Raw genomic sequence first — 143,324 nt, forward strand, 5'->3', positions numbered from 1 at the left:
ATCTCAGTGTAACCTGATTCAGAGCAGATTAAAAGGAGAGAGAAGACAGATATGGTGTTTGCAGAGCATCTTCCTTTCAAAACTATGCTGAAAATTTGAAATGTCACTGTGCTGAAAATGTCACCCACTTCCACAATCATCTGGATAAACAGGACTTCAATGCTCTCCTGGCATCTAGTTGGGGTTTTGGTCTTATTTTGAAGTTCTGAGAGTGTTCCCTTGCTGTTTTGAAATCCCATCCAGCCCAAAGTCTGAAAATAGGAGCTGCTTGATTTGTATTTGTATTTGCATTTGTATTTGTATTTGTTTTCCAGGAAATCTGCAGGAACAGGAGAGGCTGAGCCCATGCCCGTGGTCTCTTGGAGTGTGAATGGCAAGAACATGGATTGTGCTGAAGAAACACTGTCTGCAATATTTGCTCTTCCTTCTCAGTCTTTGCTATCTTCTCAAATGTATTCCAGAATCAAAATATTTCTCCATCTTTATTCCACCCCTCACTTGTCTTCTTGCACAAAATCCATGAGAGGCTGGTGGAAGAGAAAGGGATTGGAGAGAGTGGAAGGGAAAGGGATTGGAGGGACTGGAAGGGAAAGGGATTTGGGAGGTTCAGTGATGAATCCCCAGCAAGAACCAGTGAAGAGGATGCTGGTGCTTGCAAGAGGGCAGAGAAGAGCTGGGGTCACCTGTGGGAAACCAGTCCTTCCCCAGTGTGAGATCACCCTACCTGCTCCTGCAAGAAGGGATGCTCACAAAATCAACCTGGAAACTTCAAACCTTGGCTCAGAAATGTGCAGAGAAAGGCAAGAGGGGACAGCACTTGCATCTGAGCACGAGGGGTGACATAAATTTGGCAGCCTGGGGGTGGGGATGGACACATCACATTGGGGTTAAATCGGAAAGGAATTTGTGGAAAGAACAAAGTCCAGGACTGGTTGCTGCCTCAAAACCGTCCTTTCCCTCTGCTCTCCTCCAGACCTGTTGAATGTGTGTGCCCTGCACCAACCCCCACCTCGGAGGATGCTCCTAAAGCATCCACTTGAATCCTCAATCGCACCAATCGTGCCTGCAGGGAAACGGGAGCTGGGGCTCCAAAAATCCCCATCAAATCCCCAAGATGGTTTACACAGTCCCCGAGCAGGGCTGCAAGAAGGGAGGGGCAAAAATCCTGCAAAATTCACCCCCAGCCTCGCTGCTGAGCAGGGGTAGGGGAAGCTCCGTGATCTGCGGGCGGTCAGAGCATCCCGAGAAACCTCGGCTGCAGAAATGAGGATTTATCCCCATCCTTCCCACCCCAGGGGATTTTCCTGACCCCCTCCCCGAGAGCAGAACCAGCCGGGTGAGGGGCACGGGCAGTGATGTCTGGCATGATTTTCCAGTCCTGCAGCGGGGCTGATTTTCTCGGGAGGGAAGAACAGAATATCTGTGCAATCTGAAAAATCCCGCAGTGTGGCTGTACGTGCGAACACCCCCGCAGCAGCACCGAATGCAGCGCGAATCCCCCGCACTCGCCAAAGAAAGGAAAAACCACCAAAAAAACCGAAAGGAAAGAAAAAAATCCCATCCGATAACCTGAGGAGCAAAGGAGGGAAAGTTGTGCGCGTCCCTGAGCGCCGGGAGGGCGGAGGGTGCCCACCAGTTGATTTTACATCCCGCCTTCTGCCTTCGCCGGCTTTTCGTGATATATTTTATTTATTTTCCGCAACAGGGAGTTAACAGGTAATGCCGGAGCCCGGCGAAGCGGAGGGAACGGGTTGGGCTGAGGGATGCGCCGCATTTTTTTTGCTTTCCCTCTTCTCCCCATCTCCTTCCCCCATCTCCCTCCCTTGGAAGTTTCTTGGCGACGCGAAACGAGGAGGAAAAGCGAAATAAAAGCTCGTGGGGAGGGCAAGCCGGGAGGCAGCGCTCCGCTGTTGAAGGCTCGGATTTAATGGTGTTTTATGGTATTTGATGGCATTTTCTGGTATTTGATGGTGTTTTATGGTATTTGATGGTATTTGATGGCATTTAGGGCGCGGGCGGCCAGCCCGGGATGCCACTGCGCGCTGTCCCGGGTGGGGACAGGGATGGGATCCCGACTTCCACGCGTGGATTCCATCCCTGCCCAAACCCCCGGCAGAGGCGCGGCTCAAAGCGCGGAGGCACCGCGGGCGCGGAGCAGCCGGGGCAGTGCGGGTTGGGATGCGCGCTTGATTATTATTATTATTATTTTTTTTAATCCTTTTTCTTGAAACTGCTGAAAAAGGTCAACGAAGGAGTTGGCTGCTAAATATTAAAAGGAAAAAAAAAAAAAAGCGAGAAAGAAAGAAAGAAAAAAAAAAAGCCCTAAAAAGAGCGGCAGGCATGCGCACTGCGCGGATGCCATATTGGAAGGAGCTTGCCGCGGGTGCGGGCGCAGGCACGGCCGGGCTCCGCTCCGCGCAGCACCGCGCACCGCTCCGCGGGGCAAAAAAAGGGAAAAACACCCCGAAATAAGCCAAACTCGCACAGGTAAGGCACGGCGCCCCGCAGCCACCCCTCCCAAACCCTCCCGGCTGGCGTTTCCCTTTATTTTATTTATCGGCTTCGGCAGCGCTTGGGTGGAGAGGGTCGCTTTCCCCTTTTCCAAGATGTAGTAAAAATTCTTTTCACTTATTATTTTTTTTTAAATTTTGATATATTTTTTAAAGCCTAAGAGATGGGTGTGGGTATTTTATCCGCCCGTTTTCCAGAGGGTGAGCCCGCGGTGGAGTTGTGGAAGTGCTGGCGTGCCGGGGCTGAGCCCCCGGCCGGGACCGGCGCTCGGAGCGCGGCTGCCGCTGCCCGGCTGCGCCCCGCGGGCCGGGAGCCTCCGCGCTGCCTCTCGGATGCAGCGCAGCCGTGCGGGGCTTGCTTTTCACCTCGGCAGATCGCATTTTAGATGCTCTCATCTCCTTTTTCCCCTTCCTTTCTTCCCCTCCCTTTCCCCCTTTTTTTGCTTTTTTTCCCATTTTTTTGCTTTTTTTCCCCCCTTCTGCTTTCCCCCCCTTTTTTTGCTTTTCCCCCTCCCCTTTCTTTTGCTTTTTCCCCCTTTTTTTCCTTTCCTTTTTTTTTCTATGATTCCCTTTCCCCCATATTTCTTTCCCTTATTTTTTAAAATTTTTTTAATTTTTTTTTTAAAGTTACACCTATCGTTTTTCTGCTTCCCTGCCAAACGCTCGTGCGACCTCCTTTCAGATTTACAAGGCTGATGATGCTCATCTCTCGGAAAGAGTTATTTTGGGTGTGCGGGTGGGTTTCTTCTGAATCTTTGGGGGAAAATAAAAAAAAAGCTGCTGCAGGAGGCGAGAGGGAAGGGAAAAAAAAAAAAAAGAAGAAAAGAAAAGAGAAGAAAGCAATCAGCTGTGCCAAAATGTGCAGCCCTGATCTAGACATATTTTCCCGTAGCGCTCCCGAACTGCGGTAAATGAATATTTATAAAGCTTGTTCAACATGGCGGGTTAAGGTGTCTTCAAAAACTGCAAATAAACATTTTGAGAGGGGGGGAAAAAGAGGGCAAAGGCGTTTGGTTCAACTCTCTTTTGTTGCTCGGAGAGGTGCGCTGGTGAATCCAGCGCGGAGGGATGAGGATGGGATCCCCAATTCGGGATGCTCCCCCCGCAGGAGCCGGCGGTGGGAAAAGCGCCGGGGCATTTCTGTGGGCTGGGAAGGGACGTGTGGAGTTGGAACCGCGGCCGATTTGCCTTTGAATGCCAAAATCGCAGGCGTGCCATGAGAGGAGGGAAAAAAAATAATAAAATAATGCGCCGGGAGACGGAGCGCTGATTTATTTTGCATTAGCTGTAGACATGTCGTGGGATGAGATGTCCTGTTGGAGCTGTCAAACCTTCCTGGGCGCAGTCAGCTGGCGATGGCTGGGGTAGTTTTTTTCCGCTTTTTGCATTTTTTTTTTTTGGCAAAAAACCACTCTGGAATTGCTCCACGCGGAAATTGGGGCGGCAGAGAAGCGACTCGGGCAGTGCGAGCTGCATCTCTCTTGCAGAGAGATCCCGAAAACCCCCGGGGACGGAATCTCAGCTTTCGCAAAGCGAGAGAAGGAGTTTGCAGAGAGTTCTCCCGGAGTTGGTAGCGCCTTTTCCAAATGTATTTTCCAGGGGAGCGGAGGAGTGAGGCTGCCTGAGAGGCAGGAAAAACTTCCCCAGTAGTGCAGGGAGCATTTCGGTGCTGCTGCTGTTCCCCCGTGGTTGTAAGGTGTTAATGTTGGAGCATCGTGTGTTCTGAAGTGTGGGAGGGGATGGGATGCTCCAGCACCGAGGGCTCTCAGTGCCTGGGTGTGGATGGAGGAGCCAGGGAGGATCCAGGAGTGGATGGGGGAGCCAGGAGTGGATGGAGGAGCCAGGGAGGATCCAGGAGTGGATGGAGGAGCCAGGAGTGGATGGAGGAGCCAGGGAGGATCCGGGAGTGGATGGAGGAGCCAGGGAGGATCCAGGAGCGGATGGAGGGGCCAGGGAGGATCCAGGAGCGGATGGAGGAGCCAGGGAGGATCCAGGAGTGGATGGAGGAGCCAGGGAGGATCCAGGAGCGGATGGAGGGGCCAGGGAGGATCCAGGAGCGGATGGAGGAGCCAGGGACAATCCAGGAGTGGATGGAGGAGCCAGGGACGAGCCAGGAGTGGATGGAGGAGCCAGGAGTGGATGGAGGAGCCAGGAGTGGATGGAGGAGCCAGGGAGGATCCAGGAGTGGCTGAAGAGCTGCTCTGCTGCTCATTTCCCTGTGCCTCTCGGAGATGCTGCCCAGAACCTCGCTGTGGTTTTATTTATTTTTGTTTTATTGGTCAGCAGTGCTGTTTGCACACCTTGTCGTGCAGGGTGAGGTTTCCCATTCCAAAAGGGCTCTGATCCATCAACCCACACGTTTCCCCCTCCTTTCTCCAGCCCCTGCCAGGACCGAGCTGGCACAGGGATCCACAAACTCCCATTGCAGGGTTTGGTGGTGTGGAGGGGCACAGAGGAAAAGATGGGGGTGAAATTGTGATTCCTTATCAAAATAGCAGAAAATCACATTAATTATAAGCAGAGAGGCTTGGAAGGCAATTATCAAGCTGTGGTGGGAATTTGGGTGGCAAAACCCAAGAGCTGCAGTGGGGTTTTCTTTGGGATGGGAAGAGATTGGAAGAATTGTAGAAAGGGAAGGGATCTTCCCTCTCTGCCCCCCGTGCATCTCCCCATCCCCAACTTTGGTGTCCCTTGGACAGGACAGGTTTTCTAAAATCCGTTTGTGCCCCTGGTGCTCTGGGGAAGAAAGTGTGATAGCAGAGTGATGTGTCCTTGTGTCTGAGCAGAGCAGCAGCTTCACCTGGGTGTGATGGGGACGTGGAGATGGAGGGGATTTGGAAAGGTCTGTGGAGATCCCTCTGAACCTGGGGCAAACCTTCCCCAAGGAGTTTCTTCTTCTTACACAGAGAAGGGTGCTGGCCAGGAATTAGTGCAATTTGTTTTCCCTCTCTAGAAGCCTTCAGGTGAAAACAAATTTGATTTCCTTTGCTGTTGGCAAATTAAGAACCTGCCTGAGCTGCTCTTTCTCTGGGGCTGGGACTGTTGCCTGGGTGAGCAGGGATGCAAGTGGCTTTTTCCCTCCTCTTTTTTCTTTTTTTTTTTTCCTCTCTCCAACAGATTATTTATGAAAGGGAAGAAAATATCCTCACAAGTCTAATAACTTCAGTGCTTATAAAGGATTAGGTCCTAATAACTCCTGTGATAAGATGGAGGCTCGGTGTAATCTGTTACTAAGTGAAAATCTAAAAGCCATTTAAATAAATGCAGCAAAGAGCTATTGAGAGATTGGAACCTTGTACACAACAAGGAAATACATTTTTAATGATTTTTTTAGGGGTGCACAGGCTGGTGGGACAGTAAATACATTATAAGCAAGGCAGTATAATTTCAGTTCTATATTGAGAAAACGTTTGCAAATATTCAACAGATGTTACATGTGGCAGAGGTGGAGAGTGTGTTTTGCACAGATGTAAGAACATCTGCAGAAGACAGTATACAGTTATGTAGCTGTGATTATGAGTGATAATTGCCTGGCTGGACAGGCAGTTGATGTTTTAATGAAGCATTTATTAAAACTTTATGGAAGTGTTACTAGAAATAGTGGTAAACACCACACCTGCCAACACTTTGGACTGGGGATGCTTTTCCCTCACTCCTGGCTCGTGCTGTGCTGAGCTGGTGTACTTTGGGTCACTGTTTCTGCCCTTTCAGAGCCATGGGATGCTGCTCTGAGCTGGGTGTGGGGATGTGATGGTAACTTTGCTGAAGGGCAGGACAGGGTAGGGAAGGTGCCACCTTGTTTCTCCAGCAGATTTTGGGGAGAAATTCTTTATTGTGAGGGTGCTGAGGCCCTGGCACAGGGTGCCCAGAGAAGCTGTGGCTGCCCCTGGATCCCTGGAAATGTCCAAGGCTGGGCTGGATGGGGCTGGATGGAGCAACATGGGATGGTGGAAGGTGTCCCTGCCCATGGCAGGGGGATGGAATGAGAGGATCTTTAAGGTCCCTTCCAGCTCAAATAATTCTGTGTTTCTGTGAGCCTTCAAGGGCATTTCACCAGTTAAATTCATCTTGGTGTGGGGTAAGCAGAAGCATGGAGAGCATCTGAGGGGGTTTGCAAGGATGGTGATGGATGAAGGAGGTGCCTTGTCCCTGACTGTGTCCAAGTGATAAAATAAAGGAGTTGTGAAAAACTCCAGAACTTGTGACAGCCAAAACTTGAAGCAGAGGAGCCAGGGGTGTGTTCATGAGGGTTCACAAAAACAATCCTGTGGTGACCACAGGGTCCATGCTTTAGATGATCTGAAGGTGTCAGAAGTATTTTATTACTATGAATATTGATGCAGAGTCTATCAGCTGGTGCAGCAGGGTCCTCAGTGCTGAAAATGAAATTGTTGATAATAGTGTAACCACCTGCAAATATGTTGATAATAACTGTTGATAATAGTGATGCCACCTGCAAATAGGAGTTTGTTCTGTCGTTGTAACATCTGGCCCCTAGGAGCAGAGTTTTTTTGGGATTAGAGTTGCTGATGGTACCTTGTCAATATTCAAAACTCATCATTTGAAACTGTTGATCTTTACATGACAGACCCCGTTGAAACCTGTCAAATCCATCCTATGGGTTTTTTTTTTCCAAAAAGATTTCTCTTTCCTTTATTTTCTGTTTCTTGGAGTATGACTCCTACAGTGGTTAAAAATGTTGGAGTTGCAAAATAAGGAAATACAGAAATAAGAGCGAAGATTTCTCCACTGACATTTAAAAAACTCCTGAGAAAGTTTATTTTGAGATTGGCCTTTTGTAAGACCTCAACAAAGCATTCTTGTGAAGGCTGATTTGGAAAATGTGTTCACAGTTACTCCCATTTCTATGAATCAGAAGTGATGATCTAAAATAAAATAGTAATAAAAAAAAAAAAAGAAAAAAAGCCAAAAACCAAGCAGCTCTTGACAGCTGACCCAGGGATCAGTTCTGAGTAGGTGTGAGGCTTAAAAAGAAGTATGTGCAGAATCCTTGCTATTTTTACTCCCAGTTCCTGCTTTCATGACTAATACTCTAAGCATCACTGGGTGGCTTGTGCAAAAGAGCCATATTTTCTTGGGTAAAGATCTGAGACCCAATTTGAACAAAAGTTAATTAGAAAGTCTTGCATTTATTTGCTTGGCAAGGAAGTGGAATTCCCTCCTAAAATCCAGGAGTGACATTATGCCTGTCCCTGCTGTGTAGGAGATCAGACAAGACAACCACAGGCTGAGGATCCTTAAGGGCTCCCAAGTCCTTTGTGGAGACTGTTGGGTAGAAAGCCATAACTCTCCTAGGTGCTTCAAAAATACATTTTTAAAGAAAGTTCAGGAAAAAGCAAAAATTGACTGTTTCTTGGGGGGTGTGTTGGGCGTGGGAGCTGAGTGCAAGTGTCAGATCAGGCTCTGGGATGCTTTGTTGGGATGGTGGTGGGGCATCACACCTGGATGTTTTGCAGCAGTTCTCATGTTCACATGAAAGGGAATCCAGTTTGTTTTACCTTGGAGAAATGGGGTGGAATTAGCCCTGTAAATGTGACCTGTAGGACTCTGTGAGTTAAAATGCCTTGTGCAGTTTGGTTGTGGATGGACCTTGGCAGGGCTCTGCTGGCTGCCCTCCCATGTGCTTGGCTAAGGGAAGGGTTCTCCTCCTGCTGCTGCTGTGCTGTGGGGTGGCTGGAGATGGTTGTGAGGGCTGCATCTTCTTCAAATTTTTCTTTTTTTGGCAGATCCTGCCAGTCAGTGAAGCAGCTTCTGGATGTGAAGCACCCACAGGGATGTAAGTGTGTGCAGGACTGAGCCCAAGTGCTGATCAGCTGTGCTGTTTAAATGAACCAAACACTGCCAAGATGTAAAATGCCTTTTTTTTTCTCCCTAAAAAGTGCTGGAATCAGATGGCAGATGTTTCCTGGATTCTGGTTTGCATCTTTTATTTATTTTTTTTTTCTTTTTTGAGAACAGCTCTGACTGCTGCAAAGACATAGAAGGCAGAACTGATTGCCCTGGACAATGGGAGTTTGGTTGATGAGGGACTTCTGAATTGGGCTCTAAATTAAGTCTGTGAAAACAATGTTTTGTGTTTCCTGCTGGGTGGCTTCTGTCTCTGGGCTGATTGGTGCCACTCAGGGGGTCTGACTGATTAATTTGGTCCATGTGGCTGCTGTTCTGAGGTGATAAGCATCACTTGGTGGGGGTTGGAACTCCCTGATCTTCAAGGTCCTTTCCAGCCTGCTCCACTGTGCTCTGTGATTTTCCCTAACAAGATGAGGAGTGTTAGGATGATCAGGCAGCTCTGTGTTTTCAAGTTATCCATCTCAAAGGCTTCCTGGTTTCAGCTCTGTTTCACACATAGATGTGGGAGAGGACAGAGTGTTGCACATGGTTATTGCTGTCCTCCTTCCTTGCAGTTCTTTTTCCTGTTATAAAGGGCATCAAGGACATTGTCCCAGTCTTCTTCACAGCCCTGGTTCAGCTGAGAGCTTTAGAAGATGCCCAGATTTAAACATGCCATGTTTCCATGTAATTTGTGTACGTTGGGTGCTTAGCATGGGTAGAAATGCTTTACCAAAGTGGGGGGCAGCATCATGGAAATTGCCTGTTGAGTCATGAAGGAGCTGCAGACACCTGCTAGGGGGCAGAACAGCTGGAAACAGGAAGGATTAGTGTGAGGTGGCCTCCCTCTCCTTGGGAGACATGCTTTGTGGGGTGCTGAAGGTGGGCATGTCCAGGGTCCCCAGGTGCAGGAGTACAGCTGGGGCAGCAATGCCCCCTTGCCCCTGCTTATAAAACATCCAGCTCACTCAGGAGAAGGAAAACTGAATGGAAAAGTGCTTTAATTTTTGTGGTTTGATCAGAGAAGTTTGAGGCAGGTTTTGGCTTGAAGTCCATCTCGAGGTCCTTAGGTTTTATTTACACACAGGACAGCTAAGAGGGTAATGTGTACCCAAGCCTGGGTGTCTGCCTGTCATCTCTCTTTCTTTTAATACTGCAGGGCTTTTTGCTGTAAACAAGTTAACAGTCCCTAATTAGGTTCATTTTACTTTCTGTTATCTTATCTTACTACCACTTATCTCTGTGTGTATCCTGCACTCAGGAGTGTGCCAGGTAGGGAGGATGAGAAAATTGCTTTGTGGAGCAGGTTTGTCTCTGTTGGCATCAAAGGTGTGAAGCTTTTGGCACCAGTGCAAGGAGAGAGGAGAGCAAGGACCAGCTGAGTTACAGGGGCTGCCACCACCTTGCACAATCCCTTCTTCAGAGAGGTTTGGTTCCTTTCCTTCTCTGACTTTGAGACAGACAATCCAGTCCATCCCTGCTCTGGTGGTTCCCTAATTTCCTGTTTTTACATGTTTTGCCTCCAGGCTTGCTCATTTATTTTCCCTGCTGCACAAATGCTGACTTCAAGAGCAGGAAGATGAGCCCTGTTGAGTGGCTGGAGCTGGGGGACTGAGGGGGTTTTGGACTGACCATCCCTTACCCCAGGGCAGGATTGACTCTACCAAGATCAGTTTCTGGACACATTAACATCCTAACTCCTCCAAAAAGCAGAGCTCTGTGCCCTTCCCACAGTGTATTCCACTTCTTCACCAAATTCATTATAAGTGATTTCTTCTGTTTCCCAAATTGTGTCCCCTCCACCCTGCAGTTTCAACCAAGCTGCCTTCTTCAACAAGAACATGGAAAACAGATTATATTCTTTCCCCATTCAGCTGTTTTTTATGTATTTGAATATTGTGAACATTCCTGGTTCTCCAGAGTACATGGGATTTGTTTCTTCCACCCCAGAGTGCAACACAGAGCCGTTCAAAGCAGTAAATTTCCCTTATTAAAATCCTGTGGGGTCTTCAATATGAAAGAGAAATTGTCAGTTGATATAAGTGAAAACATTTGGGCAAGGGAAGCTCTCAAATAAATAATAAAAAAACCCTCACAGGAATTTGGAAGGAAAGGTCCTTTATAGGTTTCCAACTGGTACTTTGTCTGAGAGGAGACACAGTCCCTTTTTCTAGGAGGTGAAGCTGTTGCATGATGTGTTCAATATCCATTTTGAATGAGCTTCCAGTGCATTGTGCAGATGCTCAGGGGTGTGTGAATGGTGGCAGGCTGGCTCTGGCAGTGCCTCCTGGATCATGTCCCACAGGGATGAGATCCCCTTCATCCTGCTCCACGAACAGCACCAGGACCACCTGGAATCTGAGCATCTCCCTTCACTGGAAGGTGTCCCTGCCCAGGTGATCTTCATGGCCTCTTCCAACCCAAACCCCCCTGTGACTGATGCAGCTTGTCTGCTGGGAAATTTGGGTATTTAAAACATTAGCAGGTGCTGAGCAAGAGCAGGAGCCCCCTGAGGGTTGTTCATCTCATCTGAATTTCAGGGATCTGAAATTAAGGCAGTCATCCTTTATATGTGCTTTCTCTTGGCTTGGTTTAGGCTGGATATTTGGAAAAGGTTCTTCCCCCAGAGGATGGTTTGTGGTGGTGTTTGCAGGGGTCCCAGGATGAGGGAAGAGATGAGAATCTTGACTCCATGTTTCAGAAAGCTGATTTATTTTATGATATATATTATATTAAAATAAAATTACATATATTATATATATATAATATAATGAAAAATTATGTATAATTATATAATATAAAATATATAAAAATTATATATATTTTATGACATATATTAAAATAAAATTACATATATCATATATAATGATAAAATTATATATAATTATATAATTATATTAAATATAGAAAATTATATATATTTTATGATATATAATATTAAAATAAAATTATATATTTTATGATATATTAAAATAAAATTGTATGTATTTAGTATACTAAAACGATACTAAAAGAATAGAAGAAAAGATTTCATCAGAAGGAAAAGAAAGGAATGGAAAAGAATGATAATAAAATCTTGTGACTGCTCAGTCCCAACACAGCTGGACTGTGATTGGTCTTCAAGTAGAAACAACTCACGTGGACCAATCAAAGATGCACCTGTTGCATCCCATAGCAGCAGATAATTATTGTTTTTCTTTTCCTCTGGGGCTTCTCAGCTTCTCAGGAGAAAAAATCCTAGCAAAGGATGTTTCAGAAAATATGTGTGTGACAGTGGTTGGGCACTGGAACAGCCTCCCCAGGGAATTTGTCACAGCACCAAGCCTGACAGAGACCATAGGGTGTTTGGACAACACTCAGGCACGTGGTAGGATTGTTGGGGTTGTCTTTTGCAGGGCCAGGAGCTGGATTTTGATGATTCTGGTGGGTCCTTTCCAACTCAGGACATTCTGAGATTCCCTGACCCTGCTGCCACTCTCAGGTGTCACCGTGCTGAGAGGTGGGACCATCTCCAGTCAGTGCCTGTTGCTGGATTTTGGAGGGGCCAAAATCAGTCCCAGATCACTGGGAAAGCAATGGAATTTATTTCTCCACCATTCAGGACTCAGCATTACGTTGGCACACCTGGTTCACTATTCAGGTTAGAGGTTTCAGGGATTCAGCCTCTTTCCTCTCTTCCTTGTGTCAATCCCAATTAACCAAGTGTGCACTGGAGGGAGAAAATAAGTTTTTCAGGAGTAGCTTTAAGGAAGAACCCTAGGGGTGCTGGATTTGTGTGTGGGTAAGGGACCTCTCCCTACAGAGGAACACTCCAAAGGAAGAAAAACCAGGCTGGAGCTGACAGGAGATGAGAAGTGTAAAATGGTGTGAGGAAGCCAATGCTGTGCTCGTACAAAGAGCCAATATTGATACAGATGACAAGGCAGGGCTGAGACTGACAGCCGTGGGAAGGAGGAAATAAAAGAGATTCTTTATTATATTGCCTGGCTTTTCCTGCCTGTGAGTTAAGAGCCTGGATCTGAATTAAATACCAAGGGAATGGGAGCTGCGTGGGGGGAAGAATCGGCTCAGTCTGAGCCACCACTGTGCAGAAACAATGAGCAAGGGATCTGAAACCAGGGAATTTCCCCCCTCCCTGCTCTTTCAAATGCATTTCATAGGATTTTTCCTTTGTGCTCCTGCCTGGTGTAGTGTCACCTTGAGCCTCTTTTGGTGCTGTTTCCCATCACCTTGTTCCCAGGCAAACCTTGATTTGGTTTCCAGTGGATTTCACTGGGAGTACACTGGTGTGTGCTGCTGGTGTAATGTTGATGATTGCAGGGCAGCCAGTGTGCTACTGTTAACAGGATGGCTGGGGACTCTGTTTGAAGTGTTAATTAGCAGCAATTAATAAGAAGTGAAAAATTAATACCCTGTGTCAGCTTTCTTTGCTGGTTAGTTGTATCAACACTAAAGCTCAGCGCTGTTTTGAGGCTGGTGTTTGCATAAGAGTTTGGTCTTGTTGTCACATCCTGTTGGGAAAATACAGAAGTGCTCTCCTGCCATAACTGATAAACTTGTTATTCCCAAAATAAACCAAGTAGTGGCCTCTGATAGATCCAGTTTCCTTGGGAGGTGGATACTCTCAACATGACATTTCAAAACTAGTAAGTTGTCCATAGCTTAAGCAAAAAATACATTAAAATAGAGTTTAAAACCTCAAAAATGTTGATGATGTTGCTGAATGTGCCTCAGAGGTTCTGTATTTCTCCCTTTTAATTGAAGTGGGCTCAAAGCCAGTTCCAGATGGGGCCGCTGAGGATGGGTCCCAGTTGTGTTGCTGACACCTTGGGCAGGTTCCTGCTGATTTGCCCATCCACTTTCCATTTCTGATAGCAAATTCCATGATCCAGGGGTTTGAGTCCCTCTCATGGCTCTGGTGGCAGATTTGGGCTGTGCAAAAACAAAAAAGCAAATACTGTTGTTGTCTGATTGGGCACCTTCAGCTTTTTGTCAGCTCATAACTCTGTTTTATCAGCATCATAGAAGCACCACAAGATTTAACTACAATACTGAGAGGATTATGTTTCTTCTTAGTATTTATATTGTTAACCCTGAGCTCTCTTTAAGATGATGGATTTGTTGTGTTTAAATTGATACCTCTTTTTCTCTTTGAATTTTTTTGGTAGACCCAGGTTTTCTTCCATCCTTGTCTGGTCCCTGGCAAAAATTAAAACAGCCACATCTCCCCAAGGTTTAGCTTCAGCTGGCATCTCCCCTCCTCTCACATTTAACAAGTTTGATGTAAAGTCCTGATACTTAGCTAATTTATTATTAATGATATTTACGGAAGTGTCTCTATCAAAGGAGAAATGGGGGGTTTTTTTTTTGACTTTCAGTAAACTGACTGCTTCTAGTTTCATGGTTAATTGAAACTTAATATACACTGGGGATGAGTGATGTGTATGTTCAGAGGTTAGCTGCACTCAGAATACAGAGTCTATAATACACTTAATTCATTAGCAAGTCTCATGTCAACAAAGAATAAAGATGTAGTGCTGTGGCAGTGGGAAAGGGGTCATATTTGGGGAGTACTTCAAGTTTGCTGAGCACTCTGTGAAAACACCAACAACCATATTGCTCTGAGCTGGGTTATGATCTTCATTTTTTAAAATACTCATTTTTTCTTTCATTAGCAGATTCCTTTGGGGTGGGAAGCAAAAATTTCTAACTTTGCCTGAGAAACCTTTGGTGGGGGTTGAATCACCTGCCTTGGTAATTTGCTTTCACCAGTGATTTTTTTTGCGAAACACCCATGGTTTTTGCAGGTTTTAATTGCAGCTGTGATTGCTCCAGCAGACATTCCCACCATGGTCCAGCTGATGGATATTTCAGTTCTGCTCACACACGTCCATTTCTTCTTTTAAATTGCCATAGGAGCAGCCCTTAAAAACTGGGAGTGAGAAATCCACAGCAGAACACTCTCCTCCTTTCTATTTTATAACCATCATATCTAGTCTTCTAGAATATGCCTCCAGAGTAGTAAAAGTTGAAAAAATCCCATCTATTTTTACAATCTTATTACATCCTGCTTTGCCTGGCCTGTGGCAGTAAACGTCTTCCCTACTTTTAGTCACACATTTCGCCGAGCGTTTGGCACAGTCCCCTCTTGTCATGCAGGGTTTGGAGGCTCCTCTAATAAAATAAGCAGGACCAGTCCTCCCCATCAGATATTCTGGACACACACCTTCCCTGCTGCCTGGCTTGGCTTTAGCATATCTTGTGTGAATAGCTGCTTCCCTCTGTGCCCATAACCCCAGCTCTGGGTTTTTCTTTTTCCGTCGTCCTTTTTGACACCTCGTAATTCATCAGCATCTCGGAGTTTTACTGAAAAGCTCACTCTGGAGCTGTTTTTAATCTACTCCTAAAGGTGTATCTTGGGGTGTTGCTTGTCTGGTGTGGCTGGAAATACAGTTCTCATTTAGTCTCATGCAAGATCTGAGCATTGTGCCCTTCCTCATACTGTTTTTCATTTCTGTGTGTTTTTATTCCGCTTTGAATTTACTGTGGCCACTCCTGCTAGGAGAAACTCCTCTGCTAACACAACCCAATTTAAAATCAGCTACTATTTCCTGCCCTGCATGTTAAAACTGGTACAGTTACCTTAGGTCAGTCCTCACTCAATAAACAGTTGCAGCCAGCACTATTTCATGAAGGTATCTGCATTTTGCATTCTCAATTTTGTTTTCTAGAGTTACTCCAGTCTCTTTCTCATGAGTATTTTCACTTCAGTGTTTCCTCTGTTTCATTACCACAGATCTCTCCCTTTGGAAGTTTGAATATTTATGGAGTGAGATGTGTCTCACACAGTGTTAGTCATTAAAAGGCTGGAAATCAAGGGCTGAAATGGCTGGAAGTTGCTGAAGATGTTCGTTTTTTTAGCATGGGTTGTGCTGCTTTTTGGGCTCATCCCTGTCTCTCTGTTGATGGGCTGGAGGGAACTTTGAGATGTGAAGCCTCTGGATGCTGTTTATTACCTTATTATCTTCTCTCTTGTCATTATTTTTGCTGTTGCTCTTATATTATTTCCACTAAGGTCCTTTGTTGTGGTTTTCATCCAACCCCAGCTTCAGGCTGGAGACAAGAGCAGGATGGAAGGGTCACCATCAGAGGGTCACAGAATTATTTAGGTTGTAAAAGACCTTTGAGATCTTTAATTTCAACTGTATCAACATGGGGTGACATGAAAACCATGGGGAAAGGCTGAGGGAGTGGGTTGGTCTACAATAAATCACTCATTGCTTTTTTTTTTTTAATTTTCCTTGTAGCTTGTCCTCCTTTCTGCAGGATGAATTAGGAAGGCCAAGCCTCTTTCTCTGAGCCATGGAGACGAGGGCATCCTTCATTGCCAGCATGAGAGAGACCCAGCAGCTCTCCCCAGAGAAGGATCCCAGCCCAGCCAATGGTGATGGGGAGCACTTTGACTCAGGTGAGTGGGGGGTCCCAGTCCTGGGTTTCTCTGGGTCTGGATTGAAGGCATTGAGACAGTAATTCATGTTGGGACTCAGGTGTTCATTATTTCTTATCAGTAAAACAGTCTCACTACTGTGAGTTCTGCAGCTTTTCATTAGAAGGCACAAAATGGCCAACAGTCTCTTGGTACAAGGGCTTTTAAGGCTAAACTATCCAATTAAGAACTGACACCTGGATTATTTTCCCTTTTAACCCAATAACTGATCCCAAAGAGCTGCAATGGGGCTTTTCTGCCCAATTACAAAATGCCACCCAAACCCATGGAGAAGGGAGAAGAAGCATGAAGAAGAAACCCAGGATGACACCCTGTGCCCTCCATCTTGCTTCCATCCACAACAGACTAAAAATCCCAAACCCTGAATTTCTCACCAAGTGATACACCTGCACTGCTCTCTATAATCTATTTCACACTTTTGTGGATTCCAGTCCATCTTGGAGTCTGGGAAACTTTCTCCATGAATGAGGGTCAAAGTCAGTGCTGCCCTGGGGGTCAGGGCACCCCAGAGCAGACACAGAAATATTCCCAGTGCCCTGGGTTTCCAGAGGTGAGCTGCTACACTCCTCACTGCTGCAGCTCCTCAAGGTAGAGCTGGGAGGAATTGGGAATGGTTGTACAGCTCCAAGCCCTTTTTTGGGTCTTAGGGATTGGACTCTGTCCTGTGACTGATGGGAAATAGGAGCTTTTCCTCTTCTGGACCTCATCTGCAGTATGTATCAGCTGTTCAAAATGTAAACAAACAGCCATGGAAAACCTTTCCCAAGGCATCACATTGTGTTCTCCCAGCTTCTCCAGCATTTTTTATTCTGTTGAAATTTTGTGGTGAAGAGAGACAGAACAAATATTCAGAAAATATCCTATTTCCACTTCTATCTAACAACCTCAAGAAGACTCCCAGCACAATTACACAGTCAAAACCTCCTTCTTAATAAGCCTAATCCCAATAACAATCTACATCCACTCCAGAACAGTGAATGTAGATAAATTTACAGCATTTCTCCTTTGTTTTGACCTTCCCCCTCATTTCCTTCACTGTTTTTTGGAGTGCTTCATTTGAGGGGGTTTCACAAACACTGAGGAGAGCTGGTCCCATGTTGTCCCTGTGCTCATGACTGGATGCTTTGTAATGCTCTGGGATGGGCTCCTGGAGGTGTCAGGATCTGCTGTGCTAAATTTGGGTGTTCTGTGTTAGATGCAGAAAAGTAAATGCTACATTCTGGTGATTTTTGATGGAATCAGGTGCTTTGACTTCCCACATCCAGCCTTAGCAGGAGGAGACTGTGTCATATGATGGAAAAGTACATTATGGCTAGACCTAACCTACTTTGTTTCTCAAGCCAAGCTTTTCCCTGCTTCTCCCTCAGCAGGTCACAAATTTGGGCACTCAGCCTTCAGTTTCCTCACTCCTTGTAGCAGCTCAGTGATTTTCCTGTTTCCTTGGACACCAGATCCTTGGATTTCCAGAGTGGACACATCTGGGTTGGTCTAGTCACCACTGGATCTATTTTTTTCTATTTTGAGAGATAGGAATCTCTAAGGTGAGATTCAGTCGGCCAACCATAGGCATTTTTTTTGGGAATGAGGAGAACTGGCCTGCAATGCCTAAATTTTGATGGGGATGAGGATTTTGATGGCTCTCCCAAGGCTGTGCCAGAGGTTTGTGGTTGATCAGGTGTCTGTGTGTCTCCCCACACCTGTTGTGGGAGCATTCCAGTGCTCCATTCACTCAAAAAGTCATGTTTGTGTATCTAGGTGCTATAAATAAGATGTCTAAGCAATTTGCCTTAAATACTTTCTCCTACAGTGAAGCCTGAAGGGAAAAAAAAAAAATTAAAAATCAGTGTTTCTGGAGTCACAGGGTTTGGGTCTTTTATCCCTTTTCTTTTCCATAGCTGAACATTCCAGGGGGCTGTTAACAGCTGGAACAGTTGCATTTTTATAATGTCAATGCATGAGCACTTTAAAGCCATTGAGAGGCTCTCAGATAATGACTTGTTGATTTTATTTGTCATCCTGGGCTTGTTTATACATCACCGTATTGTAAAGCAGCCAGCCTTGACTCTTTCATTAAGAAAAAGCTCTGGACCTAAGTACCAATAATTGGAAAGGGAGCTGGTATGTAAAACAGGTTTAATGGCAGATTTATCACCTTCCAGGGTGTCCTGTGCTCCTCAGCAGTTGGGTTTCTGTGATGGATGAGGAGATTTGTGTGCAGCCCTGTTGCATGTGTGGGTGGTGTTGGGTCCTTTGGGCTGGTCCCATCCCTGTGCCACTCTGTGTCTGCTCTGCCAGAATTCCAGCAGGGGACCAAGTCCATTGAAAAACCATTTCAGAAAACATACAGTCCCTTCAGAATCTGTTGTGGTGAAATGAAGCAAGATAAACCAGTGATGCTGTGATAAATGAGTACTCTGGCATTATTTTTACAGACCTTGTAAAAGTAATTTCCTGATAAAGTCTGCAGATAAAACATGGTGGAGGAGCCAGGCTGGTGATGTGTCAGAGAGGAATGAGCTGACAGCGAGGGAAGGCTGCAGCTCTCACTCTGCCTTGCCTCTGGGCCTTAAAAACCTCTTTATTTGGGTTTAGAAAGGAGAGATCTGGGTGGTGTTTTGTTAAAACAGGTGGTGGTGTGAATTTTGCTGGGCAGCATGTGAAATAACCTTCCAGTGAGAGTCTCTGTGCTGGCCTGTGCCAGAGCAGGTCAGGTGTGACCGTGTTCACAGGGGTCCAAGGATGAGGGAAGAGATGAGGATCTGACTCCATGTTTCAGAAGGCTGATTTATTATTTTATGATATATATTACATTAAAACTATACTAAAAGAATAGAAGAAAGGATTTCATCAGAAGGCTGGCTAAGAATAGAATAAAAAAGAATGAATAACAAAGGCTTGTGGCTCGGACTCTCTGTCTGAGCCAGCTCAGCTGTGATTGGCCATTAATTAGAAAAATCCAACATGGGCCAATGACAGATGCACCTGTTGCATTCCACAGCAGCAGATAACCATTGTTTACATTTTGTTCCTGAGGCCTCTCAGCTTCTCAGGAGGAAAAATCCTAAGGAAAGGATTTTTCATAAAAGATGTCTGCGACAGTCAGGGTTAATAAGGTTGTGAAGGACTCGATGCATCCATAACTAGCATCTAGTTCTAATTGTTAAAAAGCTTTTTCCAAATTCTGGAGAAGACTCTGACCTGCCTGGAGACTTTGCTCCTTGCAAGGGCTGCAGGTGATGCACTGGACTGGCTGAAAACCTCTGTGGAATGAATCTTTCCTGAAAGGCTGCTGAGGAAGGCTGGAGGAAAGGACACATGTGCTGAAGGAGGGACTCACACAGGAATTTAGAGCAAAAACAGGGATAAAAACTGACAGTACACAGAGAGCATCCTGGGCTGAGGAAAAGGGAAATGCTCTGACATGGAAGTGCCTGACCAGGAGAGAAGAGAGCTGACCTGGAAGTCACAGAATCACAGAATTATTTAGGTTGGAAGAAAACTCTGAGAACCATTCCCCAGCACTGCCAAGAGCACGCCCTAAGCCACGTCCCCACATGCCACATCCCTGTGTCCTTTAAATCCAGGGATGGTGACTCCCCCACTGCCTTGGGCAGCCTGTTCCAAATGTCCTGGCCATGTCCTGAGGTGGAGATGCCCTTGGGATTGTTGGAACAGCCCATCCCAACCCCACAGGCACAGGTAGCAGGGGGAGATGAGGCACAGGGGATGATGCTCTTCAAGCTTTTCCTGTCAGGTGCTTCTGACCTTTGGTGGGTTGTGCTCAGGGTAAAAGTTGCTTAAGCAGTTTTAAGCTTGGAATGGATAATCATATCTGCCCACCTCCTGATGGACTTGGTTTTAGGGGCTCAGCCTTTGCAGTCTCTGCACACAGCTCTTCTTGTAACATTAACTCTGCAGGGTTGCAGGCACGGAGGCTGACAAATATCCCTGTTCATCTAAATTGCCTGCCTGCATGATACAGAATTCTTCCACCAAGTTCCTACCTTGTGGTTAAGTTGTGGCTTATCATTCAGTCAAGGTTGAACAAACCCCTCATTCTGGGTCAGATATCTCAGGTAGAGCCAGTTTCTGAGCCTGGAGGTTTTTGCAGTGATTGCAAAAATCAAAACAGAGCCCGTTCTTTATTCTGCCATGGATTTGTCTGTTTTTTGGATTGTAATCATGGCATTGGGTTATTTCTTGCTGTGTTGAAGAGTCATCTGGTAGCCTCTTTATCACTGGAGTAAATGTTGATTTGCATCTCCATATTTAAGAAGAGGATTTGAGTTTAGGGCAAGGAGTCAGGCTTGATGCAGCAGCGTGCAAGTGTTTAATGGTGTTGACAGCTCAGCTTTGAACCCCCAGACAGATCTTTACCCTCAACCAGCTCTGTCTCAAAACCCTCTTCTGTTCCCCTTTTCTCTCCCTCACCTACATGGGTCTGGTGCCACAGGCAGCAAATAAAAACTGTGTCTTCCCCTTTTAATAATGAGAGATTTCCCCTTGCACAACATCATTTTCTCTGGTCCTGGAAACTGGAGACCTGTAGCAATAATTGCAATAAATTAACCTAGCCTTTTTCTTCATAAAACTGTCTGGGGAGGGTTCTTAATTCAGTTTGTCATGAGTCACTTTAATTACATCATGACCACGCTGATGAATGCTGGGGCAGGTACAGGGTCTTGCAGAGTTTGCCTGATAAATGCTTATTGCACAGAGCTCATTGCCAGACTGTAAATATTTTTGCTCTGGGGATGAAACTGGGCTTGCAAGATTCCTTGGGAACAAAATGAAAACAATCAGATTTGGCTGATTTTCTGTAAGTGAAAGAAGATTTATTTTTAATTATTGCTGGGTGAGTTTCAGAAATGGTTTGGGGCCTTGGCTCTGCCTCAGTGTGGTTCTAAAGGAAGAAAACAAAAAGTGGTCGTGTCCAGCCCTTGCTGTGGGGCAGGGGTGTGCATGGGGGAGAGAGGACACAGAACCCCAAATGTGAAGGGGAGCAGGGATAAGAAGGCAGTAGGGGTCTAGTGAGGTTTGGGAGAAGCAGCTGTGGCTTGTAAAAGGGGTTTATCAGAGATTTCTGGGTGCAGTGATGCTGAGGAAGGAGAAGAGGGGGTGGCAGGAGTGAAGAAAGGTCTCACTCACCCCATGGGTTGGTGTTTGGTGCACACATGGCCCAGCCAACAGAAGCATCTTGTAATTTATCCCTGGGGCTCTGCTGTGGCCACCAGGGCTGGGGGAGCACTTGGAGGGCACAGGGACATTGCAGCAGGGATGATGGGCAGGCAGCCACCTCCCTCACAGCCTGGGAGTCACCAAATGCAAAATTAAAGAGCCCAAGTGCCTCTTGCAGTGTGTGACAGCTTTGTGCCTCCACTGCCATGGAAGCAGAGTCATTTCTGGTCTCAGTGTTGGCTGCTAAAAGCCCAGAGTCTGCTGAATTCACAGCAAGAGCTGGTCAAAACACAGATCCTTAAAGCAAGCTTTCTGTTTTCCCTTCTGTTGATGTTTATACTGGTTGCTATTCTCACCCTGAACTCTTTGACACAACTTTTGCCTTCTTTGGCTGTGTTTTAGGCTGCTTTTCTTTCTCTCATTTTTTAATTTTTTTTTTTCCTTCTCTTGAACAGATGAGGGCTCCAGCATTGAGGATGCAGACTTCAACTGGGACGAGTTCCTGGAGGAAACAGGAGCCAGTGCTGCCCCCCACACCTCCTTCAAACATGTATGTGCTCCCTCTGAGCCCTGGGGGTGTTGCACACATTCCCTCTCCTGGTTTGCAGGGGCTCCCTGGGGAACTGAAAGTGAAATCTTCCCATTTTGGGGAGAAATTGTCCCTCCACAAATGTGGCAGCCTGAGTGGGAATAGCCCCCAGCTGGTGTTGGGTGACCTTGGTGTGTTTGCAGTCACAGATTGGAGTTCTGTGTCTGTGCCACTCCCTTATCCTCTGCTTTTGCATCAGATTTTCCATTTTTGAGGGGTTGTGTTGCTCTCCTTTTGCTTCTAATGCACTCATTTTTTTTTCCTCTTCACCTGTTTTCCCCTCTTCATTCATTGTTGTCCATGCCAGCCTGCAGAGATGAATCTTACAGGAGTATTGTTGTTCCCCAAAGCTCCTTTTAGTGCCTGATTTGCTGCCTGGCAGAGTCCCTGAGCACCAGAGTTCAGTGTGGCCCATAGGAAACCATCTCTGCTGTCTCAGCAGTGTGGGGAGCAGGGGCTTGGGCAGGTGGAGCTTTTCCTGGCTGAACATGGGGCATGCAGGCAGTGACAGGTCTGTGCTGTGCTCTGTGTTAGCACCAGCAGCAGTGAGGGCACCTCTGGAGATCACCTGGTCCAACCACCTTTGTCTCCAGGTGATTTTGGGGCTTGTTTTGTAGGGCCAAAGGAGCTGCAGGGATGAAAAAAAACCTCTATTTTATCTAATCTGAGAAACCAGAAAAGTCCTCCATTCCCTATTCTGCTTTCATTTTAACAACAGTTCACCCAGAGCATTGCAGGATGAGGGACCATAATTCTCTATACCCTCAAAATGCATTTGAGGGCACCTCTGGAGATGACCTGATCCAAACCACCTTTGTCTCCAGGTAATTTTGTGCTTGAGCAAGCGGACCAATCCTCAGTTGAGCAAGTGGACCATGTTATATTTGTCTTTCTAAATAAAAGAGTCATTTAAAACTGCCATTTCAATTGGAAAGCAATGAGAGACGGGCTTACCTAGAGTTATAATCCCTCTGGATTCAGTAGCTGATAAGGTTCTAAGAACCCTGTGGCAGTGACAGGTCTGTGCTGTGCTCTGTGCTAGCACCAGCAGCAGTGAGGGCACCTCTGGAGATCACCTGGTCCAACCACCTTTGTCTCCAGGTGATTTTGGGGCTTGTTTTGTAGGGCTAAAAGAGCTGCAGGGATGAAAAAAAACCCTCTATTTTATCTAATCTGAGAAACCAGAAAAGTCCTCCATTCCCTATTCTGCTTTCATTTTAACAACAGTTAACCCAGAGCATTGCAGGATGAAGGACCATAATTCTCTGTACTGGAGATTTGCAGGGCAATGCTTATTATGGAGTTTATTCTTGATCCATCAGCTGCTTGGAGAGAGCATCTTGTCCCAGATTTCTGCTCCAGGCTCAAAGTAGAAAGTTTTGTGCTTCGTGAAGCCCTTAAGGATGTCTTTAATTGTGTGGAGATGCCCTGCTGATGCTGCTGACTGCAGTGTCTCAGCACCTCAATCCTGGGAGTGTCAGTGTGGGACAGATTGGTGCTGGGAACAGCCTTTGGTGGCTGCTTCACAATCTGAAACTTGATCCTCAAAAATCTGCCCAAAAGCTGTTGGAGGAGATTGTATTTCCTGTCTGATTCTCCTCTTGATTCTCCTCTTGATGTGATTTCCAGTCACAAGTCTTCTTGGCTTCCAGAGTACCTTGCTGGTGTTATGGTGAGCACAGGGTTCAGAAAAAAACCCCAAAGAAACAGTAAATGAATCACTCTCTGCAGGCATCTGTGACCGTGTTCACAGGGGTCTTAGGATGAGAGAGGAGAGGATGTGACTCCATGTTTCAGAAGGCTTGATTTATTATTTTATTATTATATTATATTAAAACTAAACTAAAAGAATAGGAGAAAGGATTTCATCAGAAGGCTGGCTAAGAATAGAAAGAGAAAGAATGATAACAAAGGCTCTGTCTTGGACAGAGAGTCTGAGCCAGCTGGGCTGTGATTGGCCATTAATTAGAAACAACCCCATGAGACCAATCCCAGATGCACCTGTTGCATTCCACAGCAGCAGATAACCATTGGTTCCATTTTGTTCCTGAGGCCTCTCAGCTTCTCAGGAGGAAAAATCCTAAGGAAAGGCTTTTTCATAAAATGTGTCTGTGACAGGCATCAGGCTCAGGTGCTTTGAGCTGCAGCTGCAATTCTGTACTGGGAGGAGGCCAGGAGATCCAGTTTGTACTGGGACATGGGCCAGTCTGTAGCCTGGATTATTTGTGAGGACTCTGAGCATTGCTGGGATCCTGGTTTAGCTGTGAGTAAAGCAGTGCATGTCACACACCACCCTCAGACCATGCCCAAAGGTCCCTCTCAGTTGCTCTGTGCCTCTGGGCATTGATTCTGCTGGAAGTGCCCACACCAGGAAAGGTACAGGGAGTGCAGATGATAAATGGGTTTGGCTGGGCAGCCCTTGGGTCAGAAGCTGGAGCTGGATGTGTGAGGGATTACTGCTGATGGACCAGAGGAGTGCTTTTTCAGCAGCTTGGCATCCCCACCTCTGTGAAATCCTCAGTTGAGCAAGTGGACCATGTCATATTTGTCTTTCTAAATAAAAGAGTCATTTAAAACTGCCATTTCAATTGGAAAGCAATGAGAGACAGGCTTACCTAGAGTTATAATCCCTCTGGATTCAGTAGCTGATAAGGTTCTAAGAAACCTGTGACAACCTGTCCTTAAATGTTTCCTGAAGAGTGACAGGTTACATTTTGGATGGTTTTGTGAAGACAAGGCTGGCACCTGACCAGTGCACTGGCATCCACCTCTTCTTCAGCAGCAGCAGCTAAAGGCATCCCACTGGTCCTTGGAGCACAGGTTATGCTGCAGCAGGCCCTGGTGTTCAGCAGCAGTGTCCCAAAAGAGATGCACAGGCATCTCCAGTGTCCTAAGGCACATCACAGGTGCCCTGTCTCTGCTGAGATGAGTGGAAGTGGCATCTCCATCAGATGGAGGACAGTGACCCAGAGAATTTACTTCTTTCAGTGACAGGTCATACCTCATTTTCCATGGGGGAATTGGCTGAGGCTTGAGCTGCTGAGGATGGCTGCAGTGGAAATCCTCTCCTTGGTCTGCCTGGTACAGCATTCAGCCCTTGATGCTTGTCAAGCCTCTAGAGATGCTTCAATGTTGTGATGTGACTAAATATTGTAGTTGGGCTTAACTCCTAGAGGTGCTCCATACCTGCCTTTCTGTGTCCTGTGATGTGCCTGGTGGAGCTCTACAGTAGGAAATGAAGCTTCATTTGGTTTATGCTGACTGTATCCAAGGCATTGGTGACATTTAGGGGTGGAAGATGAGTGCCAGTCCTCTCTTGGATGCAGTACACCTGAAGGCACCACTCCTACATGTGGGAAATGATACTTCATTTGGGTTATGCTGGCTGTATCCAAGGCATTGGTGACATTTAGGGGTGGAAGATGAGTGCCAGACCTCTCTTGGATGCAGTACACCTGAAGGCACCACTCCTGCACTTCAGAGCCTGTGGGACTTGCCTGATGGGATATGAGCCAGTGAAGTAGGAATGGAACTGCCCAGAGAGATGGGGAAAGAGGTGGTTGGATTAAGAAGCACAATCAGCTCGTGTCCTATCCCAGGGTTGCTCTTCAAGGGCAGCATTCCCAGGGGAGGTGAGGGGATCACCCTACCGAGCAGAACAAGTTAACACCATTCCTTTCTCCTTTTTTACAAGGTTGAAATCAGCCTTCAGAGCAGCTTCCAGCCAGGGATGAAGCTAGAGGTGGCCAACAAGAGCAGCCCAGACACGTACTGGGTGGCGACCATCATCACCACGTGCGGGCAGCTGCTGCTGCTGCGCTACTGCGGCTACGGCGACGACCGCAGGGCTGACTTCTGGTGTGACGTGATGACAGCAGACCTGCACCCCGTGGGCTGGTGCACACAGAACAACAAGGTCCTGATGCCTCCAGAGGGTGAGTTCTGTCTGCTTTGCTGGGGTCATGCTCTGCGGTTGGGGTCCAGGTTTCTGGCTGGGTTGGGATTGTTGTATTCGCGGGGTGCGGCGATGAAGGGAGGAGTGACGAGTCTGACTCCATGATGAATCTGAGAACTCTATGTTCTCAGAAGGCTAATTTATTACTTTATTGTGCTATATTAAAGAATACTAAACTATACTATACTAAAGAATGCAGAAAGGATACTTACAGAGTGCTAAAAAGATAAGAATGAAAACTTGTGACTCTCTCCAGAGTGCCGACACAGCTTGGCCCTGATTGGCCAAAGAGTGAAAACAACTCACAGCAGAATCCAATGGAACAATCACCTGTGGGTAAACAATCTCCAAACACATTCCACATGAGCAAAACACAGGAGAAGCAAATGAGATAAGAATTTTTTCCCTTTTTCTCTGAGGCTTTCCCAGGAGAAAAATCCTGGGATTTTTCTCACAATCCTGAGAATGTGAATGGGACATGGGATGGGTACTGCAGGTCCTCAGCTGGTGTTGGGTGATGTGGGCAGGGTTGTGTCCCCACAGGATTCAGTTTGCCAGTCAGCCTCCAGCAAAGGAGTTTTTGCCTTAGTTGGTGACAACAGAAGGCACTTCCATAGGGAAATGTCTTTTTGCTGCTGAACTGTAATGCTGGGATTTTCACTTTGGGGAAAAGTCCTGTTCTTGTGGAAAGGAGGGGTGAAATTCAAGAGTGAGAACAAACTAAAATAAGCAAGATCAGCCTGGATGTAACCAAAATCAGAAGCTGACTTTGCACTCAAAACTGTTTTGCCCTGAAAGTTTAAAACCTTCCATTGCCGGACTCTGGCAGCTCTTAATTCCAATGGTAGATCCACGTGATTGAAGATAGCAGAATTTGATCATTGTTGGTTAGGGCATGTCCTGATTGGCAGCTCTTAGGTGCACAAAAGCTGAATGGAAGTGTTGCAGGTTCCTGAGTGGCCCATGTGGAGCAGTTTGTTAATAATACAACTTGATCCCCAAGGTATTTGAATATAAATATATATACATATTAATGTATATAGGCCATGTGCATCAGCAGAGCAGCTGTGGTGTATCCTTGCTACCACATTGCTCCAAGCAGAGGCATATTGTCAGTGTTGCTCCTAAGTATTCCTGCCATATATACCATTTATTCTGCATCAAGGGAAGAAGAGATGAATATTCAGCCTCCAGCTTGTGCATACATTTAAGGAAAGTCTCATTTAAGGGCTCTGCTGCTGAAGTTACTCTTTTCCTTTCTGCTGTGTGGCCATTGGGAATAGTGCATGTGCCAGTTGTGTGCCACGAGGGAATTCTCCTGGAGTGAGTGTTCCCTGACTTCCTCCTGAAGTGAGCTGTAGACACAGTCTTTGAATCAAAGCTGACATTCCTGCCTTGCATGTGCCCAGCTGTGAGCTAAACTTGTCTTTTTGTTCTGGTCTGTGTGTTTTGAATAAACACAAGATTGATTGCTTAAAAAAAAGAAGTCCTGAAGATAAATACAGCTGAGAAATCTCTTGGCTTGGTACCAGTAAATCAAGCTGATGTGAGAGGGGTGAGGTGTTTTATTTTATTGGCCTCTTAAACTGCATTTTATTATGTGGATTACAATCAGTGTTACCAGAAAGGTGTACAGTGCTGCAGACTAAATCTCAAAAGTGAGGGTCAGGGGGGGTAAGAGAATTTACTGAATGTCATAATAGAAAATAACAATTCCCTTATAACCTGAGGCAACTGCTTTTCATGGATCTGTTGTAATTTGCCCTTTGGGTCGTGGCCACTCTGTGTGAATTGCCTTGCTTGAGTGACTGCCAGTGTTCAGAGTGCCCTACATCCCTTTTTCTCTGGTGGGTGATGTATCTGGACATCAGGGTGTTGAATGTGGGCAGCTGCCCTGTTAGTTTGGGGCTTTTTTTGTTTATTTTCCCACTCCCACTCTGGTTTTCAGTGAATAAACTTAGTTAAATATGTAATTTCTTTCAAAGAAGAAATTAAATGCATGGGTTGTTATTCCAAAACAGATTTAAGCATTTAAGAGCTTGGCTCATTTTGGAATGAGGCGTCTCAAATGCCCAAGAGGATCTCAGCCTTCAGGACTTAAAGAATCATAGGACCTATGCATTGGTAAAAGAGAAACTCATGTTCTCTATGAACTCTGTGGAGATTTTTTTAAACCTCTTTATTTTGTTGTCAGACTTTTGGGAGAAACAAAAACCAGCTTTAAATTGCACGGACCCAGTTGTGAAGGCAACTTCACAGCACAGCAAAGTTCTGCATATCTTGATTACAGTGGCTGTATCTGCTGGCTGCAGCATGGCTGGGGCTGGTTGTCTGTCATTAGGCTGTGATTTTAATCAGGAGCTGAAGGCCTTGGTTAAAAAGCAGAGTTGCCAAAATGGACTTGTTTAACAGCCAGGATGACAGCACTGGGACAAGGCTTTGTTTCTGCTCACGAGTCAGGTGGGACTGATGGGTGCTCATCTCGTAAATGTGCTGCCAGACAAGAATAGTGGAGTGATGGGACAAAGAATTTCATTAGATGGGAGAGAGATGCAACAAAATGGGCTGGTTCAGTTCAGCAGATCAATAGAACTTGATTTAAAGTCCAGCACACACAGAGCTTTTAAGAGGCGGCTGCCAAATAATTGTAGTTTATGATCCAGACCGAAGGAAGTTGATTAATTTGCAGACTGCTGCTCTGTTATTTATGGGGTGACATTAGTTGCATCATGGTGCCTGTGGCCTGTGAGTAAAATGTCAAGTCATGTTCTGTCCTCCCGTGACGTGATGGTGCAGTCACCAGGCCAGGAATACCTGAGGTGGCAATAAAATGTCTTGGTTTATGGCAGGATGATGTGAGTGCACGTGTGCCCGTGAGCTTCATGCTCCAACCCCCTCCTACACAGGAAATCAAAGGAGTAAAACTGTAGTTACTTCAAGCTCTGCCATTAATTATATTTTTCTCATTACAAATCGGTGTGTAATTTGAATTGCAAACTCAACTATCCTGGCAGAATAGATCTGTTTACCATTCAAAGCAAAATGAAAATTATTTAAATTAGTTAATATAGAACTCATTTGAATGAATTGGATGTTTATTCATGAACTAGCTGAGGCAAGTGTGAAGCTGTCCTTATGGTCTGTAGCTTTGGCACTGATCAGCTCTAATGTCACGTCCTGGGACAGAGATTTCTTCTTTACTGCATATTAACTGTGGTGTAAGCAGTGGGTAACTACAGCCTGATGTAGCTGAGTGTGAAATTTTCATCCTTCCTGACAAGGCCCTTCAGCACTTGTAATTCATATGAGGAAGGGCAGCCTGCTTCAGAGTTCCCTGGCAGGGGCAGGGCTGTGGTGGTGTGGGAGCCTTTGTTTCCTGCACTCTCAGGGTGGGATGGAAGGTAGATTTTCCATCAGTTAGTTAAAATTTCCCCATTGTATCAGCCTGAATGGTAACAGGGATAGAATTTATTCCCTCCTGTGTCTTACCCAAAACTCTCTTCCTCCTCTAAGAGCAGTTGTTTGTCGCCATCCTCTATCCCTCGGACTGAGCATCCTTCATCCCTTTTACCCACTGAGCATTAAAAATTGGAGCCTAACTAAACTTTGCTGACTAGTGAAAGGAAAAGAGGTGTCCTTTGGCCTGTTCATTTCCATGTGTGTTTTCCTCTGCTGGTGACACTTGAGTTCATGGCCACATCCACCATCGGGCGCAGGAGCGGCGTGGAGGACCTGACGAGTGTAGTAGCTAAATTATGCATTGTGAAAGAGCAGGGACATCCTGTGATTGACACTCAGGGGGTTTTTGTGCAGATTGCAGATTTCCAGCTGAACTGATGGAGCCCTGGCTCCCCTGGCACCGTTGTAATGCACCCTGGAATGAGCTAAAGACACCGGATGAGGGGATTGCTTTGTACACTTGGAATTGCAGCAGTGGCTCTGCTTTGATGCTATTGACAGATGGAAATTGAAACAGGGCATTTCTGTGTGCAGGTCTGTGAGCTGGAGTCTGTGGAGATGGGAAGAAACACAGCAGGGAGAGAACCAGGTCCATATTTTGATTTTGTGGTGGGGAAACCTCTGAACACTGGCTGTACCTGGGCTTGGTGACCAAGAAGATCAGTCCCACTGTGATTCTGTGTGGGAAAGCAGCTTTTACTTCCCTGTTGCATAAATTCAAGGAGGATTAAAGTTCAGAAGGCTGATCCTGGGTTGAAATAACCTCCTCTTTCATGGTGCTGAGCCTGATAAAGTTTAGTCATCAAATATACCATTAAGAGGGGTGGACTTTAAAGCATTTTGCCTGCCCAGGCTTTCTGTGAAGGCAAACACCATCATTTGGTCAGTATTTGAGACAGGTTTTCATGTGGCTCTCAGGTGAGATTAAGGCCAAAGGAGGGAAATTTCACTGTGATTCCAAGTGCTGGGTCAGATTCTGGGCAGGATATGGTGGAAAAGGGAGATAAAACTTGTGCCGTGGCATGTTGGGTTACCTTCAAATGACAACTTACTGCTCTTTTTGTTTGGTTGGTTTTATATATTATCATGTGAATCTATCACAGAACAAAATCCTGCTCTTTGAGGTCAGCAGTGTTAAAGGAGGGGAGAAATGGATCTGGTTGGACTTGGTGAAATTTACAGCAGGGTGATTCTGAATGGCCAGAAGATGGTCTGCTGTGATGCAGGTGTGCATTTGATGTCACTCCAAGGCACACAGAAGGCTTTTTTTGGGGTCACAGCTCAGGGTGGTGGTGATGTGGCCCATTCCCTTGGCTTTCAGCATCATTTTTGGAGCTGCCTTGCTGAATACAAAGCTTGTCCACGGGTTCTCGAAAGAGGGACACAGAGATCTGAGATGATGTTTCTGACAATGGATGAGGGTGTTCAGAGATTCCGTTTCAGAAAACGCAGTCATGGATATAGTTGGTTTTTTTTTTTTTTTGTTTTGGTGTTTTTTGTTTTTTTTTTTTTTTTTAAATAAAGTCATCTTCCCCCTGGTGATCTCATCCCAGAGGAAGTAAAAATTAAACTGTACTTGCAGGTAGAGGGATCAGATGGGCAGGGTGGACTTCTCCTTTTGCCTTTTTACTGGTATGGAGAGCAGATCTAGCCCTGGTTTAGCTCTTTCACCTGAAATATTACTTCCTAAGAGCTTGTGGCTGGAGAAAATAAGTAGGCATTCACTGAGCTTATGCTGCTTAACATCAGCTAAGAACTGGGCCCTCGAGCCAAGTAAAATGAAACTCGGAAATCTTCTTTGGCAGGTTGCACTCTCAAAGCCTGTGGATGTTTCTAAAGCAGTATACAGGGCTGTTTCTTAAAATCTCTGCCCGATCTTTATCCTGTTATTCCATCAAAACTGAGTTTAGACTAGCCTAATGTAAATAGATGGCAGGATTTCTTTATTTTAAATGCTGCAAATGACTCTTAGTGCAGTGTTTTATGTGTGCTTTTCAAGGCGACTTCAGCAGACTATTAATTATGCAGGGATGACGTTAGCATAAATAACTAGTCAGCAAATAAATGTCAATTAAATATTCTATTAGCATAGTAGGCAGCTTTATGCATTGGCATAGAACATTTAGCAGATCATACTTAACGAGCACATAAAAAAAAAACAGATTTTTTTTTTTCTCCCTAAGCTCTCCTGATGACGGCAAAGGGGAGGAGAGGAGGTAAAAATGCTGGGTTTGCCTGAAATTTGCTGTAGTAGGAGTCAGGTCAGTTGACTCTGGTGTATCTTGGGAGTTTCCAGGAGCTGGAATTCATTGGAGCATGTCATGGCTTGGCATTTCCTCCCAGCCCCTCGTAGCCCCTTGCAGATTTGCTCCTGAGAAAAGCATATTTTCATCAGAGCACCCTCAGTAGCTTTTCCTTCCCCTCCTTGGCATGAGTCAGATCCCTCAACCTGGGATGTGAAAATTCAAGAGTCTCCTCGTGGCTTGAGTGGCATCAGGATAATGTTGTCTTGATAGGGAAAATGCTCTTTTCACTGTTGTGTGAAACTGTAAATCTTTCTCATGTGCTACTGGCTTTAGTTACTTTCAGAAGACTTACTATTGCCAAGTGAGGCCCTTTTGGGGTAAACTGAGCATAACAGCCCCCCATATGTGTTGTGGGAATGTAATTAATTGTTGAGTTACTGTGTAAATGTGGCACAGCCAGTGGGTCAGGCTTTGCAAGAAGTTTGAGCTGTAGACTTTATCAAATGTAGAGGGTTTTGATCATCTCCAGCTCTGCTGGGCTTGAGGTCAACATTTTCTGGTTTGATTTTCCCTTTAATATAATTTATCGAGGCATAACTGCAGAGAGCCTTGCAGGGATGAGATGCTGGCAGCTTTATTAGGAGGAGTGGGGAGTAAATGAATTATCCTGATATTTTAATTGTGAAACTCGGACAAAAAACCACTTCCTGAGTGGGAAATGCAGGGTGTGCACTGCTGTGGCTCTGTGAGTGATGGAGAAAATGGAGGAGGAAAAACAGTGTGTGGTTCAACACAGGTCTTTTTGTTTTGGGAGTGCAGTAGAAGTGTTCTTTAGAAATATGGACAAGGCTCCCAGCCTCGGCTCTGCAGGGCTGTGGCTCAGGTGATGACCTTGGGGCACTCTCAGCTCTCTGCTCAGGGGAAAGTTTTCTTCCCTGAGGCCAGGTCTCATCAGCTGGGGTCACTCTTCTTGCTTCTCTTCAGTGTCTGGTGGAACTGGCTTAGAAAAGTTCCTTTCTCCCCTTCATTCAACCATAAACTCAAAGTCTCTGCTTTGTGCTCACCAGTGTTTTCCTTCAGGAAAAAGTCAGTGTTTTTTCCACTCAAAAACATCAGGATGGCTGTCTTGGAGTTTAAACACCCACAAAACTGTCTTGGAGTTGAGTTGCAGCAGACTCAGCACCCCAAAAGTGGATGCTGGTCCCTCCTTGCCCTTTTACCGGGGTTAGACTTTGTCTCAGGGGGTTTTGGCCTCTCCTTGTGCATTCATCTTGAGATTTTTCACTTCCATCCCCCATGAGATGCTTCTGGAGAACCCAGCCCTTGCTGAGGATCAGGCATTTGAAGAACTGAAACCATGCAAGATTGTTTAGTTTTCCAGTGGAAAAAAGAAAGCCCAGAGCTTGCACATGAAGTAGGCTCTGTTTATTAAAAGCAAGAAAAGAAACACACTTTTATCAAAACCTAATTTTCCAGTAAGAAGCCGTTTCAGCAGAAACATGCCCAGCAAGCCTAGTTTCTAGGGACAACAACATCTGCTTATGCTGTATTTATATTTATTTATGCTCACAAGCAAAATGGAGGGAGGGGAAAAGGAGAAAAGGAGCAGGCCTGACCAGGCAGCCTGTGGTCCAGCGAGGCAGGGATGTGGGCAGTGTCTGTGGGCACCAGAACTGCTCAGGAGCCTGCAGTGCACCTCAGGTGCCTGTTCAGCACCTGTATTTGGGTGCTTTTTTATCACAGAACCCAAGAATGGTTTGGGTTGGAAGGGATCTTGCTGATCATCTCATTCTAACCCCTGCCATGGGCAGGGACACCTTCTACAGAGCAGAATATTACTGAGGATAATTTGGAAAAATCAGATTTGGCCTACACCTAGATTAGTTATCAGTGCAAGTCCTTAGAGGGTTGACAGTTTCACTGATGCAGTTTTCCCCTAATGCAAATCCTGGATTTTTGCAGATTTCTGGATGGAAATACTTTTAATCTGTAACTGTTGCTTGTCCTTGTTCCTGTACTGGACTGAGCTGTGTAGTCAGCAAACCTTTTAAAAAAATATGACTTAGTTTTGCAGCTAACACTGAGGATAATGCAGCACTGTTTACTCTAGTGTGTTATTAACCCAGCTCGGAGCAGGGGTTTAATCTGGAGCTTGGCTGGCAGCCAAGGAAGGGTTCGAGAAGTGGTTCTCCAGTGGATGAGGTTTGGAAGCCAGTGCTCAGACATGGCCCTGCTGCAATGAATCCACTCCCTGCCTGCTCTTCCCTGGCTTGGGTGGACTCTCTCTTGTAGCTGCATTTCTCTTCACAGAGAAAAATCAAGGCACAACTTCCCAAGGATATTTCTGGGATTCACATTCTCTGAACCTCAGAGAAAGAAAAAAAACAATTCTAATGTCAGTTGCTGCTCCTCTTGTTGCTCACAAGTGGAATGCATCATGGAAGATTATTTACCAGAAGGAATTTGCTTGATTGGATTCTGGTGTGGGTGTTCTGATTCATTGACCAGTTGAATCCAAGTGTGTGTGTTGGGACTGTCAGGTGACAGTCAGGAGATTCTGTGCAGTTGGGTGCTTGTGCAGATTCAGTTCAGGTGGAATGTAATATAGAATAACATAGTAAAATAAAGTAGTCTAACAATATAGTATAATAAATACAGTATAATAAAGTAATTAATTAGCCTTCTGATATCCATGCATTCAGATGCATCATTCCTCCTGGACACTGGGCAAAAATATCACCGATGCTCTGTTCTGACTTTTATATCCACATGCTGCTGCCTTCCCCCATAAAGGAGTGATGCTGCCATTCCCACAGCAGCTGGGTGGTTTGCAGCATTTGAAGGGTCCCTTTTGGATGCTTTGGTGCCTTTGGGTGCTTTGGTCCCTTTGGTGTTGGGAAGGCTGAATGATGAATCCTGTTATGATTAAAGAAGCAGCACCTTGTGTACAAGCAAAAGCAGAGCTGAGGATCAGGGATATTGCTATGAAAACTGAAAGCCTAATCCTTTTATAAACAGTCTGGAGGGGGGAGAAGAAAAAGCAGTGATTTTTTTGGGGGCTTTGACAAGTTATAAATATATCCTGAGTGAAACCAATAGTGTGGAGCTTTATGAAAGATTTAATGAATGAATATTTCATGCCCACATGGTGCTTCTTCTGTAAAGTGTGCTGTTGGTAAAAAGCAATAAACAAAGAACCTCCTTCAGGGTTTGTTTGGGCTTTTAAATTAAACTAATTTAATCAACTTTTTCAGTCAAGCTTGATATTAGTTCCTTTCTGTACACAGCACTGTACTGGGTTCTGTTTGTTTTCTCCTGATACCTGTTCTGCTGTTTGGGAGATGCTTGAATATCAGAGAATGATTCATTTCATCCTGCCCTTATGGTGCATCTGGGTTTTCAAGGCAGACAGCTCCTGACTTTCTCCTTTTCCTAAAACCTGAGGAGCCATCCATCCTCTACCATCACAGCTGGAGGTGTTTCAGGACTCCAGCTGAGGTCATTATCCAGGAGGAAAATCACTTGAGCATGCTGGTCATTTCTGATTGAAAGCAATTAGGATTTTTATGGGTTTTGGAAGCCTTCAGTACCCAGTTTGCTGCTGCTTGAAGGATTAGAACTAGCCCAGAGTTCTCTGGAGTCTGTCCCCTGTGGCCAGTGAGGCTTGGACATTTCTGCACTGGATATCACAGATTTATGCAGGGAGATGGAAATTCTCTTCAAGCTCAGGCTTTTGGCAGGGCTGGGGCTTGGGTGTGCTGGTAAAGTTTCTTTATGGTTGGCAGTCGTAACAAATAGAAGGAAATCAGGGTATGTGTCAGCTCTGTGTTCCATGTCTTTTGCAATAATTTCTAAAAAATCCTTGGGGATGTGATTTCTCCTTGGGAACAGCAGGACTGAAGCCAGTTGATGTTTTCACAGCTGGACCAGCAAGTGAAAAGCAAATGAGGCAAGTAGGGAGATAAAAGCAAGGGTGATTGGAGGGGTAGAGGTAGCTTTGGGAAGGCATCAGCATGAGCTGGGGATCCTCTCAACCCCACACCTTGCATGGAGTGGTGGGGTTGGTGTTGCATGGAATGAGGCATTTCTTAGCTGCTTTTGCCATGAGAAGGAGTAAAAGTCCTTTTTTTCATTTTTTTTTTCTTCCTTTTTTTATTTTTTCTTGTGGAGACCCAGTTGATTTTGTAACAGGCAACTTTGGGAACTGAAATTAATCCCTCTTGGCTGGATGGAGTATGGCCCTGTGAGGTTTCTGCTACATATGAGCAGGGCTTGGTATTAGAAGAGAGGTTGTGTTAGAAACTGAGGGGGTTTTGCTTGTCCAAACCCCCACAGATCTGAGTTCCATTTTTTTGGTAGGGTTATTAGGCAACGTGTGAGATTCTGTCTCTGTAGATCAAGTCTCAAGCCCATTGCACAGCAAAAGCATTAAACCTCAGCGAATACTGATGCAGCAAAACTCCCTGCAAGTGATGCTGAGCTTCAACAACTGATTCATCCAGCCCAAAATGTTGGCAGAACCAATTTCTGTGGCAGCTCCTGACCCCCCTGCAAGGAAAACTCATTTCAGTGGGACTCAGGCTCTGTTCAGGGTGCTTGGAGCACTTGAGGTGAGCGGGTGGGACCCCGTGGCTTTGCCTTCTGTTGCTCATGATTCTGATCACAGTCTGCAGCCTCCACCGTGACCAAAGCATTGGTTTTGAGCCTGATGTTCAGTGCAGGTTGTGCTGGAGGAGCAGAGATAGGGCAGGAGGGGAGTAATTGCAGCTTGAGGCAGAAACTGTCAATGAGGAGCTGCATTTCCAAGGAAATACTGCAGGAAAAGGCGGTGAGCAGACACCAGACTTTTCTGCAAGTAGAGATTTCCTCCTTCTTTAGCAGGGAGTGGAACAGGGTGGGTTTTTGGGTGGTACCTTTGAGACCATTCCAGAAAAAAATTCCCTTTGACAATTCTTGCAAAAAGCGTCTTGCATCCACTGTGTGAAACAGCAAAATCCTCCTCCTAATACATTTAAGTGCCAAGATGGAAATTATTTCATAATTAGCCTCTGTAAGGCTCCTTAAAAAAAAAAAAAAGTTTAAGAACTACTGGCCCTGTTGCTCTGAGTTTAACCATTGTTTGACATCATCCAACTCCTCGGTTCAGACCATGTGAATATGAAACAAAATGCAGAAAAGTTGAGAATCTGTTCAGCATTGAACAGAAGAATTACAGCCCCATTTGTGGGCTTGGTGTGTGGTCACTGAGGAGACTACAGTGACATTATTCAAGCAAAAACCACGGACATGCACCTTGCTCATGACTCTGGAGATCCCCACACCTTGAATATCCAGCAGTGAATATCCACAGTTGTTCTTCCATGTCCTGGGACATCTGCTCTCAAGCTGTGGAGCTAAAAAGCCCAGAAACCACAGAAAAATGGGATGGTTGACCCTGAAAGCATAACAGTGGGTGCAGACCAGTCATTTTTGTAATTGTCAATTTAATTAATGTCTGGCTAAATGCATTTTTAATAAAGTACTCTTAAAAAATTATTAGTTTGAGAGATTTTAAAATAGTCATTCTTGATAATTGAATTTAATTTCCCTTCCCCAGTCTCCTGTAATTTTCCCCAGAGGAGTTCTGGAATGGAAATGCCACTTCAACTGTAAGACTAGACTTAGGTAGTTAATGATATAAAAGGTAAAGCATGGTCAAACTTAATTAATCTCTATTGGAGACATCTGTGGAGACTTAAAAAAAATCCCCATGTCTTTGATATTCAAAGTTAGACAGTTTTGGGTGTTTTTATCAGAGAAGGAGGTGATATTTTTGGTGCATTTTTGGTAGGAACTGGGAAGGGTGAGTAGCGCAAGGGATTTGCTCCAGAGCATGCCAAAATTGAAGTACACTTTTCTGCAGTGGACCTTTTTTTGATCAGTTTGGATATTAAATTACACCTTTTAGTGCTGAGCTGAGGGAGGATGTTCTGAGCCCTTTTAGGCCAAGGACAGAGCAATATGCCCAGTGCTGTGTCTTCAGCAGAGCTTTCCTTTGGGTGCACCTGGGATCGGCGAGGAACAGGCACGGAGTGAATTTGGGAAGCTGCTAGTGGCAGATGCAAGCACCAGCATGATCCCGAGCCAGCTGTGACTTGCACTTGATTTTTCCTTCATTATGCATGATAATGTGGGCTCCCAGTCACCGTGGAAGGAGCTGGATTCCTGAAGCAGGCCATATGCTCCTGCAGCCCGTGGAGGTGGCTGATAACAACACAGAGCGGAGCTTTAAGGGATGCTCCTGTAAAGCATTTTCCTGATGACAACTAAAAATCAATTCTTCCAACCCAGATACCAAATTCTTGGTCAGTTCTGGCCCTTCTGGATTGGAGAACTTTTGCTCTGAATTCCCACGTAATCTGTTTCTGTGTCTCTGAGTGCGTGCTCTCGCTTCCATTTGATTTTGGTCACAGAAGGAATAAAACCCAGACCCACAAATGAGCTTAAGGACATGCTGAAACCCATCCTGATTGATGGTTTATTTTGTGTTGAGAGGCAGAGCATCCACCTCCTGTGTTTGTAGCTAAAAAAAGCTTCTTTCCCCACGCTGTCACTTGGGAATGAAGAAACGAGGGGAAAGTCAGTGTTTTTAGGTGTAAAAAATGTAGCTACTTCCTAAAGGGCTGGAGTTGATGTAGAAGATTAATTATATCCAGGGGAAACCTTTCCAGATTCAGGAAATCGTCCTGCTATGTGTTGTAGCAGTTTTAGTGAAGAGGCTCTGCCTTGATGAGTACAGACCCTAGAGAGGGGGAAATCCTGCAATTCCCCTGTGCCAAGCACCCCTGGGAAGGTCAGTGAGGAGTGAAACATCTACACCCTGAGTGTTTTCACTGCTGAGGGGGAAATCCTGCAATTCCCCTGTGCCAAACAACTCTGGGAAGTCCAGAGTCCTGCCCATGTGAAGCATCTACACCCTGATTGTTCTGACTGCTGAAATTTCCTTTTCCATAGAATCCTGCTTTGCTCTGAGCAGTTCTGCTGTTGGGCTTGACCTTCTCAGCAGGTGGATCTTTTGGGAAGGCCTCTTCATGTAGAATATCTAAATTTATTTAGAAAGAAGGCAAATAAACTTAAGAGGAAGCATTGTATGATGAAGATGAGATTAAGGGCTCACAAACCAGTTGAGTGAACCATGGCTCTGCACTAATATTTGATTTAGCAGTGAAGGCATTTTGGTTCACTGGAGCATCATCATCTCCAGTCAGAAAATCCCAGTTTGATGGAGAAGCTAAAGTTTTGTAATTGAAAGGAAATTCAGAGCACTGTGGAAAAGCTGCTCCCATTTCAGGTCCTGTAGCACATTGTTATTCTCAGTTCACACATTGCTTTGCATAATGCTCCACGTCGATCTCCGATTCAGATTTAAACTCCTCAAAGTTTCGGGGGATGTTTTTGATCCTGGGATTTATAGTTCAAGCCCCTTTTCTGTTTCCAAGTGAAGAAAACACATGTTTAGCAAGCACAAAATGAGCCTTGATGGAGTATTTCTTTGATGGTGTTGTGATGATGGTTATGAATTTGCATTTTGTGCATAGGATGTTGAGCACCTCATGGGGCCTGGCTGTGCTTTGACTGTACCATTAATTTCGGGAAAGGATGCATGATGAATGTTCATCAGGCCCTGCAGGTTCTGATTTGTGGTGCTCACATCACACAGCTGAAAGGCTCCAGAGTGATTAAACGGGATTCAGTCATTAGGAGCTGGCAATACAAATGTGATTAATTACAGAACGCACTGTAAATTGTGAAATGAGTTTGATGGGATTTTTTGGAAAACATATGTTTCTGCTTCATGGGGTGTCAGAAGTTGGAGTCGTGGTGAATGAGGCTTGTTTGCTATTTCCATGATAATTTGGGAGTGTGCTGGGTTATGGGAATGGTTACATTTCCATTGTTGTCCCAAGCACTGGGGGTGAGCAGTGAGATTTGGGGAGAGTCACAGGCAAACCCTTAAATCAGACCTTACAAGTCCATCGTGGAGCCCACATCCAGGCTCTTGTACTGCCCAAGGTGTATCCTTTGAAGACCTTATAATAAATACCTACTTTATTCCTTCAGCTCTGTCTAGCCTGTGTTTCAGGTCAGCCTCTTTAAACATAAATCCCTCACTAACCCAAGCACAGTGGCACCAGCCTCCCCTTGAGTCCTGACAGAATTTTCCAGCAAAGAATCCCTTTGCCTCTTATTACTGGGATGCATCTTTGTGTTGGGGGTGTCAGGCTGAAACTAGTAATGGCTTGCTTTTTCACTTTGAAATCACTGCTGGTGGGGAAAAAAAAAATATTGGAAAAAATTTGGGACACACTGCCCAGAGAAGCTGTGGCTGCCCCATGCCTGGAAGTGTTCAGCACCAGGCTGGATGAGCCACCTTGTCTAGTGGAAGGTGTCCCTTCCCACAGTAGGGATGGAACAAGAGGATCTTCAAGGTCTCTTCCAGTCCAAACCATTCCATGATTCTAAAATAACTCCCTTAATTTTAAGCATTAACCAAAACTTCATTCCTTTTTTTTAATTGGTGTTTCTTCTGTTGTGTAATAAACAGTATAATGCATACAATAAACTGCAAGCATCATCCCCACTCATTCTCCTCTTTCTGTAGAATACAGAAAATGAGAAAGAAACTAAAACCTCCAAATCCCAACCCCAAATCAGAATGGATTTCTTGGACATCACATCCCTCTATTTGTCTTCTATGTTTTGATGCTTTTATTTGTAGTGGATATTTGCTGTAGACTGTTGGCACTACCAGGGAAAAACAACACAATTGTGCAGTGAACTGGTTTATGCTTTATGTAAGAACATTGTGCTGCTGTAAATTTGTTGGGTTTTGCAGAGCTGTCTCCAAAGAATATCATTCAGAAAGTGACTGTGGGGTTTGGGAGTTAGAACGGGCACTTGGTGTGGGGGATAATTGGATGGAGTTTGGAGGTGTGAGGTCAGAGCCCTGGGAAGGATGTTTATACTGCAGTGACATCCCAGGATGGAATGGCCCATAAATTTTAGGTGTTGTTGTGCCACGAAATCTATTTGGGGCCGGTCTATGAGATCCCAAAGGCACAGGGCATGGAGCTGCCTCCTGTGTCCATTGCCAAGGCAAGCCAAGGGGAGGGTGTGTGGTGTTCAGGAGACCTCCAGGTTTTCTTTGTTTCACTGTGGGGCATCAGTGACACCTGGGGCAATGTCATTTTATGTGACAGAGCCCAATTCATACCCCCTGTTGGCATGGGCCAGCGTGTGCCCATGCTGCCCAGAAATACTGATTCAGCTCTGAACCAGGCTGGTGGCTGGCTTGCAGTAGTTCTGGCTGTGGTTAGGAATTCTGACTTGGATGGGGGTTTATCTAGGAATTCAGCGTTTTGCTCTTTAGACACATTTTCTTTTCCCTCTTTCTGCGTTTCTGGTGTGGAAAAAGTGCACCAGGAGCTGTGGAATGCTACAGGAAGAGTTTGCCAGGATTGATGGCTGGGCAAGCAGCACAAACATCCTCCCCCATGGCTTTCAAAACTTTTAAATTATACTTTTCAAGCTTCTACTTTTGAAACTTTTAAACCTTTCGGGATTTTACAATTTCTCCTACATTTGCCTGTGCATTTCTGTCTACCTGCCACAGTAAATCTCTTTACCTGCAAAGATGACTAAATGGTTTTTTGGTTTTCACCCAGAGGGGCTACAATTTGGAAGGAAATAACCATGGAAATGCCTGCTAAGTGCAAGGAATCTGATGTGTGTGCTTGTTTCTCACACAGGTGAATTCATAACCTTCTCATGCAGTCACTGTGAGCTCTGTGATCTGGTTTTGCTTCTGAGCACGTTGGTTAAGATGCTGATTTTCCCTGGATAACAGCACTCTCACAATGTTATTGCTATTATTCTTTTATCTCTATGGGCTAAAAACTGATGTAGAAATTACAGTCACAATACCAGGTTCCCCCCTCTTTTCCCTGAAAGCTCCCAAACTGCTGATTTCACAAGGCCTTCATTAAAGACTCCTGGGTCTGGAGATTGGGAGCTGGAGCTCTCAATCCATTTCTTCTGAGCCCTGGGCACGGTGCTTAATGCACAAGGAAGGAAAAAATAATCAGGGAATGTGTGTGGAGGCTTGGGGTTAAGTGCCAGGAGCTGCAGAGTTTGGATGCTCATTTTCACAGTGAGCCATCACCCTAATGGTCATTGATACTAATGATGGGAGAGCCCCCATGGTGATGTGGTGTGTGCAGAGCTCTCAGAATCCAGGCACTGCCTGCCTCTCAGAAATGCCTTTCAGGAGCTCTCTGTACACATCCAAGATCATTTCAGTCAGCCAGTCATGATTTGTTTCTAAAACTGTTGTTGGCAGCAGTGAAATTCAGGTGCCTTGTTCCTAGAATTGAATGGGGCAGGGAGCAGAGTTACTGCTGTTGTTTTAAGGAGTGTGCAGTTCCTGTTTAGGGAAGAAATTTTGGAGGAGCACAAATGACCAGCTCTGGGTGAAACAGTCTCTGTAGTTACACCTCAGGTTTTTTCCTAATTTATCACACAGGTAACTGAGACTAAAATCAGCCCATTTTTGCCACGTTGGATTCTGTAACAAAATGAGAATAATCAGCCTTCATGCATGCCTGCAGAAAACTGCCCCACTGCCCTAGGGTGACTTCATGCTGCTTGTATCCCCAGTTGTCTGTTCTGCTCATGCTGGATATTGAGTTCTGTGCTTTGAAAACCTGACCTGGGAGCCAAAGGGGGGAGAAGGAGAAGTTGTGGAATATCTGAGGTGGCTGTATCCAAAAATATAAAAAGCTTCAGCTTTCCTTCTCACAGACTGTGTTGTCTGCAGCCTGGGCAGCAGGAGAGAGCTCTCCTTTGCTTTGAGTTAGTTTTTAGCTAGCTGAGGCAGAGGAGTTCCCCAAACTGTGGCTTTTCTTCTTCTTGGACCTGATCAGCCTTCAGTTCTGGACAGAAAACCCAGAAAAACATCAGGAGCCCATGCCTGTGACTCACTGGAGCCTGGGACATGGCATTTTCCAGCACAGGAGAGACTGATAAGAGACTAAGTGAGCTCAGCTACACCTCACCACAAGGACTCTGAATTTCTTCAGAACAATGAGAGGTTTCATTGTTTAATATTACTCATTTTTTATGCTTGTGAATACTTTGCTTGTTGCATAAACAGTTTTTTTTCCACTTTTTCTCAAAGGAGGTTTACCTCCTGAACTGGTTGGGAGGGGACTGCTTGATTTTGCTTTCTAGAAAAGACCATTTCAGAAGTTTCCTCCCAAAATTTGCCCTAAAGCAGGACACCCACTTAAAAATGGTTGTGTCCAGGAGATATTTTTGCACTCCCTTCCCAATTTTTGGTGGCTTTAATGAGGGTGGGTTTTGGTGTCTACTCCAGGTGACAACATTGCAGAATTGTGTCCCAGGTGAAATCAGTGTAAAAATACCTTAAAAATAAAGAAGTAATCGTCGAATTATTTGGGTTGGGAAAGATCATTGAGCCCAACCATCAAAGATCATTGTTTTCTCCCAAAATTTGCCCTAAAGCAGGACACCCACTTAAAAATGGTTGTGTCCAGGAGATATTTTTGCACTCCCTGCCCAATTTTTGGTGGTGTTAATGAGGGTGGTGACACTCCAGGTGACAACATTGCAGAATTGTGTTTCAGGTGAAATCATTGTAAAAACACCTTAAAAAGAAATAAATAATCACAGAATTGTTTGGGTTGGAAAATATCATTGAGCCCAGCCATTAACCTGGCTATAAATATGTGGTAAATGCTCTAAACAATTGAATGCTTCATCATCAAATTCCAACCTGCTGAGGCTGGATGGCCACAGGTGACTTTTTGTTATGCTGAAGGACCAGGTGGAGGAATTGGTGGCATCCCTGCAAGGGATGGGAAGAGATTAATTCCCCTCTCCTCCTGCCGTGTCCCACCTGCATCTCTCTCCCCTCATTCCCAGACCCTGAGGGAGAGCAGGGCTGTGTCTGGGTCATTCCAGGCTGGCTGATGCTGATAACACCTGGGTGAAGGCTTCAGACAAGCACAGGTGGAGCTGATGGATTTGCTGCTGCTCCTTACCTGCATAATCTGATTGCAATTGAGAAATAACACCACCAAGACAGAGCTGAGTCCCTTCCCATTATCAGCACCCCTCTCTTTTCTACCCCTTCTCTAAAAATTTATTTTAAATACTTCAGTGCTGATCACACTTGGGTGAAGCCTTGAAACAAGTGCAGGTGGAGCTGATGGATTTGCTGCTGCTCCTTACCTGCATAATCTGATTGCAGTTGATAAGTAACACCACCAAGACAGATCAGAGTCCCTTCCCATTATCAGCACCCCTCTCTTTTTTAGCTTTTTTCTAAAAAATTATTTTAAGTACTTCAGTGCAAACCAGGTATTGACTTTGACTGAAGGGAGGTAATTAATCACAGCACTTATGATTGAATAATTTACTGCTGGCTGGGTACCTGAGGCTTTTGTGCTCAGGGAGTCAGGGCAGGCTGATCTGGTTTCGTGGCACTGTTGGGATCTATGGGACAAATTTCTCTGCTGATCTTGGGCAGTTTGACTTGGAAGCAGAAAGCCACAGTAGTGGGATGTCAGAAAGGTGTGTCTGTATCCATAATGTTGTGTTTGGGGTGCAGACAGTGAAGAAGTCTGGGTGAAACAGTCTCTGCAGTTACACCTCAGGTTTTTTCCTAGCTGATCCTGCTGCATGGGAGTGCCTCAGTAGTTGGTGGTGGTGACCAAAGTGTCTTGTTCAGCTTCCTAAGCTGCAGTGAGTTGGTGGAGGGGGTTTTTACAAGATTTTGCATAATCAAAAAAAAAAAAAAAATCAGTATAATAGCATCCACTCACCCTGTCTGCACACACTGATGGTTTTCTCCCACAGCATCCCACATCCACCTCTTCCACCCAGAGCTCCTGCAGCTGGGTTGGAATTTGTAGCCAGTGCTTTTTTTTTTTTTATTTCAAGAAATGAAAAAGCAACTCCCAAACCACCCACTGCTTTTTTATTGTTCAAAGATAGCAGTTAATTAAAGACTGCAGAAACACAAGGGGAATGGTGTGCATGTCTGTGAAGAGCTCAGAGGATGTTGGGAAGCAGGGTGTCCTGTGGACACTGAGGCAGCTTTTTGCTCATCAGCTTGCTTGTTTTGACCCAGAGGATATAAGCAGATAATTTCTGGAAATTCTGAATGGCAGCAGGAAGGATAAAAGTTGCATTGTACTGAAATTCAGTGTAGTTGAATAGAAAAAACTATAAGGGAGTTCAGGTGAGAACCAAAAGCCTGTTTATTTTTTTTTCTTCTTTTTCTAATCAAGGGCTGCTTTTTCATGCAGAGTTGGATGTGCAAGGATTAAAGTCTATGTGCTGGCCCTTTCTTGGGTCAGGACCACAGAAACTGCAGTGTAGTCTTCTTTTAGAAATGAGACCAGGGTGGTTTGGATGGCCTGAAAAAACAGAGGGCACCAAATATCTTGAAGAAAATTTAACAAACATGCAGAATATTGTTACTAAATGACGTAGCTCACATGGGCTAAACATTAATTTGAAGTTTGCACTTAACTCAGTTGTATTTTTTAAAAAGTGAGCTAATTAGGAGCAAGCAGATTAATCAACAGCTTAAAAGGATCATCTACTGAGAGAATGCAAGAGTGACACGTTCTCCTGCAGACATCACACTTCCTTCCAGCACCTGCTCATTAGCCTGTTGTGAATGCACATGCATGGGAGCACAGGGTACTGCTGGTCCAGAAGTGTCTTTTGAGCACCTGCATTCTTTGATGGACAGTGGCTTAGGATTTCTGGTTTCCATGAAAATCCTCTCTATGTAGTATTTTCCTTGAGCACTTCATTTAAGACAGGTGTATAGAAGGCAGTGCCTGAGCTCTGAAGTTGGGGTCTCATGATATTTGTGGCTGCACCACGAGGAAATCAGATCAACAGCTTTTGATGCACTTCTTTTCTTTTCTGGACTGAATTTGCATTATTTTGTGATCCAGTTCAAACCACAGAACTCTGCTGCTGTGAGAACAGAAGACTGTTTGAAGTTTTAAGTAAGAAATTGTTTGAAGATGTCTTTAGCCCCATTTGGCTTTTTTTTCAGGGAGCCCACAAAAGCATTCAAAGCAAACAGTCATTTTTATAAAAAAAAGTCATTAAAGGACTGACTAATTTTTTTTTAAATGTAGGTTTTACTCAATTTATTTTGGAAATTCTTAATAGGGGATCTGGCTTTGTAGGGTGTGCAGTGGAGTGTGTTCCCAGCCCTTTGGGTCTTGGGGAGGGTTCAGAAACAGCCTGAGCCTTTACTTGGGGACAGCACTCAGCCCCCATCCTGTTTTCACATCCAGTCTGGTTCACAGGGATGTAAATAGTTCAGCAAGAGGAATGAAAATGTGGGGATTCAACCGTTTCCTGTCAAAATGCTGTTTTATCAAAATGGAAATATTTTGTGAGAACATGTCAGTTTTGACAAATTGTTTTGATGGGTGAAGTCTAAACAAATTGTTTTAGCATTCTATGTTATTTTGATATAAAGACATCTCATTTCAACTCCATCATTTAGGCCTTTATAACATAGTTACAGCATTTATGTGTTAATATTTTTGTAACTTATAAATATTCCATCGGATTTGTGGCAACTTTAAAATTAAAAGAAAATGTCAATATTGTAAGCTTTCTATATAGTTTTGCAGTATGCTGTTTAGCTTTTAAAAACCTGCATATCTTGTCACAGAGTCCCAGAATGGTTTGGGTTGGAAGGGACCTTAAAGATCATCTTTTTCCACCTCCCTGCCATGGACAGGGACATTTTCCACTAGACTTTGGATGCTCCAAGCCCTGTCCAGCCTTGGTTTTGCTGGCTGGGTGATCTGTAGCAGATCTCCACTATAATGTCACCCATCCCTGCTGGATGGAGTGGCTGGAATTCCCTTGTGATGCCTTTCAGGTGCTCTCCTGCTGATCTGGGATCCTTCTCTCCAGGATCTGGGCATTTCTTTCTGGCACCAGCAGCTTTACTTTAATGTATCTTAAATGTGTATCTGATTCTTATATATATGTGTGTGTGTGTATATATATATTTTTAATATATATATATGTGTGTGTATATATGTATATGTGTATCTAATTTGTATATCTGTATCAAATTTTGAACATCCTGAATTGTTTGTTTAGGAAATTAATCTTTTAATGAGATGCTGGTATTTTAAATTTATTTCATTTATTTCACAATGGAGGGAAAAGAATTGCCTGATTCCCACCCAGCTATAATTCCCCTTGTTAACTATTTTTGTTCGTTCCAGTCCTAGGAAAGAGTTAAAGTTTTTAATGATAAAAATAGTTCCCACGCTGAGAGTGTTGTCACTTAGCAGATTAATCTGAAAGATCTTAAACCATTTTATAAAGCTGTTTAAGATGCTGTTCTTCACATATGAGAAAATTAAAACTCTGCTGTTTAGAGGTTGATGGGTTCCAGTGGGGATTTTCCAGTAGAGGTGTCGACAGGTTCCTGGTGACCCTGAGTTATTAAAAAAAAAGAGAAACCCAGCGTGAAGGGTGTTTTGTTGTTTTTTTGGTTGTTGTTTTCTTTTAGGTATGGACAAAAACGAGCATAATTTGATATATTACTGCTTGTTGGGCACATGTATCCATGGGGCATGCTGAGGTGTTTCCAAGGAGTAGCTTATTTTTAGGAACTGTATGCCTGTAAGTTATATATGCTACCATTGCTTTATTTTACCAAATGCAGCAGTTCAGATCCCTGAATCTTGTTCTTGCCAATCAAATGGGTGCCTTGGGGGGAAAAAACAGTCATGAAAAGTATAAAAAACAAACCATGTTCTTCCCATTGTCATGTCTGTCTTTCAGATTTCAAGGTTTTTCCTGCACTTTGCAGTGCCCTGTTCTTGGGGGCAAAAAAAAAAAAAAAGGAAAATGAGAATTTCCATGTAAACCTGAGAGGAGTGGCTCTCAGCAAAACAGCAACTCCTAGAAAACGAGATAAAATCCCAAGAGCTGCTAATGTGATAATAGTATCTCATATTCATTGAATGGAGTGCCTGTGCCTCAGTGCTGCCATGGGACTGTGAATGTGCTTTTAATCTCTTATTTCTCTAGAGAGGCAGATAAATCTGAACCCATTATGTGCCGAGGCTGAGGCAGGGCACAGAGATTTACAGGGTTGCAGGGAATGAAGCTGCTGTCCTGGCTCTGGGGCACGTGTTCAGGGGGATTGGATGGGCTGTGCCTTGCTCCAGCATTTCCAGCTGCTCTTGGAATGGTTTTCATGGTCAGCAAGCACAGAGCAAGGGGAAAGGGCTGGCCTTGAGCAGCTGATGGGGAAAACCTGATGATAAATACTAAATACACCAGGCAGGGAGCAGCTGGCAGCAGCCCCTGCTCCTCAGCTGGTGCCAGGTCCAAATGCTGCCTGGAGTCTCAGGACACAGCTGGGGAAAATGAGGAAAATGAGGAAAAGGGAGGAAATGGCAGTAGGTGAGGAAGGGGAGAGAGGAATGGGAGTCAGATGTTGTGAGCAAGGTGAATTGAGTAGGGAAAAGTGGGAAGAATTTGGGGGATATTGGATATGATCCAATTCCCTCAAACTCCACTCCTTGATGGAGTTCAGGTCTCTGGAAGGAGCACTCAGTTTTATAACCTGAATCAATGTTGGAAAGGTCCTTTTTCTTTCTCATTCAAGAATTTGCTGTAATACTTGCCAAACTAGAAGGTGATCTCTGAAATAATCGTTTTTTTTCCATGGAAGGAGGCAGTGAGCTGCAAGGTTTTTATTGGTTTTTGCTTTTGCAGGTGTGGATAATTTCACTGAGGTCTCTTGGGAATGGTTCACCCTTCACCAGCCCATCACTGAGTCTGGGAACTGGTGCATCCCTACAGCTGCTCCTCAGGAACTGGGGAGGGAAATGTGGGGTCTTTTTCAGGTGTCTGAAGCCCATGGACCACTCCTGACTCACTGAATTAATTTAAGGCAGTGAAAAATGTTTTGAAAACGGGAATACTAGTGGAGTTTAGGTCGCTATGGAGCAGGATTCTTTATCCTGGCCACCTTCCCTTCCCTTCCCACCAGCTGGCCAGCCAGCTGCAAAAAAAAAGCAGAATTCTCCCAGCCTGTCCAGCAGTAGGAGAGGTTCAATAGAGCCTTTTCCTGTAGCTAATGATGAGGGAAAATGGTAAATAGTGATGGAAATTCGCTGCTTCAGTCCCCAGTACTGATATGCCAGAGGAGCAGCAGCATTTCTGGAGAGGGATGCTCAGGCTGGGCACCCATGCATGGCACTGACAGCTATTCTCATTTACCCAGCAGATTTTCCTTGGTTTGAATATATTTGTTTAACATTTTCCTTGGTCCTCAAAGGCTTTTGCAGCTATCGTGATCATTCAGATTCACTTCATTACTACTAAAAATTAATATTTGCACTGTGGTGACTTGAACTGTAAAACTGAGAGGGCTGATTGTGCTCTGTAGGCACAGAGGAAGGTACAAATCCCTGTTTCTACAACTTCCAGTGCAATTTCCTGTCTCTCAGAGGTTTTCAGAGTCGTTTTATCTATGCCACAAAAGCATAATAAAGGAAAACCCTAGAAATTAGATTTGTATGAGAAGGATGGTTCTGAAACCACCTAGAAACTGAGAATGGCTCAGGGGTTTTTTCCAGCTGAGCCTATTTAGTCTGAAAACAAGAAGTCACCTTGTGACTTTTGGACTTTGGAAGTCTCTAATCCAGATCTGAATGTGGAGAAGAGCTTATTTAGATGTCAAACTGTGAGGTGCAAGTCTTTTAAAAAAGGACAGGGGATTTTTTTTTTCTCTCTCTGAAAGGCACTGGGAGACTGACAGACAGCCAGATCTGTGATTCAGGCGTCGTTATGACATCTCCAGTTGGGCATCTGGAAGTGGAAGCCCCTGAAATCTGTTAATCTGTTGTCAACTTTGAAAAATCCTATTTTCCCCCCCATCTCCCTCCCTCCCCCCCCCGACTCCTGCCAGCTTTGAAAGTTCAAAGTGTGTGCTTTTTATCACATTTGTCATTCCTTGGTAGTGAAGCTCTGGCGTTCGGAAATTTGGCTGACAACTTTGTGGGAACGAGCCAAGATCGAGTTCAACTTGCACCTTTGTGTGCTGCACCCAGTGCTGTGCTCAGGGGGAGGCAGAAATCTGAGCTAGAGGGACCCCAGCCTCATCCATTACCACAGTGACTGTCCCCTCCCTGGTGCCAAAATTCAGCTTTTTTTCCTTTATCCTGAGGTAGGTGGACGGGAACTGATGAGTTCAACGCAGCAGGGGTGTTGGGAGAGAAAGTGTCACATCTAAACCATTTCTTCTCAGGCTGTTCTTTCATCTTAAATAATGCAAAGGTTAGAAATCTTCCAGAAATCATGCAAAACTGGTGCTGCAAAAGACTTAGAATGGTTCCAGGCAAGTTCAAACACTATTTTATGGAGGCTCGAGTCCAGCAGTGCAAGGCTTGATAATTTTAAGTCCATTTAAATGCACATTTAAAGTAATTTAGATATCTAAATGGGATGTATTGCTCAAGCTGGGAGAACTAGCTTTTGGGGAAGGAGCACAGCTCAGAAATGAGGTTGAGGTAAGGTGCCCTGGGCATGGCTTGTATCTTTATACATGCCCAGTCCTGTGGATTACCATGGGGTAATGGTCTTTAAATAACATATCTAGTTGTTTGTTCAGAGGAAATGTTTACATTTTCAAATGTTTGTGATTTTTCCCTTCTGTAGGTGTTTCTAAGTTAGCAAATAACTGCATTCCTGATGATTCTCTCACATATAAGTGAGATTAGTTTGGAGAGAAAACAAAATTTTCAGGTGTACTTTAATTCTCCTCTACAGGCAGGTAGAATTAAAGTCGAATTTCTGGATTTTTGATTGCAGCTGCACAGTGCATTTGAAGAGGCATCTCCGTCTGTCAAGCTGAGATTTGCTGAATTACTACCTTCATGTATCCACTGATTTAAACCAGAACTGACCTGGAATATGAATCCTAGAGGCAAAATTTATATATTTCAGTTCAAATCTTATAAAACTGCCTACATGTGCTAAATTAACGCTGGTTCACAGTGTTTACCTCAGAAATTATTCTTTTTTTTTCTTTTTTTTTTTACTAAATGAAACAGAAGTTCCTGATAAGGGAAAGACTTTAAATCTTTCTTCTTGCTAGTGTATTGACTCAGCAGCTGATATATGATGTTCTCAGGGTTGATTTTTCTACTCTGTTGGAAAAACACCTGGAGTTTCTGGTTTCCTGTCAAGGAATTGAAAGTTTGCACAGCTTCTTTTTTTCCCAGAGGTCATTAGTGAACATACAGAGAGACTTTATGAATCACATCTGAGCCCAGGTGATAAGCAGGAAACGAGTGGTTACACAGGCAGTGGCCAATTCTGAATGGGAGAGATGGGGGTGATAAGCCACAATGTTGTAAATCACTGTCAGTGGCCTCAGTGGAGCAACACCTTCCCTTTTTTTGGGATTTAACTGTGTGCACAGGTTGCCCAAAGAACTGGACAACAAACCAGCTTTTTTTTCCTTGTCTGAGTTGCAGGTGAATCCAAAACTTTAGAGCTGGTAAATCCCGAGATGTTTCTGATTGAATCATAGGATGCTTTGGGTTGGAAGGAACATGAAAGATCATCTCATTCCATGCCCTGCCATGGGCAGGGACACCTTCCACTATCCCAGGGTGCTCCAAGCCCTGTCCAACCTGGCCTTGGATGCTCTCAGGGATGGGGCAGCCACAGCTTCAATGGGCACCCTGTGCCAGTGCCTCATCCCTCTAATAATGAAGAATTTGTTCTTAATAAATACACCAGGTCCACTGTGGGACACACACGTGGCAGGCAGCTGCAGTCTGTTGTGCTAAGCATTTCTTTTCTTCCCTTCCCTTCCTTTCCCCAGCAATCAAGGAGAAATACATGGACTGGACAGAGTTTCTCATCCAGGATCTGACTGGCGCCAGGACGGCCCCTGCGAATTTGCTGGAAGGTGTATGTATTAGATTGCATTCCTCCTCCTCCTCCTCCTCCTCACTGTGTGCTTGCAGTGTCTGTGTCTGCCAGCCCTGGGACCTGACCCAGCCCTGCCCCAAAATCCATGGCAGCAGTGCCTGGGCTCTGCTAGCTCTGCTTCTCACCCAGGCACGGGGAGTTAGTTTTGCCTTTTCATTCTTTAGAAAGTTGGGTGCTCAAAAGAGGCATGGAGTGTGGAGGGGATCCACAGAAGGGAGAGCTCAGCCCTCCAGTGCCCCATTAGATCCATCAAACTGCTGAGCTGAGCTGCCAGTCCATCTCTGCCCCATCCCTGGAAGTGTTCAGGGCCAGGCTGGATGGGGCTTGGAGCTGTCTGGTGTAGTGCAAGGTGTCCCTGCCCATGGCATGGGGTTGGAACTGGGTGATCTTTAAGGTCCCTTCCAACCCAAACCATTCTGTGACTCTGTGGCACAGGTTGGAGAGGGGGTTTAGTAGGTTGATGGGGAGCACTGTTGGGTTTATCTTTATATGGGCACTGCTCCTCAAGGACATTCCCTCCCCCTAAATCCAGCAGTCACATTTAGCGGGGAAGTTGTTGGGTGAGGTGGCCTCAGAAGAGCAGAAGGGTTCATTTTTTAGATGCTCCCAGAGCCCAGTCTGTGCAGCAAATCCATGGGGTGGCTTGCACCTGGGACAGCCTCAGGTCCTGGACAAAAACCCCACAGCTTCACCTTGAAACCACTTTTGCATCAGGGCCTGCTCTGCTCTGCTGTGGGTGCTTTGGAGAGGAGACAGATGCTCCTGCAGGAGCCCCTCATTCTTTGTCCCTCTGTTCAGGCTGAGAGCAGGGCCATAAAGGAATTTGTCAAAGTGCTCATGTTGGCTTTTGGGAAGCCAGTGTCCATCCAGCACCATTTTTGGTCATTTTGTCCCTGTTTACTCCTACCATCCACAGCTGCATCCTTTTTCCACGTGCCCGAGCAGTATGGATGGACCTGGCAGGGATAATTCATATTGTACCATTAGGGTTTTTTCCCCCCAGCCTGAGGGAAGAACAGCCCTGCAGCCCCCAAACAATCCCCATCCTGCTGCATCCCCATTCCTGGACAACTCCAGGGTGGCACATGCAGAAATCTGGTGGTGTCCAGCCCCCATCCCTGGTGTGTGCCAAACCTCCCCTTTCTGCAGGCAGGGGAGAGAGGCAGAAAAGCAGAGAGAGAAAACACTGAGTTGGCTCAAAGCAGTTTCTGACCCTTCCCTGGTGTTTTATGTGCTCAGTGCTGTCTGTGTCCTGCAATGTATGTTGGCCCCTGTTGACAGATTTGCTGTTCATGAGTGCTGCAGATTGTTGTTAGGCTGTTAAATCAATATGTAGTGCTACTTTTTAAATCCTTTTTTTTTATTTTTTTTTATTTTTACGTGCCAGCTACGCATGTAAAGGGTTCTTGCATGATGGTAAATGTTAATATTTCATGCAAGCTGATTATTAATCCTAGCCATTCAGTTCTCATGGGGTAAGTGACAGCCCATTGGCTTAAAATTTAGCACACAAATCAGGGAAGCAATATTCACTTTGATACAGCCAGGGATTTATTATAATAAGTTAAATCATTACACCATCCTTTCATATTAAAGAATATTTGGTTGCAAGCAGTTGTATGAGAGGGGAAAAATCCACATTAAAGTGGATTTCTGTTGTATTATTAAATTCTGACACTGCATTTTGCCATGAAATAATATTTGAAGAGATTATACAGACGCTTGCAGCTTGCACTGTAGAAAAGTAGCTTATTATGGCAAATATATTGTTCTGAGAAATATCTGTTAATCATAAATTTGTTTAAAGTTGTACATGTGATAAGCTTTTTGTTAATTTTAATTCCATTTTTTTACCATATTCTCATGCTCTTTCCTTCTTTTTTGGATTAAGAGAGATGTATGAAAATCGATTGCATCTCAAAATTTCAATATTTTCAATATTCAGTAGGAAAAATAACTTTTTGAAAAATAAGGCTTTCTCCTTGTTTTGTTTTGTAGCACTACTAGAAAGAACCATCCTGGACTGAGTCTTGATTTACAGAATTAATATTTTAAAAAGTAATGTGAGATGTTTATATGGTTTAATTAAGTAAAAGTGGGACTAACACACAGGAAAAAAATAAGTCTTTGTTTTCAATGTATTTTGCCTTTGCTTAGCATCTCCTTTGGGGACCGGTGCTTCCAAGTCTTGGGGTCATTTTAATGCTGCTCTTAAAACCCCGGAAACTGAGACATTGCATAAGAATTCAAACTTGTATTTAATAAAAAAATAAGAAATCTAGCCATTATGTTAAAGCTTGAGAACACAGAGATGCTCACAGTCACAAAACAAAACCAAAGCCCCAAAGGGGTTGTTCTGCAGAGCATCTCATTGTTTTTTAATGCCTGAGCTTGCAGGTGGAAAGTTACACACGTGTGTAAATAGCTGCAGAACTGGATCCCAGAAAATAACCATGTGGAAGCAAATAACCTCAGTCACTGGGATTTCTTGGGCATGGTGGCTTGACCCAACAAATCCTGTGTGCCTTGGGCTTGGCTCCAAACCTGCTGGGGGCTTTGAGCTTTGGAATAACCCCCACAGACTCCTGCATCCGTGGCTGGGGGGGATAATTTGCTCTCCATGCCAGTAGGAATAAGATAAAGCTGATCTTTGGTGAAAGAGATCAGTACACAGAGTGAAATTTCTGGGTCGTGTACAAAGTAGTCACCTTTTAGGTAAATACTAGGGTCCAGTCCTGTGGTTGGTTCTTATCAGCTGCAATCAATGAGAATTTGTTTAAAATCCTTCAGTACAACTGGGCTTTGAGTAGTTCAGGAGCATCCTAAATGGATGTGCCTCACGAGCTGTTCCACCTTTATTATTCTTTTTTTGTTGTTGTTGTTGATGATGTCGGTTGAGAAATTAGCACAACTGTTGTTTTCTGTTTTACTTCTGAATTTGCACTTGGAAGACATTGGGTAAAATAGAAGAAGAACAGACTGTTTGCTGATCGCTTGGATGATGGTGTGAAAAACAAAAATAATCTTCTGCTGTCATCTGTTTCCTTGAGAAGTCTTCAAATAAAGTTTAAAATAAGGAGTTTTGCTTCTATTCAAACAGCCTCTGCGAGGAAAAAACCCTGTAGACCTCATTACAGTTGATTCCTTAATAGAGCTGCAGGATTCCCAGAATCCCTTTCAGTACTGGATAGTTAGTGTGGTTGAAAATGTTGGAGGAAGATTACGCCTTCGCTATGTGGGATTGGAGGAGACTGAATCCTATGACCAGTGGTTGTTTTACTTGGATTGCAGACTTCGACCAGTCGGTTGGTGTCAAGAGAATAAATACAGAATGGACCCACCTGCAGGTAAGGAACCTCCTTGAAATACTGTCTCCCTTCGTGGGTGTTCAGTGATGTTTTGAGATGCTTTGTCCTTTTCCAGCGTTCACATTGCTTTGTCAGTAGTTTCTGGCTGTGGCACAGATGGGAGGCGAGGTCCATCTAATTTGGGTTCAGAACTGTATTGTTAATTAAAGAAATTCAGCTGAAGTCTTTGTGAGTCTGTCGGACCGTATGAAGCACCAGGACATCACAGCTTGGAGATGAGGTGTCTTTAGGGTTTGAAAGTCTTTAGGGTTGAGTTTAGTGTTCAAACCAGCTTGAATGGAAAGGGATTGGGACTGCAGTTCAGCCAGTCTGGGGTCACAGATTGATCCACCTTCTCCTGTGCAGGTGAACAATGTGGCCAGGTCTGTGCCTCATTTTCTTTCTGCTGTGGGTGTTAAGTTTTTCCGTGAGTATTAAGTTCCCCTCCTCTGGGAAGGTGTTTCTGATGTGGCTTCTGTCCCTCACACCCAGTGAGGAGAGTTGACCCCGACATGTTCAATTCTCATGTTCACAGTTTGTCTGGGACTTGGGTCTTGAGTGCTTTTAGGAAGTGTTTTTCTTCACTGGTAGGCAGGAATCAATGTTCCCCATCACTTCTAAATTAGATGTGAGTGCTGGAGAGCATGAATATCACCCACTGTTATTTTACAGAGTCTTTGTGTTACAGAGAAACAATTTTTTCAGTGACCATCTCTGAGCCCTCTTGGCCTGTATAGGTTTGGGGAATATAGAAATGGCCCAGAGGAGATTTGTGCTTCCTCTTTGTTCATTCCATTTGCTTGCTACTCTTTCCTCCTTTTATCCAGTTGTGGAATCCTTCTCTGTGGATTCCCCACCCCTCATGCCTTTCTTTTCATTTTTTTTCAGTTGTCTTTAAACTTGTTACTAGATTCTTTATTTGCTGGAGTTGTTTACTTTTCTTCTCCCCTCTCCTTGATTTAACTTTTAAAATTTCTGTCTCTTGTTCTTACCTGTTTTCACCTGATAGCTGTTCCCTCTAATTTCTCAGGTTATTCACTTTTTAGTCAACATTATTATTAATGGATTCAATGCCCAAATCTTCTTCCTCACTTAAATAGGTCTTCATTACTTTACATCTCCTGAAGTTGAGCCTTGTAGGATTTTGCTGTGAAAAGACCCTTCAGGTCTGAACTCTTCTGTTTTTGCCCAAATCCTCTCCTGATCACTGTTTCTGGGGTCTTTCATTGATCCCCCCTTGTGACCCAGCTCTGTACTGCAGGGAGTAGCCAGGCAGGAGTGGAAATTTGAGGAGTTTCTGGAGCCAGGAATTCTGGTTGTTCCTCTCCTGGTCATTTGATGTCCACCTAACACGGAGTCACAGAATCATCAAGATTGGAAAAAAACCTTCAAGATCTTCCTGTCCAACCATCCAACGTGTCCATGAGGCACCATGAATTAATAAAATGTGTGAGATATTAACTGAGAGGAAGAAGACAAAAAACCCTAAGTGGCTGATCTTATGGGATATGCTTCAAATTAAAGTCTCTGCAAAAGGAATCTTGGAGCAGTCAGGGAAGCAGTAATGAGTTGTGGGGATGAGATGCTGGCAGCAGAGAGCTCTAAAGTAACTCAGGGATGAGGCTGTCAAACTATAAACTCAAAAAATGAAGTTTCCTAAGGACCTGAGGCCTGGAGACTCTGTCAGGGGTATATCCCCTGGTGACTTCTTTAGGGAAGAGCATTTGGACTAGGCAGATGTCTGTTGTGTGAAAGATCCAGTGTGGACCTTCTGAGAGAGATTCTGTGGGCAGTACCTTGTTTTTTTACACATCAGGGATTAGATTCACCTGCCATGGGGCAGGCATCTAAAGACAGTTCTGCATGAGAAGTCTCTTTCTCTTTATATTGGGTAGGGAAAAGAGGGTGCTAAGACACCTAACATAGGTAAGATGACATGACATCTTTTTAAGCCTGTTTTTTTTCACTCACGGGGGTTTAAAGCAATGAACACACACCTGGTTGTCCTAAATTTTGAACATCTGAAGCCAGTTAAGCCTTGATTGATAAAGGGAACAGCCTTGGACTGTGAATCAAATCTGTTATCAATCTCCTTTGAGGAGATGCTGAGGACATGCAGCTGCTCCCAAAGCAGGCTGTGTGTCCCCTTGCTATCAAACAAGGGTGTTTTTATACATCACTGCTGCAGCTTGTGACAGTGCTTTGCCTACCCTGAACTAGGATTCTACATACCCACCCTGTGCTTTATTTCCCTCTGTGTCTGGGGTGTGGCTTTGCCCTGTTGATCCACCTCTGGCACCTGCCAGGTTTCCAGGTCAGTCTTTCAGGATGCAGAGCATCTCAGATAAAGGAGATCCCATGGACCCAAACAATATTTTGGATGGAGGGGTCTCTTTCCTGAAGCCACCCACATCCTAACACCCACTTAATGTGGAAGAGGGTCCTCAGGGGCTTGGAACTAGATGATGTCTAAGGTCCATTCCAACCCAAACCATTCAGTGATTCTATGAAACAGCATCTCAGCTGTCTCCCTCAAATGGACTCTGTATATCTCATATCTCACAAGCCCATTTAACTGAAGCAAAGGGGTTATAGCTTATTTTTCTCTTCAGATGTACATCTGAGTTTGGAATAAGTCTCCTTGCTAGTGGAAATTGGCACAGGCTGCTTGACACAGAGCCACCGATGGCCTGAGCTCAGCTGTTTATGCAGGACAAGATCATCCTGTTTCATGCCACTTTCTATTTAAAGACAAATTGCCAGTCATTTTAATTGCTCACTGCTTGTGAACCCTAATACAAATTGACACAGTGCACTTTGTTCAATTACCTGGAGCCCTGACACTTAAATAAAATGCTTTATGCTCTTTTAACCGTGCAATTTAGTGTCCATACACTTGCCCAGCATAAGCGAGATGCCACTAATTAAATGTGCATATTCCTTGCTGGTCCTTGAAACCACTGGAGGTGCCTCTCTATCTTGAATTTTGTTGGCAATGCCCAGAGAATTTGCTGTTTGTTTTCACTGATTTTGGCCAAAGTTGCCCAAAACTTGGCCAGAGTTGCCCAAAATGCCAGTTTCATCTTTCCTGTGCTTCACTGACATCACAATAGAAAATGAGTGTCTGTTTCCAGCAGGGAAGCATCAGGCAGAGTTTTTCTGAACTCAGACCTGAAAAACCAGGCTGGTTGCAGCATGGGGCAAAATCATGTTGTGTTAAGTATTTCCCTGTAAATTAAACCAAAAAAGAAAGAAACGAGTCATCCCCCTCCCTGAACTTCATGCTGATCAGAATTCCTGCAAGCAAGGGAGAAGTGGGGCAACAAAACTATAAAATAATGAACAATTAGATAAAGAGTGCACTTCTTAACACTTGTGCCCGCTGCACACATTGTAAACAAAGATTTGAAATCTATATTCCCATTAATAACCAGACAGCTGAGGAATTAAAAATACTGCCCTGAAAGGTTAACATTCCCCTTCAAGTGTGTTTAAATTCATATGCATATCCTTGATGTCTGTTCTGAAGTAGTGAGATTTGATATAGTGGAAGTATAAATACATCCACTTCAGTGAGTGATTCTGCAAATCCTCCTTTGATAAGGTCTTAAATCTGTTGAGTTCAGAGCATAAAATTCTCTTGTACCATCAGTGCTAGGTGGAAACAGTGCTTGCCAATTCCTTTTTTTTTTTTACACATATTTTTTATTCCCTCTTTCAGAATTGTAAGATACAGCAGTAAATCTTCTGCTAGGTAGTAAATATATATGGTTATTAGATGTACAGGATTTAAATGCAAATTGGGCCAAATTGAACCTTGATGTGAATGAGGGGAGGCAGACTGGCCAAAGAAAAGCTCCACACTCTTCACTCTGTATCAAGGTTCGAGTTTATTACTGAGCACATGTTCATTTCCATTTTAATAATTGTTGCAATCTATCTCCCTATCTTCTCTCTTTGAGGCCTTGATATGAATGTTCTGCAATAACTTGTTACGTGCAAGATAACAATGTGTTTTCTAGGGCAGGAGTAAATCCAGTATAATGTTCCTCATCACAGCATTGTTTCCTACATTGTTCCCTTTGATGATTCATAGGCATTTCACTGCACTGAACCATAAAGGGCTTGTTAATATCATGATTTAATAATATTAAACCTGTGTAAAGAAACTCACTGCAAGCAATGTGAAGCTGCACAAAGATGTTGCCTAAAAGTATAATGATGAAAATTCATAAGTGTAAGTCCTTGCTCTGGTGTGATGCTCTGGTTTGAGTGTGATACCAAAAAATGTGTCTGGGTAGAGATTTAGCTGAAATGTTTCTTCCCACACCCACCCCAACCTTGCAATTAAAAAAAAAACCCAAACCCAAATGCTTTCTGATGAACAGGTGTCTTAATAATGATACTATTTGTTTTGTTCAAATATGACTGATATTGCTTGAAGACCTGAGGCTCCTCAAACTAGGAAACATCAGGTAGTTTGAGAAATGAAAATGAAAGAGTTTTTCACTATTTTCAAGTAATGAGATAATATGATTATCGTTCCTTTAGCAGAATTTGAAGGATGTGAATTTTCCTGGGTTTTACTCCAGGTTATAAAACACAATCTTTCTCCAGTGTGCCCCTGCTAGCTGCTTTTGTGTTGAATTTATCCATGCTGCACAGCTTGGAATATAGACACTGTTCATTTCACTTGCTCTGTCCATTCATATGACTTAAGAACTTTAGTCTTCCAAAAATTTCTGATCTCCAAACAGTCACCTCTTGGTTTTGTTGTTCTTTTTTTCTTTTTGTTATTGTCATCCCTGTAGATATCTATTCTCTGAAGACTATAACTGAGTGGAAATGCGCTCTGGAAAAATCCCTTAATGATGCAGCAAATTTTCCTCTTCCAATGGAAGTGTTCAAGGTAAAAGACATTTTCCTTTGCTTGTGGAACTTGTGATGAATAAATATCATGCCATGTTTAGGAGCTAATGTTAAACTTACTCTGGAAAGGCCTTTGCTATAATATATCACTGTGGAAGGTCACAAGTTGGATGTTTGTATAAAACACTTTTATGTGTGGACTTACTTCTTAGTTGGTGTTTTCTGGGGGCTGGGAGTGACCAGCAGGGATTTCTCCAATTATTTTTCCTTTGTCTTACTCTGTTAAATCTCTGCAAAGCCATCATACATAACTGAAATAGTAAGGCTGTGACCATAAAAGTTTACACAAACTGGACAGATTTCTGTGAGCCTTGCACCAAAGTTTTCACCTGATCACAAGCCACAAGGTAGAGAAACCTCCTTCAGGGAGGGACCTGTAGTGGAAGGGAGAGATGATTTTGTTCCTACATCTTCTTTTTTTAATTTTTTTTTTTATTCTCACTCTGGTGCTTCAGCCCCAAGGCCCTGCCTTTAATTTCCCGTGTAAATCTGCACTGCTGTGAGCCATGGTGGCTCCAGGTGATCCTGATTTACAGCTGTGCCTGCCTGGTTTCAGCAGTTCCATCCTGGCTGGGGTGGGATGGGCAGTGAGGGGATGCTCAGGGAGGTGTGTGAGGCACAGCAGTGCCCCCATGGCTCTGCTGTCACCTCTTGCTTGGGGACCTGCTGGGCCAGGCTGCCTTCCCCACCACCCCCAGCCTGGGGACCCTCTGGGTTCCTCCCAGCCCTTCAGCAGCACTGCACTGGGCTACTCCAGAACATCCCTGGAATTGGTGCAGCTCATGTGTGGCACTTGCTGGTGGCCTTGGCAGTGCTGGACTTGGATCTTAGAGGGCTTTTCTAAGTGAAACAATTTGATGGCTCTGTAACTGGAATAAGTCTCTTACCATGTCCCATTGTGGCTGCCACAGAACCCCAGTGCCACCTTCACCCTCCCTGCAGGGACATTCCAGCAGCTTCCCATGAGGAATCCAGGCTCCTCACCCAGCTGGGATGCACTCAAATTAGCAACATTAATTAGGGGACACTTAGCTCAATAGCCCGGGCTCATTGGCAGTGTGGGAGCTCTGCTGTGCTGGGAGGAGAGGGAAGATTGGCCTTGGGCACAGGGCTTGAGGAGCCCTGTGCTGGGATGGAAGTGGTGTGCACAGAGTTCTGGGTCTCTGCCATTCATCTCATCCAAGGCTCCCATCTGCCAACTCTATTAAAAGTTTGCATTGGCAGCTTCAAGATCAAAAATGCTTTGTGTGGGGCAGGGATTAAATCACAGAAGGGAATTTCTAATGTGTAAATTTTATTCCTGTCTGTGTGAAAGAGTGAAGAATGTTTCTGAGGAGGCTCATGAAACATCCTTTCTGAAAAATAGTTTATGACTAACAGCTGTGTTGCTGGCTCTTCCCAGTGTGCCAGACTTATACCCACTTATTTTAATTATTGCATGCAGGTCATAAATTTGAATTCATAAAATCCCAGTTGCTGTGATGTGTGCTTGGAGCTTTGGAGCTTGCAAAGCTGTTCCTCTTAGAAGACAGTACAAAACCTTGGAATGCTTGAATGGCCCAAGAGTAGAGTAACTTTGGGGCAAAATGTGGCAAAAATGTCAATGTTTAGGTCCATGATTAGGTCAGTAGGACTTCTCTGTTTATCATAATGTGGAAGGTGAGCACAAGATGAGCAAAATTCAGATTTTGGTGCTGGGAAGGCAGGAGATTGAATAAATTTTGTGTGTGTGGGCATCACTTTATTCTGCCCATTTAGGGTGAATCAACCCCATTTTGTACATCTTAATTAAGGAGAAAAAGACAAGATGTCATCTGTGCCTGTGAGCAAGTCTTCCTCTAGTAATGACTTAAACATGAGTTAAGGCTTTAGGAGACTATCTGGGAGTAAACCCAACTGATCTTGCAAAGAAAGCCAAGGATTATTTATCTGTGGGACCTTCAAGTAGAATCCCAGATGCAAGCAAAGAGTGTCATATCCAAAGGTGTCTTTTATAACTTCCTTTTAATTTTAATTTTTTAAATTTTATTTGCAATCCCAGCACAGAAGTAGTGTCTCTACACCGTGCCTGGGGCTCCTTGCTGTTGTAGCTGTTTGTTAGATGAGATAAAAAACACAAGGTTTGACAGCTGGCAACTCTTAGAGATCTTCTGGAAAGCTGAAAATGTCTACTTTGGCAGGCATGGTGACTGCACACTGAGCAGTTACATTCTGTTTTTTCCACATTTCCCTGCAGAATCCCCTGGCTGAGCAGGGTGTAGGCGTGTGCTTGCTCTTCATGAGCACGTCCCCTGGGCTGGATTGTGACTTAAATCCACGTTGTCCTTAGAGCTCTGCGTGGCTGAGGGAAGTGTCACTGTGGTGCCATCCAGCTGTCCCCAGGAGGTGGCACTGGCAGAGCAGAGCCGCGTTTGCAGGGTGAGAAGCAGCTGCTCTCAGGGGTCTGTCAGCCCATTGCTGCTGTGGCACTCCTCACTTTTGGTGTCACAGGGTTGGGTGCTGCCTGAGAGCTCAAAAAACATGGGTTTGAGCCTGAGTTATCAATGCTCAGAAGTGTGTCAGAGCTGAGCTTGGCATGTGGTGGTCTTCAGCTGCAGCTCCAAAAACCCCTTGCAGAAGCACAGCCCTGACCCCCTCTTGGCATCCAGGGAGAGGACACCAGACCACAGGAGCTGGTTGCAAAAATCAGGAGAGAAGGCTGCAAACAGGATTTTCTTTTAATTTTTTTTTCCCTGGTGCTGTTTTACACTTGGCCATATGTTGGAAGTGTTTGTAAAATGCTTTAGGATCCTTTGAGAAAGGAACATGATGTTTAACTGTCACAAAATGCTGCTATTATGCAGCTACTAAACATAGTGTTTTGCAAACTGCACATCCTGGAATAAATTTTCCTCCTCACAAAAGCTTTTTGCAATGCACCTGCTATTTTGTCGTTCTCTGCCTTTCAGAAAACATGTTGATCCTTGAAGAAAAATAAATACAGACAGGGTTTTCAAGGATGTTTGAACGGCTTAGGAGCACAAATCCTTCCAAAAGGCCACAGCCCAAGGACATGTGTCCTTTGCTGTGTCTGCTCTGATTTCAGAGTGCTGTTGAATGCTCCCACACTTGGTTTGGTACAGGTCATAAATGATGGCTTGGGCTTCAGGTGACACCTGATAAAATGGTCAGGGCTTGTTGTGAATAAAAATGGTCAAAATGCTGCCAGGGCCCGATTTCAATTTAAGTGGAACAATTTCAGTGGTTTGCTTCAGTGCTGGCATTGCTGGTGCTCTCTAAGAGGGAACCATGCTCCAAACACAGCTCTGATACTACAAACCAGTGCATATTTTAGAGTTGCAGCCCAGCAGCTTGTGTAAGGTGAATGGGTTTCATTTCCTGGAGAGAGGCAGACAGGAGATCCTGGATATCCTCTCTGACCTCCCATTCTGCTTTCTCCAGTCTCCTGTGCCACATCTGTGGGTGCCTTGCAGATGTCATGGATCCTCACCTCACCTGTTTGAGCAGCTGAATCCTACCCAGGATTTGGGGTGCTCATCATCTTTCCATGGATTTTGCATATTGGCATCCTGTTCCCAATTCCTATGAAGTGAATCCTGATGGCTGGCTTGGATGGAACTGTTACCAGCCACATCCCTGAACCACAGCCTGAAAAACTGCTTGGAGAGCACCTAGGAGAGAGAGGTGTTAGATATCTAAGACAGGTGGAAGTTCCTGCTTTATGGCCTTTGATCCCATTCCTCTGCCCTCATCCTTTCCTGAAGTTGTTGTTTGTTCTTTCCAGCTCTAAATCTTTCTAGCAAAAACCCCTCTATATTAGGTGCAGCCTAATATATTAGGTGCAGTTCCCCTATTTCTGACTGGAGCTTCTGGATGTCTCCTGTTACCAGTTAATAGTATTAATTCATACTAAAACTAATGACATGGAAGGAATCAGTTGGGATAGATCTCTCCTAAGGAGAGAGATGGAGGGACCATCCACCACCCAGACAAGAGCTGCCCCTGAATTTCAGGACAGAGTGGTGCTTCTAGTTCTACACTCACAAGCCCGAAGACAAATATTGAACAGGACTCCTTCCTACCAAAAAAAAAGTTTTTTCTGAAAAATCCTCTTTGCCCAGGATTCTTCTCCTGGAAAGCTGAGAGGCCTGAGAGAAAAAGGAAAATGGTATTATCTCATTTGCTTCTCTTGTGTTTTGCTGCTCTGGAATGTGATTTGAAGATTGTTTATCCAACAGGAGGTTGTTTGATTGGCTTCATGTGAATTGTTTTGACTTAATGACCAGTCACAGTCAGGCTGTGTTGGACTCTGGAGAGAGAGTCATGAGATTCACTATCATTCTTTGTAGCCTTCTGTAAGTATCCTTTCTCTATTCTTTAGTATAGTTTTAGTATAGTATTCTTTCATATAATATCATAAAATAATAAATTAGCCTTCTAAGAACATGGAGTCAAATTCATTCCTTCCTGCCATGGGGGACCCCAGAAAATAACACAGAAGACAACATCTCTCAGAATTTAGTAAACATTTTGTGTGTTTCAGAGTGTTTTTTGTACTGGAAGAGTTGAAATTAGAGAAACCTGTTTCCCTGGCTTTTTAAGATTTTCTAAGCCTTCTGATGTTGACATTCTTGTAGCGAACCTTCTCACACACTTTCTGTAAATAACTCATTGGTTTGCATTCTTTCATGGAGGAGGAGAAATTTGATGGACTGTTGGTTTGTCCAGTGTCATTGGAGAGGTGGCACTGTCACCCTCCAATCCACTGTCACTCTTGGGAAACTATAAATGTTGGAGTCAGAAAATAAACTTCCCTCTTCTTCCTCATCTTGAGAGCAGCGGGGTGCGCTTGTGTTCTTTCGTGTCCCATAGTGACAGAAACCCGTAGGATTTTCAGCTCATCCTGACCTGACTCCATGAGTAGCTTTGAAGCCCAACAGGGTTTTTGTGTCTTCATCCCCCCTCAGTGGATGGGCACGTGCTGCTGCAGCAGCTTGAAAGGAACATGCCTTTGGTCTCCCTTGGAAGCCAAGCCCCAGTCCCGAGCTCCTTCATGCCCTGCTGGTTTGGCTGGCCCTGGCTCAGCACGCCGTGCTTTAATAACCCACGAGTTGTCTGCAGGCTGCCAGATTATTTATACTCCATCTGTTCTTCCTCATCTGTGGGCTCTCCAGCCCTTTTCCATGGCTGCTGGTTGCCTGGCTGGGAGACGTGCATGGGGTCTTGGTTTGGAAAGCCAGGTGTCTGCTGAGGAAGGCAGGAGCCTCCCCTGAAATGGAAAAATGTAAACCCCCTCCCTCTGAATTGTTATATATTTGAAATTAAGGGGCTCTCAGGCAAATATATGGGAGTAAGAGTAACAGTTCTTTATTAGGGAAGAAAATAAAAAGATAAAATAAACAATGCAGTAAACTAAAACAACTCTGACAGAATCAGAACTCAACCTGACACCCTGTGGGTCAGGGTGTTGGCAGCAGTCCCATTGGAATTGTGGCTCAGCCCTCCTGCAGTGTCAGGGGTGGTTCTGCTGGAGCAGGGATCCTGTAGAAGGGTGCAGTCTCTTCCTCTGAAGATCCAGTGGAAGGAGAGGCAGCTGCTGTTCCTCTGGGGAATCCAGTGGAGAAGCTGTGCTGGTGTTCCAGAATCTCCAGATTATATCCAGGTAGGAATGCTTGGCTCCTCCCTCTGGGCTCACATCTCCCAGTGGGATGCTGTAGTTCTTATCAGCCATGCAGTGACATTCAATAGCTGTTATCAGCAGATGTCTGCCCAGAGGGAGGAGTGGTTGTGGAAGAGATAAGAAAAACTGCCCCCTGAACAGAAGACAACTGCCATACAGATGGCAAATGGAATACAATCAGCTTGACAATCCAGGACACATGGCTTCTCAATCCCTCTGTTGTTCTGCTGCCTTTTGATCCACTCCTGCCTCAGCATTTATCTTTGTAAGAACCATGGGACCCCACAGAGGGAGTCAGGATGTCTCTGGTCCCAGAGGGTGAGATGGAGCCTGGTGGTACCTCTGTGAGCAGTGAACAGCTCTAACCCTCTCCAGCTCCCTCCTGACTGCCCAAGGCTGTGCAAGGATTTGGGTCGGGAGAGCAATTGGTTGGGAGGTGGGTGAAGCCAAGCCCTGTCTGAGGTGCCCCCAGGGTCTGTTTGGCAGCACCATATGAAAGTCAGGGTTGGGAGAGAAATGCTAGAGGCAGTTCAAGCCAAGCAGAGGGGAGGAGTGAGAACCAGGTCCCTCAGCCTTCCTCATCCCTCTGGCATGTGTAGTTTTCTTCACTGGGGGTCTCAGGATGGGGAGGGGTCAGCTAAAGAGCCTGGTTTAGTTGAATCACTGCATCCAGCCTTGGTGTGAGGCAGTTTGTGACATCCTGAGCTCCTGCCTTCCACATCCCTGGGCAGTGTTTTCCACTGAGAGGAGCTGATGTGCACCTACAGCAACGTCTGCTCCCATGTATGGAGTGGTGGTACCTAAAAGTCATCCATTTTAGGGCATTTTGTGAGGGCATGTGGTGATAGGGCTTAAAACTGAAAAAGGGAAGGTTTAGGTCAGATATTAGCATGAAATTCTTTATTCCTAATAGAGGGTTGGTGAGGTCTTGGCACGGGTTGCCCAGAAGTTATAGCTGCCTCATCCGTGGAAGTGTCCCAGGCCAGGTGTGATGGGGCTTGGATCAGCCTGGGATAGTGGAAGGTGTTGTGGCAGAGGCTCTGGAATGAGATAATCACTAATGTCTCTTCCAACCCAAACCATTTCATGAGTCTACTGCTGTATGATCTAAAGGTGAATTAATGTCCTCAAAGAAAGCAAAAGCAGCTGTGGTCTGCAGCTGTTTTCCAGGATGGTTGCATCTCACAGTGTGCATTGAATGGGCTCTTGATCCTCTCTGCTCTCACAAATTCCTGTTGATTTCTCAGTAACAATTCCTGCCATGATGTTACCGTGGGCAGCCTCAGTCCCTCCTCACAGTTGAGGCTCTGTGTGTTGAGGGGGTGTGAGCAGAGACACTGCTGGTTTCACTCTGAGCACTCCAGTAGCTGTTCCCACCTGTGCCACCCTTTCTGTGTGACTTTACCCTCCATGAAATGGGACCTGGGCGTGTAACACAACCGAGTCTCACCGACGCTTGTGAAAATCTGTGGCTCTGAGATGCTAAAAAACCCAAACCAAACTGTCCTGGTTTAGGGCACATTTGGGAGAAAACCTCCAAAGGGGGCCCCTCCAGAAAGCAAATCCACATGGCCCCTCCCCGCACTGGTTCAGGAAGGATTCCTTGGAGAGAAGTGGAAAGAACCTGTTTATTTAACAGGCACAGCACCCCCAGCACACAAAATGAGCAATACCAGATGACAACACTCTTCCACCGCTCTGAAAAAGATGGCAAATTCAGAAAGTCTCTCTTGGAGGTGGTCGCTCTGCTATCAGTCCCTTTGGCACTGGGGCAGCTGCTGCAGCCACAAGGTGCAAACTCTTGGTGTTCCCAGGTCCCAGTCTGCAGCAGGTGGGAATGGTTCCAAAAAAGGGAAAGGAAAAACAGTCCAGGGAAAAATTTGGACTGCTTAGCTAAACTAACTAATGAGCAGAAGCAAAAGGCAAGAGCAAAGCAGAAGCAAGAGCAAAGCGAAAGGCCAAGCAAAAACCAAAAGCAGCACTATGTACTGCCCTGTCTGTGTCCCACCAGCTGTGGGGCAGTGGCTGATAACAAAACCAAAACAAAACTTTCACTCTTCAGAGCCACTCTTGAAGGCACAGAACACAGTATCCAGCATAAACAGAACACACAAATGGGGGATACAGCATCATAACGTCACCCTAGGACACAAACACACCAAAAAAACCCCCAAGTGGATGAATATCCATCTCTTTTACCTCTGCCCATGCTTCCAGTGGCCAGGCAGAGCCAAGCAGGCGCTGTGTGGGAGGGGATCTTTGCCCTAATGCCATCTGCCTTGGCCCGAGCCATACGGAGAAGGTGTGCTTGGATTTCGACTGGCTACTCTGCAATGTTGCTGTTTCTATGGCAACTCTTTTTTATTCAACAAGAGGAGCTTAAAATCCGTAGGGCTAAATCCAATCCTCGGCAGAAGCATCTGCAGTTTTTCAAGGGGCTCTTCAGTAGGTGCAGTTTGTAGCTGGCTCTCGTTGCTTCAGGGTTGTGGTGTCTCCAAAACGTCCTCCCAGCGCCCTTTCCTCATCATCCCACCCCACATCTCTACATTCTGGTCTTCCTCTGATGGCCCTTGTCAGAACAAGGGGACAGTTTGCACGTGTTGGGTCTTACAGGGATTTCTGTCTCCCTGCAGAGAGTGCACCTTCAGGGAAAATTGCTCTGTGTTCAGCAGAGTAAGTTGGTGAATCACAGACAAGACTGATTCATCTGCAAATAACACAGAGGGTTGCATTGGATAGCGTTTCTTTATTTTCTTTTTTTTTTTTTTTCTCAATTAAAAAAACAAATGCCAGATTCCTGTGGAGGCAGTTTAAGCACTGCTATTACTGTGTTTGTGACTGGTTCCCACACGTGAGCTTTGTGATGAAAATTAGGCTATTAGGAACAGCCAGTTTCTTGGAGAAATTAGAGAGAAAAGATGGAGGGGAAGTCATTTTTTCAAAAATAAAAACCAAATCATCTAACATGTTCCCAGTTATACCAGATGGGGCCTGCTTCTCTGTGTCCTTTATTAGGGTAGACCAGGAGAGATGTGACTGAAGGAAAGAGTAGTTCACACTTAAAGTTACACTTAAAGGAGGCTCAGGTCAGTAATTTATTAAGTGATCAGTGTTTCTAATCAGCCTCTCAACCTTGCAGCTTTTCAGCATTCAGACTTAGTTCTGAATTTTGCATGAAGTTGCAGTTCTGTAATTTGTGTGCATCTGACTGTCCTGGACCAAAAGAGCCCTGATTTTAAGAATATTTGAAAATTAGACCAAAATTAGAGCCTTTTGCTCTTTTCTATACATTGTGTAAGGTGCTGTGTTTAAAATTATATTACTCCAGTGGTCTTGAGCAGAATGGGCTAAAAATGGACATGTCACAATCTGAAAGTGCTGCCCTTCCTTGGGTTTGGGGACACAGATAGAGCAGCCAGCCCTATCAGAGTGCAGCTTCCCTGAGTGTCACAGACAAAAGCAGCTTAGCCAGGTCCCCCTGCTCTATCAGCTTTACCCAGTGCACTGTAAAATTAAGCCCCCAAAAAAGCCCCAAAGAGCTCCACTCTTGTGACGTGGACAGAATTGAGTTTATTTACAGCCAAATGGCATTTTTTTAGCAGAAATTACATTTGTTGACCTGGTATTTAGCTAACAGGTTGGACAAATGGCAGTGATGATTTTGAAATTTCTGAGTCCATCGCCTAAAACTAAAACTTACTGGCTCAATTATCAGGAATTCTAAGCATGTCACCCACACAGGTAGTTCCCTAAGGCTTACTCAGATCCTGAAGAGTTGCAATACTTTTCTAAATCTGTTTGTGGATCTCTTTTGGAGTGACATTTAGGCAGCCATGTCACCTGGCATTTCTGAAATCTACACTGCTGGTGGCTTGTTAGCTGTGAGGGAGAAAATTATGTGGCCATCTCAGACCCTAAAGAAAGAAAGGAATTTGGGAAGGGGAATTAATTCCCTAATCTGGGAATTTGGAGCCTGTTTCTGCTCCCAGCACTGTGGCTAACTTGTTAGCTGACCTCCAGATTTTGCAATTCCCAGCCCTGTGTGTGATGCTGGATGCAGTGAGCTGTTACAAAGCCCATCAGTAATTTTTACAGGATAATTACAGAAACACAAGCCATGTACAGATGGAAATCATGGTGCAGATGTGTATCAAAGCAGGGCTGTCTTTCAGGTGGCCCAGAGGGTCATGGCCTGTGCATTTGCAAATGCACCCCCTGCTCTAAGGCTGTGAGTGTGGGGCTGAGTTTAATTGCTTTTTTGGGATTATAATGAGAGCTGTGACAGCTCTGGCTGTTGCCAGTGGGTTTGGGCTGTGAGTGACAGACGTTCATTGAGGGCTTTTGCAGTGCTCCACTCATTACCCCTGAGCTGTAATCCATCATGTTGGAAGACTGTGACCCTTGGAGTGAGCAGCTGTGGTGCCCGTGCCACGTTAATTTGTTCAATGTTTTGTGGCATGGTTTTTCACTTTGCTCCAAGGGACTCTTCTGAATCCTTGTTGATTGTCAGTCCAGGTCACTCAGCAGCCAGAGGGTGTTTCCATTGCCCTCTCAGGGCTTGTGAACCCCAGGACAGGCAATCCTCTGGTGTAAATTACAGAATCACAGAATCATTGCCTCATTTAGTTTGGAAAACACCTCCAAAATCAAGTCCAACCATTAACCCAGCACTGCCAAGCCCACCACTAAACCATGTCCCCAAATGCCACATCTGCACAACTTTTAAATCCCTCCACAACTCTTAAATCTCTCCAGGGGTGGTGACTCCAGCACTTCCCAGGGCAGCAGTGCTTGGCAGCACATTCAATGTGGAAATTTTTCTTAACATCCAGAGCAAACTTCTGTGTGGTCAGCGAGGCTGCTCCTGGGAAGGACCGACTGCCAGCAGGAGTGAAGGCCCAGCATGCATGAGGCTTTAAAATGCTCCAGCTGGTCAAAACTATTCTGCCTGTTGATCTCCATTTCAAAGGAAATTGAGTCACTTGGAGAAGTTGCTAGAAAATAATGGCTGGTGACATCCTCGCTGGTGGCATTGAATGCTGTGAAATAGCAGCAAAGGGTCGAATTCTGCCACCCATTATCATGTCAGGCATTTCTTTTGTTCAGCTGCAGAGCCTGGCAGGGACCAGGAGAAAGTCTCACCCCTCCAGTCCTTTCCTTGTAGCTGCTTTTATTAAACAGGCGTTGGTTCCTGTCAACGTGAATAAAGGGAAGAGAGAGCAGTTCATTATCCAGTGTATCACTTTGAGTCTAATACTAATTAAAAGCTTTGCCATCACTTCTCTGGAACCTATTCTTAGAAATTATGTAAATTAATTGGAGTTTTGAAGAGGAGCATATGCCAAATCCTAAGTAATTCCCTGCTGGCTGAGGCAGCTCCAGCACTGGAACCAGAGAATGGCATCAGGAATCTTTTTTCTTTCCTTTTGTGGCTGCAAAAATATAAAGCTGCTTTGGTAAATTCTGATGATTCTCTTTAGCCAGTATATGAGACAGATCAAATATCCAGACCCTGACCATTTTCCAGAGAGGTTCAGTATAAAGGCTTTTTCTCCATGAAAGCTTTTCCATCTCAAAAATGACATTTAACACAGAAAGGGTTTTTACTTCCACAGCATTTCTCCAAAGAAATGCATGTTTCTGCTTCAAAGAGGATTTTGACCCTCAAAAGGGAGACGTACTTGAGATCCTGTGAACTCCCCTTGTGAGTTCACTCTTGCTACTCATTTAATGGGGAAAATATTTACTTGCTATGCTGAAAGACAAGGGAGATTTGATCCCAAGGTACACAGTGCTTTTGATGTAAAATACTTTTAAATATTATTAGTGGGTTTTTTTTCCCCCATCTGATTATTTTTCCCCTTTGAAAAAAAAGCCAAAACAAATAGAAGGAGAAACACCAAAGAAAATGGTTCAGATAAAAAGGAGAAGTAGTGTGGTTTGGTGTCAGTATATTTTGGTCTCAATCAACAAATCACTTTAAAAGTTGATTAAACTACTTGTGTGTTTAAAGATAAACATGATTAAGTACTTTGGTGGATCTTGGCTTATTACATATTGAGGCTGGATCCGAGCGTGAGTTGAATCATGGAACGTTTGTGGGGAGATGCAGGTGCACATTTTGCAAAGTTGCCTTTTCTTTACAACCTCACCCCAAGGATTAAGAAAATCCGAGCGTGGGTCCTCATGCAGCAGGAGGCAGCCCTCCAGTCCCAATGCTATTTTTCCTTTAGGGGTTTAAAGTTCAGTGCTGGTGATACTGGAGTTTTGCAGCCATCATCTTTTCCCTCTGAAGCCTTTTCAGTATTAAAGGTGGCAGTTTTTGACAGGACCTTAAAGCTCATCTCCTTCCACTCCCCTGCCATGGGCAGAGACATTTTCCACTATCCCAGATTGCTGGTCTTGAGCACTTCCAGGGATGAACATCCACAACTTCTCAGGGAAACCTGTTCTAGTGACTCACAGTAAAGAATTTATTCCTAATATCTGATCTAAATCTGCCTTTTTTCAGCTTAAAACCATTCTGCCTCATCCTATGATTGCATGCCCTTATGAAAAGGATGCTCAAACTCCTGGATGTCTGCTCCATCCTCAACCATTAGTTCCTTGGGCTCTGGGCCATTATTCTTAAATATTCCTCATCAGTATTTTCTTCTCCTTTGAGACAAAATTCATTATTGTTCCGTTGGTGGGTTTTTTTCTGCTTTTTGTTTCTCACCAAAAAGGGCTGCAGGTTGGTAGGATGAAAACAGCAATTCATTTAGCTGTGGTTGGAGCTTGTAAAAATCCTTATCTCTAGCAGCAGTTGGAATGTAAGATCCCAAAATAGAAGTTGTTAAGCCCTTACAAGTGCAGACAGTTCTTGGGAAAAGAAAGCACAATGAAACACAACTTTGGATCAATAGAAAATCATTTTAGAGCAAGAATACCACGTGTGGCAATGAATGTAGATGGGATTGTTGTTGCTAACCACTTATTAGATAGCAAGCTTTCTGCATGTATTTTGAAGTAGTCTGTGAGTGTGTGCTAAATACAGCATCATCTCTCTTCATGCTTGTCTTGGCTAATGCACCAGTGGTTTAGAAATACTGCGGGACATTTTTATTGAATGAACTCAAAATGCAGTCATTACCCTGGAATTAGGGTGGCAGCTTGTGTGGCTGTTAGATAGGGATCACAAGGGATGGAGTAATTAAGTGTTAAACTAAACTGGTGGCAAACCAAGGAGTTGAATCTGGGTTGCTTCTGAATTTCAGGACTGCATCCTGCATGCCCAGAGCTGCTGTGGGGAACCCTCTGTGTGTAGCTTCTGGTGCAGCCAGGTTTTATCCCAGGTGGAAGTGTTATGCTGGGGATGTGCTTGAACACAGCTGCCTGTTTTCCTACCATCATGTTCTCTGATCGCCCACATTTTGGTTCTGAGTTCACTGTCCAAGCTCTAATCCATTTCCAGTCTCCTGGCTGGAAAAAAAATACCTTTCCATATTTCCATCTTGGAGAGCAGCCCAGTGCTTGTTTTGGTGCCCTGCAGGTGCTGGACATGCATCAGGGTAAATCAGGGCCATGCTGAGCTGTTTGCATCCATCTTGTGCATTACCCTGGAGGGCTTCAGTTTGAGTCTTGGCACCTCTGGACCCTCAGTTGCTCCCAGAGGGTGATGTGGGTGTCAGAGGTGGAGAGGCTCTGCCCACAGGAGGTTTTCATGCAGCAGTTTCTCAGCCAGGTCCTCATTTTGGTGAGCACAAAATCCTCGTGGACCAAATGCTGGTTGGATGCCTGAGATGGACATAAACTCTGTGCTTTAGGTATGGTGGGCTTGGTGCTGTAGATGTGTCCTCTAGGACTCAGGTTGTCCTGTCTCTTTCTGTGGCTGGGTTGGCTTGAAAGGAACATAGGACCAGCTAAGTGGACCAAACCCACATGGATGTCTTTCAGATAGATTTTCAGATGTATTGGCTTCTTCTTGGTGTCACCACGTGTTCCTCTTCCCACAGGACCATGCTGATTTGAGAAACCATTTCTTCACTGTGGGGATGAAGCTGGAGGCAGTGAATATGAGGGAGCCATTTCATATCTGTCCTGCATCAGTGACCAAGGTGAGTGCTCAGAAAGGAGGGAGGGAAAGAGCTTCTCTGTGAAACCCTTCCTGATTTCCACTACATTTAGGGAAAAATGTAGTGGAAATCAGGAAGTACTTAAAAAAAAGAGTGGTACTTAAGTGGCTGGAGAACACATTAAGGAATAGGTTTAAAATCCATGGATGTTGCTAATTAATTCTTTCTTTCCCACAAGCATCACCATCTGATTCCATGCACTTAAAACCAATGGGGATGAGCATGTTCATCTACCACTTGCATACAAAAAGAAAAAGATCCCTCTTTTGTCTTTATCTCCCCTCCATCCATATGTATTTTCCCTGCCCATCTGAGAAACTTTTGGAAATAAAACAGCTGCATGGAGGTGGTAGCTGGATATTTAATCCACACACTCAAATACAAGACAGAGGAAAGCTCTGGGGTCCTCAGGATCATCTCCAGTTGCTGCTCAGCTGTGGGACCCTGAACCTCAGCACTTTCCATTGCTTCATTTCACCCATCTCTGAAACTCAGGCTTTGATCTCTTGGGTAGAAACACTTTGATGCACAGGTGTTTAGGTGAGAGCAAATTATTTTCAGTTGTTTGATCCCCAAGTTTGGCTGTTTCAGCTTTCCACGTTACCTAATGTTACAGCAAATCTAACCCCTGATTTTGGTCTCTTCTTTTTCACCCCTTAGGTTTTTAACAATCATTATTTACAAGTGACCATTGATGACTTGAGACCTGAACCCAGCAAAATCTCAATGCTTTGCCATGCAGATTCCTTGGGGATCTTGCCAATACAGTGGTGCCTTAAAAACGGAGTCAATCTCACACCTCCCATGGGTTTGTATTCCTTCTCAGTGATTTTTAGGTTTACTCTGAAGCACATTTGCTTGTTATTATTGCCTTTAAAATTGTGTTGGTGGTTGCTGCAGAGCATCAGCTGAAGTATCTCAAGCCAGAGTAGTTCTCTGGAGTGATTGGGGCTGTTCTGGCTCCTACCAGCCCATGAACATCTCAGCAAATGTTTCTTGCTGGTGGATTGATGTCCCTGTGCTTTGAAGTCTGATTAAGGCTTGTGAAATCCTCGTGAATTCCTGTGGGATGAATCCTAGCAGTTCTTTGTGTGTGTAGAGAGCAAAAGGAGCATTAAAAGTCCAATCACTGCAGAGGCAAACCCTGTTTCATCCACGTCGGTACAACAGCGAGGCCAAGCAGAGCTCCTAAATCTGAATGTCTGAGCTAAAAACAGCTGCCTGCCCAGGAGTGTGGAGGGATTTCCTTGGCTGTCTCAGCAAATCCCAGGGCACACTGCAGGCAGTGTTCAGGTCACAGGCAGGAGAAACAGCCTCCAGCCCTGCTGTTCCTCAACTTTGTAGCTGTGCAGTTAATTACTCCCAACTTCAGACAACCACCTGTGGTGCTCTAGCAATATTTCTTTGCTTGAAAAATGTGTTGGTTCCCTGGAATTTCAGGTTTTTGAAGCTGGCTGGGTTGTTGGTCTATAGCCAAAAATCAATGTTGCTTGGGAGTAAGAAAAGCCTCAAAAAAAAAAAAGAAAGAAGCTAAGTTGTGTGTATGAACTTTTGCCTTCATTTTGGAAAAAGCATGATGCTGCCAAACCCAGGGAAGGGAAGGGTTACTCCCTACCAGATTCAGAATCCTCTTATCTATATCCAGAGTGCTTCTTCAGCACATGTAATTTGAAATTCCCACCAAAGTCCTGGAGCCCTGTGCCTGCAGCTGCATATGGTGCATCCATGATTGCTCTGCTGCTTCTGCTGAAATAAATCTGCTGTCTGGGGCTTCAGCTCTCTCCTGCTGAAAACCAGGTGTAATGATAATGCCTGTGTAAGCACTCACTGATACTGGCCAGAAAAGTTGCTAGAAATCAAAGTAAATGGAATATTTTGCGGATTTTCCACCCAAATTTACATGCAGTGTGCCCAGGCAGGATAATTAACTGAAGGAGACCATAAGCTTAAAAATTTCCAATCCATGCTGACACAAAGCCTGTCTGAGATGGTGGTTTATGGGTCAGGTGTGTGTGAAGTCTATTTTAGATGCCAACATTTGAAGACATATCTGAAGCATCTGTCATGTGAATATTTTTCAACTTGGCCAGGTCTGGTGGGAGGTGTCCCTGCCCATGTCAGAGGGGTGGAACTGGATCATCTTCCAGGCCCCTTCCAGCCCAAACCATTGTGATTCTGTGATCTTGTGTGGTGCCTGGTTATTGAGATCCACCTGAGGAGGTGCAGAAAGTCTCTCCTTATTCCTCTGGTGAAAATCAAATTGGCTTTCTGCTCTGAGATCAGAAATCCTGGGGGAAAGCTATTAAAAAGGCAAAAAGCCAGTGGCAGATAGATGAATTCTATGAGTTGCTGTATTTTTTATACTGTGTGTAAAGGCTGCATGTCCAAACTGAATTTTAGCACCTTAAAACTTTTTTCTATGGCAGACACTTTCTTTGAGTTACTAAAATGTAATCAGATATTAGAATGAGTCATTTGAAAATAAGCACAAACTAAACACAACAAAAACCCAGAAACCACTAAAAAAAAAAGCAGATGGAAGGTGAAAAGCATCCAAACCCCTGGTTAATATAGGCTTGACAAGGAAGTTTTCTGATCTCAGAATCAACTGATTTTTTTTGGTCAGAACAATATGTCAGGTTGGGATATTGGAGTTTGGAGTCCTTTATTTGTCTGATATCCATTCTCTTTCCTTTTTGCTTATCAGGGCTTTATTGAAGACAAACAAAGAGTAAATGGGTCATGAACAGGAGGTGCAAATATTTGCTACTTGAAATAGAGAGCAGCATTTTCCTGTACAGTGCCAAAAATGAATACCCATTAACTGCTGCTGTATAAACATTGAACAAGCTCTGTTTATATTTATTAGAGCAGGATTTATAGACCACTTCCCTTTAGAGTAACAATCATTGTTTTATGAGCTATTATTAAGTGGGGAAAAAAAAAAATTGATAATGTTCCTTGTTGTAAAGCTTACTAAGGAAAAGCCACTTCCAAAACCTCGTGTGCATTTGTATTATACTTGCTTTGAATTAGCTTCTGATGCTGGGCTCTTCCATGCCCAGAGCTGAGGTGGCAAACATGGTGAAGGTGTTGCATGTTTGAGGAGTTGTGCAAACACAGCTCTCAGTGCTGTCCCTTGGGCTGAGCCTTCCAGGGTGTGAGTGCTATGTGCTGATGGAGGCCCTGGGCACCTGGTACCTCCCCGTGTGCTGGGGGAGGCAGAGAGGTTGGAAAGGACCTCCAGGCAAGCTGGGCCATCAAGTCCAACCTTTGATGGCCACACTGTCACACAGACCACAGCACTGAGTTGCTTCTTATCACTTCCACCCCTTCCCTGGGCAGCCCATTCCAATGCCTGACAACCCTTTCAGTGTTAGAAATTCCTCCTAATGTCCACCCTGCCCCTCTCCTAGTGCAGCTTAGTGCCTTTCCCTCTCCTCCTATCCCTGTTCCCTGGGAGCACAGCTCGATCCCCCTGGCTGTTCACCTGTGGCATTCAGATTTTCTGAAAAATCCTTTTGCCCAGGATTTTTCTCCTGGGAAGTTGAGAAGCTTCAGAGAAAAAGGAAAACAAATTTTTATCTCATTTGCTTCTCCTGTGTTGTGCTCACATGTGGAATGTGTTTGGAGATTGTTTACCCACAGGTGATTGTTCCATTGGATTCTGCTGTGGGTGGTTTTCACTCTTTGGCCAGTTAGTGCTAAGCTGTGTTGGGACTCTGGAAAGAGTCATGAGTTTTCATTATTATCTTTTTAGCCTTTTGTAAGTATCCTTTCTATATACTTTAGATATATATTATCATTAAATAATAAATTAGCCTTCTGAGAACCTGGAGTCATATTCATCATTCCTTCCTTCATCCTGCAAATACAATAGTCCCCTCCTGTCAGGGACTTGTGCAGAGCCAGGAGTTCCCTCTGAGCCTCCTTTTCTCCAGGCTGAGCCCCTTCCCAGCTGCCTCAGGTTCTCCAGACCCTTCCCAGCTCCCTCAGGTTCCCCAGACCCTTCCCAGCTCCATCCCTTCCCTGGACAGGCCCAGCCCCTCCAAGGCTCTGTGGCCCTGAAGGCCCAGAACCGGCCACAGCCCTCGAGGTGCAGCCTCACCCTGCAAAGGCCACAGACAAATCCGGGCTCATGTGAAATCAGTTCCTGGGTGTTCTCCTCTTGGAACCCTCCCTGTGCTGCTGCAGAGAGTTTATTTTTACCTCCCCAGCTGCCCTTCCTGGTTCCATTCCTGCTGAAGCCTGAAGGAAAAGGCTTCCAGTGGTTCCAGTGGTGCAGAGCTGAGCGGGGTGGTTGCGTGGTGACAGCACAGTCACAGTTTTTGTACCTCACTAAAACATCTCTAATAGGCCTTTTCCATCCACTCTGACAAGATCTGTGTTGATCAAAATTGAGATGCAAACCCTATCCATGAGGGGGTTAAATTGGAGATAAAAAAAGAGATGAAGCGTTGTTACTATGATGTTTTTTGAAAATTTTTCGTTGCCCAGGATTTTTTCCTGGGAAGCTGAGAAGCCTCAGAGAGGAGTGAAAACAATAATTATCTGATTGCTGCTCCTGTGTTTTGCTGCTTTGGACTGTGGCTTAGACATTGTTTACCAACAGGTGAATGTTTGATTGGTTCCATGTGAATTGTTTTAATTTAATGACCAATCAGGGACAAGCTGTGTCAAGGTTCCGAGGAATTCCAGGTTTTTATTATTTATTCTTGTTAAACCTTCTGATGTATCTTTTTTCTTTCTTTAGTGTAGTTTTAGTATAACATTTTTAATATAATATAATAATAAATCAGCTTTCTGAAAATGAGAAACCAGATTCTCATCTCTCACCTCATTCTAGAAACCCTCACAAACACCACAAAGTGTGAAGAAAATACTGTTGCAGAAATTGTTAAAAAACAGTGCAAAGATATTTTTTGTATGAAAAAAAGAACATTTTTTATAAGTAACTACCCTTTTTTTCCTTCCCTGTGCATGTTTAGTTTTTTAATTATTATGCACTTTAATGCCCCACAGAGACAGGCATCATAGCTCAAGGCTTTATCTCAGTAATTTGTTTGTCATGAATGCAATTACTAGGAATAGAAATCATCTTATCCAAGATACTTGGATCTTAGCAGGATGCTTGGCATGTTGTTTTCAAAAATTTTGCCTCCTTTTTTTGGGATCTGGCAGACTGATAGGGGATTATACTCAGTATTCCAGTCCTTGCCTATAAAAAAAAAGCCACAATTTTCATTGTCATAAAAGATTCATTCACATTTGATCTTGAGTGTCCCTTTTTGACTATCAATGCAAAAGGCATTTAGGGATGTTCTGTGAAAGGAGGCCAGGCTGAGATTTCTAGGGAGATTGAGGGGAGAATTTGGCCTTTGGGTGACTCCTGAAACTTTCCATAAGAGTAGTTCTGCAGTAATGTCATTAGAGTATCCTCAAGCCCCTGGACAGGATTAGCACTCACTGGTTTCAAGCACTGCAAAAATAGAAACTTAAGAGGAAGGCCAAAAAAAAAAAAGCTCCCAAAAGCAAATGAAAAATCCCCCAAATGTTTCTGTCCCAAGAATTTATTGCCTAAATTGCCAAGTAGGAATAGTGGATGAGCAGAGGTCTGATTTGTCTTTCTATGATGGGACTCCTTGAGAGATGCTCATTTAAAGGAATCCCTTTATTTTACCTAGAAGCAGAGGCTGAAGGGATGATCTGCTTGCTGAGGCTGTTTGAGGGGGATCTGCATTCATTTTCCTGCTCTGCTCCAGATTTCTGTAACATTTTTACTGTGATGGGATTCAGCTCACACACCCTGAGCTGCTGGGGGGCCACTCAGGAAGGGTACATGAATGAAGAGAGGGGAATTTATCTCCTGCTTTGAAAAGGAGGATGGATCAGCTCCTGATGTGCTGATCCCCTCCCTGTCCATTCCTGAGGGAGCAGCAAATATCCCATGTCCTGCTCCATAACCTTGTCCACCTTTTAGACATCTAAAAGCAGGAGAAAGAAGAAGTCTATAAGTAGCCCTATGTGGAAATTTGGCACAGTGGCACTTGTCATTAGTTATGGGTTTGTTAAAAGTTGGGAGGTGCTCACAGAAAAGGGAAAATAGGGGAAATGATTGTGTCTTAGTACTTTTTAGTGGAGTCTTGGCAGTGAAATGCAGATGTGTGAGTGGAGGCTGGAAGAGCCATTGGCTCTCATGGTGTGTGACCATAGAATCACAGAATCACAGAATTTCTAGGTTGGAAGAGACCTTTAAGATCATCGAGTCCAACCCATGTTCTAACACCTCAGCTAGATCATGGCACCCAGTGCCACATCCAGTCTTTTTTTAAACACATCGAGGGATGGTGACTCCCCCACCTCCCTGGGTAGATGATTCCAGTATTTGACCACTCTTTCTGTGAAAAAATTCCTCCTTAATTCCAGCCTGTATCTCCCTTGGCACAGCTTGAGACTGTGTCCTCTGTTCTGTCTGTTGTTGCCCGGAGAAAGAGACCGACCCCAGCTCAGCACAGTCACCCTTCAGGAAGCTGAAGAGAGTGATGAGGTCACCTCTGAGTCTCCTTTTCTCCAGGCTGAACAACCCCAGCTCCCTCAGTCGTTCTTCACAGGGCTTGTGTTCCAAGCCCCTCAGCAGCCTCGTTGCTCTCCTCTGGACACGCTCAAGCATGGGGGCCCTGCAGGGGTCACTGAGGCAGGATGAGATGCTGAAACACAAATCCTCATCTCCTTGTGGTCTGTTTTGTCCTCTGTGGTGTGGAGTGGTGGCTGATGGCTCTTTTTGTTTTGTTATCCTGCAGGTTACCCTGGCCAGGACTTTGACTGGGCAGACTACCAGAAGCAGTGTGGAGCTGAGGCAGCACCTCACCTGTGCTTTAGAAATGTAAGTTCTTCCTTTTGCTCCTGGTCAGCCCATGTGAAACAAAACAGCTTGCACAGAAAAGGTGCTGCAAAGCTTTGAGGGCTTCCTCCCAGAGCACTATGAGGATGCCTTAGGTAGAAAACTGGGGGAATCTTCCAGGTTTCCGTCCCTAAAAGAGAAAAAACTTATTTTAGTCTTGTCTTTATCTGTAATTATCCTGCTCTTCATCCCCTCCCTGGTTTTGTACAGCACTAAAAGGATCTCAACTGGTTATTACTATTAATTCAAGTGCTACTAAAAATAATTCAGGTAAAGAAGTTGCATAGTATCATTTGTTCCTTTTTACATTTTAGGTGTTCTCTCTGTATCCCAGGGATACAGAGAAACCAAACCACATGTATTAAAATGCTAAATCTTGAAAATGAAGGGGAGGATGATTAACCCTCATGGATGCTCTGGTCCTTGGAACAGTTCATGTCCCTCCTTGATGCTAAAATAGTGATGTGAGAGTGATGGATGCCATTAAGATTCACAGCTTTTGAAATAATCTTTTGCAGGCTGTTTTATGGCAGTGACAGTCCTGTGTGGCTTGATCTGACAGATATTCATTGCTTGGGGAAAGGCAGATGTAGCCTTCTGCCTTTCCCAGCAACCTGGTGCTCTCCTTCATGTGCCCGTCAGCTGATGAAGGTTGAGATGGCATCAGTAACTGAAAATACTCCTGATGGTGGTACCTAAATGTTAGTGGTGCACCTAAAATGAGCACAGGAAGCTTTGCAAAGTGAAGTGATGTGGTGAATGATGGACAGACAGGTTTCTGTAGGAATGTTACAGAAAGTCACAGGACTGAGGGATGTGGTATTTATGGAAAGCAGAATGGAGACAGGCACCAGCTGTGGTTTTCCATGGCTTTCCTCGTCTGTGGTGGCCTAGGGGCAGCCTGGCTTGGAAGCTTTGATGGTGAATTAGTGAATTTTTTATTGATGAACTCACAGGAACTGTACCATGAGCAGAGTCTGACTTGGGCGTCAAACCAGAGTAAGGATTTCTTTGCCCAATAGAGGCCATCTCCCTGAAGGGACTTAAAGCAAAGATTTCCAGCAGTCCTGAGGGAAGCTGGACAGTGATGCATCACACCAATACAGTGGGGCTATTTTTGCATTTCCCTTCTGCAAGCATCCCCACCTTTTCTTTATATCTCTTTTCATTTTGCCAGCTAGTGGATCTCTTCTCTCAGCTGTGGCAGCCTTGAGAAAAGTCTCTGCATAATATCCTCTAAGATTAAGTCAGGTCTGGGCATTTTTTGGTCCTTCTTTTTTTGTTTTTAAGGAAACATTCACCAGATGAACATGTGTCTCTTATTCTTCCACTCTCAGTAACACAATTCTTTTCAGAAGGAGCTGCTCTGCTTTCACTTGTGCAGCCTCCTGGCTGGCTGGTCCCCTTGAATTGTGGCTGTGAGGGGCTCTTGGATGGAAGCTTTCTTTGCATCTCCCACCTCGTGCAGCCAGACGTGGTGCTGGCACTGGAGGTGCTGTAGCTGTTTCCCCAGGAGGGATTTTTTAACAAGGAGAGGCAGTTGTGGAATGGATTGACGTGCCCAAATGCTTAGTAAAATAAACTCCACCTAACTGTTTTGCCATTGATTCTGTATAAATGAGCCTCCAGCACCGAACTGCAGTGAAAGGAGCCAGGGTGATGATGAATGGCATTTCCTTGTTAGGCAACATAAAAGGCATTTTAACAAACTCAGCAGCTTTTGCAGGGTGAAGCTGATCTGTGTGCTGAGCAAGGCTTGAGGCAGTCCAAGGTGTGCTTGAGAGTAGCAGAATGTTCTAGGATGGAAAAGAGACCAAAGCCATGAGTTTTTAGTCTCTCAGAGAGCTCTCAGTAGTTGTTCAAGGTGAAGTGCCCATGGTCCTTGGTGTTGTAGCAATGGAAGAAGGGTTGAATTTGAGCCTGGCTTCCAGTTTCTCACATAGGATGAGGGTTTGGTGTCATTTTGAGTCAGTGGCAATTATTACCCATCCCAATTATTATCAGTAAAAAAATCTCATTTCAGAGAGGGAACCCTCTCTGTGCTACTGTGTGCAGAGAGATGCAGAGCAGGTGGAACAGAGGGGAGGGAAATCCAAGGAGAGGAAGCCCTGGTATGGACACAGGTGTTGCATTAGTGTGTTTTCAGGGAGAGTGGTGGGGGAAAAACTGGGAAGGGGCTGAGAATAAATGACAGGAGGGGACATTGGAAGGAACAGTGGCAATGAGCACATCTGGATTCATCTACACTCCAGCCAATGTACCTGAAATCCTTGTTCATTAAGCTTAAAACAGAATCACAGGATGGTTTGGGTTGGAAGGGTCATTAAAGACTGTCTAGCTCCAGTCCCCCCATCCCATGGGCACTGCTACCATCCTCTAGATTGGTTGCTCAGAGGTCCACCATGAAAATTCCATGAAGAAAAGCACACTTGAAAAGGTTACTCAGATATCTTCAGCTCCAGTCAGCTTGGGTGACTGAATGCTTGAAGAGGTTTCTCTGGTCTCAGGCAAGGTGGTTTTTTGCTTTGTAAAGTTTCTCCTAGCAAGGTGAGAGATGCTTAAGCACTGGAGTTCTAGGAACCCTTTGGGTGGTATCACATTAACAGAAAATGGTCATTAGCAAACATTCAGACATCCTTGGAGCTGATGTGGAGCAGCTTCCTCCCAGTCCCCTCAGAGTCAGGGATAGGAGTAGAACATGACATGCATTTCATCACTGAGTTTTCAATGGGTGCTGGTGCAAACCTGCTCCTGCATGGGCTCCTCTCTCCAGGGTCACAGCCTCCTCTGGGTGTCCATCTCCTGTGACAGGGATCCTCCAGGGGCAGCAGTCTCTACTCCCCTGCAGATCCCCCATGTGCTGCAGGGGCACAGCTGCCTCACCCTGGGCTGCACCAGCCCAGCTCTGATTTGGCTCTGGATGCCTTTGCATTCTTCAGGGAATCCTGTCCTTCCAGCAGAAAGCAAACCATGCTAAATTTATGCTTCCCAGCACACAGTCTGGTTGAAGTTGTGCAGTGCTGCAGTGCCATGTTTCAGCGTTGTCTCTTGCCTCTTTTCAGACATCCTTCAGCCGTGGCTTCACCAAGAACATGAAGCTGGAGGCAGTGAACCCCAGGAACCCTGCAGAGATTTGTGTGGCTTCCATCACCTCGGTGAAAGGACGGCTGATGTGGCTGCACCTGGAAGGTACCTGCTCTAAAGGCTGCTTGTGTTTGTCTGCTGCACTCACTCTCACTCTCTCACTATTTCACTCACTCACTCTCTCTCTCTCTCTCACTATTTCACTCTCACTCTCTCACTCTCTTAATTTTATCCTTCATCCTCTGCACAAAATTGCTCTCTTCAACTTTCCAATTTTGTACATACTGACGAGTTATGTTTTCTGAGGAATTACATTTACCTGCTCTTTCTCTGGGGCAGCTGCAAGTTCCTTCACCCTTCCATCCACATGGTCTTTATCACCATGATGACAACCTCCTCCCTGCCACCATCATACACCCTCATCCTAGGAATAGAAGTTTGCCTCACTTGTGCAGCTGAGACTTCTACAGCAGTTCCCAACCTGACAGTTTGTACAGGAGGAGAGGTCTCTAATCAAAGCCCTTAAAGTTGGTAAAAACATTGCCAGGTAACCCAAAACATTGTAATTCCTCCCAAGTGTTTGCTTTTGGTAGAGCTGTGTGCAAGGGCAGGTTTTGGTTTTTGAACTCTAAGATTGTTTGCCTTCTAGCTCAAGGTAACAAAAGCTTATCTGGAGCCTGGTCTGGACACAGGGCAAATATTATTTTTTAATTGCTGGAATCAACAATTGTTTGATATTTCATTCCCACTGAGGCTGTTGTTGAATTTACACCCATCTGATCAGGGAATTTGACCCATTTTGGGGACTTCTTTTCTTAAATGACCAGGTGTCTTCACTTGTATATGCCAAAGATGTGGATAGATGCAGGAAGAGAGCAACACACTCCCAAGTTGCTTCCTTCCCTCATCTCTTTCTTCCTGCCTCTTACTCTTTTAATTTCTTAAAGCATGTTTTTTTACAGCTTACCATAAAAAAGTCCTGTGTACATCTACTTTCTTTTGAGTTCTGATATATAGGTGCTTTAAGCTTGGTTTATATCTCAGTACCAGGAATTGAATGATCTGTCGTAAACAGAAAAGATGCAAAAGACTGCAGAAAACAGAGAGAAATCTTTGCTGCTCTAGGAATACATCACTACAGTATGCACAGTGTTATGCAAAAAGCAGGCATTAAAAAAAAAAACCACAGCCAACTGCTTGCAGAGTTGTAAAATAAATGTGGCTTGAAGTGAGGCATGGGGTTTTTTTTTACTCCATAAATATAGTGTTGTTTCTAACTGATTATTTATATTCTGGAAGCAGCAAGGCTCCCCAGTTCCACTGGAGCCCCTCACTGAAGACCTCAGGTCCCACCATTTATCACAGGCGCCTCTGCAGCTTTCATGGTTGCCCTCCCAGTTTCCCAGTTGGACAGCCCAGGCTGCAGCCATAAACCAGGAGCACAGGAGTTAAGCAGGGCTGAGTTAGACAGGGCTGAGTTAGGAGCACTGTGTGATAAATCACACTTTGTACAGTAGCAAAACCCTGAACTCGAAGGCGAGCGTTTAATGAGCAGCAGTGCGGTTCCCCCGTGGTGGAGGAGAAGCTCAGGACTGATGGGATGCTCTGTGCTCTCTGCTACTTTATTACTCATCATCTGCATTGTTAATTTTTACTGGTTCATTTTAAATTTTAGAGCTTGAAGCTTTCTGGTGTGAATTTATACAAGTAATAATGCACGCTCCCTGCACAGCCCAGGAATTTGAGGAAAACCCTTTGGTTAATCACTTCTCCAGGGAGGTTTCCTGTAATTTCCCCTTCTGCAGTTTTCTGGAGTTGCTGCTCTGTTCTACCCATCCTGTAAAATTCATAGCAGACATTTTCCTCACCCTGTTTCCATTCTCCTTGTTTTCCCTTTAACCTCCCAATTCCCACGGACATTTCTTGCTCTGAGAAGAGAGCAGCATAAAACGCAACAGATGAAACTAATGAGTCTCAGAAAAGCTGTTTTCCACTCCTGTGAGTGAGGCCAAAGGAAGCAGTAAGATGTTGGAAGTGGAAAGCAGGGTTATCAATTGCCAGAGGGCAGAAGCAGTGCCAGGGAGGACAGAGGAGCTGTGAATATGTCTTACAAGAGGAACAAAAGTGTTGCTGGAGAACGGGCGTTGTGCTGCTTTCTTGCTCCTCAGGGTGACTGCAGCTGTAAACTTCAGAAGCAGAATGTTCATAGAACCACTTTGGTTGGAAAAGACCCTTCATGTCTCATTTATTGTTGCTTGTAAGCAGGAGAGTACGTTTCATCTGGTTACTTTATAATAATTTTGAGCTGTAGAATAATTAAGATTGGAAAGGACCTCTAAAAGAATTGAGTCTGTTTTGTCAGAATAACACCATCACAATAATGAAGCAATTGGTTTTCCCAGACCTTGTGACATTTCAGTGGGGTCTGTGTTGATTTCTTGCTCTGTTTAGGGCTTGATCCATGGCTTGCTCACTGTGTGCATGTCTTGCCACTGACTCACTGTTGTCACATGGGCTCCTTGCCTGGATTTGTGGTGTCAGGTGGAAATGGAGCTCCCCACTGGAGCTTTCATCAGGTTCAAACTGAGCAGTGACCATGTGGTATTATCTTGTGGAGGGAAATGGTTTTTCAGGGAATTTCAGCAGCAAATACAAGATTTCAGCTGAAATCTTGTGTTCAGCAAATTGTGTCCTTGCCCTATGCCTTCATCCCATTCTCTTCCCCCTACTCCAGTGTGTATTTTCAATGGATAGTGCATGAACACAATGCAGGGCTCAGGGGAACACCATGAGGACATCCATGGATCTACACAGACATCCTAATTGCATTTTTTTCATTATTTCCTCCAGCAGTGTTCACCTATTTCCCTGCCTCCTTTGAGGAGGAGGCTTTTTTCTGCAGCCACACACTCTGAGAGCAGCAGGTTTATTACTGATCCAAATGCTGCACCTCAGCCTCAGTGCAGTTCCCATCACAAAGTTCAATTACTGTTTCAATTACACCACAAGCCCTTGATGAGCACACATTAGTGGCAAGCTCCCTGTAGTCCTCTGGCTGTGCACAGTCAAACACTTGCTGCCTTTAGCAGGAGGCAAAGATGTTCTGACAGATGCCGAGGCAAGGGTGATGCAGGGGGAGCTGCTGATCCTTTGGTCCCTTTCATTAGGAGATCACCCCATGCTGGTGCTGGAGCTGTCTCTCCTGGGGTGGAATTGGCAGAGGGAGGAGGTGAAGTTGCTGGCCCAGCTGTACCAGCAACTTGAACTTGAATTGGAGTAGTTAAATGGTGCAATGACTCAGGACACAAGGGTTGCTTTAGAAAGAACTCAAAGCCAGCAGGAATATCTTCATTGGATTTTAAGTGGACATCAGGTAAATTAGGGAAAAAAAAAAAGTAGGAAAAATTTCCTTCTTTGAAGGGGTGGTCAAGCATTTTAACACGTTTCCCAGGGTAGTGGTGGAATAATGTCTCTGGAAGTGTTCAAAAGTCATGTAGATGTGGTGCTGAGAGACATGGGTTAGTGGTGGGCCTGCCAGTGATGGGTTAGTGGTTGGGCTTGATGATCTTGGAGGTCTTTTCCAACCTAAGTAATTCTTTTGTTCTGTGAGTGGGACCCACATCAATGAGGACAGGAGGTTGTCTTCTAGAGGAGGTGTATAACCAAATTGGAAGATAATTGCTTTAACTAGAGACTTCAGGTGAGTTTTGGAGTCAGCATTGTGACAGAGACCTTGGTGCATGTGTCCCACTTGGGATTTTTATATTTCTTCTCTCCTGTTGGGTGATCAGCTCTTGTTTCATGTGAGGAACTCTAGGAGAATTCGTGGCACTTGTGGACAGAAGAGTGGGTACCTCTCCCCCTTAAAAAATGGGACTCAAGGGCAGAGCTGCTCAAAAAAGCTTCAGGGGAGCACTGGAACATCAAAGCCTCTGGGATACACTCTCCTACCATTAAGAGCAGGCATTCAACAAGTCCTTCTAACTCAGTTATGCAACTTCACAAAATATCCAGGGGTCAGCCGGGCTACCTTGTTGAGGAATATGTTTAACCTCCCTGGCTTTTGGCTGCTTCACTGCACACCCTCAAAGTGCTCTTAATGGGGTTTTCCTCTGAACCACATTGCACTGTAAATGCAGCAGCCTCATCCTTCCTGTCTGTGCAGAACTAGAGATGAAATGGTGCCTGATTGGGGTGCAGGGGAGCAGATTTATTTTCACATGTTCCATCATTCGCTTCTCCAGGCTCGTAATGGATGCTTGGATGGCTCTGGGCTTGGTGTTACCGTGCCTAAATCCCATTATAAATTTGTGTTTATAGGTTCACAGATGCCCTCTCCAGAGTACATTGTTGATGTGGAGTCCATGGACATTTTCCCTGTTGGCTGGTGTGAAGCAAATGCTTATAACCTCACCCCACCACACAAAGCTGTTTGTAAGTACATGGATGGAGACCTGAGCAGTGCAGATGATACCAGGGATTTTTCCTAAGGTCTCTAATCCCATTTTTGACACTATCAACCTACTCAGGAGACCAATAACCAGGCTATTTACAGTACACAACCAAGTGTACACAACCAAGTGTACTTCAATAAATCATAATAAATCTAATTAGTGACCAGACTGGAATTATACAGTTTGTATTTTTCTCTGTGATCAGCCCCTCCAAAAATGGAGTTGTCTGTGCTGGGGGAGGCTGTTCCATGGTTTGGGATTGCAGAGGGGGTTGTGGGTTTGCAGAGGGGCTGTTGGTCAGTGGGGTTGTCAGGGTTGTGCTGAGCCAGGTTCACTCAGGCAGCTGAGTGGATCAGGGACAAAGTCCTCAGATTAAAAAAAAAAAACTCCATAAAATGTCAGGTAGAATGGATATACAGAGGCCATCCAGGTGCCCCTTTCCCAAACAGGATCTGCTTCATCTAAATGGAGAAATAATTGCTGCCATTCTGTGATGGAATTTCTGCCCTTTCCCAGGGCATCTGTCCCTTATTTCACTGCCCTTGCCAGCTCAGAGATTTTCCTTGTGTTCAGTTTAAATTTCCCCTCAGCACAATTAAGCCCACAGTGTTTTGTCCTGCCTCCAGTGCATATTAAGACAAATTTCTTTCCTTTCTATTTGCATTTGAAGGCAGTTCATGAGAAACTTGGTGTTGTTCTCCTGTTCCAATATATCCAATCTCAAGCCACCAGATGAAAAATTTGCCTCATTGTTTATATTAATTAACATCTGAAAGGCAAATTTTAAAATGTATCTTCCCTTCCGAAGAGTTAAATATGCTTAAGTTAAAAATCAGGCAGCCAGAGCCTAATTTAGGAGAATACTGCTATGGCAACATTATGCAGCCTTATCACAAGTTATTGCTGGGGATAAATTATGCTGGAGGTAATCATGCTTGTAAAATGTAATCTTATCCATATGTGGTTCTGTATGGAAAAATATTTGTGTTTTTATTTTATTTTTTTTCTTTTATGCTGATCCCATAAAACACAATATTAGCATTCCAGAGGAAAGATTAAATGTATTATTACATCCTTAAAGTAGGTTTTAATGATGTAGTGACTTACTTAAAAAATACCAAGAAAAGATGGTGATAGTAATTAAGTACCATTTCATTGTGTTCAAAGTCATTTTATAGTCAGTGCATTTACACAGCTTTTTTATGCATTCTGGGTGTACTTAACAGGACAGAAGGGGACAAAACTATTTTTTTCTTTCTTGCTTCATTTTTGCAGTGCGAAGGAAGAGAAGAATTGCAGTTGTGCAGCCAGAAAAACAGTAAGTTGTTTTGGTTTTTTTTGTTATTTAAGGTGGTGTTTTCACAGGAATGCATCAGGTCTTCCAGGGGGGATAATACACAGCAGCTGTGTGGCTCAGTAACTACTGCTCAGATACTGCAGCACAGCCAGCAAGAGGATTCTTTGAAGTCTGAAATATTTGTTAGCATATTAGAAAGTCTCTGTAACAGCAATTTTTTGTTGGCTGGGGCTGTGCAGCCCCTGTCTGATGGCCATCAAGGGATGCTTATGGAAGATGGACATATACCAGGAGGGCATTTCCCTGTCTAGCTCTTGCAGTTTGTAGAAACCTGAATTTAAGGGGTTTAAGGCAGGATATTTGGAGCCTGGAGGTCTAAAGCTGACACATCAGAGTGTATTTTCAGAGAAGGGGTGGATCTGGCTCCTTCATCTGCAGTACCCTGGTCTGTGATCAGCCATGGCAAAGTGGAATTGTGTTGAAGGTATCTCTGCTCCCCATACCAGGCTGTTGCTGGTGTAGCTTTTGGTCCAGCCTGGGGGCTGCTTCTGGCCCTTTGTCCTGTCTGATGCTATTAAATACTCCAAATACTCTATGAAATGCACCCCATTTCTCTTTTAACAGGTTACCATCCACAGTGCCTGTTGAGAAAATACCTCATGACCTCTGCCCAGTTCCTCAGCTAGACACAACAGGTAAGGATCCTTATTTCAAAGAGCCATGTTCCCAAATGGAAGGGGAGGACCCCAGAAAGGCAGTGAGTTCTCATGGGGGTGGGGAGATGGAACCACATCCTCAGGGGCTGTAAGGTGGAGTGAACCCACCTGTGGCACCCCAGGTGAGGGTCTGTTTCTCCACATGTCCTGCTGGAGCTGTCAGAGTTCCCCTGGAGCCTGCCCATTGCAGATGTTGATGTTAAGACAAGGCTAATGACTCTCTCTGGTGGAGATGGGTGCAGGTTGTTGATTGACACTGATGAAATTGGGTACAGCAGGACCTGATGGGTCCCCTCTCTTAGGTCAGGACTGTGTGGTGTGGCTGCTGCTTCTGCTGAAGGCAAATTCCTCTCCCCTTTAGCAGTGGCAGGAGGCTCTGAGTGCAATATTGATCCAATTGATGGTGTGAACCCAGCAGCAGGGACAGGATTTAACTCACTTTATTTCAGCAGGCTGTGGGACACATATTGGCATTGCAGCCAACACCCCATTACAGTCAAATGGGGAGAATCAGGGTCCTTTTGGGTATGATAACCAAAAAAAGTGGATAACCACTTGGAAGGCATGTGAGCCACATCTAAAAGTTCCCATTTCTCTCCGTGGTCTATGGAGGAGCCCAGAGTAATTAGCCCAGACAAGGAAAACTGCTCTGTAGACCCATGCTGGGTCAGGGAATGGCACTGCAGGACTTGTGGGGTTGGACAGGAGCTGAGGAGGGGTTTCTGAGGCTCTTTCTTCACTGGGAGAATGTTCTCCCTGAGCTGACTGCCTGTCTGTGAGGCTGTGTCCCCCTGCCCTGTGAGTTCTGGGACAGCCCTGGCTCCTGTCGTGGATTAACTCCTTTCCCAGTCCTCCTTTCAGCAGGGTGTGCAGATAAATCAGTCACTATCAAAACCACCTCATTTTCCCATGCTGGAGGGATTTGAATAGCAGAGGCTTCCCTACCCTCTATTTTGTGCCTCCTTTATTCTCCTCCCCTTCCTCCCACATCCAGGAGGAAGAAGTGTGGAAAATAGAAGAATAGAAACTTCCACAGGCACAGGAGGGTTTAATTTACAGCCTTGGAAGAAGCTTGAATTGATGTAAAAACAAAGTACACAGACATTAAACAGAAAAATCATAAACTCATGTTCTATAATAAGTAAGAATATGCTTCAAGTGAGAAACTATTGATGAAGGGTTTATAATGTAAGGGTGTAATTGTATAGAATAAGCTAAGAGTTTAGAAGTTACATTAAAAGCATATGTGTGTACATGTGATTGCAACCCATTAGATGAAAGTATACACATTACAGTAGAAGTAAGTAAAGGTGATAAATTAGAAAAACAAAACAAACTTTGTGGCAACTATCCATTAAATTCAAAAGTTATATATTATCTTGTAAGGAAAAACTTGAGACCATTTTGAGCTATAGCTGACTACTTCTCTTAAATCTCACAGCCTCTAAGATTGATATTTATTTAAACAATAAATTGTTTTTAACCCAACTGTAGCCCCATCCCTTGGATTAAAACAATGATAATAACAAAGAATTGCCCTTGGTTTATGGTATAAGAGTGCTGCAGGCACCTCACTGCTGCTTTCTCCTTGCAGGCACCATCAATGGGAGGTACTGCTGCCCCCAGCTCTACATCAACCACCGCTGCTTCTCAGGTCCATATTTAAACAAAGGCAGGATTGCAGAGCTACCTCAGTCTGTGGGGCCTGGCAAGTGTGTGCTGGTCCTCAAGGAGGTATGGCCCAGCTCTCTTTTGGGGGGATGTCAGAGGAAAGGATGGGTCATGGCTTGCCAGACCCAGAATTTGCAAACAAATGCGCTTAAAATTGTCCTGGAGTGGTTTCCATGAGGCAAAACTGCAAGCCAGGAAGAAGGGGCAGGTTTTGCATTGTGGGTTTTGATGGGAGAGCTGGTATTTTTGAAACATGGGGAGTTCTTTTGGTTGGAAGCAACTTCACTGTGGGTTGCCATCAACACAGGAGCAAACAGCAGTGTCATGGAGACATGGGCATCTCTTTTTGGAGACATAAACAATTTCCCAAGGAGCAGGACAATGGCAGTGGTCCAGCATTGGTCCCTGTTACTTTGCAGAAAATATTCAAGCTTATTATGGCCATAAGCTCAAGCTCATTCTGCCCATGGGAATCAGTTCCAAATTCTGGGAAGGGTGAAAAGAAAACATTCAGGGTGTTGCTGTACCTGATTCCTGGTAGCTGTTGCTGAGATGTGAGAGATGCCAGCAGCATGGAGAGCCACGGGCAGGATGGAGGTGAAAAAATTGCAGCACAATTGAAGTTCCTGATGTTCCTCAGCCCTTTCCACCCAAGGCTTGTCCTTACCTCCACCACTGATGCAGTGAAGCATCATCCTGTGTGTGTACCCTTGAATCCCAAAGTTTTAGGTGAGTTACAAGTAACTCTTGTGTAGTTCAGTACCAAACTTATTTTTACAGCCTTGCTGTTCATTATTCCCAGTGCCAGCACAGGTTTTCTGCTGGGACCACTGGTTTATTGTGGTTTCTTTCACTGGAAGAGGCAAGTGAGGTGGCAGTGCCTGTTGTTTGACATCAGCTGCAAAGTTTGTCTCATTTCTGAAGTATTTTCTTGGTAAACAAGTTGAAACCTGGAGCCAAAGACAATGGAGACATCAGCTACTGCCATCCAGCCATTGCACCTGGGCAGAAAAGTGGTGACTTTAAGGTAGTTGTATGTAATAAAGGCTGACTTGAAGTTAAATTAAAATAAACACATTGTCAGCTTTAGTTTTAGTACTGGGGTCAGAATATCTAAGAAGCACAAACAGTTCTTCATATGTGCCAAGAACTCCTCAGCAACCTTGTAAAATAAAACAAGGTGTCTAAGTTCTTAAGACTCCAGGTGATCTATAACCTCCCCATATTTTAGAGAAATATGCTGTAAAGATTAATTGGTTTCATTGCTTACTGCTCTTACTGTTTTTAAGACACTTTGCTCTTTGTCTATTTAAAAAGAAAATGGACCATGACATAAGATGCCTTTTAGATCCTAGATGATCTAATGAAAGAATCCCAGATAACTCTTCTGCTCCCCTCTCTCTGTCCCACAGACACATCAGTATTCCAAGTTAAAAAAATAAGTTTACTGCCCTGCTTTGAGGCCACCCTGGGATTTAGCATCTCTTATTAGGTAGGAATGTGGGATTATAACTCAGATAGAGGAAGGAAAACGAGTTTTTCCTCATAAGAATGCTGATCATTGAGGTCTTGAATAGGAGAAAAGAGTTGTGATCATATTTTTTAGCTGTACCTTGTCAGTGATATCTCCTAAGGAAACTTCATCCATCTCAAAACTTGAGACTGTTTCAAGGGGGATGGAGATGGGAAATGTGTGAGCACCAGAGAGCTGTCATGGGAAGAAAAGTGCTGAACTGCCCAGTGGCATCAGGCACACCAGATATACTCAAAAAAGAGCCCCTGTGCACATGGAAATACATGACATGGAGAACTTCATGAATACCAGGTGCTTGTGAGGTGGGGCAGGGGCTTGTGATGGTGCTGCCTGATGATGTTCACTGGTGTGACTCCAGCTCAGTCAGCTCTGAAAATCCAAAGGCAAGCAGCATCAATATAAAACCTCACTGATGGACAACAGCAAAGGCTGAGCTTGCCTAATCCCCCCTGTGCTCCAAGGCACCCAAACCAATCCTGATGCTGAGGGCTGAAATTCAACCACCAAAATCTCCTACTGGTCACGCTCCAGCCAAAGGAAATTTGACTTGTCTGAGATGGTTGATGTAATTTTCCATCTCCAGAGAAAGTTGGAAACTGGTCTAGGTTTCTTCACTGGTTTTGTTTAAATCACAGTTAATTTTCTTTTCCAAAATTCTGTTTGTTTGCATTTAATAGAGTGCAATATGAAGTGATAGTGTTGCTAGAAGGTACCACTGTTACTATGATGGTGGACCTTTGCTGTAGGGTAAAATGCCAAACCCAGTGACTCACATGAGATACAAGAAGAGTAAAAGCCAGAGGTTTTAAATTTTAAGACCAGAGGTTTTAATTTCTTTTTTTTTTTTTCCTTCCGTGAAAAGGAAATAATTGTTCTTACAAAACACTCATTTTTTTGAACTGAGTGTAGAACTTTGCAGAGTCCTGCTGGTGACAAGCCAGCTTTGAGAAAAGTCCTGGCACTGTGGGTGCCTGTGCAGGGCTGCAGTTGATTAGGTGTCTGGGAGAACGCCCAGACAGGGCCACACTGGTACTGCAGGGTTGGGTTTTCTTTTCTTGCTCGTTTCCCAGCTATTCTGACAACTCATGCAAGCACCATTTCACTGGTGAGGGGGCAGGACAGCACTGCTGGTGGAAATTGGTCAACAAGGTGCCCCAGCAGCCAGTGGGGTGGGTGTAGGGGTGTGCTCAAGGAGAGCTTTGCCAACAAACTCCTGTCCAGGGCTTAAATAACTCCCTGGGTTTGCTGATCAAGGCACCTGATGAGCTGTGAACGAGTGTGGCAGCCCCCCAGGCACTTGATGTTTTTGAAAACCCACTTCTGGCTTCCTCATATCAAGTGTCAGAGTCCAGTGCTTCTCAGTGTGTGTGGGGAGAGACCAGCAAGAGAGATGTGGGTGAGCAGCTGGAAGGGCTCACTCAGAAACTGTCATTTCATAGCATTTTAAATGGTTTGGGTTGTATGGGACCATAAAGATCACCCAGGGCCAGCCCCTGCCATGGGCAGGGACATCTTGCACTATCCCAGGGTGCTCCAAGCCCCATCCAGCCTGGCCTTGGACACTTCCAGGGATCCAGGGGCAGCCACAGCTGCTCTGGGCACCCTGTGCCAGGGCCTCACCACCCTCACAGGGAAGCATTTCTTCCTCATATCCACTCTAAATCTACGCTCTGTCAGTGTTTGGTGTCTCTAATTGGACTTTTTTGAAGAGTGGTTTGAGTTATGTTTCCAAGGGCCCAATGATAAATTAAATTTTGCTTCTAGTAAATAACCTATCCAAGCAACTCCAGCCAGTGCCGTTTTACAGAGTGCTCTGCAGCATTAAGTGAAGCCCTTGCCTGAAAATGATTAATCCTGTAGGGTTTTCAAAATGCTAGCAAATCCTCAGGTTGCTGGATTTAGAGGGGGAAAAAAAAACAACCCAGAAAAAACCAACCAAACAAACATAAACACATTGGTCACTGCAGTATGACCTAGTTATTTTTTCATTTCTGATGAACTCTGTTCATGGTTGCTGGATAAACTTCATGTTCATCAATCTGAAATCATTTTGCAGGCCCCCAAGGAATTAAGAACAGGCGTTAGGTAACGAGCTAAATTAGATGAAAACCAATCCAGATTCACTGTGGGATCACTCATGTGCATACAATGCAGAGTGTTCAAACACACAGTCTGGTGCTGTTAAGAGATTTGTTTTCCTTGTGTTTATCTCCCTATGCCAAGGGTAGGCTATTAAAGCTTGGATTTCCTGAGCCAATAGCAAGAATCATTTTTATTCTCACTGACTTTGGATTAAAAGGATTGGCACATGTGTTCTCTGGTACAGAGTGGACACACACTGGGCTCCAGGCACACCTCCTGCAAACTCTTTTTGTGGAGACTTCATTGCTATTCTGTTAATACAGTCAAGGCACACAGCTCTCAGGCTCTTCAGTACATTGCTGACCTCTAATGTGTGAATTTCCCCTTCAGTGTTCACTGCGTGGTGGTGCACGTGGCCTGTACCTGGTTGTGCCTTTATTTCTGCTTTCATTTTTTTAATTAAACTGGTCCATGATGGGTGTGCAGTCTGTGCAATCTGCTTTGGGTGAGAGGGTTTTCCACAAAGACAAAATCAGCGGTTAGCAGATTTTTGGGGTTGAACAGAAGCATTTAATGCAGTTACCTTTTCAGACTCAGGTGTTATCCATGGTATGGCAACAGTTACATATTCTGGGACCCCTCCTCCTTGCATCCAGCACTTAACCTGTGCAGCCAGGACAGAAACAAGCACCTGCAAGCTGCTCCTGCCCGTGCAGCACCTGTGTGGTCAAGGACTGCTTTTAAAGCCATCATTGTTGCTGGTTTTATCTCCCCATAGGTTCTCAGCATGGTGATCAATGCAGCTTACAAGCCAGGGAGTGTTTTACGAGAACTGCAGCTTGTGGAGGACCCTCAGTGGAATTTCCAGGAGGAAACACTTAAAGCAAAGTAAGTCTTCAATGTGTGTTCTTTTATTTGGGAGGTTTCAGAAAGGAAACTAACTGGGGAAAAAAAAAAAATAGAAGAAAAGGGTTTTTTCCTATTGAGTTTTACTTTTCTAATTATCGTTTTGCTTCATTGAATTATTTGACTCATTCCATAGCAACTTCAGAAATGAAATATTCACCTGAACAGTTCATTTCTTTTGTCTTTCTCCAAGCAGCCATCCAGGTTTTGATGAAGTCAAGTCCTGAGTTTTATGATAAGCTGTTCTTATAAGCTTGGCTATTACTGAATGAACTAAATTCCCAGGTTTCTAGATGGAGGAGTATGGCTGCTTTTAAATTAGAGCCTGTCAGGGTAATGCAGAAAAAAATGGTGAGAATGAGTGGCACCAAAAAAAGTTCAGACAGATTAGCAGGGACACATTTTTTAGCAGGGGTGTGATTAGGGCAAAACAGATCAGAGATTCAGGTCAAGATTTGATGCCTTTCTAGAAAATATTCTTCAATTATCTTCTAAACAGCACCAAAGAATACTGAATTCCTCCTTCCAGCATTAAAATCTACCTGTTTATGTCTTCTTTATGTAATGGGCACTATACTTAGGATGTATTTCAACAATTGTTGCCTCTCTGAGAGAGGGGAGTCTTATGACTAAGCTCTCTCCAGAGTCCTTCTGAAGAATAATTCTTCCCACTTGAAGATGTATCTCAATAAATATTTCTTTGAAGAAAGCTTTCTTTGTTGACTAATGGTCACCTTAACTTTTTAAGTGCTGTAGTTAAATGCAGTGAATCTCACCCTTTGTACTGAACTCTGTAACTCCTTTTCAAAGAAAAGCAATTTTCTCTGGGTTATTTGATATGAATAGCTGCCAAACACAGCACTATTGATGGCTACTGTATTTGCTCTTTGCCCATGCAGGTATTGCAGAGAGTTCATGTGTTCTGTGGTTGAGGGAGGGACTTGAGAAACTTTTACTCTGTGTACACTTAAACTGCTTTCCTGAAGGAGGATTGCAAACTGAAATGGAGATCTGCTAAAAACATCCTATTTTCAATTTGCTGCTTTCACCCATGTGGAGTGTTGGGCTTTTGTGTTTGTTGTGGATGGAAGTCTAAAAGTCAACTTTGTGCATGCAGATTTTCATTTAAAACAGGTCTTTGTCCATGACCTGGTTTTCATTGATTCCAGGATCTCACATCTTGTGCTACAAATATCAGATAATTCACTCCTGCAGGTACTTAGCAGTTGTGAAATCAAGTTGTAATGCCCTATATTACTTAACATCCTCTCCTGCAAAGAACTGAGCTTACAGGCACTTTTCCTATTAGCAGTATCCTGAGTAGGATTTTGTTGGACTTTCCCATTTGAGTGTGGGGATCTGCCTTGTGCAAAAGCAGAAATACCTATTTCTTAAAGCTGCAATCCATATTTCTAATGGGAGACAGCCTGGGAAATGTTTACCTGACCATCCATGGTAGTATTTTACGTTGGCCCCCCCAGTCACAGTCCATGTTTGTGTTCCTGCATGCTGGCAGCCCCAGCAGGCATCCACCTCGCTCTCCAGGGAGTCAGGCAGCATCTTTCAACTTCATTAAGCCACAGAATGGGTCATCACAAGCTCAGAGCCCTGACAGCAAGCATTGAAGGGCTTTCTGAGAGCAGCAGTGGATTCTCCTCCTGTGTGGCTCCTGAGGAGACAAAGCTCATGGGGCTGGGCAGAACCTGGCTCCTGCAGCTCGCTGGCTCCTGTGGCTGCTCTCTTCACAGAGCAGTGCTTGTGGTGGTGCCAGCTTGTCTGTGGGTAGTTTGAGTACTTTTAAGAGTGGATGGCAGAGGATTGACATGACCCAAGACTGTCTGGCTACCCTAGGACTTCTTCTTTTTTCCTTTTCAGTTTGCTCCATCCCAAAGTCTTAATTGCATTTGGTTGTTCAGGAGCAAAAAAGAAAATACAGTCATGAAACCAGATACTGTGGAACATTCGAACAGCAAATGACACTTTCCACCAGGTGTGACAATGCTCCAGAGTCTTAAACAGAGATCTGTAATATGAAACACAGGTCTGCAATGAGCAACTTCCAGCTCCATGGGCTCTGGATGGTGCCTGTTGCTAAGGGTGACAGCTCCAGAGCCAGCTGTGATGGGACACTTCTTGTCACCCTCTTTCTGATGTGGGCTGGCACCTCCTTGGATCTTGGCAGTGCTGTTTGTCTGCAGTGCCTGCAGCAGGGTAGAGCAAAGGGATAGGTGAAGAGAAAGCTGCTTTTCCCACTGTTCCAAATCCAAGGTTTTGCACTGCCAGGAATGCATTATCTCAGTCCTGGGGCAGCCTGTGTTCAGTTCACTCTGCTGCCGTGAGTGACCACTGTGGAATCAATTACACTCACCTTGCAAAGAAGATAAAACAATTTAGATTGTCCAGAGAGATGTGTTTGCAGTGTGTGATGGCAGCTGCTTCCCATCAGCGCTGCTGGCTCCGTGTGAGAAGAGTCAAACCTGATTTATTGGTGATGATGAGTTAGAAATGTCAGGCTTGATCCTCCTGGGTTCCCATGAGGGCTGGTTGAAGCTGTCAGCATTCAACCCTTATAGTTCTGATGCTCTTAAGTGCAGTGCCTACATCTTGATTTGCCTTCCCAATTTTACATAAAATGCTTAAGGGACTTCATGCTTTTCAAGGGTTTTCATTTCTAAGGGCTGATAATGGGGCTGTTTGGATTTACCCATTTTTGCAGGGCTTTGGACATAAACAAAAGCAGTGTGTGCACAAAGTTGTCTCCTGGGTCTTGTATGAAGCCCAGTTGATCAAAATAATAAAGATGAGTATTCCTGAACTCCTTCATTAAATGAAATCCTGAGAACTGCTCAAATCCAGTAGCTGAACTCCAGGAATATTTACCCCTATGCCAGACATCATTGCTTATTTATGAGGCAGCATTTCAAAGAAAGCCTTTTCACTGCAGCTGCTTTAGAAGACTGCCTTTAACTTGTGATAGGTGAGGTGTTTGAAATCTTCTTTGCCTCAGCCTTTGCTAGTGAGGGTTTGCTCTCAGGCTTCCCAGGGCCCTGATCCTGTTTGAGGGAGTGAAGTGCTACCCACAGTAGGTGGAAAAGAATCTAAAAACCCTGGAAGCAAAGTGGATGTGTGCAGTTGGGATGTGCATGGAAGCAGTTGGGATGCAGCCAGCTCTGCCTGGGAGAACTGGCCAATGTCATTGCAAGGCGTGTTTGGAAGTTGATGAGGATGAGGGAAGAATGCTAATTTTTGGAAAAGACAATTCTGACACCCCTCCTTAGGAAGGACAAGAAGGAGGATCCAAGTAACTGTACACTGTCAGTTCAGTTTTCCTGGAAAGGTTATTAGCCAAATCATCTTGGAAGCCATTTCTGAGAACGTGCAGGACCGGTAGGGGATGGGCAAGAAGCAAAGGGTGAGTTGTGCCTGATGTGATGAGGTAACTGGTTTGGGGTTGAGGAAGAAACAGTGGAAATTAATTTGTGTTCATTTTGAGCAAGGCTTTACAAGCCAGGATCAGTGGAATGATTTAAACCTTTTATTTCTCTAATCAGGAGACTTAATGAGACAAGGCCTTAGAACCAGAGCATTCCAGTGCCCTTTCTGAATCCGGTGTTCAAGAGTACAAAATGCCACTGGAAGATGAAATAGCTTTGAAGGAAGTTAACTCCTTATGTTTGGCAGACTTTAAGGTAGACAGACAAAATGGAAATTTCTTTAAAAGAGTAGAAAGGAGTTTTCAGTCCCCCAAAAGGAAATTGAGACTTTTTAGTTGCTCAAATTAGTCTCAAGAATTGTCAGAACACCTTAGAATGGGACTTTTGAAAATGAGGTTCTCAATGTTCTTGCTTTTTGAAGTTTTTCAGCAAAAGACTTTCTGTGTCATCACACAGCAGTCCATAACTGGAGTTCTGGAAGGCAGTATGTTCTCATGAGCCTCTAATCTATTTTAGGGAGTTTCAACAGAAGAATTCTATTGCAAAGTGCTGTTCATTTAATATTTTTGCTCGTGGATCAGCAAGTGTACTTTTCATGGAAATAGTTGCAGCCTTAAGGTTTTCTCTGTGTTTGGCATCTGAGGGCAGAGAAGGGGAAAGAGGAAAGAAAGATTCTTTTGGTTTTAGCTGGAAAATCTTTTTTTCTTTAAAAAAAGAACAGCAATTTCTAAGAAAACCAAAAATATTATCCTTGACACAGCAATTTTCCAAGTCTCCAGTGGTGCCATGCTGTGCATGTAGATACTTGCTGCTTGCAGGTGGTTGAGAAGATAGGAACCCTGCTATAAGAACATAAATAGGGGCATCAGTAGTTGGTAACTTTCTGAGAGATGCTAATGGAAAATGTTTTCTGACAAAGGAGCTCCTACTACATGGCTGTCCTAGAAGCAGCTCAGATTACATTTGGTGGTGCCTGAGTTAAAAAATCTTTAGTGTGTGAGGAATATGGAAAATATTAGGAGAACCTGGTTTATAGTTGAAAGAGGTGCTGCCAAGACCAAAATGATGTAAAAAATACTGCTGTGGCCAGTGCTAACACCTTGGCTTATTGAGACTGATTGCTGCAGTCATGGAGATCTCCATTTTGCCATCCTCTCTGTTAATTAAAATGTGTGTTGCATTCAAAGCAGACGATGAAATCAGTCAGTTGTTCATTTTCCTAGTTTCATCTTTTCCTTTCAGCAGGCACTGCAGTACAATGGGTCCTTCCTGGGCAGCCAAACACAATAGGAAGCACACAGTTAGAAAAAGTCAGCCATCCTTGAATAATACCCATCAGGCAGCTTTCTTAGCTTATAAGAAAGAAGATCAAGAAGCAATTTGATTAGAGTGCTTTTGCAGGGAAACAAAACCAGATGCAGTCTTTTCATCCTAGTGCTGAAAGTCAGAACAAGGACAAATAAATGTGAGTTAAATTCAGATGCATCCAGACATAAAATGAGGTGTAGGTACAGGTGCTCCCTGTGCCATGATTCTTCCAGTGGGGAGACCCTCGAGGCTGGTGCTTGTCTGGTAGTGCTGTTTTAGTCCAAGCAGAGTTATTTGGGTCCAGCTGAAAGCAGCACAGTGAAATCTCTGAGAGCAGACTCACTGACCCAACAATCCAGGTTGTCGTTAAACTTCATGGCTGCTGGAGAAGTAATAAGTGCAGGAGTCTTTTCAAACACATTGAAAAGAAATATAAAACTTTCATAAGTAGATGCATTTAAATGCCTGTGGCATTTAGTGGTTTTGTTATATCAGGTATTGCCAAACCCTGCTCAGCCAGCCTGCCTCTGCAGCTGTTTCATGGGGAAGCTGGGATCATAACAGTGCTCTGTACCTGAAGGGAACATTTTCCCTTTTACATCATCTCTCCAGGTCTTTAAGGGTGTGTGAAAAGTTGGCTCATGAAGTCATTCATGCATTCAGGTGAATGAATCCAGGATTGTCCTGGCACCAAAAGGGGGATCAGAGCCTGGCACCTTGCAGGAATGCTCTTTCACATTTTATGCTGAGGTGATAATTTGGATTGTGACCTGAGCATGGTTGGACTGGGATGTTCTCAGACTCAAGTTTCATTTGGGTTTCCCCTTTAGAACACTTCTTGTGCCACAGTTTCAAACCCTTTTCTCACACCTCTTTGTTTCAGAAAGAGCTGTCTGAATGTTTTAGCTCTCTGGTCACATCTTTATTTCACCACCTCCTCCTCTTCCTCTTCCATATCTATCAGCAGCTGCTAGGAAACTGCGGATCTTAATACACTTACAAACGCTTTGTTTCATTTTTCCTGGTGACTGTATCTTTCTCTTTCCTTGCCTCCCATCCAGTAATCTTCCTTCCACTGTTGTTCCCTCTTTTCCTTTTGTTATGTGTTGCTTTTCCCTCCTCTGAGCACATTTGTAATGCCAGCACCGGGCTCTGGCATGGTTGTTCCTCGTGTTGCATTCCTCAGGATATGTAAGAGATGTTTTAAAAACCTTATCTCACTGTTTACAACAGCTTGCTGCTGCTGTTTAATAAATTACGGGGATAATTGGTTTTCCAGGGTTCACATCTACAATGTAGTACAGCAGGGATGTAACTGTATCTTTCTCAGCCATTTATCACTCAGAAACACTTCATATGAAACACCGAAATAAACGTTTTAGTGGCGTAGCAAATTTAAGACAAACCTTTCATTGCAGGTTTCTGCTCCAAGCATTCCCTGCAGGAATCAGTTTTTAGGACCTGTTGCTGCAGCCCTGTTAAATAACTCCAGAGACTCCTGATGAGTTCCTCAGGTTTTGCAGTGCCCACATCTCAGAGTGGTGAAGTCATCTGGTCCTGGGGTGCCAGAGATTGGTGTTTCACCGAGATACTTCTTCAATGAGTGTGTCCTGATAGCCACAGCTGGCACCATGAGTCTTGGGGATTGTTGGGAGCTGGAACATGATATGGGAGCAGGAAAGATGGCAATGGAGAAAACCAAAAGTGCACTGGGGGCTTAGAGAGTTGAGTGGTGACCAGAAAGCTCTGCAAGGTGTGTAAGCATCTGATCATGGGTCAATATATGAGGAGAGACTGCATCCCTCTCCCAAAACCTTTGCATCAGTTCACAATAAGGCCTTGCTCTCCTGTGTAGTATCCTCACCAAGCCTACTGAGGTTTTTTTCCTTCTCTTGCCATATCTACAGATATATCCAGTGTGCACATAGATTCCTTCCCAAATCATGTTCACACCTTCAATTTCCTTTCCTTTCTCGAGTCCATCTGAAATGGAGCCACTAAAAAAAGTGGAAATTTCTTTAAAAGAGTAGAAAGGAGTTTTCAGTCCCCCAAAAATGTTCTGCCTGCATTCTCAAGAGAGTCACTCTCCCAAAAGTCCCTGGGGAGGATCTCTCCCTGGCAGAGGGGGGTCTGGTCTGCAGCACCACAGGATTTTGCTGGATGGGTGACGTGGGGTCCTGTACTCGTCCCTAGGTACAGGGGGAAGACGTATAGGGCGACCGTGAAGATCGTGCGCACGTCGGACCAGGTGGCAGATTTCTGCAGGAGGGTCTGTGCCAAGCTCGAGTGCTGCCCCAACCTCTTCAGCCCTGTGCTGGTGGCTGAAGTCTGCCCCGAGAACTGCTCCATCCACACCAAAACCAAGTACAGTGAGTATTGGGAAAATGATCTTGGTGCTGGCTGGGAACCAGAGGAGTGGGAGGTGGTGTGTGGTGAAGAACAGGAGCTGTGTGATATGTTCATACTGTTGAGGATTCATCTCATCTAAGAGCAGTTATTTAATCCTGAGGCCACCACAGGCTCCCTTGGAATCCTGTACCAGAAAACTGTCCCTCTTACTGCATCCTAATGCATCTGTTTGATAGCCGTCACTTTTTGGAAGTCTTGAATTTTCTTCATATCTAAAGTTAACACAAGGAGCACATAAAAGGAACCTGCAGTGGGGAGCTGAGATTTTAACTTGCTACATCTGAGACAGCTTTGTTAGGTGAGATGAATCCTCCTTGTAAAGAGTTTCTGGCATACACACCAGCACAGGCCAGAGCCACAGTGCTGAGGTGCTGGAAGGTTTGAACACAGACTCTCTACTCAGTGTTTAATACTTAAACATGATCCTGCCTGTTCAGGAAGGTTGTTGTTAGTGTTCAGTTCTTTTTGTTGTCAATGTTATTGGAATTATTGGCTGTCAGACAGGTCAGGAAAGTGGAAGGGAGTGTTGTCCTTCTTCCACAAAGGTTGCAAAAAGCAGTGTAATTGACCTAAAGCAATTCTTTGAGTTCGGTGCCAGTAGAAGGAGGAACGTGCACAGGGGGATACTGAGATCCCTGGGGATGGGTTTCTCTAGAAATCTACACCTGAGCTGGAGTCCTGGCTCCCACTCGTAGCAAATGGAGAGCTGGAGGAGCTCCAGCTGAGGTTGTCCCATCTCAAAGTTGATGGTTTATGTGACTGGAAGAATTTTTCCTCAGAAATCCATTGATTTGCTGAAAGGCTCAGTTCAGTTATGAACTTTGCCACGGGTGCCAAGGGCCATTTTAGTTGTCCTGGTATACTCTAGCTCGTCAAGGACATTGTGTCTTTCATCCCCAGAGTGTGTCAAAAGGCATTTAATACAAACATTTAATGTAAGGTCAGAGGACTTAATTTCAGCCTGGTCCACAAAATAGTTAAAAGTAATAAAAACCCATTCCTTTGTACATGATTGAGGCTAGCTGGCCCTCTCCCCTCTCTGCTGAAAACTTCAGCAACTTTACCTCACACAGAACTGCATTGGATCAAATCTGGAACTTGTTGGCCTCTTTCCCTCCAAGTCACTGCTCAGCTCTGCCTAAACACATTGTTAAATCCTGAAGTCTTCATTCATCATCAATAAATCTGGATACATAGGAGCTGTAACACTCTGTGCTTGTCCAACATGACCTATTTATGCTGTACAATTTTTTTTTCCCAAATCAATTTATTTTAAAGTTTAAATTGCACTTAGAGTACATTCCTGAAACTGTAGCAAGGAGCAAGCCAAGGTTCCCTTCTTTGGTTGTTAAACTTTTTAATGGGCATTGTGCTTTATTTCTCCAGCTTATTATTATGGGAAGAGGAAAAAAATCATTAAGCCACCGATTGGGGAAAATAACAACCTGAAAAGTGGCCATGTCAAGCCAGCCAGACGCAGAAAGAGGCGGAAATCCATCTTTGTGCAGAAGAAAAGGAGATCATCAGCTGTGGATTCCAATGCTGCAGGCTCTGCAGAGGTTTGTGCCACACTGGATAAACCAGCAAAAACTCCTTGGTCTCTTCTTCTTGTCCCCCATTCTGCATTTTCCTTTTGGGGGGCTTCTCAGCACACCTGAACACTTCCAGTTTCTATTTTGGATCTTTCCTTGCTGCTCTCTTCCTCTACAATCAGACTGGTTTTACTGGGGCAGTTTGGGGATTTTTGCCTTGGCCATTTCAGAAGTAGCAAGCAGATTTCTTGCTCCCAGCCAGCTCACTGGCTGACATGCTCTAATATCTCCTTTTATTTTATTTCCTTCCTTAAAAGCAGGCAGATGAGCCTGTTGGATGCTTTGCACAACATTTAGCAGAGTGAAGGAGCTCTGTGATCCATGCCTAAGATCTCCAAGTATTGTAATAAATAATAATAGCTCATAGCCATTGTGGTTTCAAGGAATTTTGTATATTTTTTAACTATTCCTAATATTTTTGGCTCATAACATCAAGCCTTAGCATGCAAGCAAATGGTTTGTGTCCCAAATACATGGAATTTGAGGGCTCAGTCTTTCCAGTCTGCTGTGTGATATAACAGGTTCTGAGCCTCAGCAAAGATTCATATCCAGATTAAACCTGGAATAGCCTTAGCTCTGTGTGGGCTGTTTTCTGGGGGCTTTTCCCATGGTGGTAGTAACAGAGCTCGTGTGGTTTCACTTCCTCAGCTGAGTGCCAGTGATTGCTGCTTTGTGCAATGTGAAATAAAATTGGTTTACTTAAATTCCCTCCACTTCAGCTAGAGTAGGTTATTTTATTCAGCTTTCAGTTGATTGCCTGCATCTTCATGGCTTGGTCCTCATTTAGGTGTAGTTCTGCTTCATTTCCTTAGATTATACCTGCTTCAAAGGAACTTAAACTTATGTTAAGCCTAAATCAACCATTAGCCAAGTTTTTCAACCTTTCAGCCAATACAACTATCTTTGTCTAAATTGCTCTTTCACTCAAGACCTGAGCACATGGCTTTGGGTGCCTGCTCACACTTGGAACAGAGATAAGCTGTCAAAGCCATTTGGGCAGGTTATATATATATATATATATAAAGTCCAAAATGCACAGTTTCCATCAGTTGCTGAGTGTTTGTAAAGCCCTGTGTGACAGAAATAACAAGAATCTGGTATAAGGCTTCAAATGAACTTAGGGCTTCACCTCCAGCAGTTCAGTGTTGGGCTGAAAGCAGGGAAATCTGGGTGCAATCCTCTGTCCTGAGTTTTGCAGAAATGTCACTAAAAGAGTCCTATCTTGAACATCTAGCCATTTTCAAAAGGCACCAAAATGTCCCTTTTTTCAGGAGCAATAACACCCTAACGAATTTGAAGCAATGTGAAAGTTTAAAGTCAAGTTTCTGATTTTATTTCATCTCAGTCAACCTGAATTTCATTTTATCCTCTTAGTATTTTCCATTTCTCCTCCTGCACATCTGCAGTGCCACAAGTTTTGAGATACCAGCCCAGGACAGGAACGTTTCATGCCAGATGAGTCATTGCTGTTGACCTTTAGTGATGCACCTTTGCTGGGTGCAGGGTCCTGATAGCACAGTCCTCTCTGGGACAGACTGCCCGAGTTCCTGAGCAGTTCTCAGCCACAGGCAACCTCAGCAAGTTTAAGTGAGATCAGCTCTTTTATTAATGTAGTGATTTAGTGATTTTCAGCTCATTGTGGTTTCAGCCCTTTCAGCTTGCAGGTGCCCAGGCAGGCAGACACAGGGAGAGAGAGGAGAAGGCTGTTTGGAGTTCCACAGTGATGTCTTTATTGATTCTTCTGAGAAGGGTTCCAGTGACAGCTCTTCTACCAGAACCAGGCTAAACCAGCCCTTTATATAGGGTACAGGAGGATCAGAAATGGTCCAATGGCAAGGGTTAAAAGAAAGTGATCTATAGGGTTATACAGAGGGTTCCAAAAGGCAGAAGAGGGGCTTCTGGCCTATTCACCATGACTTGGCATTTCCTGTCTTTAGGCTTCTGCACGCCACGGGGCCCTTGCAGACCCAGGGCCTGCTACACTTTAGTTGGGAGGAGAAAAAGAATTTCCTGCCATACACCTTTTTTTCTTCTGCATTTTGTAACAAACCTAAATGTAGGGCTAATTCACTTACCGCCGTAACGAAAACTTGATAATTCACTTAAAATAAATGTTACCCCAGACCAGCACAGCCATGGGAGTGCAGTCTGCCCCATCCATGCCTTTGGATCTGCTGCTGTGTCCGTCTCTTGGGTGCTGTTTGAAATAAACACAGGCAGGAGACTTTTCTCCTTTTTAATGCCTTTATTAAAAGTGATCAGCTCGGGTGGGGACAACCGACGGGTCCACGCTCACACTGCTGCTGCTCCCAGGAGTGACTCAGGGGAGGAGGCAGAGTTCAGCTTTGTCCACTGGTCTGTGGGCAGAGCTGGAGGTTCCATCCTCAGGAGAGCATCAGGAAATCCCTTGTTTGCTTTTTTGGCCTGACCTTCAGGGTCCTGCCTCTAGCCGAGGTCCTCCTTGGCTAGGGCAGGCGTCTCTGCAGACTCTGGACTTTGTTCCTCACGTCCAGACATCACTTTGATCTCTTAATTCTATGTTGGCTCGTTGTTTTTGGGGTCTTTTTGGTAAGTTTGGTGGAGTGGCTTTCCCGTGGCACGCTGGCTCCGAGGTCATTTGCATGCCCTTCTTTCACTGTCCGAGAAGGGCCATCCACCTGGCAGCAGGCAGGGTGGGACTGACAAAAAGGGGAATTCTCAACAATAGGCATTTAACAACCACTCTTAACAGGAGATTACAACATGAAGCTAACAAAGAACTCTCCTCTGCCAGCAACCAGCTCAGCTTGTAACTCTGCAACCTTTTTAAAAAAATGGGTAACCTTTTTTGTGCGTGCAGGAGAGCGAGGAGGACGAGGCGGACGCGATGGAGGACGAGACGGGCAGCGAGGAGACGAGCTCGGAGCTGCGCGATGACCAGACGGACACGTCCTCGGCCGAGGTGCCCTCGGCCCGGCCCCGCAGAGCCGTCACCCTGCGGGCCAGCACCGAGCTGGACAGGCCCCCTGCCCCCGAGAGAGCACGCCGCAGCCGCAGGGCCCAGCCCCACTCCTGCAGCGAGGCCGACAAGGGCACGCCAGCCAAGGAGGTGAGAGCGTGTTTCATAGCGCAGTTCATCCTAAATGGACCTTCAGTGCTGGCATGAGCACGGGCAGGAGACCTTTCTCCTTTTTAATGCCTTTATTGAAAGTGATCAGCTCGGGTGGGGAGAACCGACGGGTCTGTGCTCACGCTGCTGCTGCTCCCAGGAGTGATTCGGGGTAGGAGGCAGAGTGCAGCTTTGTCCACTGGTCTGTGGGCAGAGCTGGGGGTTCCATCCTCAGGAGAGCATCAGGAGATTCCCTTGCTGTTCAGTTCAACATTCGAGCTCCTCTGTCTAGCCAAAATCTTTATGTTAGGGTGAGGGGTAAAAAGGCCTTGGCGGATACTGGATTCTGTTCCTCACATCTGGCCATCACTTTGATTCGTCAGTTTTGTGTTGGCTCGTTGTTTTAGGGGTTTTGGCTAGGTTTGGTGAGGGGTCTCTCCCATTGCATGCTGGATCTGAGGTCATTTGCATGCTGACTCAATGTCCCTTCCCCTTCACAGTCTGGGTGCCATCCTCCAGGAAGCAGCAGGGTGTCACTGACAAAACAGGGAATTCTTAACCATCAACGACAGGTCGTTAACAAAAACAACAGGTGATTACAACAACAAACAGTTAGAACTCCACCCTGGCAGCAGCTGGCCCAACCTGTGAACTCTGCAACCTTTTAAACAAAATGGGCAGCTTTTTCTACTCATAACAAGTGCCAAACTTTGCTGCTCTGAGGAGGGCAGCCCTGCCCTGGTTCTCCACTGTTGGACACCCCTCTGGCTGTCCTGGATGGCTCGAGCACCTGTCAGGGGGCTCAGAGACCTTAGCACAGAGCCCAAGACCCTTTGATTATGACCCATGGAAAAAATTACCAACCTTGTATGAGGATCTGCGAGCCACGAAAGTCTAAGTAGAATGACAGTTAGTTTGTCACAGGGTGAAAAGTAGAATTTTGGGGTTTTTAGAATGGGGTCCCCAGATGGAGGAATTTGGGCATGCCTTGTCCTTCTTTCTCCTTCTTCCTAGCCTCCATCTTCTGGGTGGTGGTGGCACTTTTGGGTTGGTTTAGGGTAGAGACAGATTGTCTAACATAGGTGATAGGTATTGGGAAATTATTGTAAATAATGTACACATAGTTTTTAGTATAAAAAGACAACACCGCCCTGAAGTGGGGAGTGTGCCACTGACTGACCCGATGGATGGACCTCAGCAGGTCAGGAAAAGAATGTTACAGATAACAGAGAATAAACAACCTTGAAAAGCAGAACAGAAGAATCCTGACCCCTTCTTCTGTTGCTGGGCTGGGAAAAGAGACTCTGACACATCTTGGGGTCATCCTGACCACAGAGACTCCGAGACTCCACAGGAGGTTGTTTGCTTTATGATATCACCCTTGGGCCAAGAATGACACAAGAACAGGTGAGAGACCCAATTGCAAGAGGAGAAAAGAAGGGCTTATTACAAGGGATTCTTATATTTTTATAGACCGATAGGATACATTCCACTTGATTGGCTAGTTAATAAAAAACACCTTTCTCACACACCATCCTGGAGAAGAACAGAAAAACAAAGTGAAAAAACACCACCCGTAGATTGTTTGTACTAACAAGTTATCACATTCTTACAACTCCCTAAAAATTCTTACAAGCCACTGGGCTAAACAATTGCCATTTCTGTCTCCCTGACAGGCTGGCATCCACATGATGAAAACCTTTCTTTGTTATTTTTTCCCTCACAGGAAATTAAGCCAGAAGAGGAAGAGAAGCTTGTCCTGGACAGTAACCCACTGGAGTGGACTGTGACTGATGTTGTGAGGTTTATTAAACTCACTGACTGTGCACCCCTTGCCAAAATATTTCAGGAGCAGGTAGAATGCTTTTGTCACTTGTCCCTTTGTGTCTGTGGTGCCTGTTCATGCTACAGGACATCCCACCTTGCTGGCTGGGCCTGGGGCTTGGGTACAGAGACTATGACCAGACTTCAGGTCCATCAGGCCGAGTTATAACACCAGTTTTGGCAAGGCATGAAAGCCCTACTTGAGTCAGGACCTTGAGTCAGATCCTCAGAGAGTCTAGAAACTCAATTGCCTTGTGGAAAGCAGGAGGTTTGGTCCTTTCATGCCAAGGTCCACGGTGCCATACTGATGTCCCATAGGTAGGAACCTCAGTGTAAAAACAGGTCATGGTCACCTGGTACACTCTAGGCTTTCTCCCAGACACATGAGTTCCATCCTGTTCTAAAATACTGGCCTGGGAAGCAGAAAATACTGCTTGAAGCCCAAACTGGCTATCTAAATTTCACTATTAACACCTAGATGTCCAAGGTGTGTAGACACCTAATTCCTGACTATGTTCCTCTGAAGATCTGCCAGTCAGGCCTTGGATGACCTAAATTTAGGAGATGCCAGTCTTCTCCCCATTAAGCAGATAGGTTTGCAGGAGCAAAGCCAGTGCTCTTCATCTCAAGCCAGTGAGAGTGTGTACAACCTATGTGGAAAGAGCCATTCCTTGGCAAATGAGTCGCAGCCTCTGCCGAGGGTAAAGGGCAGCACTAACGAGCTGTAGTTAGGAAAAAACAAGTGTAGTTAATTAATCAGTGGTGTGGCCAGCTGCTCACTGAACTGTCTCTGATTCTTCACCATGGATGACTCCAGCTGCTGTGGCTGGGAGAAGGTGGAGGGTGAGTCTGGAGCGAGTGAAACTCCCCAGAGCAGGATGCTGCAGTTGCTGTGTCACAGCGAGCTCCAGCCATTTGTTAACCAGCCTGGAGCAATGCCAGGGCTTGGAAGCCAAGCCTGTCTCCTTTGCCAGAGAGTTTTATAGTGGCTTGAATCAAACACAGATGACTGGAGCTTTTCCTTGTGAAGCCCTGGTGCAATGGTCTGTGCCATCAGCCTTCAGTGGAGGATGGACTGAGCTGTGGACAGTCTGATCAAAGCAGCACTTCAGGTGTCTAAATACTCCTTGTCTAAATCCTAAGTCAAAATCTTAACTCCAAGTCAATTTAAAGTGCTGCCTAATCAGGGCTGTCCTGGGGAGTTTATGTTGGCTGTGAGTTGCTGTGCATAGACTCTGATCCTCCCTAAAGGGTTAAAAGCAGTTTTGTGGCCTGATCATCTCAGTCTATTAAAGAACAAAGACAACTCGAGCTTTTTATTAAGAAGAGGATCATAAAGCCAGCAGAGGTTCCCAATAAAAGTGCTCATCCAGGGTACTGGTTCATGGAGTTTGGTGCACAGTTATGCTTGAGGGGAAGACATGACCTGCAGAGGACCTTTGCAGCCTACACCATTCTGGGATTGTAGGACATTAGAGATTGCAAGGGCTTTGGGTGTCCAGGCCCCTCTCTTGGTCATTCAGCAGTGGAACAAGGCAGGTCCTGGGTGTACCTGGGTACAGGGCATGGAGCAAGGTAGACATAAATCTGTGCTGAGCAATCCTGGCCAGAGGAGGTGGGGAAAGGGTCTGACTTGGCAGTGGGACCAGCATCAGTTTGTCCATTCTGCTCCCTCCTCTGTCTCCTGGAGTCTCTCTGCAGCCTGTCCCCTGTTTCAGTTCCTCAGGCATAAAATGGACTGATCAGATCTCTGTTGGCTCTGCAGAGGTTCTTTAGGTGATCCCTCATTTCAGCAGCTGGGAGGCTTTTCCCAAGCTGGGAGTTAAGGTGATAACCTATGCAGAGACACTAGACAACTTCTGAAAAACCATGTTGTATCTCAGGAAAACGAGATGAGCAATGTCCAAGTGAGAAAAAAGCAGAGGATAAAATAACTTAATTTTTAGGGCAAACTGCCCTTCTTGTTCCTCCAAACTAGCTTATGCATTCTGCCCTCCAGAGTCCACAAACAAAACCATTTTACCTGTGTTTCTCTCCCCAGGACATTGATGGCCAGGCCCTCCTGTTGCTGACACTGCCCACGGTGCAGGAGTGCATGGAGCTGAAGCTGGGCCCAGCCATCAAACTGTGCCACCAGATCGAGAGAGTCAAAGTTGCTTTCTATGCACAATATGCCAACTGACTGCACTTCTGCATTCCTTCCTCTCCTCCTCCTTGTTCCCTGTCTTTTTTACCATTTCAGCTTGTTCAAGGGGTTTTCTTCCCCCCTTTTCCTTTTTCTTTTCCAAGAACAAGTGGAATTGGAAGCACTGGGAGCAATCTGCAGGGGGAAGAAAAAGAAACACAAAAAGAAACGAGCTACAAATGGAACTAAATTTTCTGTACTTGTAAAGCACATGGAAAGACTGCTGGCATCTCTCCTCATGAGCCTCTCCAACCCATTGCCCAGTGGTGCAAGGCCAGCATGGATCAGCTGATTTGTCACCAAACCAAACCTACCAATGGCAGACACATTCCCAAGGAGAAGGGTCAGGCATTCCCAGGTGGTCATGGTTTGTCTAGGACAATTTCTGGACATGAACATTTCTTTTAGACAGCTCTGACACTCTTCTTTCATATTGAAATGTAAGTCATCATTTGTAGCATTACCTGGGGTTTAACTGCAAGTTTGATCTTGGTGATCTTGCAGTGATCTTTTTTTTTTTTCCTTCCACCTCTCTGGTTTTACAAAAGGAAAAAATGTTACACCAGGCATATAATGGTTATTCCTGACTGAATTTTGAAAGAGGATTCAACCCATGGTCTCTGTGATACCAGACAAAATTGCAGGGGACTGACAGGGGTGGCACAAGACCTGGTGGGGCAGCAGCACACCCTGAGCCACGCTGGCTCTGCACAATCAACTGGAAATCTCTGTGATGGGATCTGTACAGTGCTCCATTCTTGTACAGGAACATGAAGGCTTTCATAGTCAAAATCTTAACTCCAAGTCAATTCAAAGACCTGTCTTAGAGCCACAAGGTGACAGCAGACTGGGATCAGGGACTCCTGCTCACCCCTGTGCTCAGAAGAACCTGCTGACCCACACCAGGCTGCAGCTGCTGCATTCTCCTTCACTGGTTTCCTTCTTAAATTCTTTGGAGAAGAGGGAGGACCTTCAGATATAAATACTCTGGAATACATCCAGATCTTGCCCAGAGGATGTTTTAGGCAGGAAGCACTGACTCTGCCATGCATCACTTGGGAATTCCTGGCTTGCCTTTCAGCAAGTTTCCTGATTTGTCACTGAGGAATGGGATTGGTGCACCTGCTGCAGGCTGGACCAGATGCTGAGACTTCATCAGAAATGTTCTTACATGGGAGATGAGCAGGACTGGATCTGTTCTCAACTGTTGCTTTGTTCTCATGATCTTCTTCAAGTTTTAATTGGTTCAAGGCAGTGTTTGTTGCCTCTGCATCAAATGCTGGGGTTTTGTTCTTCAGAAATCCAGGAAAAGGGTTCTGTAGTGGGGCAGATGTTAAAAAAAAAATGGGGTTTTGACTGTATTTCCTGCTGACAGTGAAATGTGTCAGTACAACTGATTTGATAACTGCTTTGGATCCCTCTCAGGGTCCCCTGAAAGTGTCGCTCAGTGTTTCACCTCTGAAGACTGAAGGATTGAGCCCAGCAAAGTGAGAGAGCAGCTGAGAAAATCAGGGAGGCTGCTTCTGCCAGCTCCTCCTCGCTTCAGCCCAGTCCTGGTGTTCCATCTGTCAGCAGGAGACAGCTCCTGGGAGGATTCTGTCAGGAGAACTGGTGCATGAGGACATTGCAAGGAAGAGAAGCAGGAGGGCTGTTTGCTAAACAGCATCCCAGCACTGATCCTTTACCCATCAAACCCAGCTTCTTCTGCTGCTCAGATGTTCTTGGAGTTTCTGGCCTCTGGGATTTGTCAGAGACATTTCATGCCTTCTGGGACACACTGCAAAAATGTCATTTTTTGTCTCCATCAGCCTTGTAACTGTAGATATTCCTATGGCAGCTAATTGCTCGTGGAGGCATGACTGGGGAGCAGACACACACAGACTCTGAGAGCAACCAGCTCTAGTGCTGGCCAGCCAATGAATGGGTGAAGCATTGAGCCAAGAACATGGGAATCTTTACTGGCTGTTCAGGGAAGTTAAATCATATTCAAAACTAGAACTATTAAACAACATCAAAAAAGTTTTAATTTTATCTTGTGCCGGCTCTTTTATTCCTGCAGATTTCTCTCCCACTATTTGTCTTTCACTTTATTGCTCTTCAGTGTTGCCTCATTTATCACTTTCTGTCCTCCCAGAGAAGTTGATAACCTGAAATCTTTATGCTGAAATTACCTTGGGTGGTAAATGCTTTATTGTTTATCTTTAGTCTGCAGGTTGGGAAGAGTACAGGATTGGGGTACTGTTGGCTGTTGCTTTGGTTGCTTTCCAGAAAAGCTGGAGCTGAACTTCTTGGGTCATTTCTTACAAAAGTGGAGAATGAGTGGTGTGGAGTTTAACTGGACAATGTGCTCAGATTGAACAGAGATCAGAAGGAACTAATTGCCATTGCCTGGACATAATTTCAATTCTGGAACATCTGTAAAGCTTTGGAGTAATGTACTTAAAGGAGATGATGGGCATCCAATCTTGCTGGAGTAAAATGCCACTTCACTTTGCAGTGTACAAGTGCAAACCACTGTAAGTTTGTGGGATTTTTTTGTTCCAGACCAGATTGATTCCAAGTTAAATTCAGAGCTGTTGCAGTTCCACAGATGCACTAATGACAGTGGTGAAGCCACATCTCCCCTCCCTGTTGTGAATTTGGCATCCAGGCCTGAAGTTTGCTGTGTTACCAGCTGCAAAAATGCCACTGCTGAGAAGTGCTGAGCTCATGGTTACCCCAGGCCACTGCCAAGGGCTGGGGAGCAGCCCTGCTCTTGTTTCTGGGCTGTTGGATGCTGACCTTCAGCACACTGACACAGACACTTTGCTCCCACAGGAGGGCTGTGCAGGTGTTCCTGGACTCTCTTCGGGCACAGGACCAAAGATGAGCATTTTTGGAACAAAAACAGGGGGCTGGAGAGTGTATGGTGCCTGCTCATCTTGATCTGCACTGGCTTCTTTGGAGCTTGCACTCAGGCTGAACAGATCCATGGGCAGGTCCCTGCTGCCTTCACAGCCCTTGCCTTGGTAGAATCAGCCAATTCCCACTTTTCAGAGCCAAAGCATCCATCTCTGAAATGGGATGAAATCATTAACTTAAGGAATGTCCATGATTTCCTGCTTGGTTGTCCTGCCTTCTTCCTGCTGTCATGGATGCTCTTCAAGAAAAATGATATTTGATTTCAGGGCTTTTCTTCCTTTTTCAGCTCACAAGCACAGCTGCCAGAATGACCAAACCCTGGTTTTTCCTACCTCTCAGAGGCACAAAGGCTTCTCAGCTCTAGGAGGATTTCAGGGTTTCCAGCTCTTTTGTGTTACCCATATTCCATAACCCTTTATCATTTGGGCCTGCAGGGTGCAGAAACCTCCTAAAAATGCTGTGTGCCCTCAGAAAACACCAAAATCCAGGCACAACCTGTCCTTAGTGAATTATTCAGTAGATGCATGTCCTAGCTGAGATGGCCTGACCCACCCTCACAGATGTGTTTGGATGCCTGGTGGGATTTAAAAAGTTTCTCAGTGGGGCACCTGAACTCCTTTATTTTGCTCTGGGCAAACAGCTGATTTGCCTTAAGCTGGAAAGTCACCATTCCTTGGCTTTAACCTTCAGCCTGTTGCAGTCCCAGTTGTATGGTGTCCCCACCTCAGCCTTTTGAGGGCAAACCTGGCAATTTTGGGCTGCCATCATCAACATTTAGTCACCTCAAAGCCTGCCTTGGTCTTTTCAGGGCACAAAATCGAATTTGGCAGAGCTGCTGTTTCAGAACATCTCAGTGTTTTAGAAGCTCTGTACAATCAGGGCACTTCAAATATTTTGTGCTTTTCTGGTGCAGTGCATGTGGGAAACTCTGAACTCAGAGTGTTCCTCTCATTTCCAAATTCAAGTGCCAAAAGAGAACAACATGCTGCAACTGAACACCATTGAAACCAGCTTTATTATGCATGGATAAATACAGTCCCAAGGGCTCCATTTTGGTGCTAAGAGATGTCACGCTGTATTTTCCATTGCTTGGGATTGCAAAGCTGATTCCTTACTCCAGGAAATATTTTCTGTAATCTGCAACATCTTGAACATTAGATTTATTTTTTTTTTGTTCTCGTGACTGTACACTTTTTAACTTGGATACACTCAACAAATACTCCACCCACAGTACTGGGTGTTTTGGAGATGTTTTATACAGTATATTTATGTAAAAAATTCTTTCAAAATGTGGATGCATGTATATTTTCCCCCTCAATAATATTCTTTATCACATCAGCTGACCCAGAACAAAAGGAATCTGTTACTCAGGATTTAATCCAGAAATAACTGAGGTTAGTGTTAGGGCCCTCAAGACGTGTGGGTTGTGGGACCAGTTTCTCTCACATAAAAGTCAAAAAGTCTGCACTTAATTAACAGAAAATTTAAATGCCTCCTTCTCCTAGCAGGAGAAATGCAGCTGCAGTCTGTCAGACTTCACAAGAGAGGGCTTGTGTCCTTAGGTGCTCATGAACTCCCTGTAAAGGAGCAGAAGCCTTTAATGGTCTCATTTATTCTTTGGTACAATACTCCAGCAAGAAGTGTAAATGGTGTTAATGGCTGCATATAGAATATGAGCCAGTCATCAAAGATCAGAATTTTATAGCCCAGCAGTGCTTTAAATGTCAGCTGTCCTGCAGAGTAAGAGTGGTTTTGCAGTGATTTGGTGCCATGCACAGGAATTCTCTTGCAGAAGACACATGAGCTGCACAAACCTGGGTCATAGTTACAAATACTCGTGGCCTTTCTCTTTTTTTAGTCTGTGGTGTTAATTTTTGCAGTGAAAAAGGTAAGTCTTGATCACTGCCAAGGATGTGGGAGAGGAGAGAGAGGGCTTCAAGAGGAGGGAGCCTGGAGTTCTGGACTTGAGTTGTCTTTGTGGAGAGGGACCTCTCAGAACAGCAGCACAGCTGGGATCTGTGAGCATCATCCCTGAAAGCTTTTCTTTTTCACAGCAGAGATGGTTTTTGAGTCCCAGCAGGGGCCAGGTGAGAGGAGGGAAAGAAGTTTGCAATAGACTCAGAGCCACAATACTGAAAGGTTCTCATTTTTTTTTTCCCAGTGGAGATAGAGAAATCTGACTCAGATGTCTCTAGGCTCATTGGCTGCATAGGAGGGAAAATCAGTCTTTTTTCATTATACCCAACTCCTGTGTGTCTTCTGGAGTTTGGGAGCTGAAGACTCTCCTCTTGCACCTTCCAGACTCCTTAGGAAATACCAGGCTAAAACTTGAGCTCTCTCCCACAGGAAAAGGTGACGTTGCCCTGAGTTCAGGTTGTGGATGTGCAGAACCCTCTGCTCTGTGTTGTGGTGTGACAGGATGAAAATGCTCATTCCCAGGGCACCCCACCTGCTCCTCATTGCTCCAGCCTCTCTGGAGATTATGGACATACAAATGTCTGTAATTTATGCATTGTAAATGTGTGCATTCCATTTCCCAATCCCTGTTCTGCCAGACCTGGTCAGGATGTGCCAAGTTGTTCCAGCAGCCTTCACCTTCAGGGACCTTCTTTCTGGAAAACACCTGGGGAATGGCACCATGACCCTTTCACATGCACAGGCAGGGGTGCCCCGTGTGTTCCAAGGGAGGTGAAAGCCTCAAATGCAGCCTTGGAGGGGAGCTGAGTCTTGTCATGTGCCTTGTGTAGGACAAGGCAAGCACTTCAACCCTCCTGTCTCTCCTGGAGCAGCAGGAATTGGCTCCACAACCAGCAGTTACCCTCCATTCGTGGTGGTGCATGTTGGAAAACTTTTGAATTGTTCTGCATTCCAGTTTGTACTGAAGGTTTTGACTCCCAAGTTCGTGTACATAATCCCTTTGGTGTGTTGATACATATGTGTGTATATATATATGTATATATATGTGCGTGTATATGTATGTGTATATATATATACATATCAATCAATCAATGCTGGTGTTTTTACTTTTTCAAGTTCCCAGGGCGAAGGGCATGTTGTCAGTTTGCTGTAAGATTCTATTCTGTATATATGTTTCCATGTAAATAAGTGAAAATCTATATTCAGAGTTATATTTTAATTTTTATTCAGAATGAAATCCCTTTTTACTTGAAACAGTTGTAAGCCACGTTGTTAATAAAGTAACAATAAGTCATATATTGTTTTTGTTTGTTTGTTTGTTTGACAGGGCTGTGTTTTGATGTATTTGTGTGTCCAGGCTGCCTGGATCAGTTTTGCCTTCACTGAGCCCCCAAACTTCCAGAGGTCCAACACAACCTCCCTGGCTCAGCCCTCCGTAGGCACCAAGCTGAACAGTTTGGGTTTATGCATCTTGAAGTTCTTCCCAGCATCAGGACATGAAACAAGAAAGGTTTGGTGGGTGGTCAGGAGACACAACAGCATCCAAGGACCTTTTAAGGAAGTGATGGGAGCAGGGTGAAGGACAGGAATGGAAATAACTCAGGGAACAACAGGCAAAGGAGGGTGTAGCGACAGAGCAGCTGATGGCGGCAGGACAAGAGTTACAGCAGCACATGGAGTAGGGAGACAGAAAATAAAACTTCCCCAGGTTCACAGCAGCCACTGAAGATGGGGGGGAAGCCATTCTGCAGTGGGGAAAAAATAGCTGTGAATTGCAAAGGGTGGCCTTCAGACATACCTGCTTTGCCAGACAAAACCTTGCGTGCATTGCGTGCCTCGTGTGATGTTTTCCCTGCACTTACAGGCTGTGCTGAGCTTAAATTCCAGCTTTGCATGTCCTGTCACCTTTCAGACCTCTCAGTGGCATCCTGAGTCCTGCTCTAAAGGTCTCTGTTTGTTGGACAGGCTTGGCTACCCAGCATTTGCCACTGGTGTCCTCCCCTGTCCCCTGTGCCTCAGTGAATGGAGGGTGGTGCACACCCCAACAGCTTCCATTGATGTGTGCATGGGAGAAAGTGGGCACAGAGTCCACAGAATTGGCTAACAAGAGTTTGGATGACTTTGGTTTTGCTCCATTGTTGAGTTGTGAGGTCCCCAGGACAAAGGAGGAATTGAGAATCTGACTCCATGTTCTCAGAAGACTGATTTATTATTTTATGTACTTATATTAAAGAATGCTATGTTAAAACTATACTAAAGAAAGAGAAAGGATACAGACAGAAAGCTTAACAAGAAGAATAATAAAAACCCATGACTGACTCCTCAGAGTCTGGCACAGCTGGCTGTGATTGGTCATTAAGTCAAAACAATTCACATGAAACCTATCAAACATTCACCTGGTGATAAACAATCTCCAGACCACATTCCAAAGCAGCAAAACACAGGAGAAGCAATCAGATAATTATTGTTTTCATTCTTTTCTGAGGTTTCTCAGCTTCCCAGGAGAAGAGATCCTGGTGAAGGGATTTTTCAGAAAATATGACAGTGACACTCCATCAATCCTATTTAAATGCCTCTTGTGGACACAGCAAAACCCAAATTTCTCTCTCTGTGTTCCATCATTTCTCCAATTTCATCAAGACCGGCTCTTGTCTGTCAGGCAAAAACACAACCGTGGGCAAGCAAATGGGGGTAGAGTGACTTACAAAAGAATCAAGCCATTGAAAAGTTGTTAATTTACCATGTCAACAAGTCTTGGGATGATAATCCTGTGGTCTGACTCCTTCTGACGCTGTCCTGAAGCCCAGGCTTTGGGAGGGACAGCAGTGCAGGTGGTTCAGTGAAGTGACCTGTCCAGACAGCCTTGGGAATAGAGCACAGAGCCGTGGGTACTGCTGGCTGCTGACCAATGGCCTGCTGGACCACAGAGGAGCTCACTGAAAGGTGGAACAGAGAATGGGAAGGATTTATCAAAGGAAACAATGCTGAGGTGAATCTGATGATGACAAAACCAAAAGAGCAAAAACTTGAATGGTTCATGATATTCTTTAGGGTGCAGAGGTGAAAATACACCCAGGTATCTCCCCATCGCTCATTATATACTCATTTAAAAGTAATGCAAAGGTCAGACACTAGTTTTTAAATTTCTGCCCCAGCTCAGGCAAGACTCAGAGCTCTGCAAAGAGACAATTTTTGAGGAATATGAAGTGTTTTAGTCAAACCCTGGCAAAATACTCCAACTGAGTTCCTTGAAATTAATGACCAATGCATGAAATGTGGTTGCCATATATCATTTCCTGAGGGGAAAAATACCTACCAACCAGTCTTGCTTCTGGTATCACAGACCAAGATTTTGAAGAGACTTCCATTTTTAGTGTTTTTCATGTGCAATCTATTTGTGAAAGATTTCTAGATACTTGATTTGATTTGTTGACACAATCAAGCAGTCACGTGAGTGGACGTATGAACATCAACATGTAGTCAACCATCCCTACAACAAAAACACCTACAAAACAAAAGTTATATTTTCAGGTCCCTGAGGAAACACCATTTTCTTTCCTGCATACAGAATGAACAAAAGCAGGTAGTTATATTTCACTCCCAAGCTTTCTAGACAGACTTTCAAGGCAAATAATTACTGTTTTTAATAACCATGTTGTTGCTGTTACTGCTGCTGTTGATAGCAGTTTTATTGCTTTTTTAATTTCAAGATTCATGCCTTTCTGTGAAATTTAATGATTCTCCAAGTCCCTCTACTGCTGCAATATTTACTTAAGACTGATACACCTCTTGCTGTAGTGTCTGTACTCAATTACAGCAACTTGATTTTATAACTACGTCTCAGCTGAAGTTGTAATTATGCTGTCTTCTCTAATATGTCATAAAATCTTAAAACCAGAGGAAAAAAATAGTGCTGCAGGACACCTTGAGGTGTCAGGTTGACTGTTTCCCTCCACGAGGCAGGACCAATTAGACAAATCTTGTTCCTATTTGGCATTTGTTTAACCTGACCTTCAGATGGGTGTCAAAGTAAGACCTCCAGCAACAAGCCTTTCCCCAGCACTTCCACAGCATGTAAAACAAAAAAAGTGGTGGCATTTGGATGATGAAATGTGATATTCTCAGGCAAAACCACAGAGCTGATGTCGCCATGGAGTGGTCATTTCGTTTTGAAAAGCTCAGTCGGACTGGTGATTAATGCAGCAATTAATAAAAGTAAAAGCAGGAGATTTGTGGTTAAGATGGAGAAAGAAGGAGGGGAAAGGGGAAAGGGGAAAGGGAAAGGGGAATGGGAAGGGGAAAGGGAAAAGGAAAAAGGGGAAAGGGAAAAGGAAAAAGGGGAAGGAAAAGGGAGAAGGAAAGGGAAAAGGGAAAAGGAAACGGGGGGAGGGAAGGGAAGGGAAGGGAAGGGAAGGGAAGGGAAGGGAAGGGAAGGGAAGGGAAGGGAAGGGAAGGACAGGACAGGACAGGACAGGACAGGACAGGACAGGACAGGAAAGGACAGGACAGGAAAGGACAGGACAGGAAAGGAAAGGACAGGAAAGGAAAGGACAGGAAAGGAAAGGACAGGAAAGGAAAGGACAGGAAAGGAAAGGAAAGGAAAGGAAAGGAAAGGAAAGGAAAGGAAAGGAAAGGAAAGGAAAGGAAAGGAAAGGAAAGGAAAGGAAAGGAAAGGAAAGGAAAGGAAAGGAAAGGAAAGGAAAGGAAAGGAAAGGAAAGGAAAGGAAAGGAAAGGAAAGGAAAGGAAAAAGAGAGGAAAAAGGAAAGGGAGAGGAAAAAGGAAAGGGAAAAGGGAAAAGATTCCCTGCCAAGGCAATCAACAGCCTCCCATGATGATAGCCAGTAAAGGACCTGTTCAGGGGAAGAAAGTGTTATTTATTATCAGCTTCATGGACTTGTCACTGAGACCTGGGGACCTTGCAGGAATCAGGGGCTGTGTTCCCACTGGTTTAGGGTGAGATCACACTTGTGTCTAAGGAGGAGTGTGCTGGGGAAATCACCACATTGAAATGCAAACATTCCTCTGAAATTCACTTTGAACATCCAAACTGTGAAACTTTACGTTTGCACAGGAAAACTGCAAGGTCTGCTGAGCTCCTGGGTGTATGATTGACCTCAATTGCATTTTACCAATGCAGTTTTCTGTTCAGAGCCTCCAGAGCAGGACTTTCCCTGGCCAAGGAGGGAGTGAGCACAGTGGGTCCCCAACCACAGCCACCAGTGCCAGGCTTTGACCCTTTGTATTTGTGCTCTGTCATGAGGACAATAGAGAGAAGCACAAAAGGAGAGAAGAACAGGAAACTGGACCATCTGAGGACTTCTCTGCCTCCAAGGATCTACTTAAGCCTGAAATAAAGCCCTGAAATATCAACTCATTGATATGAGGGGGAAAAAAAACCTCATTTTGTTCTGTGCTTGCTCAGTATCTACAACTGCTGGTGCCTTGGGGCTTGACTTCATTTTTAACCTCTATTACTACAAGTGATAAATACATTAAAGAGAATATCTTCAACCAAGAACCTGGAATAAATTCATACATCCTTTTTCAGTGGGGAAGCCCTGCTGTCTTCTCTTGTCACATGAACCACTGAGGCAGGCCAGGGTGATCCTGCACACCATGCTGTGCTGCAGTGAAAAATTGGGAATCTCCTTCCTCCTCCTCCCTGATCCAGGGTCTCTAGCACACTTAAAAAGTCAATGTATAACCTTCCCTCCCCTTCAAGTTCTTGAGAACGCAGTGTCTCTAAGAGGGTGGCTGGATGGTGCCTTGGTCATGGCATTTCTCAATGAAATCTGAATTTTTATGGGAGTACACTGCATTTGTGTGTGGGAGGGCAGGGTAGAAAAGAACCAGTCCAAGCCCAAATATTTGTTAAGAATGAAGTGGAGGAGGAAACGATTGTGGAGGAGGAGAAGCAAACCAGTCAGAGAAGATTCTCTCTCTTTTCTCTCTCTTATTTCTCTTCTGGGAATGAAGTTGCTATTTGAGGTTGATGCTGGGGGCCTTTTTCTTTTTTTTTTCTTTTTTTTTTTCTTTCCTTCCAATTTACTTCCTTTAGCAAGAAGCAGCTTTTCTGTTTTCATTTAAAGTTGTTAAGCTGTGGCATCAATGTGCCTGGATGTGTCTCTGTGTGTCTCCAGCCCATTGTGAAACACAAACCAGAATATCAAGTCTTTGCATTGCCTTAGATCGTGGGTTTTATCTGATATTGAATTAAGTAAAGGGCTTAATGTTCAAAGTGGTGTTTGGGGAGTTACTTGCACAAATTCTGTTATTGCTGTTAATGGGATTTGTGCAGATTGCTTTGAAGATGAGCTCCTTCATGTAGAATAGGAAAAGACATTCTCAATTATAACTTATTTCAGACAAATCTATCTTTAATTTTTTTACTGATAGGGCATTAGAGACATGAAGCAAAAAAAAGCATTAGATGAATTTTTTATTAGTATTATTGACAAGCATGTGAGGACAGGTCTGGTTCAGATAATTGAGTGGATGTTTGGTTAATTTTTAGAAGTGGACAGAAAGAGACTTTGGAATTTTGGAATAGTGATAAATGATAAATTTTGGAATAATGATAAAATTTGGTGACACTTCAGAAAATCTACAAAGCTGGGCAATAATTTTCAAGTGTTATTTAATTTTCAGGTGCCTGGGCAGAGAATTTCTCACCTGACTCCAGCCAGGACATCCAAGACATGAATGGGATGGCAAAGCCAAGGAACAGTCACAGCCTCTTAGAGCAGCAGAAGTGGCATTTTCAGCTCTCTCAGATAGTTGTAATACTTATTTTCTGTCAACTCATTCATGTCCCACCTGGATTTCTGCCTCTGCAGCTTCCCTGGCTGTACCAGGTGCATTCATAGACACTGAAGTACCTCCAGACATGGAGATTTCCATTGTCCTTTAGGGGAGAAGCAAGATCCACACTCCCTTTGTTGTTTCTGTCTCTGAAGGGATGTGAGGGGTGATAACCACCCTGGTGCAGGCAGCTCCTCTAAGATGGATGAGCAGTTTAATTCTGCTTTTCTCACTGTGAAGATTTGTGGGCCGCTTCCTCCTCAGATCCTTGCAACCCCTATTTTTTATCCCCTGATCTGGATAACAAATCTGACAGAAATTGTATAAATTACAGACTTTGGAATATTAATGGGCTGTTTCTCAGTGATTAATTACAGAGGATCTCTTGCATTCACAGATCAGTATTAGTGAGTCACCCAGTGTTATCCCACAATATCTCTTCCTCAGTCAGCCTGTCCTGGATGGAAACACTTTGGGAGTTTCTGGGCAGAGAAGTGTGAAGAAGTTACAGGAGGAGGAGGACTTAGGATGGACTTCTGTGCTTTTTCTGCTTGTCATAACTTCCTAAATGTAGGTTTGTGGCTCAAAGCAAACAAGGAGGAATTTCATGCTCTTAACCCACAAGCCAAGGTTACTCTGTGGCTTTAGAGGGAGCAATTCCTGCTTCACTGAGTGGCCCCATCCCCTCCCTGTGTTCCTCCTCCTTTCTCCCTCAGGCTCACATCAATATTTTTGCAGTTGGGAAATTCATCTGGTTAAAGATTAACCCACATGGAAAAGCTCTCAGCTGGCTCATTTTCCCAATCTATCTACCTGGATGTCCAAGCTTTTCAAGCAGTGTTCTGGTGTGGGGAGGAAGGAGCACTTGGGAGGGAAAGAAGTTTCCTTCTTTTTCAGCTTCACATGGATTCTTTTTCAGTCTCATCATCTTTTTCAGCTGCACATGGATTTACACTGGAATCAGGAACAGGAGTTGCCACAGTGCTAAGGACAAGGGCAGACACTTCTTCACACCAGGTGCAGAGCAGGAGAACTGTGTCTTACACAATTCAGTTTTCCACAATTCAGTTATCCACACTTTTCACTTAGATAGAAACTTGGCTCACTATATTTTTGCTCCATTAAAAAAAAAAAAAAACTTCATGATTTTGAAATGATATTTCCCTCTTCCTTTCCCAAAAACCTGAAAAGGGAGTACCCAGCTGTATCTTCAGGCACTTCTAGAAATCTGTCCCTAAGGGAGCAACTACTTACCAGAAGCCACAACAGGGCCTTTGCTAAATGAGATGATTCCTTGATAATGCAATTCCCAAGGTAGGGAGGGACAAGAACAAGGACAGCATAAGAGAATTTAATTGTCTCCCTTTTCCAGCAGGAAGCAAGTTGAAGGAATAATTGTTAATTGCTGTTAATTGTTAATTGCTGCCTACTCCATCTGCAAAGTTCCCATTAGGAACTAATGAAACCATGAAAGAGCTTGGATGGGTGTATTATTCTCTGGCTCAAGAACTTTTTTCCTCCACAGCAGGAACAGGCTGAGTTTTCCACTGAGCTTTGTTTAGAAGGATGCTCAGAGTTTCTGACCCTGCCATGTGTTTTCACCATGCCACAGGGGCACATCACTGGGAAGAGTTCAATTTCTTCCACAATATTCCTCAATATTTTGCTTTTATTTTCACGGAATCACGGAAGAGTTTGGGTTGGAAGGGGCCTTAAAAATCCCCTCATTCCAGCCCCCCCTGCCATGGGCAGGGACACCTTCCCCTTCCCCAGGTTGCTCCAAGCCCTGTCCAACCTGGCCTTGAACACTTCCAGGGATGGGGCAGAACACACCAAAACAGGTCTTCAGGACATCCACTTCTGCTGTTCTGCCTCCCAACAGCAGGTTCTTGGGCAAATAAATTTAAGGGCAATTCATCTGGAGAACATATTGACACTGAGACTCAAAAAGCAGCTGAAAATCCACTTTTCAGTCCCACAATTGATTATTGTGCAAAAAGTGTCCGTTGACAAGCTTTGCATCTCCCCTTATCAAGCCTTTTACCTCATCCAGCCTTATAATTTCATTCATATTTTAGTGAAATCTGTAGGCACTGGGCTGTTCATGGGACAGGAAGATGGCAAATCAATACCAGGAGCTGCACTTGAGGAGCTGCCTCACCTCCTGCCAGCCACTGCATCTATTTCACGTATTTTTTCCATCTCCTTGTCTGTAAAATGTGCAAAGTGTTGCTTACTGCACTTCAAGAATCTTGTGAGTTCCTTAGCTGTGGATAACTAAATATTATGACATATAAAAGCACGGGGTATAGATATATCGTAGACTTCACACTTGTATTTCACACTCTCTATTAATGTGGCACTCCACAGTGACATGATATTTACCAAAAACTTCCTGGAAGCAGATTCAAAATTTTAATTTTTTTTTTTTTTTTTCAGGGCTAAAAACTGTTAAGCTCAGTGTTTATGTGCAATGGCAAGGCAAGGTGCTCAATGAATGGTAATGAAAGGTTTCTAGTCCTAAAAATAGCCTTTCCTAGGCTGAGGAAAGAAAAAGAAAGAAAATACCCTGTGAGATTTTTCTGGCATTAAGGCAGTCAAATTGTCTTTTTAAATAGTGTGAAAATTGACAGATTATAAAAAATAGAGAGAACAATCACTGGAGAGTGTACGATAATCTGGCAATATGGAAATTACAAATTTTAATATTTCCCCAGAGCCAATGAAATATGCAAAGGAACAACTGCATAATGCAGCAGGCTCTGTGTAACCCCGAGGTAGTTTGACTTAGCAAAATATTCTATCCCTGTTGGGGTTTTTTTTTCCTTGGTTAATAACAAATCCACCAAACTACTTTAATGGTGAAGGACAGAAAAATCCTCTCTGAAGTTCAATTGTTGCACAAAGCTGCTCCATTAAATATCCAGATTTAATGATGCTCTGGTAGTTCCTGATCTTGCTGAATTCTTCACTGCAACACGAGAAGTCAGTTGTTCTAAATTGGTGCAGCTGCCATCAGCGTTCAGGTGCCATAATGGATTTTCTTGGTGATCCATCAAACTCAGGTTTTCCTCCAGCAGAAACCAGCAAGCCATCCTGAACTGTGGGGAGGTTTGCTCTCTAGCTTGTAGCTGGTTTCCTTTTTAAATCACAACGATTTCCTGCAAATTCGGAAGAAATCTGGATGGATGTCACATCCAGGATTCCTCTCTCTGGTAATGAAACTGCCAAGTAATTCCTTCTTTAAAGAAGATCAATTCCTTTTTTGAAGAGAACAAAATATTTTAGCGAACATCAGTCACCAAATGACAAAGTGTTTGTTCCTGCAGAGAAACAGCAGCATCAAACTCACCAAGCAGAACATGTGTTTTGCCTGAGAGTTTCTTTTTCCAGGAGCTTTTGTTTGGTTTCATTGCCCGAGCTGCATTTGGAATAATGGATTGCAGCAATTTTCACATACAGCAGAAAATTCAGCCTGAGCTTGCTCAGGCTCCTGATTCAGAAGAGCTCTTCAACATGTGCTTAATTTAAGCATATATTTGAGGGTCTGAAGGGCTGAACAACACACTTGTGCCCTTCTAATTAGAGATTACTCAAATCATGACTCAACTAATCTTCTCCTAAAGCAGAGCCAGAGATTACTCAAATCATGACTCAACACATCTTCCCCTAAAGCAGAGCCAGAAGCAGCTCCAATGGATGAAAAGCCTACCTCTCACAAAAAATACAGGGATGTGCCTATAGTTAGAGAGTTAGAGTTACACAGGGCTGAACTAAACAGAGAGATCCTGGCAGGACTGTCCAGAGAGTCCTGAATGTAGAAACTGGATAAAACAGGGAAATCAGACTGTTTCATTCAATCCCTCTCCAGTTTTCATGGGAGGCTCTGTGAAGTGATGCTTGCTTTGCCTGGGGAGATGATGTTGACAGTTCATGGTTGACCCACCTTACTCCAGACTTACTGAACTTAGGGCACCATGCAGTGAACTTTGCATTGTGCTAGAATTGAACAAGTAGTTTTCTTTGAAGGCAGGGTTCTGCACTGGTCAGATTTTGTCATTCAATGTTTTCACTGAAAAACTTCCTGTTTCCAGAAATTCTGACTGTAATTCTCCCAAATGCAGGTGCTTCAGGCAGGAAATCCTCCTCACACATCTTCCCTTTTAACAACTGAACCAACCTGCCTCGCAGTGCCTGGGCTTAGAAGATTTCAATAATGATTTTGATGCAAGTTTATCATCTCCCTTCCCTCTCTTTACAAACTACAGGGGGGTTTTTTGTTAAATGTGATGCTTGTCCCTGGATCAACAAGCCAGAACAAATATAATCCTGCAGTAGCAAGAGGAGCAGCCCTTTTTCAGGGGGAGCGATCAATCCCCTCCAGCGACACGTGCCTAATGGATCTGTCTCTTTCATTAGCTCTGGGCTCCTAATAACCACTGTCTTTGCCAAATGAGGGATGTGTTATGTCAGCCTCCTCTGCCTCTTCTCCTCCCTTCCCTGCCTTGTCAGCAGCATGCTAATTTATGTAATCAATTCATAGGACTGCTTAATGAATAGCTTTGAAGTCGTTAGATTCATCTGCTGGTAAAGGGGCTGATTGGTCAGCCTCTGAATCGTTTCCATTTTCTGAGGCTTGAAAGTGTCAGCCAACATAATTGCTTTAGAAACACCCTTGGGAGACACTTGGGAAGTAGCTGTACAATCCCTCTTTATATTTAAGTGGAAGACAAAGTGGAACAATAATAATACTTAGCATTTTTACCACACTTCATATCATTAAAACGCTTCCCCAAACATTAACTAATCCTTGCAGTATGTCCAAAAGGTGAATCATTGCTTCACTTACACAGAGCAGAGTCAGCAGGAAAGACAGTAGATCTCAAGCCTCTTGGATGCTGCAGCTGATGGGTACTTTTGTGCTCTGGAACATGTAAACCCAGAATCACAATGTCCCTTCAGTACCCAGCTCCTATGGAAATCCCTGGGGAAGGTGAGCTCTAGGATTTTAAAATTTTAAACCACACAAAAGGCAGGAAAAGGGAAGTGGTGGGATTGTTGGGGTGTCTGTGCAGGGCCAGGAGGTGGACTTGATGATCCTTGTGGGTCCCTTCCAACTGAGGATATTCTGTATTTGTCTGAAATACTGGGAACACTTTCAAAGATATTCTCCTGCTCCTCTCAGGTCCGTGGTCCTGATGGAGGCACAGGCAGCCACTCACAACTCCCAGTTACTGTGCTTTGGGGCAGCAAGGTTTTTCTTGGAGTCTCTGTGGTCAGGATGACCCCAAGATGTTTTAGAGAGTCTCTTTTCCCAGCCCAGCAGCTGAAGAAAGAGTCAGGATTCTTCTGTTCTGCTTTTCAAGGTTGTTTATTTGTTGTTATCTATGACATTCTTTCTCTGACCTGCTGAGATCTGTCCAGCAGGTCAGGTTGAGGCACACTGACCACCTTGGGGTGGTGTTGTCTTTTTATACTAAAAACTACGTGTACTTTATTTACAATAATTTTCCAATACCTATCACCTATGTTAGACAGTGAGTTTCTACCTTAAACCAATCCAAAAGTGCCACCATCACCCAGAAGGTGGAGGCTAAGAAGCAGAAAGAAGAAGGACAAGGCACAACCAAATCCCTCCAGCTTGGCTTCTGAACCCTCATTCTAAAAACTCAAAATTCTGCTTTTCTATCTTGTAACAAACTATCGTTCTACTTAAACTTTCATGGCTTGTGAATCCTCACATAAGGTTGGTAAGTGCTTTTTCCATGGGCTAAAATCAAAGGCACAGGTGTTTTTGACTCTATGCCAAGGTCTCTGAGCCCTCTGCCAGGGTCTCGAGTCCTCCAGGGCAGCCAGAGGAATTTCCTGGGTTCCCACAGGTTTTTAATCTGGATTGACAGCTCAGTGCATGCCAGCCAAGCACTCTTCTGTCTTCACACCCAAGTCCTGCCCTCCTGGTGGAGAAAGCTTGTTGAATTCGCACCCCAAAGGGGATGTGCTCGGAGGGGACCCTGTGTGGATGGAATTTGCTGCCTGGGTCAGACACTCAGGTGTGTCTCAGCCAGCCCCACCTGCACTGAGGCAGGCTGGGACAACAACAACAACAACAAAACCACACTGGCTGAGCTCAGGAATGGAAAGCAGAAGGTGAGATTTTCTTCCAGCTCAACTGCCTGCTACCAACAGAGCAGGGTACTCCTCTAAGGACTTGAAAACTTTCAAGCACAGACAGTTTTCAGTGCTTTGCAATGTTTATTCAGTGAGCTGTGATGCAGGGTGCCCTCTGGCCACACCAGCTCAGTAATGACTCTGGCATTTCTGACAGAGACTAATAGTAGAAATTGTTATCAACGTTTTTAGCAAAATACTGCAAGCTAGAAATTGGATTTCCCCCCCTTCTGCATCCTCCTTCACTCGTTAATGAGCCACTTCTTCAAGGTGCCAATGGCAAAGCTGTAAAGTGAGATGGGCAATTAATTTTCTGGGCTTGAGACCCTTAGACACAGGAGCATACAGTTATTTATTTTAATGCATCATTCACATAAAATTACATCATGCTTTACAGGTGTAGCAGGAAGACAAGTTTCCTTATCCCTGGGACTTCTAAGGAGATATTGATGAGATGCCAGAGCAAAATGAACACGAGATGAAGAAATCTCCCACTCCAGGTGTAAGTGAGGCTGGTGAGAGCAGTTCTTGCTATGCATTACCACTGGGAATTCAGGAATGGACAGGACATTTCTTTTTTGATGAGGATATTTGGACTTTTTAAAAAGTTACTGGAGACATGTAACATTTCCAGTAGAATGATTTGTCCTGCACTAGTTCAGAAGTTTAAAATCAGTGAGATCAATAATGCTCTGGTTGCAATTCCCTATTTCTCATGGTAGCCGAGAGCATATCTGTAACAGCTTCCAGTGTAGGTGTTTCCACCTACATCATTGACATTTCTGGACTGATGTTACCTGTGCAGTAAAATTGCTTTCCTTCATATTCTCCTCCCTTTCCAGAGCACCCTAATTTTTTAAGGTTGTTTTTCAGGCTGTAGAAATATATGTTATCTCATATTGGATGGATGAGCTTTGCACTTCGTCTGTGGAAACTCAGGCCTGCATCATCAGCGAGAAGCTATTTTATAGGCATATTGATATTTTTATTAAGGTAAGAATATATTAATATTTATGGGTAGATGAACATCTCTATTAATATTTTAAGGAAAATACAGAAAACAGAATATTCAAATGTGGAAGCATGTTCCAATCACTACCAGTGCTGCCCCAAAAATGAACCTTTCCTTTCTGTCCTCCATCAGCCCCATGGGGGTCATCTCAGGCATCCCAGGAGGGCACAAACAAATCCTAGAGGTCTGTGAGAGCAACAGCCTTGTGCCTGGACTGAGTTGCAGAGCACAGAAACGGGCACTGAACGGGTTGGGAGAGGTTATCCAAGAGGCCTGATGGAGGAAGAGCCTACCCAGAGGTTACAAAGCATTTGGGAGGGTAGATATTGGTGTTTAAAGGAAAATTCCCTTATAAGCCTTTAGAAAAGGTGTGGTGTTTTCAGGGTCCCCTGTCGTGGGGAGGAAAGATGAATCTGACTCCATGTTCTGAGAAGGCTTATATATTAAATTATTATATTATATTATATTATATTATATTATATTATATTATATTATATTATATTATATTATATTATATTATATTATATTATATTATATTATAAACTATACTAAGGAATAGAGAAAGGACACTTACAGAAGGCTTAACAAGATACTAATGAAAAACTCCTGACTCTCTCCAGAGTCCCACACAGCTTGACCCTGATTGGTCATTAAGTTAAAACAATTCACATGAAACCAATGAAACAATCACCTGTGGACAAACAATCTCCAACCACATTCCAAAGCAGCAAAACACAGAGAAGCAAATGAGATAATATTGTTTTCCTTTTTCTCTGAGGCTTCTCAGTGTTCCAGGAGAAGAATCCTGGGTAAAAAGGATTTTTCAGAAAACATGATGGTGACAGAAAGGGTCACTCTAATCTTCTGGATTCTGCACATTGACAGGTGGCATCAGAGAAGGACAGTGACAAGGCCTTGATTCTTTACTCCAGGTAGTCAGGGATGAAGGAAATATGTTCCAGAATGGGGACAACTCGGACATGGGCTTTTTGCAGGCAGGTGCAGTGATCCTTGGTGGCTTTTTCTTCCTCATACGTTTTCTTTTTTCTGTTTGTGTTTTCCTTCCATTTGCTGCTAAGGCACTGTGCTGTTCACCCCACTTTTCCTTCCAGGGGAATGGAGACAAAAAAAAGAGAGCTGTGACCTTTCCTGTGATCACAGAGGGACAAGATCTGGTTTTCCAGGGAAAGGTTTCAACACCAGCCCATGCCAGCTGGGGAATGCACCCCCAGGATAGGTGTAACCCCACATGTCAGAACCCAGGACATCCCTCTGGCTGTCCTGGATGGCTCAAGCCCCTGCCAGGGGGTCAGAGACCTTGGCACAGAGCCCAAGACAGTCCTGTGACTTTGATTTTGACCCATGGAGCAAATTACCACCTTTATATGAAGAATTACAAGTCAAGAGAGTTTAAGTAGAATGATAGTTAGTTTCTCACAGGGTGAAAAGTAGAATTTTGGGGTTTTTAGAATGAGGGTTCAAGATCCCAAGATGGAGGAATTTGGGCGTGTCCTTCTTTCTCCTTCTTCCTAGCCTCCATCTTCTGGGTAATGTTGGCACTTTTGGATTGGTTTAAGGTAGGAACTCACTGTCTAACATAGGTGATAGGTATTGGGAAGTTATGGTAAATAATGTTCATGTAGTTTTTAGTATAAAAGATAACACTGCTCTGAGGGCAGTCAGTGTGCCTCTGTCTGACCTGCTGAACAGACCTCAGCAGGCCAGAGAAAGAATGTTATAGATATAGAAATAATAAACAACTTTGATCGCTACAGCTGAAGAACTCTGACTCCTTCTTTGACTGCCAGGCTGGGAAAAGAGACTTTTTACACATCTCAGGGTCATCCTGACCAGCAGAGATTCCGAGACCCACAGAGGTACCTGTGCCACCCAGACCCACAAAGCCACCACGAGAGCTGGTGCAGGGAAAGGCAGGGACACAGTGGGGAGTTGGTGCCTGAGAGGAGCACAAGGTGAAGCCAGATGGACAAGGACACAGGGGACAGCAGGCAGGGACAGCCTGTGTGGGTCCTGGCCATAATTTCTTGCTGCTGCTTCCAGGGAAGTCAAATATCATTACTCATTTTGTCATGGTCTCCAGCCCATGCCACCACAGGAACCCAACAGGTTAACGCCTTTCTATCCCTCCTGCATTGTTCACCCAGCCTCAGGTTTAATCTCCAGAGAAGTTTAAACAAGGAAACCACCACCACACCATGGAAGCAGTTTAATTTCTTGATGGAATTCCAAAGCAATCCCTTCACCTGTGGTATCTCACATAATTACTGACAGCACTGAGAGGAAAAACCTTGTCCTTGCTGCTTAAGAATGTCCAAGGGACCCTAATGCACTGTTATTATTTTGCAAGAACTCCTTTCATTCATGATTCATATGATTTGGTTTATAAAGGGAGACAGCAAAGCAGTTGTCACCTCTTCTTCCCATGCAGGGATCAGGTCTGAGCAGAGACAAAAGGTGAGTGCTGCTTGGTGACAGGTTATTGCAAAGGTTGAGATATGGGGCCTTTTTGTTTTATTCTCCATCTAAATTAGTTACTGCAAAGAGATTTCCCTGGTGGGAAATGCGTTTCAATATTTATTTCCTACCTGACACTTTATTATTCTTTTATTGAGTGGAATGTGTTTTTGCTCTCTCAGAACAGGTTTTCATGCAGAACTTGCTATGACACTGCTTTATAAACTCACACCATGTGCCTGATCCTGTTGACTGTGCAAAATGATAAACTGTCTGGGGCCTGACCCCTTGTCCACCCTCAAAATTAAAGGTAATACAAACATCCAGTTCAACTTGACTCAAGATGGAAATAGTAAACCTTTTTTCATATTAATTTAAAGAAAAAAAGAGGACTGGGGGGCACCTAACACAGCATTCCTATGAATTAGCAGAAAGGTTTCATTCAAAGTGGTTCATTTATATTTTGATAATTTGTGACAATGGGAGAGTAAACTAAGGTGATTTTTATCCACTGGGGGAGGGAACAGCTCAGGTTTTGGAGACTCCAGAGTCTCAGGTGTTGTTCACTGCCTCTCTCTGCCTGGAAGGATGTAAATCAGAATCATTAGGTTTGGAAAACACCTCTGAGGACATTGAGTCCAACCATAAACCCAGCACCATAAATGATGGGTGATGTCCTGCACCTGGGGTTGGACTAGCTGGCCTTTAAAGGTCCCTTCCAACCCAAAAAATTCTATAATTTTGTTGTCCAATTCTTTCTGCTTTGTACAATATGTCCAAACAGGCACTGGAGAGGGGCTGGAGATGTGGCCAAGAGGGCAGGGACTCCTGAGCACAAGGGACACTCCCTTCTCCAGTAGTTCCTTCTCACAGGTTTTTCTACAGTCAGGTAAAGGCATATAAATATTGCACAAAAAAGCATCAGACCTGCTTTTCATGGTGGCCTAGGGCTCCAGAAGAAAAATCCCCAACTTAGCAACCTACATGATTTTTGTTTTTGCTTCCCTTAAACAGATTTCAAGATGTATTGTATGGTTCCAAAAAGAGAGAGCAACACTCCTCCTTGTGTTACACCTCAGACTTTCCATTAAAAGGGATGAATGTGATTACAAATTCCAGCAGGTCAAGGAAATTGAATCCTGGTCTTCTACCTCACAGCTAAATTACAAAAAACCCTGTCTTTAGTGATTTAAATATTTTAAATATTATATAAATATCACATACTAAGCCTAAAACACTGCACCTTCTGAATGCTCTGACTTCAGCAGAATTTCAGTAATTCAGCTGCCTCTGGGGCCCCCTTTATCAAAATATGTGGTAAACACATAAAAGTCACCCCTCAAATGTGATGGAGAACAATCAACCCTTATGGTGCTTTTCCTCAAAGTGGTAACCAAAACTGAGTTGCAAATAGATTTTATGTATTTATAAGGTACAGTGGAAAAGATTTAGCAAGAGAATATTTATAATAGAGCTTTTTCACAAAATAACTCTGTGCAGGACAATATAATATTACAGAGCATATCAGACCTTTACATTAAGAATGTAATCTATTTTTATAATGGAACTATAAGAGTTTCTGCTGATGTTTTGAAGACTGAAATGTGTTTTTCTCCTCCCTGAGCTGATTATTTTTTCCCAATTTGGCATCTTATTTGTATAGTTTCTTCTTATACAATTTTATTGTGACATCTGGCTGTAAAATAAAAAATGTAGCCTACAGGAAAACTTAGAATTGTGCTCCCCACAGTGCATCAGTCAGACAATAAAATAGCCATCACTAGAAAAGTGTGTTTACAAAAGCTACTCTTTGCAAATAGAAAGGTTTTTTTCTGGCTTTACATCTGAATGAAAGCAGAGGGACAACATTTCAGGTGGGGTAAGCTGGGTTCAGGATTGCTCCACCATTTTTTCCTTTCTACCACTTCTGAGGCCATTTAAAAATGGACCTCTGTTGGGTGAGTTTGGGGTTGGGTTTATTTGGTTGGTTGTTTTCTGTCCCTGTGTGTGAGGATTTCTTCCTTTGTGCTCATCCCACCATTCCTTCTCATCCTGTGACCAACTCCCCTGACCCATCTCATGGTTTCCTCAGTGATGTGTGTCCAGATTTAAGCAAAGTGAGGCTGATTTGGGCTTCAATATCCTCTGAAAATGATGAATAATGCAGCTAACAGGTCAGTGGGAGAGTTAATACTGGATTAGAAGCAGCTCTGAGATTGTTATCACAGTGTTAATACATTTATCTACTGCAGGCTTAGGAAAAGAAGCAAAGCAGCATGATTACCTTCTTACAAATTGATTACATCCATGCAAACACTGTGGAGGAAAGCACAGGCAGATCAAAGCATGATTTTGACAGCAGACTCCTAAACAAGTTATTTTAGCAACACCTTAGGAGGCAAAAGAAGGAGAGTCTTGGCTGGAGGCCCCATTGCATGAGCAAGGCCTTGCAGAAGGGAGGGATTGGCTTGAGAAAAGGTTGTTTGGAGCTGGTAAATCTGCTCTGTTCACCTGATTGTGCTGGAAAAGGATTGTACTGAAAGGATTTGACTAAAAGGGTTGTACTGCAGGGCTGCCATGCACTGAAATAGAACATAAATGTAGGGATGAAATGGCACCTGCTCTTACAGATCATGGAAGGCATCAAATACTCCTCAGGTGTGAACTGGTTTGGATGGTCAGCTTAGGAGGAAATGAGGGGTGCACAAAGTCTCCTTGCCTCCACTCAGAAAAGAGGATAGGTGACCAGTCCAGATGAAGAAACCTCTGTTATTGTTCTCTCAGTGGAAATGAATCCAGACAGGATTTCAGGAATGGCTGGAACTGGCCATTTTTGAAGAGGAGTGGTAAAACAAAACCCCAAATCTGTGGTTTAAATCCCATGCTCTTCTGGTAAAAGTAGAATCATTGGTTTCACAGGATGGTTTGGGTTGGAGGGGACCTGAATATTTCTGAATATTTCCAGTCTCTCTAAATATTCACATTAAAGATCACCCAGGGTAGGATGTAGGCAAATATATCATAACCCAGCCTGTGCTGCCATGGCACTCAAAGATGTTCCTTTGCTTACCAAAAATCTTCATGGGCTCATGATATTTAGAGTGGCTTTAAGAGCTCCTCAGTACAGCCACAGGTACTCTGCCAAGTGACATCTAGGAAGAAGATCATTCCAACCTATTTCATCTGTAGGAACCTGCAGCCCATCCCAACTCATCTTGATGAGGTTATAGTTTTGGTTTTTTTTAATATTTTATCACACAGATAAGTTTATTATGACCACAGTGTTTATTATGACCACAGCTCAAACAAATCCATGTAATCAATTTTTCTGCTGGTAATTATCTGCTCATCCAACTGTGATTGTGCAGATCAGAGTAATTGCCCTAATGTTATCCAAGCCTAATCAGAGTGTCTTGTGACCTAAGATAACCCACAGAATCTATTTCTTGACCTCTTTTACTCACTTCACCCTTACACAAGTGGAGGTGATAGATCAATTCAATCAATTTGGAATGCAACCAAACTGATCTAGAAGGTCCTTCCCTACTTGTCTCATGATCTTGTTGAAGATTTTAGTCGGGAACAATTGATGTCTTCGGAAGGAAACACGACAGCAGGGCCCAAGAAACACAGCATCAAGAGAGAAGAGCTGGAGACCAGGTGTGGATGGGAGAAGCAATGAGGATAAATTATTCTGGATGTTTTCAACCACCCAGATTCTTGAAGTTTTCGGAGTTCTGCTTCAAAAGCCTTTGGCGTTTCTGTCAGAACAGGTACAGGAATCTGTTGCATAGGGGCCAGAGTGTGCAGAGGAGACAAGCACAAAGATAATTCGCCACTTTTCTTCTGTTACTTTTCTTCTTCCAGGCCTAAACCTCCAAGGCAACAAGCTGTGGTTGCATCAGCAGATGGGGACTTGAGTGTCTGTGAAGAGCTCCTTGTTTTCCAGTGGCTGCAGATGGCATGGGTTAGAATTCAGCTGATCAGATATGCACTCCATGTGTGTTAGATTAATTCCACCTATGCAAGGTGCAGCACAGCATTGGAGCTGTTAACCCCCAGCTCCCAGTAGGGCCAATGGACACCAATATTCACTTTTTGTGAATGTGACTGATTGTAGACAATTATTTTACAATGAGATGAATGATTTCCTGAAGGTGCAGTGCCCCACTGCCTGTAAAACTGGTCTAGACAAGTAGTTTGGTTGTAGGTACTGGAAGCATCTTCATCAAGACAGGTGTGACCACTCCAGGCTGATTTCCTACTTAACCTAACCTGCAATCCTTTCCAGATCAACAAACAGACATTTAATTAATTTGAAAAATGTTACAAAGGTGTGTATAAATACTAGAATATTTACAATTATTTTGAGAGTACACAGTCAAATACTTGTTTATTTCACTTTAATAAGGTGCTTAAACTGATGTTGACAATACTCCAGCATCAAGAACTGGAGTCTGTCTGCAAGATGAGATGTAGTTTAGCACAGCTTGTTGATCTGGAACAGATCAACTGTAAAACTGTAAAAATTATATATACCTGAAATTAAATATCTATGTATCTCTCTATCTTTATAAATTGTGTAATCATGCCTTTTCTGTGGTGCAGCTGCAGCATTTAACTCAGATATTTGTACCAAAGGAAAATCTTTTCCCAGCCAGTTAAACTAACACTGTGTAATTTAATTAACCAGTGGATACAAATACAGAGCAGTGTAGTCTCAGACTGTAACATTTCTGATGGTAGCAGAAATACACTGTGGATTTTTCAATGTCGTATTTGCTGACATTTTTCTTAATAAGCTTAGTGAGTGAAGCTCACTGAAGCACATCATCTCCAGAGACCTTCCCATTTAGTTTTTCTGTGGATTTGGATTTTTCCATTTAAGGCCATTTGAAATCCCAAATGGTCTCCTTCAAAGCCACTTTCACTTAAAAGAAAGTTGCTGCAGCTTCCTGAGCTCCCTTAGAAATCAACTTATCCAAATCATGGCATTAAGTGGGGCAACAGTATTTGATTTCAAACAGTCAGGAAATTAACTGTTACACAGCTTTGGTGGTACAAAGATGGCTGGTAATTTCTAATTTTAAAGGTCTTTTGGAGGATTCATAAAGCCCTTGAGAATACTGCAGAAGAACACAATACTGTGTTCTGCTGCTAACAAAATAAAGTGTCTGGGAGATTAAGGAAGGGGAACTCTTGTATTAGAATAGGTCGACAAGACAGATGAAACACTAAGAATTCATCCAGCTCATCAACAAAGGTCTGACTAGATCTTAAACAGCAGAAATGTCTATGCAAACCTCACTTGGATGCCTTTAAACCTGAATCTGACATGCCAGTCTCATATAATTCTCCTTTTCCCAACAAAATGGTGTAACAGCTTCATTGGACAGAAGAATGGAGAAAGTGTGTTTGCAAGAAGCACACAGATGCTAAGATGCAAAATTAAACTCCAGTGCCAAGTCCCCCAGGACCTTCTTTGTCTGGGGATTGATCTCTGGGAATTACAGAATCATTAAAGTTTGAAAAGTCCTCCAAGAGCAAGTGCAGCTTTTCACCAAATACCACCAGGCCCACTAAACCATACCACAAAGTGCCACGTACATTTGTTTTTTGAACATTTCCATGGATGGTGATTCAATCACTTCCCTGTGGAGCCTGTTCCAATGCTTAACCATTCTTCCAGTGAAGAAATTCTGTCTAATATCCAAATTTAATGTCCCCTGGCCCAAATTGAGGCCATTTCCCCTTGTTCTGTCTCTAGCTGTGAGAAGAGGTGAGAAGAGGCCAAACCCATCTTGTTACATTCCTTTGTGAAGAGTCTTGGGACGTGGCCACGGATAAAAACACCACAAAACCAGTGGAAGTTGACTCCTGAGATCAAGAAAACCAACTGAAGAGGGCAATAAAACATGATTACTAGAGTTGTTCACTCAGCAAATCCCACCCCACTGCTCACCAATCTCAGTCAAGCCCAGAACACTCAGCTACTCCTACAGCCCAGGCAGTTCAGTTGACAGGAAAAGAGGTTTTCTAGCTTTATGGGGAAGAAGAAATCAGAAGCTGAGTGTCAAATTCGGCCATCCTCCTACCCGCCAGCTTCAGTTTTACAGGGGAGACCAGGGGATGATAAATCCACCTCCTCACTCCTCTCAGGAGCAGCAAATCGGAGAGGTCATTCCAGGGCTGAAAAACGAGCTATAACTAAATGATGCCAGTATATCTATGGCCTTGTGCTCTCTCTCAGGTGGAATTTCCTCCTTACAGCTGAAAACACCACCCATCCCAGGAAAAGGAGTGACAAATCCCCATGGAATAGGAAGGCAAATGCATCCCTGCTGCCTGTAGCTCACACAAGCTGGAGGCTTCATGTCTCACAATGATAACACAGCACGTGGCCCAGGGGCTGGAGGCTGCAGGACCAGCCTGCCACTGATTCATCCCTCCTGCATGGGTCCAGCACACAGCAGGACTTGAGGCACATTTGTCCAGCTGATGGTTTGACTTCATCTGAAATGTTTCCCCGGGTCACTGACCTGTTAATTGCAGGCAGATAATAAATAGTCGATACGCTCCCGAGTCAGATCCTTTCCTCACAGTTACCAGGCAACCTCCTCCAGCTCTCCACAGCTCTGCTGACACTTTTCCCTCCCTTCCTGTGGGAACTCAGGATATTCCTCTGGCTGCCCTGGGTGATTCCAGACCCTGGCAGAGGCTCAGAGACCTTGGCACGGAGTCAAAAACACCTGTGCCTTTGATTTTAGCCCATGGAAACAATTCCCAACTTTGTGTGAGGAGTTACAAGCCACAAGGGTTTGAATAGGATGATAGTGAATTTATCACAGGGTGAAAAAGTAGAATTTTGGGGTTTTTAGAATGGGAGTTCAAGAGGCAAGATGAAAGAATCTGGGCATGTCCTGTCTTTCTTCTTCTACTTCTTGTCCTCCATTCTCAGAATCTCTGCTTCTCAGAGGGACTCTGAGATAGGTACAAGCCTCTTTTTCCCAGCCCAGCACTCAAAGAAGGAGTCAGGATTCTTCTGTTCTTGTTCTCAAGGTTGTTTATTATTTCTTATCTATAACATTCTTTCTCCAACCCGCTGAGGTCTGTCTGGCAGGTTGGGTTGAGGCACAGTGACTGTCCTTGGGAGGGTGCTATCTTTTATACTAAAAACTACATGTACAACATTTACCATAACTTCCCAATACCTATCACCTATGTTATACAGTGAGTTTCTACCTTAAACCAATCCAAAAGTGCCAACATCAGCAGAAGATGGAGGCCAAGAAGAAGGAGAAAGGCTGGACATGCCCAGATTCCTCCCTCTTGCCTCCTGAACCCCCATTCTAAAAACCCCAAAAATCTATTTTTCACTCCATGACAAACTAACTATTATTCTACCTAAACTCTCTTTACTTGTAATTCTTCATATAAAGGTTGGTAATTGTTTTTTCCAAGGGGTAAATCAAAGGCACAGGGGGGTCTTGGCCTCTGTGCCAAGGTCTCTGAGCCCCCTGGCAGGGGTTCTGGCAATCCAGGACAGCCAGAGGGATGTCCTGGCTTCTGACACTCCATCTTCTGCTGTGATGGTGTCACTTCTGGATTGGTTTAGAGTAGAGCCAGACTGTCTAACACAGGTGATAGGTATTGGAAAATTATTGTAAATAAAGTACAGGTAGTTTCTAGTATAAAAAGCCAACACCACCCCAAGGGCAGGGACTGTGCCACAACCCAACCTGCTGGACAGATCTCAGCAGGTCAGAGAAAGAATGTCATAGATAAGAGAAAATAAACAACCTTGAAGAGCAGAGCTGAGAAATCCCAACTTCTTCTTTGAGTGTGGGGCTGAGAAAAAAGACTTTTAATACCTTGGGAGCCATTCCAGCAACAACAAACCCAACACCTTCCCACTGCAAACTCAGGAATGGAGAGCGTGTGTTCATCGCAGGGTAAGAAACAAGGCAGGGCATATTTAAGTTGGAGGGCTCTTTACAAGCATGAAGCAATGCACTCCTGTAATAAACAACTATGCCAGAGCTAATACTCAATAAACAGTGTGCTTTATAAGCAATTAGGGACTCACATTGTGGAACAGCCATTTCAGGGGAAGATACACTACCCCAGCAATGCTTAGCAAGATAAGTGGCTTGTAAAAAGCACCATAATTCTCCTTTAAAAATCAATTAACAGTTTGGTGCATTTTTTTTTTTTAGTGTAAGGACTGCTGGGTGTCTTATTCAAATGACAATGAATCCAGGGAACTGCTTCTCATGTTCTATTCATTGTCTGGTGTTTAACCCCAAAAAGTGCATGTGGAAGGAAACCTGCAAAATAAAGAAATAAAATTATTTAACTGTAGTCAAGTTCAGTTGCCAAGAGGCAGCTGAAGTTGCTCAGATGAGCCAGATAAACACATTTTCCCTGGGCAGAGGAAAAATCAGAGCACATTATAAAGCCATTTCCTTTGTGTTTCTTATTTGGTGTTGGTTTTTTTTTAAATTAAATTCATTAATAATCTCTTCCCCCAGTCACAACTGGTTAGGCAGGAGAAGTTTAGCTTAGAGATATTTGGTTGTGAGTTCTACCCAAAAAGGCAGTGCAGAGTCCTTTTCCTGAAGTTTCAGAATATCTTCTTTCTCTTCTAACAAAACCTGCTCTATGGCATCCCTGGGAAGGAGCAGTCTCAGGGTGCCAAGCACAGAAAAGAGGGAGAGAAAATCATGGGAGGGGATCAACCTTGCCATGGCTCCCCTCCATCACCAGCAGCAGGGCACTGGAGAGCCAAATGTCCTCCTCTTTTCACCTCACAAAGGCAGAAATATTTTCAGCCACTTCTGCTTGCAAAGGTAAAAAGCCAAAGCCCTATTCTGAGACTGAATATTTCCAGTCTCTCTAAATATTCACAGGATTATTTTTCCCAGCCCAGTCTGATGCACTCCTGATTTCTGAGCAGCAACGTGCTCTCCTTGCCATTGATTTCCCATCAGCCCTTTACAAATGCCTTCAGTCTTCCCTCTCTGATTAATTATTAAACTATTAAATCAATTGCTGCATCCAAGAGTTTGCAAATCAAAACACAACCTCCACCTGCCTCTCCTCAAGTGCAAGTGGCTGCAAAAGAGTCTGGGCAGACTTTATAATCCTGCTGGACTGTGCTGATCTCGTGGATGAATGTACCCTCACACTGCAGAGCCTTGGAGGTGATCAAAAAGCCAATTGTGCTGTTGTTGATGGGACACAAAAATGGAAAGCAAAGGATTTCAGAATCCACCTACAGTAGGAATTGTGGAGTAACATGAGCTGTTCAGAGAAGTTTCCAGGTGTCATGCTTGGATTAAACTAGATAGAAAAATGCTTTTCTGGGAAATAGATGGGGGAAAAAAACAGAATATTTGGCTATCTAAAAGTCAAACAGTTTATTCCCCCCTTGCCAGGGCTGCAGACTCAGTTGGCTTTTCTCTACTTTCCATCCCCTGTGTGCCCCAGAGGAGGAGCAATGGGGATGGCTGCAGTGGCTTTGCCTTACAGAGCCACTTCTCCCAAACTCCTGATTTAATCTCTGCACTGTAAAATCTGAGAGTAATTGAACAGACTGAAAACTGGGAGGTGGTGCCATCCAAAGAGGCTGCCACAGCTGCTCCAGCTAGAGATGTGTGTTTCTCAAAAGTGTGAGTGCATGCCAAAATATTTACTTTGCCAGTCTTGAAAATTTCTCGTGTCCACCTAACTGATTCTTTTTGTTCATCTTGACAAAGAGCATCTTCCACTAAAAAACAAAAACAAATGGCACTGCTGAAGATAAACCTGTTCTTACACAGCCAGGCCAATATATAAATATCAACCCAATAGCCAGTATCAAAGTCAATAGAGAAATCTGACTCTTACCCAAAGGTTTATACAACAACAAAAGGTTTGCAGATACAACCTGAAAAACAAACCCAAATTACTCGCTCTATTGCCTTATGGCTTTTTTACTCCTTTGATTTTTTAAAATTAATTTTTATTTGAATCGCTTCAGAATGGGATTATTGGCAGGTCAGAGAGGAGCTAACAGCATTTCTTAGGTGAAGTTTCATGATCCCTGTGCTTTTATTTCAGGCAGGTCAGACTCTCTTCAAGAG

General features: G+C 44.3%; 1 protein-coding gene across 4 annotated transcripts; it reads left to right on the plus strand.

Moving 5' to 3' along the window:
• Positions 1 to 1,220: 1,220 nt before the first annotated feature.
• Positions 1,221 to 118,039, plus strand: SFMBT2 (Scm like with four mbt domains 2). Of its 4 annotated transcripts, none has more exons than XM_071424147.1 (21): positions 1,221 to 1,716; positions 15,668 to 15,828; positions 21,501 to 21,595; positions 25,329 to 25,569; positions 51,261 to 51,349; positions 54,471 to 54,717; positions 59,529 to 59,626; positions 73,321 to 73,422; positions 74,101 to 74,248; positions 80,241 to 80,323; positions 83,404 to 83,530; positions 87,746 to 87,859; positions 89,155 to 89,197; positions 89,801 to 89,871; positions 91,487 to 91,626; positions 95,958 to 96,067; positions 103,021 to 103,196; positions 104,623 to 104,795; positions 107,668 to 107,916; positions 109,643 to 109,771; positions 111,782 to 118,039. In XM_071424147.1, exons 2-21 carry the CDS (start codon positions 15,723 to 15,725, stop codon positions 111,920 to 111,922), a joined length of 2,682 nt encoding a protein of 893 aa, XP_071280248.1. In that variant the 5' UTR covers positions 1,221 to 1,716; positions 15,668 to 15,722; the 3' UTR covers positions 111,923 to 118,039. The 4 variants fall into 4 exon arrangements, with proteins under 4 accessions (XP_071280248.1, XP_071280250.1, XP_071280247.1 ...); XM_071424149.1 differs by lacking the exon at positions 1,221 to 1,716 and adding an exon at positions 1,810 to 1,940; XM_071424146.1 differs by lacking the exon at positions 1,221 to 1,716 and adding an exon at positions 2,341 to 2,487.
• Positions 118,040 to 143,324: the final 25,285 nt, after the last annotated feature.

Source organism: Agelaius tricolor, unplaced genomic scaffold (assembly GCF_023055355.1).
Source record: "Agelaius tricolor isolate 1412-34295 unplaced genomic scaffold, bAgeTri1.0.p SCAF_3, whole genome shotgun sequence".
NCBI classification, from domain to species: domain Eukaryota; kingdom Metazoa; phylum Chordata; class Aves; order Passeriformes; family Icteridae; genus Agelaius; species Agelaius tricolor.

Bases quoted from the DNA above. Each gene is read 5' to 3' on its own strand.
- SFMBT2 (XM_071424147.1), top strand. From the start codon at position 15,723: ATGGAGACGAGGGCATCCTTCATTGCCAGCATGAGAGAGACCCAGCAG. The intron at 83,531-87,745 runs GTACCTGCTCTA...TTGTGTTTATAG, and splicing joins GATGTGGCTGCACCTGGAAG to GTTCACAGATGCCCTCTCCA. The intron at 96,068-103,020 runs GTAAGTCTTCAA...ACTCGTCCCTAG, and splicing joins GAGGAAACACTTAAAGCAAA to GTACAGGGGGAAGACGTATA.